The 144,179-nt window shown below is 45.7% G+C and overlaps 3 protein-coding genes across 6 annotated transcripts in view; 1 reads left to right on the forward strand and 2 right to left on the reverse strand.

The window, feature by feature from the left end:
* Positions 1-16,595: 16,595 nt before the first annotated feature.
* On the reverse strand, positions 16,596-21,128 carry LOC116411754 (uncharacterized threonine-rich GPI-anchored glycoprotein PJ4664.02-like). Its single transcript, XM_031904608.1, has 3 exons — positions 21,022-21,128; positions 16,868-18,024; positions 16,596-16,664 (listed from the first exon to the last, which is right to left on the reverse strand). The coding sequence occupies exons 1-3, from the start codon at positions 21,080-21,082 to the stop codon at positions 16,596-16,598; spliced, it is 1,287 nt and encodes a 428-aa protein (XP_031760468.1). The 5' UTR covers positions 21,083-21,128.
* Positions 21,129-22,447: 1,319 nt separating this feature from the next.
* fucolectin (x-epilectin) lies at positions 22,448-69,546 on the reverse strand. Of its 2 annotated transcripts, XM_031903216.1 has the most exons (17): positions 69,509-69,546; positions 69,171-69,325; positions 67,011-67,287; positions 66,405-66,559; positions 65,692-65,968; positions 65,261-65,415; positions 63,952-64,228; positions 48,135-48,289; positions 46,994-47,267; positions 46,528-46,682; positions 45,883-46,159; positions 44,239-44,380; positions 27,757-27,847; positions 26,820-27,096; positions 26,040-26,194; positions 24,305-24,578; positions 22,448-22,729 (listed from the first exon to the last, which is right to left on the reverse strand). In XM_031903216.1, the coding sequence occupies exons 1-17, from the start codon at positions 69,544-69,546 to the stop codon at positions 22,558-22,560; spliced, it is 3,306 nt and encodes a 1,101-aa protein (XP_031759076.1). In that variant the 3' UTR covers positions 22,448-22,557.
* A 43,633-nt stretch (positions 69,547-113,179) lies between these two features.
* Positions 113,180-144,179, forward strand: part of fucolectinloc100491211 (fucolectin uncharacterized LOC100491211) — a 40,519-nt gene continuing 9,519 nt past the window's right edge. For 2 of the 3 annotated variants that reach the window (XM_031904035.1, XM_031904036.1), the window contains exons 1-23: positions 113,180-113,217; positions 114,152-114,222; positions 118,614-118,878; positions 120,752-120,906; positions 121,054-121,330; positions 122,713-122,867; positions 123,152-123,434; positions 124,211-124,365; positions 127,162-127,450; positions 127,910-128,064; positions 128,290-128,578; positions 129,613-129,767; positions 131,865-132,153; positions 132,609-132,763; positions 132,989-133,277; positions 134,301-134,455; positions 135,783-136,071; positions 136,737-136,891; positions 137,635-137,917; positions 138,772-138,926; positions 139,444-139,732; positions 141,501-141,655; positions 141,879-142,155. In XM_031904035.1, coding sequence (XP_031759895.1) covers positions 113,195-113,217; positions 114,152-114,222; positions 118,614-118,878; positions 120,752-120,906; positions 121,054-121,330; positions 122,713-122,867; positions 123,152-123,434; positions 124,211-124,365; positions 127,162-127,450; positions 127,910-128,064; positions 128,290-128,578; positions 129,613-129,767; positions 131,865-132,153; positions 132,609-132,763; positions 132,989-133,277; positions 134,301-134,455; positions 135,783-136,071; positions 136,737-136,891; positions 137,635-137,917; positions 138,772-138,926; positions 139,444-139,732; positions 141,501-141,655; positions 141,879-142,155 — 4,763 coding nt within the window. In that variant the 5' untranslated portion in view covers positions 113,180-113,194. The remainder of the gene's footprint in view (positions 113,218-114,151; positions 114,223-118,613; positions 118,879-120,751; positions 120,907-121,053; positions 121,331-122,712; positions 122,868-123,151; positions 123,435-124,210; positions 124,366-127,161; positions 127,451-127,909; positions 128,065-128,289; positions 128,579-129,612; positions 129,768-131,864; positions 132,154-132,608; positions 132,764-132,988; positions 133,278-134,300; positions 134,456-135,782; positions 136,072-136,736; positions 136,892-137,634; positions 137,918-138,771; positions 138,927-139,443; positions 139,733-141,500; positions 141,656-141,878; positions 142,156-144,179) is intronic. The other variant, XM_031904037.1, reaches the window with a different exon arrangement.

A 144,179-nucleotide genomic window follows, 5' to 3' on the forward strand; every position in this document is an offset into this window, starting at 1 on the left:
GATGAACGGAAGAATGCCTGTAAGTTTTATAGCTTATTTGTAACATTGTATGGTAAAATTAGGGCTTTTTTGTTTACCACACTGGATCTCTCGTTATGACTCTCAAGAGTGAAGATGTTTTAACCGCAGCCATATCTTCATTTATAATTTGCAGGTCAGCTATCTCCGCCATCTAATTCGCAGAAATGTCAGCTAAGAGTCCTAATCCGAACTAGGTCGAAAAGGAGGGTCGTGCATGGCGGAAATTTTAAGATTTTGCAGGGGTGCTTCAGGTGCAAACTTTTGCTGGTCATAGGCTAGAAAAGATATAACACACTAACAAAAGCATTACAAGTTTCAAGCTCTCCAGCATTTTGGGAAACTGAACACTCCCAGTATCACAATCACCAGATGAGTAGATTGGAATATTACGCCTATTTACAGTGGCCCATCAAAGCAGATAGCAGTGATCACCCCCTGTTCTTATATTTTATTGCAACTAAACATGGTGTTGAGTTGTCTGTCCTACACATGATGGTGTCGGTCTGGTCTACACAATGCACATGACCCTGCCCAAACAGTGACTGAGGATTGTCTCTGCTAAAACATTCAAATGCACGTGATCGCTCACAAAATGTATGCACCACACAAAAAAACACACAGGGTGAACCAATCGTGTGGACTAAAAGCTATCAAAATATAAGTCCATGTTGAGTAATGAGTACAAGCAGCAGAAAGCATGTCCTGCCCTTTAGCGCTTTATATCTAATCCGTGATCGAAGTCTAAGAACTGTGTCCAGTAAGTGCAGAGAAAAGCATGGGCAACAACACCCTTAAAGCTTGTCTGACACCTATCTCTGCAAAGGGAACAGACACAGGATCAGGGAACATACTTGATGAGAAGAAAAGCTAGGTTCCAAGAAGACAGCCAATGTCACCTTTCCAATAATTAAAGTGAGGACTGTAACATTATTGGTGCTGAAAAGCGATGCTTTCGCACCAAAGTGGTATCATTCATAAATCAACCTGGATGAATCAAACGCGAAGTTTTGGTTAACCTCCGAATCAGTAAATGGAAGAATGTAGCCCCATAGCTAGTTAGTCAAGCAATGTTTGTGTTTCACTGGAAATCTTTGCCTACTACCTGTTTTACCCCTTACTGGTGCTGCCCATCTCCATTGTAGAGAAAATGCTTTATTCTCAATACCCGTGGCGGCCTTCATGGTGCGGCTAAAAGTACCAATAGTTGCCAATGTATAGATTATACGTTCCTGGTTACTCTTTCAAAGAGATATTCAACTAAATTATTGCAATACAAGTGGTGGGAACTAGTTGTTTCTGGGACCAGGAAAGACCACTGGCCAGAGGCATGGCTAACGGGTCGATAATTTCTCATCCTTCTTGAACCTCCATACTGTATCCAGCCACCATCCAACTAGTGACATAGGGGGTGCTTCATTCCTATTCCTTCTAGATTAGCTTAACCTCATCAACAACAGAATAGTCCGTTATTAATTCAGAGGCATCTGTCGTTAGGTTTGGTTAGATACGCGTTGAAGTCTTTGATCCTGTGTAATGTCACATTCTCTAGGCTCATTTTCCCAATTCCCATAACTAGTTTGAATGCTAAGATTAATTCCTCCACATATCTCATGCTTGGCAGCTTCAGTCCCGAACCGAAGCAGACCCACTGGTACACAGCTTTTTTGCCAATATTACCACATTCCTCTCTGGTTTTGTATTGTTTTGTGTTATGGGGTCCCGTGCAATGTGTCAGTTACTTTTCAGATTATTAGTGTAATTGGATTCACTTCAGTTTCATCCCTGCATTTACATAACATGAAGAGTAAATCCTTTTAGCAAAAGCATTCCTTAATTTCCCCACAAATAATAAACCAAGTTTACATGACATCCTGTATTCTATTTTGTGCATGAACAACTGAGAACTATGCACAATAATCAAGTAGTTTGGAGCGCTTGGAAATCACAGGTTTAAGCATCCTTCTCTTTTTCATGGGGTGCGCGGCTGCGTATATGGTTTGCATCCAAGAATTTAGTGGCTCTGAGAATGCAGTGACTACAGAACGAGAGCACGCTGAAGGCTCTTATTAGTGCGGTGCGCATCCTGCAGTCTGTAGGGAACCATCGTGTACTGACATTCACCATTTCTGCTCGCTCCTTTTGAAACCCCGTGGGATACTGGGCTGTTTAATGCATTCCCAAGTAAAATCCTCTGGTTTTCTCGACGCAGAACTATGTTCTCAAATTAATTGGTATTTGGGTATAATGAGTAGCAGTGAGTAAGTCCAGGTAGTGTATTAGCGACCTGGACCTTGAAGGCAGCCGCGCAAGTCGCGCCAGCACGTTTGAAAGGTCAGGCGAGCTGGCGGACGTTAAATAGGCGCCGCGCGTTAAAAGCGCCGCTACCGCGAAAATGCTCGCGCGCTCCGAGTGTTCGTAGTACTGCTCACATTGGCGTGTTTTTTGGTAGCCGTCACATGCCGCTTGTGGACATATTAAATCGAGTCGCCACATTGCACTGTGGTGACAGTTTTCTTTGCTGTTTCTTTATGATCTCCGCTACGTTTGTACTCTGGCTGATTTGCCACTGTACCACGCTGCCCTGCGGACTATGTTGGACACTCCCTCTCTTGACCTGTGGTAATTGGCCGATAACCCTGGCCACGTGGCCGCTCTCTGACTCACGTGGTCCGCCCTGGCTCGCCTGGCCCCCGTGTTTGGCCGCGTGTGTATTCGGGTCGGTATGTGGGTATGTAAATATGGGTTGATTTTCTAGGATTACTCAGCACTAAAATTGTCTTCATAGTTGTTTCATACCAAACCATATGTCTATACTCAGCCTCCCATATATATAAAATATAATCCGTGCCCCTGGTCTGCTCACATGGTGGCCTAATATGATTACCTTGTCCAAAGTAAATCCCATTTAACAAAACTATGCATGGCAGAAACCCTAAGAGGAAGCTTAACCCTTGACACCTCCTTGGGTGGAACCTTACCTGCTATAGGGAAGCTTGGGTAAATAGCAGAGTGTGTACATTGCGCTTTTAGAATTATGTTTGTCCTTTTGCCCCTATTTTGAAAATTCTAGTTCAACAAACTGAATCAAGAGAAGCCCAATAATGGCAATCTTCTCTTAATTTTGCCTCTTAAATGAAATAGCCCCCAGAAAGAATATTTAACCAACCGAAATTTATATTTTATTATATTCTATTAAGCTGCACTCTAAGAATCTATTCCAACTGAATATATACTATCAGTAAATATGCCCTTTTACATATTTCAACATTAGTGAATGGGCTGGTGCCCTCGAGACGCACCTGACAAGAATGCGCTCACTGTAACGAGGAAGTAGTGTGGGAGCCAAGAGACAGAGCTTGGGTTTGTAAATCACTGTGATATGACTAAATGTTTATTCTTGGTCTGTTTTGTGGCACAGTGTTCCAAGCAGAGCGCGCTAGTAATAAATGGCAGTTTTCATTTAGAATCAGAATGGCACAATACCGCTAATAAATACATTTTATAACATGGGTTATTTAGATGAAGCAGGTCACATATCAGCTGTATTGGAGAACCGGTACACCCTCATTCTTTGGGGGAAAAGTCTTTAAGTTTTAAAATGAATAGCAAAATAACCAAAGGCGAAAATGCTACTCTTGGTATAATTGTAAGAGTCATATAGAATTATGGTGGTGGCACCACTTACGAGAGCACATGTCTATAAAGCTTCCTCGGGTTCATAGGATTGGAACTTGAGTACAGATGCAATGAAAATATATGGGAGAAAAATTGCCAAGCTCCGCAAGAAAGCAGCATTTTTTCCGACAAAAATCTCAGCTCCGTCCATTCACTACAAAAGAATGCAATAGAAATATTATATATAAGAGAGACAGATCAACAGACAAGAACCTAGAATGCATGGTGAATTTAACAAGGAGTGTAGATGGGTGGAACACCATTTTTATTGGTTAAGGAATCAAATAGCATAACCGCCTGAATGCTTGTAAGATCGTTCCTATGTGCGACAGGCACTGTTTATTAACTTTAAACTTGTAGTTACCAATATGTGTATTCATTTTTCACTTTGACAACCCAACCCTCCCCGCGTGCATTTATTAGTCATCGCTCGAACTAATGTGCCTCCGCCGCCCCACCCTTTCCCTACTCTGCCATCATCCCACGATGCCCGCGCGACTCCCCCCTCTACCCAAATCTGCTCACATAGTGCCCCCCCTGGCCCCCCTCCCCTCTCTGCTCCACATTAGTTGCCAACCCACGCTAGCTCCCCATCCTCATAATCCTCTCTGCTCACATAATTGTGACCGCCTTTCCCACCTGTACCTTCACCCTCCGCTTCTTTCTCTGCTCACAAGGGAACAAAATTGAACTCTGGATACCCGAATCATTAAGCAAAAGAACCATGATTTACGTTGAACATTCCGCATTTCCATCTTCCTCTCTCCCAGACCGCCTTATTTCCATAGCCCTTCACGTCCGTGCCTCCACTGCAAGAACCTCCCCCGGATGGCCATGACAGATTGTTGTTACTTCTAATCCCGAATCACACTTTACAACTAGCAACCTTTATACACCGCTTTACCATACGATTTGAACTATCCATGCAGCCTCCAGTGCCCCACCCCCCACCCCACCATGTGCCTCCCCCACATCCTATCCCCATGGCCACTTACCCCTCCGTTAAATGCAGACTACCTGAAACACTCTCTTCTAGATTATTTAATTTACTGCCTGCCGGACATACCTTTATACAGACACACCAATATTCATAGGTTTTATATCATCATTACAAACGACAGAGATTATAAATTATTGGAAAATACCTATATTATATGTGTCGTTACAGCCTCTCGCTTTTTAATCATACCACAACAACTTTGGAATGATGACCAAACATTCGAAAACTGCAAAATATGAAAATTCACATAATACAATTATAAAATGAAATGCTTCGAATTTACCACGTTTAAAAAGCTATCCAAATCTTTGTATTGTGCTTACCGCATTTACAGAATCATCCAACATTCAAACTAAAGAAGTAATGTTTTTGACGCTCCAAGCATGAAAATTAACCCTCAGTTATTGCTGACTGTCAAACTGTCCTCCATGTTGTTATGTGAATACATACGCCTTATCATAAACAGTGGTCTTTGTGGTCCATCAAGGCCTCATTGCACGCCCCCCCCCCCAGTATTAGGATTGGCCAGAACCGGGGGTGAATGTGAGTTTCGATTTTGGCCAAGAACCGGGGGTGAGTGAAGTAGATAAAGGAACAGGCCAGAACACTTGGGGTTGGTTGAAGCTCGACGTGTAAGCTACTAGGCCGACTCGGGGGTGGGAGTAAGTGTAGGACTGGCCTTATGACACCAGGGGGGTGAAGGTGAGTGTAAGGAAACTGGCCAGACCGGAGGGTGAGTGAGTGTTAGGCCATTGGCCAGTACCGGGGCGCTGATGGAGTGTTCAACTTGGACAGGCCTAGACCCGGGGTGAGTGTAGCTGTTATATTGGACAGAACGGGGGTCAGTGAGTGTAGACAGGCCAAGTAACAAAGGGGGTGAGTGAGTGTAGGGACAGGCCAGACCGGGCGTGAGTGAGCTGTAGGACAGGCCAGACCGGGGGTGGAGTAGTGTAGGACAGGCCAGTTACCGGGGTGGTGAGTCGTATGGACAGACGGGGGTGATGTGAGTGTAGGAGGCAGGCCAGACCGGGGTGAAGTGAGTTGTAGGACAGGCCAGACCGGGGAGTGAGTGAATGTTAGGAACAGACCTGGGGTGTAGTGAGTTGGACATAGCCAGACCGGGGGTGGAGTGAGTGTAGGAAAATAAACCAGACCGGGGGTGAGTGAGTGTAAAAGACATGGCCAAGACTGGCGCGGATGTTATTGTGTGAGTTGTAGCGGACTGGCCAGCCCTGGGGGTTGAAGTGAGTGTAGGACTGGCCACAGACCTGGTTGGGTGAGTGAGTGTAGGACAGGCCAGACTGGGGGTGAATGTGATGTGTAGGACTGGCCCAGACTGGGGGTGAGTGAGTGTAGGACTGGCCCAGCTGGGGTCGAGTGAGTGTAGGACTGGCCAGACTGGGGGTGAGTGAGTGTACGGATTCGGCCAGTTACCGGAAGGTGAGTTGAGTGTAGGAGCAAGATGCCAGACTGGGTGGTGACGTGACGTGCGCTAGGACAGTGCCAGACTGGGCGGTGAGTTGAGTGTAGGCATCTGGCCCAGACTGGGGGAGTGAAGATGAGTATAGGACTGGCCAGAGACTGGGGTTGAGTGAAGTGTAAAAGGCACAGCTGGCCAGACTTAGGGGGTGAGTGAGTGTAAGGACTAGAGCAAGAACCGGGGGTGAGTGGAGTGGTTAGGACAGGCCAGATCTTGGGGGTTGAGTGATGTGTTTACGGACAGGCCAGACTTCGGGTGAGTGAGTTAGGAACTGGCAGACTGGGGTGCCAGTGAGTGTAAGGACTGGCACAGACTGGGGGTGAGTGAGTGGTCACGGAACTGGCCAGAACTGGGGGTTGAGTGGAGTGTAAGACTTGGCCAGACATCGGGGGTGGAGTGAAGTGGTGACGGAAAGGCCAGACCTGGGGGTGAGCTCGAGGCTGTAAGGACCGGCCAGACTGGGGGTGGAGCTGAGTTGTAGGAACTGGGCCAAGACTGCGGCGCTGAGGATGTAGGTTAGGAGGGGCCAAAGACTGGGAGCGAGAGTGAGTGTAGGAGGGCCAGACTGGGGTGAGTGAGTGTAGGAGGGGCCAGACCGGGGGTGAGTGTATATACCGTATATATTGTACTAGAGGAATAAATTCTGTATCTAAGATAGTTCTGTGTTGTTGGAAGTGAGAAACCAAAAGGCAAATCCCTCAGACTGAGCTTTAGACTTAAAGGGAAAATAAAGCTGAGAGAGAAAATTAAGGTCAGACGAGAGCAAAATGAGGTCATTCGAGATGAAAGTAAATCCTTTTCTTCCTTTTCCTTTAATAATAAGAAGCAGTTTTCCAGTTACAGAGACATAACCAACAGCCGAGCTTGTTTGGGAAGCAAATAAATCTGCAAATGTGCCTCTGTGCCGCAATCGGGGGGGGGGGGGGGGGGGGGGGCAGGGGGCGGGGGTTCAGTTCATACCTGGATGATCACAACAATTAATTTATAACAGTTCTTTGAAGGTATAACATTGCATTGATGGTATAACAGTTCATTGAAGGCATAACAGTTCATTGATGGTATAACAGTTCATTGAAGGTATAACAGTTCATTGAAGGTATAACAGTTCATCGATGGTATAACAGTTCATTGATGGTATAACAGTTCATTGATGGTATAACAGTTCATTGAAGGTATAACAGTTCATTGATGGTATAACAGTTCATTGATGGTATAACAGTTCATTGAAGGTATAACAGTTCATTGAAGGTATAACAGTTCATTGAAGGTATAACAGTTCATTGAAGGTATAACAGTTCATTGAAGGTATAACAGTTCATTGAAGGTATAACAGTTCATTGATGGTATAACAGTTCATTGAAGGTATAACAGTTCATTGAAGGTATAACAGTTCATTGATGGTATAACAGTTCATTGAAGGTATAACAGTTCATTGAAGGTATAACAGTTCATTGAAGGTATAACAGTTCATTGAAGGTATAACAGTTCATTGATGGTATAACAGTTCATTGATGGTAAGAACAACAGTTCAAACAATTGGTAGTAAACACAAAATCAATATATAGGCAAATATCAAAGACAATCGGGTGACGGAAATAATGGGCTTTGATCAATAAGTGTCGATATTTAGTAACATTTTTCACCAGTTTTTGCCCCAGAAAAATACCCACCGGTTCCACTTGGTGAAAAAAGTCACCAGAAAACTTGTCCATTGACTTTATTATGTTTTAATATGATTTTCACCAATTTGTGAATTTTTCAGCGAAGATCATCAGCCGACAGATCGGTTTTGTTGCCAGCTGAGAGGAAATTCATAAAGCTCCACCCCATTACCCAGAGGCACCAGCATCTGATTGTGCACATCCCACACCATTGGGCCTCTGCCTGCCACACCCATCTATTAGCACCTCCCCTCTATAATCCCATCAGGGGATGCCCCACCCCATAGCCTGTACAGAGAGATACCATAAAACTATGGCACATAGGGATTCCCCTGTACTAAGCACAATTCAGCAGGAACAGCCCCCTAAGTTTGCTCATTGCCTGTACAGAGAGATACCATAAAACTATGGCACATAGGGATTCCCCTGTACTAAGCACAATTCAGCAGGAACAGCCCCCTAAGTTTGCTCATAGCCTGTACAGAGAGATACCATAAAACTATGGCACATAGGGATTCCCCTGTACTAAGCACAATTCAGCAGGAACAGCCCCCTAAGTTTGCTCATAGCCTGTACAGAGAGATACCATAAAACTATGGCACATAGGGATTCCCCTGTACTAAGCACAATTCAGCAGGAACAGCCCCCTAAGTTTGCTCATAGCCTGTACAGAGAGATACCATAAAACTATGGCACATAGGGATTCCCCTGTACTAAGCACAATTCAGCAGGAACAGCCCCCTAAGTTTGCCATATGTCACTGACTGGTTCTGCAGCCCAAAGGAATCCCAGATGCCACAGACAAGGGAACAGGCTCATTGTGGTCTCACATTTTCCCCTTTGCTGTGGGGGAAATAGAGAAGTGAATCTGGGACCGCAGCAGCCGCAGCGCAGCCCCCACACCGTGTAATACAGGGGAGAATGTGCTGCAATTAGCAGAGAGACAAACAGAATGGCAAATACATTTCAGAGCCTTTGGAGGGGAGCGGATTTTAGATAAACAGTTTAATGGGGAGGATGGAAGCGCCGGCTGCTGATAACCTGTAATCTGTGGGGCAACAGCGCCACCTACAGGCCAAAGGCAAAAATGCCTGAGATTGGTGGAAAGGTCGATTTCTGCTGTTTCAGTTGAACAGAATTTAGTCAGAATGTTCCTGTCTCCCTGTCTCAGCTAACAATTAGCTACACAGGGTTAAATTCTCCTTATATATTTATATATAGTGACCCCCCCCCCTTAACTGCCCCTTCCCCAGTGTAACCAATCCCAACTGGGCCAGCCTTTCCCCATAACTGAGCCCATTCCCTTTATCAGCTTAGTCGCTCTTCTCTGTACTTTCTCTATTTCATTACTGCCCCCCCTTATATATTTATATATAGTGACCCCCCCTTAACTGCCCCTTCCCCAGTGTAACCAATCCCAACTGGGCCAGCCTTTCCCCATAACTGAGCCCATTCCCTTTATCAGCTTAGTCGCTCTTCTCTGTACTTTCTCTATTTCATTACTGCCCCCCCCTTATATATTTATATATAGTGACCCCCCCTTAACTGCCCCTTCCCCAGTGTAACCAATCCCAACTGGGCCAGCCTTTCCCCATAACTGAGCCCATTCCCTTTATCAGCTTAGTCGCTCTTCTCTGTACTTTCTCTATTTCATTACTGCCCCCCCCTTATATATTTATATATAGTGACCCCCCCCTTAACTGCCCCTTCCCCAGTGTAACCAATCCCAACTGGGCCAGCCTTTCCCTATAAAGGCCTGAATAGAAAGATAAGGAATAAAAAGTAACAATAACAATAAATCTGGAGCCTCACAGAGCAATAGGGTTTTGCTGCCGGGGTCAGTGACCCCCATTTGAAAGCTGCAAAGAGTACAGAACAGCCCTATTGGGTTTATTTAATGGTTAAATGATTCCCTTTTCTCTGTAATAATAAAACAGTACCTGTACTTGATCCCAACTAAGATATAATTACCCCTTATTGGGGCAGAACAGCCCTATTGGGTTTATTTAATGGTTAAATGATTCCCTTTTCTCTGTAATAATAAAACAGTACCTGTACTTGATCCCAACTAAGATATAATTACCCCTTATTGGGGCAGAACAGCCCTATTGGGTTTATTTAATGGTTAAATGATTCCCTTTTCTCTGTAATAATAAAACAGTACCTGTACTTGATCCCAACTAAGATATAATTACCCCTTATTGGGGGCAGAACAGCCCTATTGGGTTTATTTAATGGTTAAATGATTCCCTTTTCTCTGTAATAATAAAACAGTACCTGTACTTGATCCCAACTAAGATATAATTACCCCTTATTGGGGCAGAACAGCCCTATTGGGTTTATTTCATGGTTAAATGATTCCCTTTTCTCTGTAATAATAAAACAGTACCTGTACTTGATCCCAACTAAGATATAATTACCCCTTATTGGGGCAGAACAGCCCTATTGGGTTTATTTAATGGTTAAATGATTCCCTTTTCTCTGTAATAATAAAACAATACCTGTACTTGATCCCAACTAAGATATAATTACCCCTTATTGGGGCAGAACAGCCCTATTGGGTTTATTTAATGGTTAAATGATTCCCTTTTCTCTGTCCCTATATACGTGGGTTGGTTAAGTTAACTTAAAGTTTAACCACCCCTTTAATAGTGGCAGTTTATAATGGGGGTTGATTTCTCTGATCCTGATTTGGAAAACGCCCAGTGTATTCTTCCAGCATCGGTATAACCGCCCGTATTCTGCCCCCTCGCTATTGGCTGAATGAGACAGACGAGCAGGAAACCGATTTTGTGTTGCCTCCAAATGTCAGGGTAACGGCTTTAATGGCGAACTTCTGACTGAATATGGAACAGGTCTAGGAGAGAAAAATAGGAAAGAATCAATAATAATCAATAATAAGTCACACAGCACAGGTTGAGGGTTTAAAAAAATCCTGTAGAAAACTGAAACAGTAAGAGCCTTGTAATATGCTTTGTGACCACCGGGTGTCAGTATTGTAGCATCAGAGAAACAAATGTCTTTATTTCATTCTTTGAAGAGCAGAAATGCACTAAACTAGCGATTACTGACCAGGAGATGTTGGTAAGAATGCTCAGCAATGCCAGGGAAAGCCAAACTACAGCCATTTGGACACAGAAGCTGCACGGAACTAATACTACTAACCCAATAATCACAATGAGAAGAAGAAGAAGAAAGAATTTGAGGCGTCAGAGAATAAAACAGGTTTTGCAGTTTTAGTACATAAAGGAGGGGTCTGGTTACACAAGCTCAGAAACCTCAGCTGGGACCTTCTAGAAATATTACTTATTATGTAAAGTAATCTGAGAGAATAAAGGGGAAGGGATCAGAGTGAGACATTTGTTGGGGCTGGGTGTGCGGTTACAGCCCCATTCAGCAAACAAGGTCACGCCTGATTGGCTCAGAATGTGGAGGCTTAAACTATGTGCGTCTCTTGTATAGAAAGTGCCGCCGGTCCCTGTCCAGCTGAGAGGCTCATATTGCCCATTGTGCTGGACTTACTGCTTGTTATGTTTGGGCGGCCAATGATCTGGGGGGGTGGGGGGGGTTAGTACCTGAGTCACCTTATTGTGACCAAATATTCCGAAGCTCTTTGGGGCGAGGGAACAAATTTATAAACAAACAGAAACAAACCAAGGTGTGAAGTCAAAGGGCGCTGCCCATAAAGGAACCTGGGGGGCAAGTTTGGGGGGCAAGTATGGGTGGCAAGGGGCATGTAGGTTCCTGGCAGTACGTGGGGTGGGGGCACAGAGTGCAGGAGTAGTAAGAATCCCTCCCTCGTCCCTATGGGGCAGTGATGAATAGGGTTTCAGAATGGAGGCGGAGTTTGGGGCTGTTATGAACGAAAGGGGGGGGTCTTGATGAAAGTGGGAGCCTTAGGGAGCAAGAAGGGGGGTTGCCATGGCAACAGAGAATGAGGGGAGAGTGTAAATTTGCCCATGGGCAGTAACCCATAGCAACCAATCAGTGATTTCATTTTTTTAACCAGATGCAAGTAGAACAATGAATGCAACTATTTCATTGGTTGCCATGGGTTACTGCCCTCGGGCAAATTTGCCCGGTGTTGATAAATGACCCCCAATATATTTATCCAGTGTTTAAACCACATTCTCCCATTTCCCACAGATCATCTCTCAGGCCTTCACTTTAACCCCTAGTGGGCTGGGGCTGGGAGAACAGGATGCCTTTGTTTAATGGCCCCACCCCTTTAAAAAATATTCTGCTGCCCCCCCCCCCCATGGCAGTGAAGATGTAACGGCCCATTTATCCTTGCAAGCATTATTTGGTGCTGTGTATAATTGGCTCCTCCTACCTTCACTCCTCCCATTCTCTTCTGTACCCTCCCCCCTACCCCATTTTGGAAAGTTCAATAAAAAATCTATAATAAAAAACAGGTACATTTTAGCCAAGAGTCCAGCCTGAACATGGGGGGCCAGTAACCCATCTGCGTATATAACCCCCCCCCCCCCCCCCTGCAGCCTATCAAGCTCAGAATGTTGTTGTTAAATGAGTGTTTCTCTGTTTTCAAGGGGAAGTAAACAATGTGGCGACAGACAATGTCAGAATGCCCTTTAGCCAATGGAGGTTCTTTCTTTAATACCAACCTGACACCTTTTCCATTGGTTTCTGGCACATCGGTTCCAAATCCCATAGGGCAGATCCATTGGTTTCTGGCACATCGGTTCCAAATCCCATAGGACAGATCCATTGGTTTCTGGCACATCGGTTCCAAATCCCATAGGACAGATCCATTGGTTTCTGGCACATCGGTTCCAAATCCCATAGGGCAGATCCATTGGTTTCTGGCACATCGGTTCCAAATCCCATAGGACAGATCCATTGGTTTCCGGCACATCGGTTCCAAATCCCATAGGGCAAATCCATTGGTTTCTGGCACATCGGTTCCAAATCCCATAGGACTGATCTATTGCTTTCTGGCACATCGGTTCCAAATCCCATAGGGCAGATCCATTGGTTTCCGGCACATCGGTTCCAAATCCCATAGGGCAGATCCATTGGTTTCCGGCATATCGGTTCCAAATCCCATAGGGCAAATCCATTGGTTTCTGGCACATCGGTTCCAAATCCCATAGGACTGATCTATTGCTTTCTGGCACATCGGTTCCAAATCCCATAGGGCAGATCCATTGGTTTCCGGCACATCGGTTCCAAATCCCATAGGACAGATCCATTGGTTTCTGGCACATCGGTTCCAAATACAATAGGACAGATCCATTGGTTTCTGGCACATCGGTTCCAAATCCCATAGGACAGATCCATTGGTTTCCGGCACATCGGTTCCAAATCCCATAGGACAGATCCATTGGTTTCTGGCACATCGGTTCCAAATCCCATAGGACAGATCTATTGCTTTCTGGCACATCGGTTCCAAATCCCATAGGACAGATCTATTGCTTTCTGGCACATCGGTTCCAAATCCCATAGGACAGATCCATTGGTTTCTGGCACATCGGTTCCAAATACAATAGGACAGATCCATTGGTTTCTGGCACATCGGTTCCAAATCCCATAGGACAGATCCATTGGTTTCCGGCACATCGGTTCCAAATCCCATAGGACAGATCCATTGGTTTCTGGCACATCGGTTCCAAATACAATAGGACAGATCCATTGGTTTCTGGCACATCGGTTCCAAATCCCATAGGGCAGATCCATTGGTTTCTGGCACATCGGTTCCAAATCCCATAGGGCAGATCCATTGGTTTCTGGCACATCGGTTCCAAATCCCATAGGACAGATCCATTGGTTTCCGGCACATCGGTTCCAAATCCCATAGGACAGATCCATTGGTTTCTGGCACATCGGTTCCAAATACAATAGGACAGATCCATTGGTTTCTGGCACATCGGTTCCAAATCCCATAGGGCAGATCCATTGGTTTCTGGCACATCGGTTCCAAATCCCATAGGGCAGATCCATTGGTTTCTGGCACATCGGTTCCAAATCCCATAGGGCAGATCTATTGGTTTCTGGCACATCGGTTCCAAATCCCATAGGGCAAATCCATTGGTTTCTGGCACATCGGTTCCAAATCCCATAGGGCAGATCTATTGGTTTCTGGCACATCGGTTCCAAATACAATAGGGCAGATCTATTGGTTTCTGGCACATCGGTTCCAAATCCCATAGGGCAGATCCATTGGTTTCTGGCACATCGGTTCCAAATACCATAGGGCAGATCCATTGGTTTCTGGCACATCGGTTCCAAATCCCATAGGACAGATCTATTGGTTTCTGGCACATCGGTTCCAAATACCATAGGGCAGATCCATTGGTTTCTGGCACATCGGTTCCAAATCCCATAGGACAGATCTATTGCTTTCTGGCACATCGGTTCCAAATCCCATAGGACAGATCCATTGGTTTCCGGCACATCGGTTCCAAATCCCATAGGACAGATCCATTGGTTTCCGGCACATCGGTTCCAAATCCCATAGGACAGATCTATTGGTTTCTGGCACATCGGTTCCAAATCCCATAGGACAGATCCATTGGTTTCTGGCACATCGGTTCCAAATCCCATAGGACAGATCCATTGGTTTCCGGCACATCGGTTCCAAATCCCATAGGGCAAATCCATTGGTTTCTGGCACATCGGTTCCAAATCCCATAGGACAGATCCATTGGTTTCCGGCACATCGGTTCCAAATCCCATAGGGCAGATCTGGCACATCGGTTCCAAATACCAATATTTCCTGTTCATATGCTGAACAGGAAATATTGGCAGATTTAAGACTATGACGGCGGCACACAATTAGGCGGGTACAGTCGGCGCAGGATTTAAAGGCACATTCAGCTCTAAACTCTGGGGGTCACCCTATAACATTTGCACAAACTTTATAACTGTGATTAGGTCTGTGATTTGCTTTTGGTGGGCGAAACGCGTCAGGCTGTTTATGTTTGAGGTGCTCTGTTGTTTAATAAAAAATAAACCTGTTTTAATTGCACCACTTTTTTGTTAATTGGCCCAGTTTTTCTTGTGCCCGCCTTCATTCATTTATGAGGTCATTTAGCTCCCAATAAAACCCGCCCCCTTCATGATTCAGAAATGTACCTTTTCTATAATGGCGTCCATTGTCTTTGCAGGGTCTTTATCAACTGGAACGGAGCTCTTCATCCTGAGAGTGAGCACAGCCGAGTCTGGGGGGGAAAAGAAACGAGAATAATATATTCTGGCCCCACCCCCTAAATAGGGTTCTGATTGGACGTGAGATTATGTTAAAGTGGTCGGCCATCTTTAAGTTAGTGTTTTAACTAAAGTTAAGTTTAACTTTTAGTATGATGTGGAGAGTGATATCCTGAGACAATTTGCAATTGGTCTTCATTTTTTATTATTTGTGTTTTTTATGGTAATTTAGCAGGTTGCTAGGTCAAAATTACCCTAGCAACCAGGCAGTGCTTTGAATGAGAGATTGGAAAGTGAATATGAGAGGATCTGAATAGAAAGAAAAGTAATAATAAAAGTAAATGATAAAAGTAACTCACAGAGCAATAGGGTTTGGCCGGGGTCAGTGACCCCCATTTGAAAGCTGCAAAGAGTTGGAAGAAGGCAAACAATTTAAAAACTATAAGATAAAAAATGAAGACCAGTTGAAAAGTTGCTAAGAATTGACGATTTTACAATATACTACATACAACATACACAAGGCACAAGTCTGCTCAGTTTGCTCCTCTCTCCCCCTCCCATCTCTCTTCTCTCCCCCTCCCTTCTCTCCTCTCTCCCCCCCTCTCTCCCCCTCCCATCTCTCTTTTTTCCCCTCCCATCTCTCTTCTCTTCCCCTTCCTTCTCCTGCTCCACCTCCCATATCTCTTCTCTCCCTCTCCCATCTCTCCTCTCTCCCCTCCCATCTCTCTTCTCTCCCCCTCCCTTCTCTCCTCTCTCCCCCCCTCTCTCCCCCTCCCATCTCTCCTTTTTCCCCTCCCATCTCTCTTCTCTTCCCCTTCCTTCTCCTGCTCCCCCTCCCATATCTCTTCTCTCCCTCTCCCATCTCTCCTCTCTCCCCCTCCCAAATCTCTTCTCTCCCCCTCCCATCTCCCTTCTCTCCCCCTCCCATTTCTCCTCTCTCCACCTCCCTTCTCTCCTCTCTCTCCCTCCCATCTGTGCTGTGTAATCTGAGCTACCTGCAGCCAGAGCTGCAGCAGGAAGCTACAGAGACCAAGCTAAAATGGCAGCTGCTATCTTAAACAGAGGGAGCTTCTAGGGCTGTTACTCAGGCAGGTAAAGCTTTCTGCAGAACAAATATAGGGTTCTAGGTGGCACTAATGTGGCCAATCTATTGGCAGTAAATAGGACAGTCTTAGGACTTCACGGGGCTCCTTTAAGCTTGTTATGTAGGTTGACAATTATTTTCATGAACATAAAGTAATTAGTGGCCTAGATGACTACAGAGGGGTAGAAGTGAGAAAATGATGGTCTTGACTCACCCACTGTTCTGCGACTTGCCCCTGAAGGGGTACTTTTCACATCCAAGCCTTTTCTCGTTATGGTGGTATCTGGGGGTCTGGTCGCTTTTTTGGCTGTTGTATTCATCGTTGGGTTCCCCATACTAATAGGTGTAAGGATTGCGGCTGATGTGCTTGTAAAGTTGTTTGTCAGATTAGCCATATAGGTACTGGTTATGGGACTGGTAGTGGGTGAGGCTGTACTATAGGTTGTACTATAGGTTGTAAGGCTGCTATTGCTCGGTGAAGTTGCATTGTAGTTGATACTAGTAGGATTAGTTGCTGTACTGGTTATTATTCTGCTCACTGGCAAAGTGGTAGTAGAGGTTGTATTTGTTATGGGACTGTTTGTTGTGGAAGTTGCATTAGAGTTGTTGGAGTTGATGGATTGATAGGTTGCATTGGTTACTACACTAGTAATTGGCAAAGTTAGTATATAGGTTACTGGGCTAACGGTGCTTTTAGGTGTCGTATTGTTACTGCTATTTGGGCTGCTAGTGATATTGGTTAAAAGACAGCCAGTAACATTACTTGTAGTATCGGTTACAAGGTTTGTACCTGAGACTTCTGTTGCTTTAGTAGTAGCAATGGTAGTAGCAGCAGTAGTAGCAGCAGTAGTAGCAATGGTAGTTGTAGAAATGGTAGCAGCAATTGTAGTAGTAGCAGTAGTAGCAGTAGTAGCAGTAGTAGCAATGGTAGTAGGGGTTGTCACAGTAGTAGATCCTCCCTCTCCTGATCCACCCAAATTATTGTTGGCACCAGTTCCCTTGTTGAGACCAGGAGGAGTTACTACATTAGGTTCTATGTCATTTTGATCTTCTGCACTTTGGGCCCTAATAACCGGATCGGTTCCTCTTGTACTGGCACCAGTAGGGCCACGGCCAGTAATTACTATTTGCTTGGTGCCATTATCATACCCAGTTGCTGTGGCAGTTGCCACAGTGGTACCAGTGTCGGGTTTGGCAGCAGCCATCCCGCGGATTGCAATGTTTTTGGCCACAAGGCGACCAATCGCAGCCATTGTTGCTCCCTGAACACCAGTCCCAGTCTGAGCGGCCGGTGCCACAGGAATGCCAGTCCCAGTCTGAGCGGCCGGTGCCACAGGAATGCCAGTCTCAGTCTGAGCGGCCGGTGCCACAGGAATGCCAGTCTCAGTCTGAGCCGACGGTGCCACAGGAATGCCAGTCCCAGTCTGAGCGGCCGGTGCCACAGGAATGCCAGTCTCAGTCTGAGCCGACGGTGCCACAGGAATGCCAGTCCCAGTCTGAGCCGACGGTGCCACAGGAATGCCAGTCTCAGTCTGAGCCGACGGTGCCACAGGAATGCCAGTCCCAGTCTGAGCCGCCGGTGCCAAAGGGATGCCAGTCCCAGTCTGAGCCGCCGGTGCCAAAGGGATGCCAGTCCCAGTCTGAGCCACCGGTGCCACAGGAATGCCAGTCCCAGTCTGAGCTGCCAGTGCCACAGGAATGCCAGTCTCAGTCTGAGCCGCCGGTGCCACATTAATGCCAGTCTCAGTCTGAGCTGCTGGTGCCACAGTAGTCCTAGTCCTAATCCTAGATTTTTTTACATGAGGTTTCTGCTTGATGCCAGTCACATTGGACCCCACATTGGCATACGTGCCAGTTTTCATATGGGACAGGGCCAGGCTTGTGCTGAATGTGTGGGTAACTGGGGTTGTGGGTTCGGTACAACCGGGCACAGGGGCTGAAGGGCAGAGCAAGAGAATGAATATAACAGCATTTATTATCAGTATCAAACAATGTCTGCATATATGTATCTCTATAGCACTATTTATATATGTTGGAACCTGGGTCGGTCCCTCGGTTGGGACCTGGGTCAGTGCCTAAGTCAGTCCCTTAGTTGGAACCTGGGTTGGGACCTGGATCGGTCCCTTGATTGAAATCTGGGTCAGTCCCTTGGTTGGAACCTGGGTCAGTGCCTAAGTCAGTCCCTTGGTTGGAACCTGGGTTGGTCCCTAGGTCAGTCCCTTGGTTGGAACCTGGGTTGGTCTCTGGGTCAGTCCCTTGATTGAAATCTGGGTCAGTCCCTTGGTTGGAACCTGGGTCGGTCCCTTGGCTGGAACCTGGGTCAGTGCCTAAGTCAGTCCCTTGGTTGGAACCTGGGTTGGTCCCTAGGTCAGTGCCTTGGTTGGAACCTGGGTTGGTCTCTGGGTCAGTCCCTTGGTTGAAATCTGGGTCGGACCCTTGGTTGGAACCTGGGTTGGTCCCTGGGTTAGTCCCTTGGTTGGAACCTGGGTTGGTCCCTGGGTTGGTCCCTTGGTTGAAATCTGGGTCAGCCCCTTGGTTGGAACCTGGGTTGGTCCCTGGGTCGGTCGCTTGGTTGGAATCTGGGTCGGCCCCTTGGTTGGAACCTTGGTTGGTCCCTGGGACGGTCCCTTGGTTGGAATCTGGGTCGGCCCCTTGGTTGGAACCTGGGTTGGTCCCTGGGACAGTCCCTTGGTTTGAATCTGGGCCGGTCCCTTGGTTGGAACCTGGGTTGGTCCCTAGGACAGTCCCTTGGTTGAAATCTGGGTCAGCCCCTTGGTTGGAACCTGGGTTGGTCCCTGGGTCGGTCGCTTGGTTGGAATCTGGGTCGGCCCCTTGGTTGGAACCTTGGTTGGTCCCTGGGACGGTCCCTTGGTTGGAATCTGGGTCGGCCCCTTGGTTGGAACCTGGGTTGGTCCCTGGGACAGTCCCTTGGTTGGAATCTGGTCCGGTCCCTTGGTTGGAACCTGGGTTGGTCCCTGGGACAGTCCCTTGGTTGGAATCTGGGTCAGCCCCTTGGTTGGAACCTGGGTTGGTCCCTTGGTTGGCCCCTGGGTCAACTTTACTTCAAGCTACTTTGAGTAACTCTGTATTTACTCACTTGATAAAAAGCCACCCAACCCCCTAAAGTATCAGGTTCACTGCTATAAAACCATGCACAGTATATTCATAATGTCCTTAAAGAGCTTAAATATTCTCCAACAAATAAGATTCATGGGGCCGATTCACAAAAGGTTGAGTGATGCAGCCGCCAGTTTGCAGGGAAATTGGCATTTTCAGAACAGTAATGGTTACGTGCGTAATAGCGAGCGCTGATACAGCAGGCGGCAAAATATATCGCTTGAAAGAAGCAATAATATGCTATAAATAGCCCTCGTTTTATCGCCCTTTAGTGAATCGGCCCCATTGAGTGAGGGGGGGAATGTAGACAATATTGTCCATATTCCATATCTGCTTAAGGGGGTGGTTCACCTCTAAGATAACATTAAATATAATGGGGCTGCCATCGGTAATCTTGGGGTTCCATACAACTAATGTAGCAGAGCTCTACCCCTGGGGGGCTCCAATCATTTTCCCACCAGTCAACTGGCCCATGGATGGAGGGACCGATGGAAAAAATGCCTTTACTTGCCCGGACACATCCCTGATCCCCCCTAGACCCTACCCAATTATGCCCAAACCCCCCCAATTATGCCCAAACCCCACTCATGATCCACCCAGACCCTTCCCAATTATGCCCAAACCCCACTCATGATCCACCCAGACCCTTCCCAATTATGCCCAAACCCCACTCATGATCCACCCAGACCCTTCCCAATTATGCCCAAACCCAACTCATGATCAACCCAGACACTTCCCAATTATGCCCAAACCCCACTCATGATCCACCCAGACCCTTCCCAATTATGCCCAAACCCCACTCATGATCCACCCAGACACTTCCCAATTATGCCCAAACCCCACTCATGATCCACCCAGACCCTTCCCAATTATGCCCAAACCCAACTCATGATCAACCCAGACACTTCCCAATTATGCCCAAACCCCACTCATGATCCACCCAGACCCTTCCCAATTATGCCCAAACCCCACTCATGATCCACCCAGACCCTTTCCAATTATGCCCAAACCCCACTCATGATCCACCCAGACCCTTCCCAATTATGCCCAAACCCCACTCATGATCTAGCCAGACACTTCCCAATTATGCCCAAACCCCACTCATGATCCACCCAGACCCTTCCCAATTATGCCCAAACCCCACTCATGATCGACCCAGACCCTTCCCAATTATGCCCAAACCCCATTCATGATCCACCCATGAGTGAATTGGGACCCTTCCCAATTATGCCCAAACCCCACTCATGATCCACCCAGACCCTTCCCAATTATGCCCAAACCCCACTCATGATCCACCCAGACCCTTCCCAATTATGCCCAAACCCCACTCATGATCCCCCTAGACCCTTCCCAATTAAGCCCAAACCCCACTCATGATCCCCCCAGACCCTTCCCAATTAAGCCCAAACCCCACTCATGATCCCCCCAGACCCTTCCCAATTATGCCCAAACCCAACTCGAGATCCACCAAGACCCTTCCCACTCCCCTTTTGTGGCCCACAAATCTTGTAGCCCCCTCTGCCTTTGGGCCCCTGACCTTCTACACCCCCCTGATTGCAGCCCTGTCCACATCCCACATCCAATCACATCTGCCCCTTACATTGCCCCCCTTTATATCAGTTAACGCCCTATATATATATATATTGATAATGGGGGGAGTGCATTGGGTCTCTGTCTATGATGGCTCAAAATGTAATGTTGTTTCCTTTGGCTTCACAAATGTTTGAATTCACTGAAATAATCTTAAAAGTACGAAATCAAAATAAAAACTTCAAAATAAAAACTCCTTTACCCCTAAATGATCCCAATCGCTTACCGTAGATCCATAGAAAGATAAAGAAGAGGCCACAGTGTAGGGTCCCATTCCCACGAGCCATGGATTGGGCTCAGCCACCGGGATTATCCCCAAATAGCCATAACGTCTCCTGGCGCTGGGACCCCAGTGTTTTACCTGTAATAAGTCTGTTCTGCTCCAGACTGAGTGGGTGGGGCTTAATGGGTGGGTGGGGCTCGATGCCGCTTTTGTTGAAAAATCATTCATTGCAGTTTTTACAACAAAAGGTGCATTTAGTAAGGTAAATAAATACAGTAATGTCGCCCCGAGCTGAATCTGTTCCATTGTGTGGTCTGAGCCCCGGCACGGAAATATCAGAGATTTGTGCTAAATCCTATTTTTAGTTTAATCCGATTATTCTCTGTTCTAGAAATACAGGATCCTCCCAATACAGAGAGTAATAGGAGCTGTAACATTATTGGTTCCCTGGGTACCCCTGGAACTATAGCGGGGTGACTGTTACCCCAATGTTTCTATATATCTGTAACCTTGTTATGGGCTAAGGGGGCCCAGCCTGAAGGCCAGTTAGGGGGGGATTTGGGGTGAGTGCTTATTTGTGCCCTGGGTACCCCTGGAACTATAGCAGGGTGACTGTTACCCCAATGTTTCTATATATCTGTAACCTTGTTATGGGCTAAGGGGGCCCAGCCTGAAGGCCAGTTAGGGGGGATTTGGGGTGAGTGCTTATTTGTGCCCTGGGTACCCCTGGAACTATAGCAGGGTGACTGTTACCCCAATGTTTCTATATATCTGTAACCTTGTTATGGGCTAAGGGGGCCCAGCCTGAAGGCCAGTTAGGGGGGGATTTGGGGTGAGTGCTTATTTGTGCCCTGGGTACCCCTGGAACTATAGCAGGGTGACTGTTACCCCAATGTTTCTATATATCTGTAACCTTGTTATGGGCTAAGGGGGCCCAGCCTGAAGGCCAGTTAGGGGGGATTTGGGGTGAGTGCTTATTTGTGCCCTGGGTACCCCTGGAACTATAGCGGGGTGACTGTTACCCCAATGTTTCTATATATCTGTAACCTTGTTATGAGCTAAGGGGGCCCAGCCTGAAGGCCAGTTAGGGGGATATGATAGAATGACCCTCCTTATGAGCAACATACTCTGCTACTGTGATCTGCTGGTCCCCAACTCTATATCGAGGGATTGCCTTTGATCTGCCCTTTGGGTACCCCCCCTGTACCACCGAATCCCATTGCCTTTGGGCTTCATCAGGACTTTTGCTGGAACGCAACTGGCTCTTGGGAGATCGATTCCAACCACAGAAGGAAGTTGCGTTGATGGAAGTTCTTCTCATAGGAAAGTTATAGGAGTGTTTCTTCTTCAGCCCAGTCGGACTGTCCATATGTACTCGTTCCTATTATCCTTAGTAAGGAGGAGCCAATAAATGAACCATAACTCTGCATTAAACACAACTCTAATTGTTTATTTGTTTTAACAGCATTTGGGGCTAATACACCGGCTTCTCTTGCTTCCCCACCGTATGTTGGGGGGCCACTACTAAATACCATGTGACTACCAACAAAGCTTCACTCCGTCAGATTCAGCCTCCTTCCCATAAACCTCCACTTCGCAGAGCTGGAGATATTCTGCTCTCCCCGGGATAACCACACTCACATAGCGGCCCGGTATTCCCTTACAGGATAGGGTGAGGGTCAGTTGGGAGACGTCTGTGACGGTGGCGCATCTGGGGGGGGGGAACAAATCAGGTAAGTCAGACGGAAGGGGAAATCAGCTTTTGGTGTTTGTGTGAATGTACAGAGGTCACTAATGGTTAAACCACTGGAATCTGCCAGGCTTGCCGGACCTGCCGGACCCCCCCTAAATCCATGCGGGGAGGGTGAAGGTTTTGCCCTTATTCTCACTACCCTCATTACTACATGAGATACTGTATTACACAGACTATCCTAGTCTCACTAAAACTAGGCTCCTTCCTGGGGCTTATGGCGCCACCTTTTCTGAAAAAAATACCAATCTGTCTGTATTTTTATCTTTCTGCCCTATTAAGCATTATTTTTATCTTCCCCCACCTGTATATTTGTGCCTTACAGCTTGTTTCCTCCTATGTGTGCTCCATTCTCCCTCTAGTGGCCAAACTTGGCAATCGCATCTCCTGTGTAAACCTTGCAGCTATACTGCCACCTAGAGGTTGGCTATAATAACATTTTTACCAGTTTACCCTGTACCCTGCAGCAAGTTAAAGGAGAAGGAAAGGTACATTCCTAACCCCTGGAGTAGCTCCTCCCATGTGGAAAGCAGGAACAGGAAAGGGATGATGAGAGGAACTGACCTCACATATAAGGAAAGGGAATGGGAGGGTCTACAGGTCTACATTTAGAAATAAACACCTTGCAATATGACTATGGGCACTAGGTGGCAGTGTAACGATGTACTTGTATATAAACCATTATATTTAAACATAATACATAACTATTAACTGCTGGGGCAGCACTGTGGTTGCTTATTAGGCAAAGTCCCACTGTCCCCCCCCCCATGGTTCCTGGGCCCCCCAGTAGGGTCGCTATAGTTGCACCCCCGATTTTCAGTAAAATAATTGGTGGGTGGAGAAACCACACATAGAGTTACCACCTCTGCCATCTTCTTTCTCTGGGCAGGGGGTGGGCGGTTACGTCACAGGGGGCGAGGAGGGGTTGACAGTGATGTCACAAGGGCAGGGAGGGGGTGGGTTGGTGATGTCATGGGGCGGGGCGATGACATGGCGATCAGTGATCTATTGGGTTCCGAGATATCTGATGGTGGTGCTTAAAAAGTCATGTGATTTTTTGGATTCGGATTCGGCTAGGCCAGGACCGTAATTTCGGGCAAATCCCAATCCTGCCGAAAAAGGCCAAATGTCGGCCAAAATACCGAAACAGAACCCTGGATTCAGTGCATCCCTAGCGAAAATTCAAGGTTGCGTAAAAATAGGCACAACTGCGGCAAAATAAAGAGCGCGGTTGCGTCAAAATATAAAAGGCGTAGACGCATCAAAAAAAAAGTCTGTGCCAAAAATGTGGAATTACGCTACGAATCCACAACGGGAGAAAAATTCCGCTCATCACTCGCCATTGCTCTTTTACTGATGGTCCCTGGCGCCCTGGGCGGTCAATTTAGGGTCATTTATATCGATGAGCGATTTTTTTCTCCAGATATGGAATCGCAGCGAAATTCTGCATTCCGCATTTGCAAAACTGCAGCAAAAATTCACTGTGGCCAATACCTACAGGGGATACAGAGAAATAAAGGGGTTTGGGGGACTCACACTGGGTTGTTATTATCCGGGGAATCTCCAACGCGGATCTCGGCTCCTCGCAAGCGTTCGCCGCAGCAGTCTCCTCTGTTCACTATCACCACTTTCTCCACTTGGTACCTCTTCTTCAGGTCCAGCTGCCACCAAGCCGGGTTGTCACTATTGGTGTGGGAACATGAGCCCGCCATCATATTTGTGTCTTTATTCCCATCAATAGCGGCGGCGGCGTTGTACTTGGGACTGAAGGTTGAGCTCTGAGAGGCCTCTCCCAGTCGGGCCAGATTCACTGCCAACAAAATATCATTATATTAATTTCATTTCTCTGGTTGCTAGGGTCTTGCCTATCTTAGCAACCATGCAGTGGTTGGAATGAGAGACTGGAATATGAATAGGGGAGGGGCTGAATAGAAAGATAAGGAATAAAAAGTAACAATAACAATAAAACTGGAGCCTCACAGAGCAATAGGGTTTGGCTGCCGGGGTCAGTGACCCCCATTTGAAAGCTGCAAAGAGGCAGAAGAATAATAGAAAAAATTATAAAAAAATAAATAGACAATTTGCAAAGTTGCTACGAATAGGACATTTTATAACGTATTAAAAGTTATCTTAAAGGTGAACTGCCCCTTTTGTTTTTGTTAAGGAAATTATAGTCAACTGCAACATCAGCAAAGGTTAATTGTACATCAACTCAATAGGGAAACAGACCTAAAATATCATTAGAATTAGATGGAATATTACAAGGATTGCTTTTCCACAAATACCCCCAACTCTCCTCCAGCCTCTGCCCAACTGAACTCAAATCCTTACTGTCAGTTGCATCTCTTTACTTCTATAGAAAATGAATTTGTTGCTGCTAACTCAGTGCCCACTAGGTGGCAGCGCCGCTCTGTAGATCCCATTTTCCCAGTAACTGAGTGAGTGTGATTCTATTCTACAGGAGTGTGTTGTGTTCATTTTAAGAGTTACAGATCCTTGAAATAAGTTTATATATTTTTATGATTTGATTGTCCTTTAGTCATCCCTGAGCTGCACTGTAACATGAAAATCACTATAAAAATGTACATGAGGTCAGTAATACTGCATCAGTATTGCTCCCTTCCCATTGTTCTGCTGATCGGCTGCTGGGGGTGAGGGGGGGGGGGATATCATTCCAACTTGCAGCGCAGCAGTAAAGTGTGCCTGAGTCTGAGCTTTCAGCCAGCGCTACACATTAGAACTGCTTTCAGCTAACCTATTGTTTCTCCTACTCCCATGTAACTGGAGGAGTCCCAAGCCGGACTTGGATTTCTTACTATTGAGTGCTATTCTGATACCTACTGGGAGCTGCTATCTTGCTCCCTTCCCATTGTTCTGCTGATCGGCTGCTGGGGGGGAGGGGGGGGGGGATATCACTCCAACTTGCAGCGCAGCAGTAAAGTGTGCCTGAGTCTGAGCTTTCAGCCAGCGCTACACATTAGAACTGCTTTCAGCTAACCTATTGTTTCTCCTACTCCCATGTAACTGGAGGAGTCCCAAGCCGGACTTGGATTTCTTACTATTGAGTGCTATTCTGATACCTACTGGGAGCTGCTATCTTGCTCCCTTCCCATTGTTCTGCTGATCGGCTGCTGGGGGTGAGGGGGGGGGTATCACTCCAACTTGCAGCGCAGCAGTAAAGTGTGACTAAAGTTTATAGAGCACGGGTCACATGGCTGTGGCACACTGGTATATTAAGAATATGGCTTTAACCAATCAGCACAGGCCTTACCGTCAGCAGGTTTAGCTTCTTGCCCATAAACCTCCACTTCACAGAGCTGCAAATATTCTGCTCGGTCGGAAATGACGACACTCACATAGCGACCCTCCATCCCGTTACAGCACACGGGGAAGGTGAGTTTTGAGACGTCGGTGATGGTGGCACATCTGGGTGGAAAGAGAAATATTGGGCTGTTTTACGACAGTCTGAATAAATGGGGGGAAATAGAAGTTCATATTTGAAAGTTATGTCATTGAGGAGGTCTGTGTGTCAATAATATATAATATTTGTCATAATATCTAAATAAACCATTTTCATATAAATATACTTGTTTAGCAGTATGTGCCATTGGGTAATCCTAAATAGGAAACTGCCATTTTATGTACTAAGGGCCGCCCCCTGGGATCATAGGAGTCACAGTGCACACAAACAAGCCAAGGCACACATACATGCTAGGCCCCATCAGCCAATGAATGGGCAGAGTTCTGCCTTTTGCTCCCACACTACTTCCTGTTACAGTTAGAGCTGCATCACTTCCTGTCAGCTGATCTCTGAGGGAGCACACAGCCCATCACTAAATGGCGGCTCAAGGCAAAGGATGTAAAAGGGCAATATTTACTGATATATATATTCCAGTTTGGGGAGATTCTTTAATAGGCCACTTAACATAATATAAACTGTCTGTTGGTTACGTATTCATTCTGGGGGTGTAGTTTCCCTTTAACACTATTTAATCAATGGCTATAACTGTGTTTCCCCCCTATCGAGGGTAGGTAGGCGTTTGGGACTCACACTGGGTTGTTATTATCTGGGGAATTTCCGACGCGGATCTCGGCTCGTAGCAGCCGCTCGGCGCAACAGTCGCCTCTGTTCGCGATGACGATGGTGTCGATGTTGTAGTTCTTCTTCAGGTCCAGTTGCCACCAGGAAGGCTTGTCGTTATTAGTGTGGGAACATGAGTTTTGGAACATGTTGGTGTCTTTGTTGCCGTCAACCGCCTTTTGAGCCGTGTACTGAGCCCCAAACGTGGAGCTTTGCTTGACGTCCCCGGACTGTGCCAGGTTATTGGCTGAAAAATAAATATAATATAAAAATATTATATATTTAATATAAATATAAAATGATGTATGATTCCCCTGAACAACAAACAGTAGGAATACAGAGAGAATGGGCTTCATAAGCGATGATGGAGAAGATAATGGTTCCCCATAGAGTTAACCTTCAGTATGTTATACAACGGCCATTACTAAGCAACTTTCAATTGGTCTTCATTACTTATTATTCCAGCTTTCATATGGGGGTCACTGACCCCGGCAGCCAAACCCTATTGCTCTGTGAGGCTCCAGTTTTATTGTTATTGTTACTTTTTATTCCTTATCTTTCTATTCAGTCCCTCTCCTATTCATATATCAGTCTCTCATTCAAACCACTCCCTGGTTGCTAAGGTAACTTGGACCCTAGCAACCAGACAGCTGCTGAAACTCCAAACTGGAAAGCTCCTGAACTGAAAATGAAATAAATAAAAAAAACTACAAATAAAAAATGAAGACCAATTGCAAATTGTCTACATCATACTAAAAGTGAACTCAAAGGTGAATATCCACTTTAATTAATATCGGTACTGTAGCACCTCCTTGTTGCCCTGGCCCTGGGCAGTTATCTTACTCTCAGCAAAGATCTATGTCGGTTAAAACTAAAGATGATTGGTTAATAAAGAGGATTCTCCTACCTCCGGGCGGGGGGCTGCAGGAATGGACCCATCCCATGGAGATGCCAACCAGCAGGACCACAATGCACTTCATCCTAATAAAGAAGAGACAGTGAGTGAGTGAATGTATTCAAGTTGGTCCAGGGTCGGACTGGCCCGCGGAGATCCCAGTGGAAACCCTGTGGGCCCCTAGGCCCCCATACTACCATATATATATATATATATAATAAATCATTTAGTACCAGTAGGGTTCAGTTTTGACCCAAACAGTTCAGTTTTCCTTTAGGCCCATTTGGGTCTCAACTGTGAAACCTGAATAATAATCTGGACAATAAACAAAAACCATTTAAGATACTGAGTTTTGTGTTTCTATCAACGTGGCTTAGTTACCATCAAGTTCAATGAATTTCTTTTTATTACAGAAATAAACAGCAAATGTCAGAGCTTTCTGGATAACGGGTACAACTGACCCGAATACAATTACAGGATCGGACTCATCGGGCAGAATAAAGACAGAACTAGAGCTGCCAATCATCTGGCTTTGAGACGGACATCCCAGATTTCCATTAAAAAAATTGAATGGAATTCCAGCCAATTGTAAGTGATGCAGTAACCGCACCCTGGCATCATAGCCCCACCCATCATTCCCACCCCTAGCTTTACTGCCCCACCCTCAATACCATCAGCCCCGCCCCTTTGTGCTGGTTAGTCCATCTGAGTGAGACATACAGTAAGTGGGCAGTGGGCCCCACAATAATCTACAATAAGTAGCCGTGTCCCTCATGTGACACCCTGTCAGAGCTGAGGACCCCGATCACATGACCAGTGCCCCCCCCCCCCCGTGAGACTAGCGGCTACACGTAAATCCCACATTACAGGCAGCAGCGTAATCTGCCCCCCAGAATGTGAGTGAATGAGATGAGAGTGAGTGTAGGACTGGCCAGACCGGGGGTGAGTGTGAGTGAGATGAGAGTGAGCGTAGGACTGACCAGACTGGGGGTGAGTGTGAGTGAGATGAGAGTGAGTGTAGGACAGGCCAGACCGAGGGTGAGTGTGAGTGAGATGAGAGTGAGTGTACGACAGGCCAGACCGGGGGTGAGTGTGAGTGAGATGAGAGTGAGTGTAGGACTGACCAGACCGGGGGTGAGTGTGAGTGAGATGAGAGTGAGTGTAGGACTGACCAGACCGGGGGTGAGTGTGAGTGAGATGAGAGTGAGTGTAGGACAGGCCAGACCGAGGGTGAGTGTGAATGAGATGAGAGTGAGTGTAGGACAGGCCAGACCGGGGGTGAGTGTGAATGAGATGAGAGTGAGTGTAGGACAGGCCAGACCGGGGGTGAGTGTGAGTGAGATGAGAGTGAGTGTAGGACTGACCAGACCGGGGGTGAGTGTGAGTGAGATGAGAGTGAGTGTAGGACTGGCCAGACTGGGGGTGAGTGTGAGTGAGATGAGAGTGAGTGTAGGACAGGCCAGACCGGGGGTGAGTGTGAGTGAGATGAGAGTGAGTGTAGGACTGACCAGACTGGGGGTGAGTGTGAGTGAGATGAGAGTGAGTGTAGGACTGGCCAGACTGGGGGTGAGTGTGAGTGAGATGAGAGTGAGTGTAGGACAGGCCAGACCGGGGGTGAGTGTGAGTGAGATGAGAGTGAGTGTAGGACAGGCCAGACCGAGGGTGAGTGTGAATGAGATGAGAGTGAGTGTAGGACAGGCCAGACCGGGGGTGAGTGTGAGTGAGATTAGAGTGAGTTGGGCACTGCTATAGGTGGGGCTCTCTGAGTGTAGGGCCACAAGCAAAGTGCCGGGTACCAGGGGAACTATATTCACATCAGACGGGGGTATTAACAGCTGCCGGTAAATCTGTAATATCCTGAATTTCAGCCCCTGCCCTGCCCCCTCCCCCCTCAATCTGCCCAGAACCCGCCCCCCAAACTTACCTTTCCTATTCCTTCTTCTCCTTCCCTGATCCTCCTAACGGCCCTAACGGCCCCAACCCCTTCTGTCCCTGCCCCGCCCCCTTCTGCATCACAGCCCGCCCCTTTTGTTTCTGTCCCCCTGACTGGCCAGTAAATTTATAGTAAAAAGGTGGCAACTCTATGTCCGACAGGGGGCAAAGTGCAGAGCCTGGCAGTCCTACACTCACTCTCATCTCACTCACACTCACTCCCGGTCTGGCCTGTCCTACACTCACTCTCATCTCACTCACACTCACTCCCGGTCTGGCCTGTCCTACACTCACTCTCATCTCACTCACACTCACTCCCGGTCTGGCCTGTCCTACACTCACTCTCATCTCACTCACACTCACTCCCGGTCTGGCCTGTCCTACACTCACTCTCATCTCACTCACACTCACTCCCGGTCTGGCCTGTCCTACACTCACTCTCATCTCACTCACACTCACTCCCGGTCTGGCCTGTCCTACACTCACTCACCCCCGGTCTGGCCTGTCCTACACTCACTCACCCCCGGTCTGGCCTGTCCTACACTCACTCACCCCCGGTCTGGCCTGTCCTACACTCACTCACCCCCGGTCTGGCCTGTCCTACACTCACTCACCCCCGGTCTGGCCTGTCCTACACTCACTCTCATCTCACTCACACTCAGCCCCGGTCTGGCCTGTCCTACACTCACTCTCATCTCACACACACTCAGCCCCGGTCTGGCCTGTCCTACACTCACTCTCATCTCACTCACACTCACCCCCGGTCTGGCCTGTCCTACACTCACTCTCATCTCACTCACACTCACCCCCCGGTCTGGCCTGTCCTACACTCACTCACCACCGGTCTGGCCTGTCCTACACTCACTCACCCCCAGTCTGGCCAGTCCTACACTCACTCACCCCCGGTCTGGCCAGTCCTACACTCACTCACCCCGGTCTGGCCAGTCCTACACTCACTCACCCCCGGTCTGGCCTGTCCTACACTCACTCACCCCCGGTCTGGCCTGTCCTACACTCACTCACCCCCGGTCTGGCCAGTCCTACACTCACTCACCCCCGGTCTGGCCTGTCCTACACTCACTCACCCCCGGTCTGGCCAGTCCTACACTCACTCACCCCCGGTCTGGCCTGTCCTACACTCACTCACCCCCGGTATGGCCAGTCCTACACTCACTCACCCCCGGTCTGGCCTGTCCTACACTCACTCACCCCCGGTCTGGCCTGTCCTACACTCACTCACCCCCGGTCTGGCCTGTCCTACACTCACTCACCCCCGTTATACATTATTGTCCCAGCTACAGTCATGTGATCCCAATGGCCAATAAAAAGAGCAACCACTTGGGAGTTTAATATTAAATACAAACAGGTTGCAGGTAAAACTCAGTCCCTGTGAGGAATGCCCGGGGCCCCTCAATAGATCCCAGTAGGGCCCCATGTTGGGAATGGGCCGTAGCCCAGTGCTTAGGGAACCAAACTGAACTATTATAAGAAACTAAAATAAAACTATAGGGAAAGACTATGAAGGTTGGTGTCACTGGGGAAGGCGCTTGTAGGTACATTATGGACTAATATATATATATATACAGTATAGAGTAGCTAGCGGGAACTTTTAGAATAAAGGGCAGTGGTATAACTGGATGTTACTGGGCCCTACACTCTTGGGGGCCCCCCTGCAACCACAGGGCCTGCTTCCCCTATAGTTACCCCCCTGCAAAGAGCTGTGTGTGTTTATATGTATATATGATATGTGTGTGTGTATATGTGTATATTACATGTATATGTGTATAATTATATATTTACAGAGACAATTGGGATCATTTGACCAAGACAGTTGCCTTGTTCCCCCCCATATAACTATACTGTGTATATAACTGTCCCCCCTCCCCTCCTGTACTTCCCATGTCCTCTCTTCTATTCTGTTCTTCCCAACTCTTCCTCATCCTCCCTCTTATATAACTTTATACTTTAATATGCAATTCCTCTCATTCCAGCTCCAAAGCCCCCCCCCCATTAACTTTATTTATTAGATACATTTCTAGTTTTCTAACCCGTATTTCAACTCTTGTTGTGCCCGGGGGGGGGGGGGTCACCTCTCCACTAATGATTCCCACCCTCGCCGGCCCTGTTTGTCACACCCCAGGGGGTAAGTGGGGGGGCACAAGGTCAGCTGCCTCAGGGAAAATAATGCCCTGTAGGGCTAATGCGGGTGCGTATTCCTGTGGGTGCTGTGTGTTTGGTACTGGTACTGGTTCTGTGGGACAGCACGGAGCAATGGATACACACAGGCAAAACTCTGAGATTAACGCAGAACCTGGAAAAGACTGTACATAGTTGGTGCCCAGTGCCCCAGAGAGAGGGAAGGGCCCAACCAATCCCACCCAATCCAGCGCCCACCCAATCCCACCCAATCCAGCTCCCACCCAATCCCACCCAATCCAGCGCCCACCCAATCCCACCCAATCCAGCGCCCACCCAATCCCACCCAATCCAGCGCCCACTCAATCCCACCCAATCCAGCGCCCACCCAATCCCACCCAATCCAGCGTCCACCCAATCCCACCCAATCCAGCGGCCCACCCAATCCAGCGCCCACCCAATCCCACCCAATCCAGCACCCACCCAATCCCACCCAATCCAGCGCCCACCCAATCCCACCCAATCCAGCGCCCACCCAATCCCACCCAATCCAGCGCCCACCCAATCCCACCCAATCCAGCGCCCACCCAATCCAGCACCCACCCAATCCCACCCAATCCAGCGCCCACCCAATCCCACCCAATCCAGCGCCCACCCAATCCAGCGCCCACCCAATCCAGCGTCCACCCAATCCCACCCAATCCCACCCAACCCAGCGCCCACCCAATCCAGCGCCCACCCAATCCCACCCAATCCGGCACCCACCCAATCCGGCGCCCACCCAATCCAGCGCCCACCCAATCCCACCCAATCCAGCGCCCACCCAATCCCACCCAATCCAGCGCCCACCCAATCCAGTGCCCACACAAACCAGTGCCCACCCAATCCAGTGCCCACACAAACCAGTGCCCACCCAATCCAGTGCCCACCCAAACCAGTGCCCACCCAATCCACTCTCCTCTCAAACCAGTGCCCACCCAATCCCATGCAATCCAGTTCCCAAGCAAACCATTGCCCACCAATCCAGTGCCCACTCAAACCATTGCCCACCCAATCCAGTGCCCACTCAAACCATTGCCCACCCAATCCAGTGCCCACTCAAACCATTGCCCACCCAAACCAGCGCCCACCCTGGGATTTTTTCCTGGATTTTCGGCATGTCAGTCCGACTCTGGCCACTTCATCTACTTTGCTAATTAGCCCTCAATTGTAAGCTCTACGGGGCAGGGACCTCCATCTCCTTTGTCTCTTTGATTAACTTGTAACTGTATCTTGTATTTATTTGTATTTATTGTTATACTTAGTATTTATCTATTATTATCTGAATAACCCCCTGTTTGTATTAATGTATTCTACTGTACAGCGCTGCGTATATAAGTAGCACTTTATAAATACAGATATACATATACATTAAATTGACTAACCCCCCCAAGGGACCCCTGCCATGGTCCCCAGAGGTAAACCTGTGGGCCCCGGAGCACCCAGCAGGGATCGGTTCTGGGCCAGCTGGGCCCCCAAGGGCTGGGCCCCCCCCCGGGATATTTCCCAGTGTCCCGGCCCAGTCGCCCCTGTATACAGAGCAGATATTAAGTAGAGTTATGGGCCAACTGGGATAGTCAGGTCCTTTAAAAGGTCAGTGTTCCATAATATTGATTATTGGGATATAACCCCCCCCCCCCGGGTGTAGGAATCCCAGGAATCTCTGGATAAAACACTCTGGTAGAACCCAAGTAAACGGAACCTGATCGACCTGTTGATCAGTATCACAAGAACCTGTACGGGGGATTCTTGGACTTCACTTGCCCACCCCCATTAAAACCACCAAATGATGAAAGGAACCTGTATTCCCTATATATTCCTATATATTAAACGTCATTACCAACATGGCAGCAATAAAATACCCCTTAAGAAATCAATATTATAATCTCTTCTACTTTATCATCTGGGAATTTGGTGTCTGGCACCTTATTGATTCTTAAAGGGGCAGTTCACCTTTATATTAACTTTTAGTATGTTATAGAATGGGCAATTCTAAGCAACTTTTCGATTGGTCTTCATTATTTTTTTTTCTATAGTTTTTGAATGACTTGTCTTGTTCTTCTTCTAACTCTTTGCAGCTTTCAAATGGGGGTCACTGACCCCGGCAGCCAAACCCTATTGCTCTGTGAGGCTCCAGTTTTATTGTTATTGTTACTTTTTAGTCCTTATTTTTCTAATCAAGTCCTCTCCTATTCATATATCAGTCTCTCATTCAAACTACACCCTGGTTGTTAAGGTAATTTGGATCCTAGCAACCAGATAGCTGCTAAAACTCCAAGCTGGAGAGCTGCTGACTAAAACTCAAATAATTAAAAAATTACAAATAATAAAAAATGAAGACCAATTGCAAATTATCTCAGAATATCACTCTCTACATCATACTAAGGGGCAGATTTATCAGTATGGGAATTTAGAGCTAAACTCACATTTTTATACATCTGTCCCTAAAAGTTAAGTCAAAGGTAAAGGAGCCTTAGAGAAGAATCCACAGAATGTATAAGACTGAGGAATGGAATAGAGATCTTACCTTACAGGTCTGTCCAAGCTGTGTGGCCGTGCCTCCCCCCGGCTGGGTTTAAATACCGTCATTAACCTGTGCTGATAGCGGTCAGGCAGTTTGTTTGTATTGGTTGGAGAGCAAATTGGGGCACTGCCCTTTTTTCATAGGGAATTTGTATTTCTCTTCAGTGGTTTCTGCTTGTGGCCTTGAATAAACAGGGTGTTTGGCTCCTTTGTGCCCCATTGCAAGGTCCTTATTCCGCTCAGAAATTGCACTGAAAATGGCCTCATTGCACAGTGGCAAAATGCTAGTGGTTTTTGCTTGGGAATTGCATGATAAATGTGGGGCTGTGGGGGGGGGGGGGGCTTGGGGCGACAGGGGGACTTAGCCTGAAGGCCAGTTAGGGTGAGATTTGGGGAGAAGCCCAGCCTGAAGGCCAGTTAGGGTGAGATTTGGGGAGAAGCCCAGCCTGAAGGCCAGTTAGGGTGAGATTTGGGGAGAAGCCCAGCCTGAAGGTCATTTAAGGTGAGATTTGGGGAGAAGCCCAGCTTGAAGGCCAGTTAGGGTGAGATTTGGGGAGAAGCCCAGCCTGAAGGCCAGTTAGGGTGAGATTTGCCGAGAAGCCCAGCCAGGGTGAGATTTGGGGAGAAGCCCAGCCTGAGGGCCAGTTAGGGTGAGATTTGGGGAGAAGCCCAGCCTGAAGGTCATTTAAGGTGAGATTTGGGGAGAAGCCCAGCTTGAAGGCCAGTTAGGGTGAGATTTGGGGAGAAGCCCAGCCTGAAGGCCAGTTAGGGTGAGATTTGCCGAGAAGCCCAGCCAGGGTGAGATTTGGGGAGAAGCCCAGCCTGAAGGCCAGTTAGGGTGAGATTTGGGGAGAAGCCCAGCCTGAAGGTCATTTAAGGTGAGATTTGGGGAGAATGACAATTTCTCTTCTAGATACACCTAAAAAGCTCAGCCTGAAGGCCAGTTAGGGTGAGATTTGGGGAGAAGCCCAGGCTAAAGGCCAGTTAGGGTGAGATTTGGGGAGAAGCCCAGGCTAAAGGCCAGTTAGGGTGAGATTTGGGGAGAAGCCCAGCCTGAAGGCCAGTTAGGGTGAGATTTGGGGAGAAGCCCAGCCTGAAGACCAGTTAGGGTGAGCTTTGGGGAGAAGCCCAGCCTGAAGGCCAGTTAGGGTGAGATTTTGGGAGAAGCCCAGCCTGAAGGCCAGTTAGGGTGAGATTTGGGGAGAAGCCCAGTCTGAAGGTCATTTAAGGTGAGATTTGGGGAGAATGACAATTTCTCTTCTAGATACACCTAAAAAGCTCAGCCTGAAGGCCAGTTAGGGTGAGATTTGGGGAGAAGCCCAGCCTGAAGGCCAGTTAGGGTGAGATTTGGGGAGAAGCCCAGCCTGAAGGTCATTTGAGGTGAGATTTGGGGAGAAGCCCAGCTTGAAGGCCAGTTAGGGTGAGATTTGGGGAGAAGCCCAGCCTGAAGGCCAGTTAGGGTGAGATTTGCGGAGAAGCCCAGCCAGGGTGAGATTTGGGGAGAAGCCCAGCCTGAAGGCCAGTTAGGGTGAGATTTGGGGAGAAGCCCAGCCTGAAGGTCATTTAAGGTGAGATTTGGGGAGAATGAAAATTTCTCTTCTAGATACACCTAAAAAGCTCAGCCTGAAGGCCAGTTAGGATGAGATATGGGGAGAATGGCAATTTGCTCTTCTAGATACAAAAGCTCAGCCTGAAGGCCAGTTAGGGTGGTTACTGGTTATTGGTTCAGTTTATGCCCCCACTCCTGGCAACAGGCCCTGACCCCAGCTGAACTTGCCCCACCTGCTGAAGGGATTACCAGGAGACAGCAATATTTGCTCTCATAGCTAGAGCTATGGTTGCTAGAGTCCAAATTACCTTAGCAATCAGGGAGTTGTTATAATGAGAGACAGGAATATGAATAGGAGAGGGGCTGAATAGAAAGATAAGTAATAAAAAGTAACAATAACAATAAAACTGGAGCCTCACAGAGCAATAGGGTTTGGCTGCCGGGGTCAGTGACCCCCATTTGAAAGCTGGAAAAAAGGCAGAAGAGGAAGGGAAATAATTCCAAAACTACTTCAAAAAAATACTATGGGGTAATTATTTAATTTATTTAAAAAAGAAAGAACAGCTGGGAAAGGGCTTGGGGCAGTTGGAGAAATTGCAAATAAAAGGAAAAAACCATGCAGAGCTGTAAGGGGAGAATGGGGGAAAACCCTAAGGCTAATGACCTCCTAACATTTGAAGGAGGTACAAAAAGAGATGCCACCAATAGAGTGAAATTGTTTGGCCACACCCATTTTTGTGACCACACCCCCTAACTATCACTCCCATTTTACAACATTTGGAGTCTTGTTTTATGTGTTATTACAGTTTTGCTAATGAAGGAGGACTGAGGTTAAAGAAATATAAAAATAGGGTAGAAAAGTGATGGAAAATAGAGTAACATTTGGGGGGGAAAAAAGGGTGCAGAAGGGGAGAAAGAGTGGGAGAAGGTGGGGTTAGGGCCGGAGAGAGGGGAGAAAGGCAGCAATAAAGAGCGAATGCAGAAGATCATAAGAAATAAAAGTGAAAAATAGATAAAGTCTGGGGGCAGTAACATAGTGAGGGGGGCAGCATCATGTGTACTTGCTCAGTGAATAGGGGATTGAATAGTAGCTGTGTTAGTACAGGGATGGGACCTGTTTCCCAGAATGCTCGGGTCCCGGGGTTTCCGGATAAGAGATCTCCATACCTTAAGTCTACTAAAAAACTTATTTCAAATAAACCCAACAGGATTGTTTTGCAAAAAAAGATTAATTATATATTAGTTAGGATCATGTACAAGCTTTCTGGATAACAGGTTTCTGGATATTGGGTCCCATACATATAAAGCAACCTGCCTTTGGTACAGTATCTGAGCAGAGAATTCCATAGTAAGTGGATAAATAATTATATTTACCTGTCTCAGGAATCGCTTATTTTTTTCTTTTCCCACCAACCTGGATTCTCCTGATATATCACATCTGCCCCTCGGGGCAATTGCTGGGCTGTCAAACCAGATGGCAATTCTTATCCGATTCATCAGTGTCATAAATGTCATTGGTTGTCCCAGGCTGGGCCGCAAAGGGTGGGGGAACCTGTCGCTCAGCATGTTTCAAGTTTTATGGCCCCCAGACTTCCAACTGGTCGTGTAACTCAGTGGGGGTCATTTATAAAGACTGGTCAAATTTGCACCTGGGCAGTTACCCATGGCAACCGATCAGATGATTGCTTTCAGTGTTGGACCTGCAGGTGGCTGGAAAAATCCAACCACTGATTGGTTGCTATAGGTTACTGCCCAGGTGCAAATGACCCCCAGGAACATTATTCACACATCCCGGGGTTAGCATGATCCACCAGGAAACTTCCCACTTCCCTCCTCGTTTAGGCAATAGGCTGCCCACGCTAACTAACCTATTTCAGACACTTACCTTCTCTAGCCTACGTCTACTCCACTTATACTTATACACTTATACCCTTTTACCTGTAGTGCCCCCAATGGCTGGTTCGCAACGATGAGGGGACGCCAGGCAGGTACCTCTCCTACCTACCCCTAGTCTGCACCCCCTTGTCATTGCCCCCACTGCTTCATGCCTAGCTTACTTCTACTCCACACCGTTTGCTCTTCTTCTCCTTCTCCAACTTGGTCCATGACTGTTCCCTCCTGAAATCTGGGTGTGGTTGGCCTTTTATACCCTTTTGCCTGTAGTGCCCCAATGGCTGGGACGCAACGATGAGGGGACGCCAGACAGGTACCTCTCCGGCCTACCCCTAGTCTGCACCCCCTTGTCATTGCCCCCACTGTTTCATGCATGCACAAGGGCGAGCGCCCGCTTGAGCACATTTGGGGGAGGAGGGAGGTTACAGGGGCAAGGTGGCTGACTGGGTTGCCTATGGTGCACGGTGGCCTTGGCCTGCCCCTGGCTGGGTTCCAGTAATACAGCTAACCTATCTTACTACTTCTATACTGCCACCTAGTGGCTAAAGCAGTGATCCCCAACCAGTGGCTCTGGGGCAACATGTTCCTCCCCAACCCCTTGGATGTTGCTCTCAGTGCCCCCAAACCAGGGAGTTATTTTTGAATTCCTGACTTGGGGACTTGGTTGAATAAAAACAAGATTTCCTACCAAATAAAGCCCCTGTAAGCTGATAGGGTGCATAGAGGCCCCTAATAGCCAATCACAGCCCTTATTTGGCTCCTCCATGAACTTTTATGGTGCTTGTGTTGCTCCCCAAGTCTTTTTACGTGTGACTGTGGCTCATGAGTAAGAAAGGTTGGGGACCCCTGGGCTAAAGGAACAAAAAACTACTACTACTACCTATTGGCCATTTACATAAAATCATATAGCAATTAACATCCAATAATAATTTTTCACCACAATTTCGCCACGCCAGCCCCCAAAGTTGAAATAAATGCAGAATGTGGCTGTTTTTGGACACCGCCTTAGTTACTGTGAGTAAATGCCCCTGTAGAAAGGCTCAGTTCTGCTATTGGAACATTTCCCAGTGATACTGAGCTATTGAGGCCGCTATAAAGATAAACTTGGACAGAAACTTCTCAAACATAAACCCCGGCCAAGTGGGTGAGTTTAGAAAATACTCTTGTGGGTTTCCCTCGGTAACAAGCGAAAGGAATAAAACGCACGTAAGTGTATAGTATATATATATTTCTGCTGCACCGCGGGGCACCCAGTGCCTTGGCAGGGTTTATAAGGGTACAGCCCATGGGAAAACAAATACATGGCAGGGAGGGTCAGTGCAAAGGGATATAATAATAATAAGTACAGTAAATCCCTGCTCAGGGAGCATTAAGGGAATCCCATATGGCTCAATGAGAAAAACTACTACTTCAATAACACCTATACAGCATCCACATAGTAACAGAAATGAGAAGAGTATTTCTGCCCAGCCCATCCCTATTATATTCAGTTCCATTCTACTGCATCGACTGTAACTAATCCTTATGCTGGGAGTCAGGTTAAAATATAATGCTGTGTTCGTTTATGGAGGGGGAAGCCAAAATGCATGAAAATATACAGGGGTGGAATGGGGGGAGTATGGGGGGGGCTTTCTTCATGTAAATATTCACATATATTCAATATTCATGTATATTCACTGTGTGGGTAGTGCCATTCTACCATTGGGTGTGTGGGTAGTACCATTCTACCATTGGGTGTGTGGGTAGTACCATTCTACCAGTGGGTGTGTGGGTAGTACCATTCTACCATTGGGTGTGTGGGTAGTACCATTCTACCAGTGGGTGTGTGGGTAGTACCATTCTACCATTGGGTGTGTGGGTAGTACCATTCTACCATTAGGTGTGTGGGTAGTACCATTCTACCATTGGGTGTGTGGGTAGTACCATTCTACCATTGGGTGTGTGGGTAGTACCATTCTACCATTGGGTGTGTGGGTAGTACCATTCTACCATTGGGTGTGTGGGTAGTACCATTCTACCATTGGGTGTGTGGGTAGTACCATTCTGCAATTGGGTGTGTGGGTAGTACCATTCTACCATTGGGTGTGTGGGTAGTACCATTCTACCATTGGGTATGTGGGTAGTACCATTCTATCAGTGGGTGTGTGGGTAGTACCATTCTACCAGTGGGTGTGTGGGTAGTACCATTCTACCATTGGGTGTGTGGGTAGTACCATTCTACCATTGTGTGTGTGGGTAGTACCATTCTACCAGTGGGGGTGTGGGTAGTACCACTCTACCAGTGCGTATGTGGGTAGTACCATTCTACCAGTGGGGGTGTGGGTAGTACCATTCTACCAGTGGGGGTGTGGGTAGTACCATTCTACCAGTGGGGGTGTGGGTAGTACCACTCTACCAGTGGGTGTGTGGGTAGTACCATTCTACCAGTGGGGGTGTGGGTAGTACCATTCTATCAGTGGGTGTGTGGGTAGTACCATTCTACCAGTGGGTGTGTGGGTAGTACCATTCTACCAGTGGGTGTGTGGGTAGTACCATTCTACCATTGGGTGTGTGGGTAGTACCATTCTACCATTGGATGTGTGGGTAGTACCATTCTACCATTGGGTGTGTGGGTAGTACCATTCTACCATTGGGTGTGTGGGTTGTACCATTCTACCATTGGGTGTGTGGGTAGTACCATTCTACCATTGGGTGTGTGGGTAGTACCATTCTATCAGTGGGTGTGTGGGTAGTACCATTCTATCAGTGGGTGTGTGGGTAATACCATTCTACCAGTGGGTGTGTGGGTAGTACCATTCTACCATTGGGTGTGTGGGTAGTACCATTCTACCATTGGGTGTGTGGGTTGTACCATTCTACCATTGGGTGTGTGGGTAGTACCATTCTACCAGTGGGTGTGTGGGTAGTACCATTCTACCATTGGGTGTGTGGGTAGTACCATTCTACCATTGGGTGTGTGGGTAGTACCATTCTACCAGTGGGGGTGTGGGTAGTACCACTCTACCAGTGCGTATGTGGGTAGTACCATTCTACCAGTGGGGGTGTGGGTAGTACCATTCTACCAGTGGGTGTGTGGGTAGTACCACTCTACCAGTGGGTGTGTGGGTAGTACCATTCTACCAGTGGGGGTGTGGGTAGTACCATTCTACCAGTGGGGGTGTGGGTAGTACCACTCTACCAGTGGGTGTGTGGGTAGTACCATTCTACCAGTGGGGGTGTGGGTAGTACCACTCTACCATTGGGTGTGTGGGTAGTACCATTCTACCATTGGGTGTGTGGGTAGTACCATTCTACCAGTGGGGGTGTGGGTAGTACCACTCTACCAGTGGGTGTGTGGGTAGTACCATTCTACCAGTGGGGGTGTGGGTAGTACCACTCTACCATTGGGTGTGTGGGTAGTACCATTCTACCAGTGGGTGTGTGGGTTGTACCATTCTATCAGTGGGTGTGTGGGTAGTACCATTCTACCATTGGGTGTGTGGGTAGTACCATTCTACCAGTGGGTGTGTGGGTAGTACCATTCTACCAGTGGGTGTGTGGGTAGTACCATTCTACCAGTGGGTGTGTGGGTAGTACCATTCTACCATTGGGTGTGTGGGTAATACCATTCTACCATTGGGTGTGTGGGTAGTACCATTCTATTAGTGGGTGTGTGGGTAGTACCATTCTGCCAGTGGGTGTGTGGGTAGTACCATTCTACCAGTGGGTGTGTGGGTTGTACCATTCTATCAGTGGGTGTGTGGGTAGTACCATTCTGCCAGTGGGTGTGTGGGTATTACCATTCTGCCAGTGGGTGTGTGGGTAGTACCATTCTACCATTGGGTGTGTGGGTAGTACCATTCTGCCAGTGGGTGTGTGGGTAGTACCATTCTGCCAGTGGGGGTGTGGGTAGTACCATTCTGCCAGTGGGTGTGTGGGTAGTACCATTCTGCCAGTGGGTGTGTGGGTAGTACCATTCTACCAGTGGGTGTGTGGGTAGTACCATTCTACCAGTGGGTGTGTGGGTAGTACCATTCTACCAGTGGGTGTGTGGGTAGTACCATTCTACCAGTGGGGGTGTGGGTAGCACCATTCTACCAGTGGGTGTGTGGGTAGTTCCATTCTACCAGTGGGTGTGTGGGTAGTACCATTCTACCAGTGGGTGTGTGGGTAGTACCATTCTACCAGTGGGGGTGTGGGAAGCACCATTCTACCAGTGGGTGTGTGGGTAGCACCATTCTACCAGTGGGCGTGTGGGTAGTACCATTCTACCAGTGGGCGTGTGGGTAGTACCATTCTGCCAATGGGTGTGTGGGTAGTACCATTCTACCAGTGGGTGTGTGGGTAGTACCATTCTGCCAATGGGTGTGTGGGTAGTACCATTCTACCAGTGGGTGTGTGGGTAGTACCATTCTACCAGTGGGTGTGTGGGTAGCACCATTCTACCAGTGGGTGTGTGGGTAGTACCATTCTGCCAGTGGGTGTGTGGGTAGTACCATTCTACCAGTGGGCGTGTGGGTAGCACCATTCTACCAGTGGGCGTGTGGGTAGTACCATTCTGCCAATGGGTGTGTGGGTAGTACCATTCTACCAGTGGGTGTGTGGGTAGTACCATTCTGCCAATGGGTGTGTGGGTAGTACCATTCTACCAGTGGGTGTGTGGGTAGTACCATTCTACCAGTGGGTGTGTGGGTAGTACCATTCTACCAGTGGGTGTGTGGGTAGTACCATTCTGCCAGTGGGTGTGATGGGGTACATCCAGGCTTCCTCAGTTTGGAGCAATGTTAGAAAAAGGTTTCATATACTTTGGGACAAGCGATTGTACAATTTACTGATCACCCAATGGAGTATTCGTCCCAGATTTTCCTGTGCCCTGTGTATAGAAATCCCCAAATAACCTTCTTCCTATCAGTGTGTTATCAGCAAGAGGAATTGTTTCTTCAAAACCCTCAGTGTCTCTTTTCAACTCATCCAAACCAGGCAGGGAAAATGGCTGCTGTTGAGTCACCTCTGTTTAGCCATTGTCTTAGGGCAGTGACAGATGGGAAACATACTCAGCGCTAAGTTGCCCAAAGTTTCCTCATGAGTTTCAGGGGTACCCAGGGCACAAATAAGCACTCACCCCAAATCCCCCCTAACTGGCCTTCAGGCTGGGCCCCCTTAGCCCATAACAAGGTTACAGATATATAGAAACATTGGGGTAACAGTCACCCTGCTATAGTTCCAGGGGTACCCAGGGCACAAATAAGCACTCACCCCAAATCCCCCCTAACTGGCCTTCAGGCTGGGCCCCCTTAGCCCATAACAAGGTTACAGATATATAGAAACATTGGGGTAACAGTCACCCTGCTATAGTTCCAGGGGTACCCAGGGCACAAATAAGCACTCACCCCAAATCCCCCCCTAACTGGCCTTCAGGCTGGGCCCCCTTAGCCCATAACAAGGTTACAGATATATAGAAACATTGGGGTAACAGTCACCCTGCTATAGTTCCAGGGGTACCCAGGGCACAAATAAGCACTCACCCCAAATCCCCCCCTTACTGGCCTTCAGGCTGGGCCCCCTTAGCCCATAACAAGGTTACAGATATATAGAAACATTGGGGTAACAGTCACCCTGCTATAGTTCCAGGGGTACCCAGGGCACAAATAAGCACTCACCCCAAATCCCCCCTAACTGGCCTTCAGGCTGGGCCCCCTTAGCCCATAACAAGGTTACAGATATATAGAAACATTGGGGTAACAGTCACCCTGCTATAGTTCCAGGGGTACCCAGGGCACAAATAAGCACTCACCCCAAATCCCCCCCTAACTGGCCTTCAGGCTGGGCCCCCTTAGCCCATAACAAGGTTACAGATATATAGAAACATTGGGGTAACAGTCACCCTGCTATAGTTCCAGGGGTACCCAGGGCACAAATAAGCACTCACCCCAAATCCCCCCTAACTGGCCTTCAGGCTGGGCCCCCTTAGCCCATAACAAGGTTACATATATATAGAAACATTGGGGTAACAGTCACCCTGCTATAGTTCCAGGGGTACCCAGGGCACAAATAAGCACTCACCCCAAATCCCCCCCTAACTGGCCTTCAGGCTGGGCCCCCTTAGCCCATAACAAGGTTACAGATATATAGAAACATTGGGGTAACAGTCACCCCGCTATAGTTCCAGGGGTACCCAGGGCACAAATAAGCACTCACCCCAACATTGAACCTCATTTTCCAGTTTGCTGCCCAGTTCTTCAGTTAAATCGGAACAAGAGACGTTCTTATCAGTTTTTTTATTGTCACTTTTTACTGATTATCCATAACATTTAGAGAAACCCAAGAAAAAATCAGAATATTACACCAAAGATACAAAGAACAACACCAGAAGTCTCCTGACAGATGACAGTTTATGAGAGAACAAATGTAGGCAGTTTCTGTATTCAGAGTAACTGTATTCAGATTTCCTGCCCATAAACCTCCACTTCACACAGGGTGAGATATTCTTGCCTCCCGGGTATAACCACGCTGATATATTGCCCCACCATCCCATTACAGTTCAGGGTGATGGTCGGTTTAGAGACGTCGGTGACGGTGTCACATCTGTTGGGGAAAAATATCAGATTGTTAAATGTCAGCGGAAATGTATTTTATTTCAACTAAACTTCATGAAACCGCGTTGATGGCAAAACAATAATGTGTTTCTTTAATGGCTTCTGTTAGCCATAAGGCACGGTGCTCCTAATTTTTAAGAGACCTTCAAGGGTTAAGCTACATGCGCATGAAACGCGTCAGACTTGTATGTTTTTCATGGATGAATAAAATCGAGTTTCTATGGTTTCTATGCCACATGGGGCAAATTTGAGCCCACAATTTCCAGGAAAATGGCAAAATTGTCTGTTTTGGAAGTTCAGGCAATAAAACCTTTGTCCTTATGGACTGGTGTAGTTCTTGGTACTGAATCCACTATTTTATGAAACTACCGAACCCCGAATCCAAACAATTCTGCCAAATACCAAACCGAATCTGAATCCTAATTTACCAAATTTACCAAATAAAGACAACCGTGCAAATTTTCAGTTTCCATGTTTATGTGACAAAATGTCAAGTGATTTTGAAGGTTTCAGATTAGGTTTGGCCAGAGGCATGGCATGAATCTTGGAATCAGTGCAACCCTAGTTCTTGGAGCAATAACCATGGACCCTAAATTTCTACCTCATTGGTCTTTGGTGTGAGTCTCATTTGAACTCTAATCCACCCAGATCTACAGTATTTGCTTGATCAAACCTGAGGGTCATTGCTGTTACTGATGGCTCTTGGTACAGACACCAAGGTGGACACTTTTTCTGTCTAGTAGAATTAAGTCTAAACTTTTTTTGATAACGTTTCACCCTCATCTGAGCAGTTTCTTCAAGTCAACTGAGTGGGAGGGAATTCTCCGGCATTTAAACCCTCGGGTGTGGTACAGTCACGGACATCCAATCACAATGGTTCCATTGAACGTATTCAGTTTGGTGTTGGCTGAAACTCACAGGTGTGTGAAGGTGAGATCCAGCCCAATGGTTCCATGATTGTCATTGAGGCAGGGGTTAATGTACATGACTGGAAGTGGGAATTGTTGGGAAACCACCGGGGTAATGATGTCAAAACGCCATTGTAGGTTGGTTTCCCCAGTTTGGCATAAATGGCCTCTTTCACTCCTCTTGGTTCAAAGTATGCGCATTGCTATCTTCAAAGGAGTGTCCCTTTCTCTTGAGATGTAGAGAGACTGCTGGGCCTTGCCCTGAGGGGTTACCCCCCTATGTTGGGCCATTTTCTTACAGAGTAATTGTTTGGTCTCCCCACTGAATAGATATGAGCACCCCTCACTGAGGGCTCCTCTCTACTGCATAGACCACATTAGTTTTCATGTGCTTTGGTGTTGGCCCTACCGTTCATTTGAACTGAAGAAGCCACTTGGATCAGTGGTGAAAGGTCCAGTTGCTTTAGACTGAATTGTACCAGATACTGTACCTCATGGGCTGGGTGAATGACTTCATAGACGGATACTTTTTCTATTTACTGAAGATACAGACATAAGGATAAAGGGGGTTTTTGGGACTTACACAGGGCTGTTGATGAAGGGAAAGATTCCAACGCGAATCTCGGCTCCTCGCAGACGCTCGCTGCAACAGTCTCCTCTGTTCACTATCACCACGGACTCAATGTTGTACTTCTTAGTCAGGTCCAGTTGCCACCAAGCCGGGTTGTCAGGATTAGTGTGGGAACAGGGGTGCTGGAAGATATTGGTCCCCTTATCACCATCAATAGCCGCTGCAGCGTTGTACTCTGGTCTGTAGGTGGAACTCTGCCTGGCGCGTCCCGATTTTGCCAAGTTCACTACTAATAAATAAATAGATAAATAAAAGTAACATGTTTGATTAAAAGCAATAGGCAAGAAATACGGACTGAGGGAATGATGATATTGCTGGAACAATAAAACTGGAAGTACTATAGGTATCTAGAAAATGATGGCTCAGCTAAGAGCAGCCTAACCCTAGGGTTAAAAGAATTCACGTACATAGAAAGGGCTGAAAGTTTGAGATTTATGGTCTAAAACTGCTAATATATCGGAAACCACTAAGAATATAAAAGGAATGTAAATTGTAGAAGTGATTAGAGAAGTGCTTAAGCACTTCAGTTTTTGGGTTTAGACCTAGTGTGGAAATGCCTTAAGTTGGCCCTAACCATAACTCCCCAGCCGCCCGTACCTGCATCAGGTTTCGCTTCTTGCCCATAAACCTCCACTTCACAGAGGGTGAGATATTCGTTGCGCCCAGGAATAACCACACTCACATAGCGACCCTTCATTCCCTTACAGGGCAGAGTGATGGTGGCTTGGGAGGCATCGGTTATGGCACCACATCTGGGGGGAAGACAATAACAGAATTTGTAAATGGCAACAGGACGTGGGTGGGGGGAAGAACAATAAGGAACACATTTTTTTCTTATTCTGTCTTCTAGCATTGCCCACCATTATAATGTCCACTTTGCACTGACCCTTCCTTCATACAGTACTTAATGGTCATCCCAATTGGTTGCCCAACCCCCAGGCCGAGAACTAAGGGAAATTGCTTAGTAACACAACAGTGAATTCACTTGGAGATAAATATAAAATAGAAGATTCTGATTAAGGAAAGGAGAGAAAGGAAGATAAAGGAGGAGTTGGGGACTCACACTGGGTTGTTATTATCTGCGGAATTCCCAACGCGGACCTCGGCTCCTCTCAGGCGCTCACCGCAGCAGTCTCCCCTGTTCACTATCACCACTTTCTCCACTTGGTACCTCTTCTTCAGGTCCAGCTGCCACCAAGCCGGGTTGTCACTATTGGTGTGGGAACATGAACCCAGCATCATATTTGAGTTCTTATTCCCATCGACAGCGGTGGCGGCATTGTACTCGGGTCTGTACGTTGAGCTCTGTTTGACATCTCCCAATCTGGCCAGATTCACTGTCAACAAAAAGTCATTATAGATTGTTCCTGATTGGTGTTGCAGAGAAGCTGCTCTGGCTAAAATATCATGGGCTTGTAGTATGGCGATTTCCCGTGTACAGATCAATGTGATTCCTTGTCATAAACATTGGGGGAATATTGTAGAATTTCTTTCTACATGCAGGCTTTGTGTCGGAGTCATTTTCTTTTTCCAGAAGTCAAACCTAAATGAGTCCAGTCTTAGTACCTGCCATAGGCCCAGAGTGGTAGAAGATATGGGGAGAGCACAATAGGATTCTCTCTAATGACCTCTCTCGCTGCTTTCCTCTACATACAGGCTTAGTGCTGGAGTCAGAATTTTGAAAGACAGCTCTAACTGTCCATCATAGGAACTGACTCCTGCATGTAGAGAGATGGATTGCTTAGGCCTCTGTACATGTCATTTAATGATATGGTAACATAAAGGGGAGTTATTGGGAAAGCAAAAATTGAATATGAGCTTCATGTCCTGGAAATAGGAACCTAGGTTACCCCTCAGCTGTCTCTCTACATGCAGGTTTTGGTCAGAGTCATTTCATTACAGACACTCTAATCTACATCTTCATCTACAGACATCTCTAATGCATCATTGGTTTGGGCTCATGGTATCTAGAATATGTGTTAGTGCTGCTTATGTAAAAAGAAAATGACTCCGACACAAAGCCTGCATGTAGAGAGAAATTGCTGAGGGGGAAATAACTTGAATACTACAGAAAAGTTACTCTTTTCCGCTGGATGGAGCTTACATTCAATTTTTTGTTTTGTGATAGGTGCTCTTCTAGTGACCAAATAAAGTAACGGCACCAACTAACCACAACATGGCCCCCAGCCCCCAGCAGCCCTTACCTTCAACAGCTTTAGCTTCTTGCCCATAAACCTCCACTTCACAGAGACTGAGATTTTCTTCCCGCCCAGGAATAACCACACTCACATAGCGACCCTCCAGTCCCTCACAGCATAGAGTAATGGTGCCTTGGGAGCCAACTTTTATGGTGTCACATCTGGGGAGAAAACAAGAACAAAATTGTCATGATTTCTATTGCTGTTCATTGTGGGTATTACCAATAAGACACAGCGTTGGCACCACAACAGTGAATTCAATTGGAAAATGGAAGAAGAACACTTCTGATTAAGGACAGGAAAAAAAGAAGATAAAGAAGGAGTATGGGACTCACACTGGGTTGTTATTATTGGCTGAATCTCCAACGCGGATCACGGCTCCTCTCAGACGCTCCCAGCAGCAGTCTCCTCTGTTCACTATCACCACTGTCTCCACTTTGTACCTCTTCTTCAGGTCCAGCTGCCACCAAGCCGGGTTGTCACTATTGGTGTGGGAACATGAACCCAGCATCATATTTGAGTTCTTATTCCCATCGACAGCGGTGGCGGCGTTGTACTCGGGTCTGTACGTTGAGCTCTGTCTGACATCTCCCAATCTGGCCAGATTCACTGTCAACAAAAGGTCATTAGAGATTGTTCCAAATTGTTCCTTATTGGTGTTGCAGAGAAGCTGCTCTGGCTAAAATATCATGGCGATTGCCCGTGTACAGATCAATGTGATTTAGGAGCAGATCTACTAAAACTCCATTATTTGTCATTTTTTCATTTTATTTTCAAATTCAACTGAATTTGTTTTCCCGAATGTTTAATATTTACTAAACAAATTGCAAGGAAAAGACTCTCCGAGAAAAGTCTTAAAAAACTCGACTTTTTCAAATTGAGAAAACTGAGAAACTCCCAACTTTATCGAATTGTCAGTGACCCCACATAGAGATATATAAGAGAAATGGAAACAATGCAAAATAAAGAGGATTCTCCTACCTCCTAGCGGGGGGCTGCAGGAATGGACCCATCCCATGGAGATGCCAACCAGCAGGACCACAATGCACTTCATCCTAATGAAGAAGAGACAGCACAATGATAAATGGAGAGTCAGCATTTGGCTTTCTTGACCAAACCTTGAGTTGAGTAGACGCAAGTGAAGCCATGTTGTAAGAACGTTTCATTAACGCACTGAACTGTGCACTCTCTTTAGCTATGGCTTTATTAAGGGTTCCTCATGGTGAGGGCAGTGAGGAGGTTGGGGAATGCCCTGCCGGGGGATGTTGGGTAGGGGGTTCCTCACGGTGAGGGCAGTGAGGGGGTTGGGGAATGCCCTGCCGGGGGATGTTGGGTAGGGGGTTCCTCACGGTGAGGGCAGTGAGGGGGTTGGGGAATGCCCTGCCGGGGGATGTTGGGTAGGGGGTTCCTCACGGTGAGGGCAGTGAGGGGGTTGGGGAATGCCCTGCCGGGGGATGTTGGGTAGGGGGTTCCTCATGGTGAGGGCAGTGAGGGGGTTGGGGAATGCCCTGCCGGGGGATGTTGGGTAGGGGGTTCCTCACGGTGAGAGCAGTGAGGGGTTTGGGGAATGCCCTGCCGGGGGGTGTTGGGTAGGGGGTTCCTCACGGTGAGGGCAGTAAGGAGGTTGGGGAATGCCCTGCCGGGGGATGTTGGGTAGGGGGTTCCTCACAGTGAGGGCAGTGAGGAGGTTGGGGAATGCCCTGCCGGGGGATGTTGGGTAGGGGGTTCCTCACGGTGAGGGCAGTGAGGGGGTTGGGGAATGCCCTGCCGGGGGATGTTGGGTAGGGGGTTCCTCACGGTGAGGGCAGTGAGGGGGTTGGGGAGTGCCCTGCCGGGGGATGTTGGGTAGGGGGTTCCTCACGGTGAGGGCAGTGAGGGGGTTGGGGAATGCCCTGCCGGGGGATGTTGGGTAGGGGGTTCCTCACGGTGAGGACAGTGAGGGGGTTGTGGAATGCCCTGCCGGGGGATGTTGGGTAGGGGGTTCCTCACGGTGAGGGCAGTGAGGGGGTTGGGGAATGCCCTGCCGGGGGATGTTGGGTAGGGGGTTCCTCACGGTGAGGGCAGTGAGGGGGTTGTGGAATGCCCTGCCGGGGGATGTTGGGTAGGGGGTTCCTCACGGTGAGGGCAGTGAGGGGGTTGGGGAATGCCCTGCCGGGGGATGTTGGGTAGGGGGTTCCTCACGGTGAGGGCAGTGAGGGGGTTGGGGAATGCCCTGCCGGGGGATGTTGGGTAGGGGGTTCCTCACGGTGAGGGCAGTGAGGGGGTTGGGGAATGCCCTGCCGGGGGATGTTGGGTAGGGGGTTCCTCAGGGTGAGGGCAGTGAGGGGGTTGGGGAATGCCCTGCCGGGGGATGTTGGGTAGGGGGTTCCTCACGGTGAGGGCAGTGAGGGGGTTGGGGAATGCCCTGCCGGGGGATGTTGGGTAGGGGGTTCCTCACGGTGAGGGCAGTGAGGGGGTTGGGGAATGCCCTGCCGGGGGATGTTGGGGGGCAGATTCTATTAATGCCTATAAGAGGGGCTTGGTTGACTTCATGGAAAAGCATAGTATCCAAGGCTATTGGGATCCCGGGTGCCAGGGTTAGTTTTGTGTATGTGGGTGAATGGGTACACGTGTGTGCGTATATATGTATGTAATTACAGAAAGAGGTCAAAATCAAAATCTGCCCATAAAAAAAACTCACCCACATTCTATGTATCCTTATGGGATTTTATGAAGTGAATTTATTAATGGGTGAAACTCAAGCACAAATTCACTTTTTTTAAGTGCAAAAAAAAAATCTTGAATCAAGAAAAAAATCAAACTCGACTGTTGATAAACGACCCCCTTTTTTTCTACAACATTTAAAAGGGCAGATTTACCAAAACGTGAGTTTAGAGCTTAATACATAAAAACTCACCCACTTTTTATTTATTCCTTAAGGATTTTTAGACACCTATTTATCAACGGGTGAAAGTTAGAACTCACCATTTAATCAATACGTTGCTAAAAAAATCCCATAAATGAAGAGAATGTGGGGGAGTTTTTATGTATTAAGCTCTAAACTCACGTTTTGGTAAATCTGCCCCTCGGCGCTACAAATACAAATGGAGAAAAGAAAAACAAATCTGATGTTAGTAAATGAACCCCTAAGTATCAGTACAAATGATATATTCCTATATACAATATAATCATAAGGTGAATCTCTACCTGTCAGTGGGTCGGGTTAATGTCCGGCTTCTTTCTTCTCTCCCTGCAGTACCTGCCTCCCCTCCCACCTGGCTCCTCCTTATGTACCATTCCTGGGGGGAGTGGCCAAGTGGATAAACCAGGTGACCGGACCTGTTTGATCAGAATCCCAATATCAGGAGGCAGAACAGGACTGTGATTATGATCTTCCCTGACAGCTGTAATACTGCCCCCGCCCCCACCCCCCCGGGGGGCATCATAGCCTGGGGTTTCAAGAAAATAGGAACCTGTTTCTCAGCATTCTCTTCTGCGCTGTTATTATAAGTTTGACATATTTATGAAATCCATTTGGCAAAATAATTACAAATATGAGATACTGGTTCTGCCTTAAGGGGATGCAAACTGATTCCTTTACTTTCATTTGTCATTATTGCCCTTTATTGTATGTGAATCAAAGGATTTATCATACACGTATATAGATGCACTATATCCATGCACACATCGTCGAACTGGGCCGCCGGGGTACCGGGAAACAACCCGGTGGGCCCCGGCAGCCCAGATCCGATCCCCCCCCCCCCCCAGGGCGCTCCCGCGATCCGCCGTCTCCTTCCCCCCCATGCGCCGCAGGTAAGTTTCTTTTAGGAGCGCTCGGGGGAGGGGGTCAGAGGGTGTTGGGGGCCATTTGGGGGTGCAGGGTTCCCTGAGGCAGAAGCCCCGGTGGGCCCTGCACCCCCCAGTCCGACCCTGCATGTACATCCCTATGGGGCCCATTTACTAACCATCAATTTTTAAAAAAAAAAAACACAAATCAAATATTTAGCACAAAAAGATTTATTATGCATCTAAATGGCTAAAATTCCAAATTCAACAATTTGGTATTTATTATCTATAGACAGGGTATTTATTATCGATACACTGGGGTGTTTTTTGTGTAAAGACAGGGTATATGATCTATAGACTGGTATGTATTATGTACAGACAGGGTATTTATTATCTATAAATGGTAGTTATGATGTATAGACTGGTATTTATTATGTACAGACAGGGTATTTATTCCCTTTAGACTAGGGTATTTATCTATAGACTGCTATTTATCTATAGACTGGTATTTATGATCTATAGACTGGTATTTATTTTGTACAGACAGGGTATTTATTACCTATAAATGGGGGTAGTTATGATCTATAGACTGGTATGTATTTTGTACAGACAGGGTATTTATTATCTATAAATGGTAGTTATGATGTATAGACTGTTATTTATTATGTACAGACAAGGTATTTATTCCCTTTAGACTAGGGTATTTATCTATAGACTGCTATTTATCTATAGACTGGTATTTATGATCTATAGACTGGTATTTATTTTGTACAGACAGGGTATTTATTACCTATAAATGGGGGTAGTTATGATTTATAGACTGGTATTTATTTTGTACAGACAGGGTATTTATTATCTATAAATGGGGGTAGTTATGATCTATAGACTGGTATTTATTTCGTACAGACAGGGTATTTATTATCTATAAATGGGGGTAGTTATGATGTATAGACTGGTATTTATTTCGTACAGACAGGGTATTTATTATCTATAAATGGGGGTAGTTATGATCTATAGACTGGTATTTATTATGTACAGACAGGGTATTTATTGTCTATAAATGGAGGTAGTTATGATCTATGAACAGGGTATGTGTGATCTATAGATGGGGGCACTTATTATCTATAGACTGGGGTATTTATTATCTATACACTAGGGTATTTATTATCTATAAATATGGTATTTGTGATCTTAAGATGAAGGTGCTTATTATCTATAGACAGGGGTATATATTATGTACCCACAGGGGGCACAGTTAAGAAAGCTTGAGCATTCCTATCCCAAACCACAGGAGAGAGTTCCGAATAGCCTGATTCCTGCACCTAAAAACTTCCGAGCTTTTAATTTTTTGGTCGGGAAAAGAAAAATCCAATTCCCATAATAATAGGGGTAAATGATTCATATTTAACAGCAGTGCAAGCCCAATGGAAGGAACTGTCCCGGGGTGCAAAGAAAGGAAAGTGATCCCTGAGACACTGGGAATGTTTGGGGGGGGGTTCTCTGGAACACGGGGGCAATTTATTAAGGTTCAATTAAATAAATGTACTTTTCACTTTTTAGCTCCAGTGGAAAAAATGTTTTTTGATTTTCCTGTATTTATCATTTATTTCAGCACTTTCTCCCCCGCCCACAGATGTGGAAACATTGTTTGCAGATCAGGAATTTGCTCTTCATCTGGTTTAACCGGATTCGGCGCAGACAAACAAGTTGTGGGAAAAGAAAACAACTTGTAAAAATTGGAACCATTTCAAACAAAATTCATCTTCTGTAATTAATAACAACTGAGATCTGAACGGGAAAAAAACTTGAACATTTGATAAATCTGCCCAAACTCTATGGGGGGAATTTATAGTGGAGATTTGGAATAATAAATATTATTATATAAAGTAACAATCGTGACTCAGTACGTGAAGCTTCTCTGCATTATTCTCCCCATTTATAGTTCATACGGGGACCTGTTATACAGAATGCTCAGGGGTTTTCTGGATAAGGGGGATTTTCTTAATTTGAATCTTCATACCATAACTATGAAAAAATAATTTAAACATTTAGGGGGTCATTTACTAAACTTTGGGTTTTTTTTGGTTTTTCGATTTGGATTTTTTATGCCAAAACGTAAAAAAAGTTGCAACTTTTTCAAGATTTACTATGCGTCAAAATGGCTAAAATTGCGAATATGACAATTTGCCGGGTTAAACTTGCCGACTTTACGTCGAAGCCAATGGCAGAGGCCCCTCCCCTTAACTTGAAGTTCTTTCTTTTGTCTCGAAACCTTGGAGATTTCTCTGGGTTTTATCTGAAAACAATATCCATAAAGCAAGTAAAATGGGCCCCTAGGCTATAGGCTGGGGTGCCTAACGGTTAATCCGCCCCCGGCCACGTGTGTCTCAGCTTTTCCAAGGCTTTGCTCTAAGGGACACATTTACAAAAACTTTAAGAAATTTGATAAGAAAAGTCGTTGTGACTTTTCTCTGCGAAAACTCGAGTTATTGCACAAAATAACCTGCGTTGAAAATCCGAAACCTGTAAATTTTCACGACAAAAGAAGGATAACGGAAAGGGGAGGGGCCTCTGCCATTGGCTTCTACCTGAGTTTAATCTGGCGAATCGTCATCTTTGGATTTTTAGCCGTTTACAAATTCGTTTTTTTCTGGCCTCGAAAATCGTATCAACTCCACACGGTATAAATTCGGATTAAACCCGATCATTGCTGTATTTATAAAATGTCATGATGACGCTTGAACCATTGTACGAAAATTTCGAGTTTACATTCGAAAACCCCGAATTCTTCGAGCTGAAAGTATTGCTAATACTCGAATTCGACAAATTACCAGATTAAATTTGCCAGGTTCACGTAGAAGCCAATGGCAGAGGCCCCTCCCCTTCCCTGGAAGATCCTTCTTTTGTCCCAAAACGTTAGAGATTTTGTATTTTTGACACTGGTTTTTGTGCGACAATTCAAAAAAAGTTGCATCTTTGGAGCAACAATTTGAAGAAAAATTGTAGTTTCTGCAACTTTTTTCCCCTTGGGATGTCCCAGTACAGAACAATGACGTACTTGGTGTTAGCTCCGCCCACTGCAATAAGAATAGACCTAAGGGTTTCTTTATAGGGTTTCAGAATCCAACTTTTTATTCAATGACCAACAAACTGTACGTGAATGTGCCTGTATATGGGCAGTGTTTGTCTGATAAATATACAGAATATAATGCTTTTTATTCAATTATATTTTCATGTAGCACCGAGATGTGTCCGGGGGAAGAACGAGGAATGTGAATCACATCAAAGGCTCATCTGACTGGTTCGTCCGACTGGTCCGGTTGCCCACACAGCCCCCTCCTGTGTCTTCTGTATACTGTACCAGTATAGAACCCATTATTCAGAATGCTCAGGACGAAGGGTATTCCAGATACGTTTTCTTTCCGTTAATTGGATCTTCATACCTTAAGTCTACTAAAAATTCAATAAAACATAAAATAAACCCAATAGGGCTGTTCTGCCCCAATAAGGGGTAATTATATCTTAGTTGGGATCAAGTACAGGTACTGTTTTATTATTACAGAGAAAAGGGAATCATTTAACCATTAAATAAACCCAATAGGGCTGTTCTGCCCCAATAAGGGGTAATTATATCTTAGTTGGGATCAAGTACAGGTACTGTTTTATTATTACAGAGAAAAGGGAATCATTTAACCATTTAATAAACCCAATAGGGCTGTTCTGCCCCAGTAAGGGGTAATTATATCTTAGTTGGGATCAAGTACAGGTACTGTTTTATTATTACAGAGAAAAGGGAATCATTTAACCATTTAATAAACCCAATAGGGCTGTTCTGCCCCAATAAGGGGTAATTATATCTTAGTTGGGATCAAGTACAGGTACTGTTTTATTATTACAGAGAAAAGGGAATCATTTAACCATTTAATAAACCCAATAGGGCTGTTCTGCCCCAGTAAGGGGTAATTATATCTTAGTTGGGATCAAGTACAGGTACTGTTTTATTATTACAGAGAAAAGGGAATCATTTAACCATTTAATAAACCCAATAGGGCTGTTCTGCCCCAGTAAGGGGTAATTATATCTTAGTTGGGATCAAGTACAGGTACTGTTTTATTATTACAGAGAAAAGGGAATCATTTAACCATTTAATAAACCCAATAGGGCTGTTCTGCCCCAATAAGGGGTAATTATATCTTAGTTGGGATCAAGTACAGGTACTGTTTTATTATTACAGAGAAAAGGGAATTATTTAACCATTTAATAAACCCAATAGGGCTGTTCTGCCCCAATAAGGGGTAATTATATCTTAGTTGGGATCAAGTACAGGTACTGTTTTATTATTACAGAGAAAAGGGAATCATTTAACCATTAAATAAACCCAATAGGGCTGTTCTGCCCCAATAAGGGGTAATTATATCTTAGTTGGGATTAAGTACAGGTACTGTTTTATTATTACAGAGAAAAAGGAAATTAGTTTTAAAAATAAACACTATTTCATTAAAATGGAGTCTATGGGAGATGGGCTTTCCGTAATTCAGAGCTTTCTGGATAATGGGTTTCCGGATAACGGATTCCATACCTGTATATGTTAGAGTAAACTGACAGAAACATATAATAATGTTCATATTCCTAATACTTCCGCTTTCTCCCCATAAACCTCCACTTCACAGAGGGTGAGATATTCCGAGCGCCCGGGTATAACCACACCCACATAGCGACCCTCCATCCCACCGCAGGAGAGAGAGATGATCGCTTGGGAGACGTCGGTGATGGTGTCGCATCTGAGGGGAAAAACACAATTATCCACAATTTATTATTTTTACTTAATACATTATTTTTCATTCAAAGGTTCATGGTTTTTTATTGAGCCAGATACGAAGAAGGTCCCACAGAGGGCAAGTCTTTGGCCTCAACTTGCCAGGAACTTAGGGGCAGATTAACTTAAACTCCAGAATTTCTCACTTTTGTTTTATTTTTAAATTTGACAAAATTAATTTTCCCCGAGTGTTGCTGAAAAATCCCATCTTAATCGGATATGTTGATGCGACAATTCAAAAAAGTCGAGTTTTCAGACAAAACCCAACCAAATCTCTAAAGTTTCAAGACAAAAGAAAGAACTTTAAGGAAAGGGGAGGGGCCTCTGCCATTGGCTTCTACATGAACGCAGCAAGTTTAATCTGGCCAATTGTTGAATTTGGATTTTTAGCCGTTTAGACTCGGAAAACTTAGGGGCAGATTTACTAAAACTCCATAATTTCTCTTTTTTTTATTTTCAAATTTGACTAAACTCGTTTTCCTGAATGTCTAATCTTTACAAAAAAAAAGTAAATTGCTCCAAGAAAAGTCGTAAAAACTTGACTTTTTCAAATAGTCACTGTGAAAGTCCTGGCTTTATCGAATTTATGAATTGTTTTTGGATAAAACCCAGCGAAATCTTGAGAGTTTCAACAAAAGAAAGAACTGCAAGGAAAGGGGAGGGGCCTCTGTCATTGGCTTCTACATGAACTTGGCAAGTTTAACTGTCAAATTCAGATTTCTTAGCCGTTTAGACGCATAGTAAATCTCGGAAACTTAGGGGCAGATTTACTAAAACTCTAATTTCTCTTTTTTTTATTTTCAAATTTGACTAAATTCGTTTTCCTGAATGGCTAATTTTTACTAAAAAAAAGTCGCAAGGAAAAATTGCTCCAAGAAAAGTCGTAAAAACTCGACTTTTTTAAATAGTCGCTGTCGCTTTATCGAATTTATGAATTATTTTTGGATAAAACCCAGCGAAATATCGAAACTTTTGAGACAAAAGAAAGAACTTCAAGGAAAGGGGAGGGACCTCTGCTATTGGCTTCTACATGAACTCGGCAAGTTTAATCTGGCCAATTGTTGAATTTGGATTTTTAGCCATTTAGACGCATAGTAAATCTCAGAAAACTTAGGGGCAGATTTATTAAAACTCCATAATTTCTCTTTTTTTTTATTTTCAAATTTGACTAAACTCGTTTTCCTGAATGTCTAATCTTTACTAAAAAAACTAAATTGCTCCAAGAAAAGTCATAAAAACTCGACTTTCAAATAGTCGCTGTGAAAGTCCTGGCTTTATCGAATTTATGAATTGTTTTTGGATAAAACCCAGCGAAATCTTGAAAGTTTCAACAAAAGAAAGAACTGCAAGGAAAAGGGAGGGGCCTCTGCCATTGGCACTTTAACTTTAATTGTCGAATTCAGATTTCTTAGCCGTTTAGACGCATAGTAAATCTCGGAAACTTAGGGGCAGATTTATTAAAACTCCATAATATCTCTTTTTTTGTTATTTTCAAATTTGACTAAACTCGTTTTCCTGAATGTCTAATCTTTACTAAAAAAAAGTTGCAAGGAAAAATTGATCCAAGAAAAGTCGTAAGAACTCGACTTTTTCAAATAGTCGCTGTCGCTTTATTGAATTTATGAATTATTTTTGGATAAAACCCAGCGAAATATCGAAACCTTTGAGACAAAAGAAAGAACTTTGAGGAAAGGGGAGGGGCCTCTGCCATTGGCTTCTACATGAACTCGCCAAATTTAATCTGGTGAATTGTCGATTCGGATTTGTAGCCGTTTAGATGCATAGTAAATCTGGGAAAACTTAGGGGCAGATTTACTAAAACTCCATAATTTCTCTTTTTTTTTATTTTAAAATTTGACTAAACTCGTTTTCCTGGATGTCTAATCTTTACAAAAGTCGCAAGGAAAATTTGCTCCAAGAAAAGTCGTAAAAACACGACTTTTTCAAATAGTCGCTGTGAAAATCCTGGCTTTATCGAATCTATGAATTGTTTTTGGATAAAACCCAGCAATATCTCAAAAGTTTCAAGGCAAAAGAAAGAACTGCAAGGAAAAGGGAGGGACCTCTGCCATTGGCTTCTACATGAACTCGCCAAGTTTGATCTGGTGAATCGTCGAATTCGGATTTTTAGCCGTTTAGACACAAAACTCGGAAAAGTCTCTCTCTTTTTGTGCTAAAAATTCTATTCAAATTAAAAAAAAATATATAGTTAGCAAATGGGCTAACATCATGAATTGGGCGGGAATGTATGATGTCACAAAACTGTAGTCATGTGTATGCTCTATGACATCACTTAATGGGTGTGTCCACATGTGGTGATAGGGGCAACCACTACCACATAATTACAACTGAAAGCTGTGGATGTTACATGAGTTACATGGAATGGGGCGGGGTTATGGGGCATAATACACATATGAGCAACCTATGACCTCTGTGCATCTGGGACTCACATTGGGTTGTCGTTATCTTCTGAATCTCCAACACGAATCTCGGCTTCTAACAGTCTCTCGCTGCAACAGTCTCTTCTATTCACTATGACCACGGTGTGGACTTTGTATCTCTTCTTCAAGTCAACTTGCCACCAAGGTCCATAGTCCTCGTCGGTGTGGGTACAGGGGTGGATTGAGATGTCGGTCTCTATAATTCCATCCACAGCCGTTTCAGCGCCGTACTGGGGCTCATAGTCCGAGCTCTGTCTGACGTCTCCTGACTGGGCAAGGTTAACTGTGGAAACAAGAGAGAAGCCGTAAAAAACTCGTCTTTTTCAAATTCTCACAGCGAAATTGAAAAATTGTTTATTCAAAAAAGTCATAATTTTCAGACAAAACCCAGAGAAATATCCAAAGTTTTTGAGAAAAAAGAAAGAACTTCAAAAAGAGAGAAGGGGCCTCTGCCATTGGCTTCTACATGAACTCGGCAAGTTTAATCTGGCGAATTGTCAGATTCAGATTTTTAACTGTTTAGACACATAGGGGCTGATTTACTAATCCACGAATCCGAATGAGAAAAATTCGGATTGGAAAACAAACATTTTGCGACTTTTTCGTATTGTTTTCGATTTTTTCGTCGCCGTTCCGACTTTTCCGTAAATTGTTGCGACTTTTTCTGAACCGTTACGACTTGTGCGAATTGTCACAGATTTTCATAGCCATTATGACTTTCGCGAATTGTCGCAACTTTCGTATTGAGAGCTCGAAAAAGTCGCGACAATTTGTGAAAAAGTCGCAAAGTACCGATCATTACGAAAAAAAGACAGTACGGTATATTTGTCACAATACAATTTGTCAGATTACAAACACTGAAATAAATTTATTTACCTAAATTTTAGATTTTCCAGGGAAAAATAAAAACAACCCATAAAATCAGGGAAAATGTGAAATCAGGGTTTGACTATAAAAACCACAAAAAAATGACACAAAATGTGGGAGAAATGAACATATTAATAAACAGGTATAAAAAAAAAAGACCAAATTATGCCATAAAATATGGGAAAACCTGACTTAAATCTGGCAGATCCCCCAATTGAAATTCATTAGAACATGAAGAAATGTAAAATTTGGAAAAACGTAAAATCCTGGAACATAAAATTGAGGTTTGACTCTCTCTATGTAAATACATACGGGGTTAGAATGTAAGTAAGGACATTGATTTGATTGGCAGAAATGTGCGGCATCCATTATGTACCATGCCAGGTATATTGGATATATATATACTGTACATCACACTAACAGGGCAGTTTGGGTCACTTCGGTACCAGTTTGTACATTAAAGGGTCTCTTTTAGCAATAGTTGGGGGCACTACTAATAGTTCTGCTCAGTATTTTACAGCGGATGATAGTTGGCCCTTTGCAAATTGTTAGCCACAGCACTCCTAGTGGCAGTGAGGGGTAGAGGCTGAAGAGGTTACATTGCATTAAAACATGTTATGTAATGACTTTATTGTACAAATACACCGGGAGTTGTGTGCGACTCCCAGCCGGCCTTACCTGTAACATTGTTAGACTCCTCCCCATAAACCTCCACTTCACACAGGCTGAGATATTCTGCCCTCCCAGGAATCACCACACTCACATAGCGACCCTCCAGCCAATTACAGAACAGAGTGATGGCGGCTCGGGAGACATCGGTGACGGTGCCACACCTGGGGGGAAGGACAACGGAATTATGGGAAAATGTTTCCTCTGTTTGCACCTGGAATTACTTGACCCCATCAAGAAAGAGAATGATTATAAAAGAGAGTGATTACTATCACAATCTTTCACATTAAAGGGGTATGTATGTAGGTTGGTAGGTATGTATGTATGTATGTAGGTAGGTATGTATGTATGTACATGTAGGTAGGTAGGTATGTATGTAGGTAGGTAGATATGTATGTAGGTAGGTATGTATGTACATGTAGGTAGGTAGGTATGTATGTATGTACATGTAGGTAGGTAGGTAGGTATATATGTACATGTAGGTAGGTAGGTATGTACATGTAGGTAGGTAGGTATGTATGTAGGTATAATTTCATTTATAGAGTGCTACTTGTATAGACAGTATGATATATTCACTAAATCACTATCGCAAGAAAAGAAAAATCCCATTATATAGGGAGACCCAACCTGAACACTATGGGGCCCCAGTTCTGGGTTCCAACCCAAAAGTTAGGAACTCCTGGTTTATCCCAACACAAAGATGAAATTATTCTCCAGTACCCGGGGGAGATCTTATATTCACATTGTGTAACATTATTATACAGTGTCTAACTCTATACAGTATGAGCACTACTGATTTTGTACACAGGTTGGACTCACGTTTGGCTGAACTAAGATTAGATAGGGGCCCAGATAATAAATAATAATGAGTAGCACTGACGTTCATTGAAGTTAATGACGATACAGCCTTGGGTTCATACCTGGCCTACTGTTTCTATGAGATGTACCGGGTATTTATGATGAAGTAGTAGTAGTAGCAAAGGGCAATTCACGTGCAATGAACTTGCTTTATTAGAACATGGCGGCAGAGCTACTTCAGAGTATAAAGAGAGACTGGAAATGGTTACTGTTACTGTATATGCCTATGGTAAAAGGCACCATTATCAGCCATAACTCAAATACCATCATTTGGCAAAAGCTACTAAAGTCCAAGGATGTCGTCTGTGTTCCTATTGTACCTCCAGGAATTATTTCTTATAAGGAAATAAAGAAGGTCTTGTTTTTAAAGAGGAATCCTTGATGGATATCCAAGCAGTAATTGGTGATGTGAAGCCCCCGGCATTGTATTCATTGCTGGGTCACTGTTGAAGGAACTCAATGCAAAGGCCACCCATGCCCCATACCAACCTCCCCCTGTGCTGAGAAGATAAAAGAAATGTGGAACTCACACTGGGTTGTTATTATCTGGGGAGTTTCCAACCCGAATCTCAGCTCCCAACAGTCTCTCGCTGCAACAGTCCCTCCTGTTCACTATGACCACAGAATCAACCTTGTAGACCTTCTTCAGGTCCAGCCGCCACCAAGCTGGATTGTCCTCAAAGGTGTGGGTACAGGGGTGTATTGAGATATCTGTCTCTATAATTCCATCAATAGCTGTTTCAGCGCTGTAATGAGGCTCATAAGTGGAGCTTTGTCTGACGTCTCCAAGTCGTGCCACATTCACTGCTTAAAAATAAAACAGGGATCTTAGATTGAAGCTCATGTTTTTGAAAAGGGACTGACTGGGTCCCCAAACTGATCTAAAGCTGACACTTTTTGTGTAGGAATGCACCATACCCATAATCCTTAGATTCACACACAGTGTCGGACTGGCCCACAGGGATACCAGAAAAACTCCCGGTCGGCCCAGGTGTCCTGCTTCTAACCATTTGGCCTAATTCATGGTCATTTTCTATTTCTCTATGGGAACAAATCAACTAAATATGAAGAAGAATAGATTATAGTAAGTAAAAATAAAAAACTAGGAAAATATAGAGGTTGAGTAAGTGGATGAAAAGTGGATGAAAAATAGTTTGCAGAGTGGGCCCACAGTCTAAGGTTGTCTGGTGGGCCACTGGCGCCCAAGTCCAACACTGTTCACCCAAATATCTTCTTCAAAAGAGACTTAAGAGACATGAGAGATAACAGATAAATATCTTGAGTGCTCCCTTGTATTATCAGATTCTCTGACTCTCTGGACATTTATTTCTGTCCCAGGGTCATGAATTGTCATGAATAGAATGGATGGAGTAGTTATTTCTAGGGGCTGATTTACTAATCCACGAATTCGAATCCCGAATGGGAAAAAATCGGATTGGAAATGAACATTTTGCGACTTTTTCGTATTTTTTGCGATTTTTTCGTCACCGTCGCGACTTTTTCATAGCCGTTACGACTTGCGCGAATTGTCGCGACTTTTGCATAGCCATTATGACTTTCGTGAATTGTCGCGACTTTTGCATAGCCATTACGACTTTCGTGAATTGTCGCGACTTTTGCATAGCCATTACGACTTTCGCGAAAAAGTCTCAAAATACCGATCATTACGAAAAAAAAACGCATTCGGACGCTTTTCGGACGTTCGTGGATTAGTAAATGTGCCGCCTAGTCTGAACAGAGACTTAAGTATCTGAAGCACTGAGTAGGTTGGGCTGCTAATTTAATCAGTAGAATGTACCAAAATGCCAGACAATATATTTCCATAATATACTGCTTGTTTGGCACCTCTGCTACTGCACGAAAAAAGGTATTTTGGTTCAAATGTGCTACAATTCATGTTGAACCCTGGAGGTATCTGGTCAATGTGCAGCTCCCAGTGGTACTTACCTATGGAATTGTTAGATTCCTCCCCATAAACCTCCACTTCACAAAGGGTGAGATATTCTGCCCTCCCAGGAATAACCACACTCACATAGCGACCCTCCGTCCCATTACAGTGTAGAGTGATGGTGGCTTGGGAGATGTTGGTGATGTTGCCGCAACTGGGGAAAACATATAAGCACCAGATTATGGAATTGCACCAGGCATGGACACATGGACCCAATGAAGACCAGGGCTTTACACCTGACGTATAAGGTGATGGGAATTCTATGGCTCCCTTTACATTTTATCTCAACGTGCTAGTAATATTGCTGGTGTCAACAATATCTCCCCCAACACCATATTTTTCTTTGAACTTCTCAAAGGCAGACGTTGGTACAGTAAACTATACATTTTTTCGGACACCAGTGGATACATCCCACCTATAGAAAACAATAGAAAGAAATAGGCAACATTAAAGACTCACACTGGGTTGTTATTATCTGCTGAATCCCCAACCCGAATCTCAGCTTCCAACAGTCTCTCACTGCAACAGTCCCTCCTGTTCACTATGACTACAGAATCAACCTTGTAGACCTTCTTCAGGTCCAGCCGCCACCAAGCTGGATTGTCCTCAAACGTGTGGGTACAGGGATGTATTGAGATATCTGTCTCTATAATTCCATCAATAGCTGTTTCAGCGCTGTAATGAGGCTCATAAGTGGAGCTTTGTCTGACGTCTCCAAGTCGTGCCACATTCACTGCTTAAAAATAAAACAGGGATCTTAGATTGAAGCTCATGTTTTTGAAAAGGGACTGACTGGGTCCCCAAACTGATCTAAAGCTGACACTTTTTGTGTAGGAATGCACCATACCCATAATCCTTAGATTCACACAAAGTGTCGGACTGGCCCACAGGGATACCAGAAAAACTCCTGGTGGGCCCAGGTGTCAGTGGGCCCAGGTGTCCTGCTTCTAACCATTTGGACTAATTCATGGTCATTTTCTATTTCTCTATGGGAACACATCAACTAAATATGTAGAAGAATAGATTATAGTAAGTAAAGATAAAAAAAATAGGAAAATTTAGAGGTTGAGTAAGTGGATGAAAAATAGTTTGCAGAGTGGGCCCACAGTCTAAGGTTTTCTGGTGGGCCCCTGGCGCCCAAGTCCAACACTGTTCACCCAAATATCTTCTTTGAGAGACTTGAGAGATAACAGATAAATAACAGATAAATATCTCGAATGCTCCCTTGTATTATCTGATTCTCTGACTCTCTGGACATTTATTTCTGTCCCAGGGTCATGAATTGTCATCCATGAATAGTGAATGGATAGTCTGAATAGAGACTTTAGTATCAGAAGCACTGAGTGGGTTTGGCTGCTAATTTAATCAGTGGAATGTACCAAAACGCAAGACAATATATTTCCATAATCTACTGCTTGTTTGGCAGAATAAAAACCTACAATTCATGTTGCACCCTGGAGGTATCTGGTCAATGTGCAGCTCCCAGTGGTACTCAGGGTGGGACTGGGCCACCAGGAAAAATCCCGGTGGGCTCTGGCTCTAGTGGGCCCTGGCGGTCCAGACCCGACCCTTGCCGATGCTCCCCCTCCCTACCGCTCCTCCCCTGATGCGTCAAATTTACAAGCTCGGAGGAGGACGTCGGGTGGCAGGCCCTGCAGAGGGGGGGTGGCGGTTAGGGGATGCCCCTGGCTGGGGGCACCTGCAGGGCCCCTGGGACAGAAGCCCCGGTGGGCCATTCACCCCCCAGTCCGACCCTGGATGTACTTACCTATGGAATTGTTAGATTCCTCCCCATAGACCTCCACTTCGCAGAGTGTGAGATATTCTGCCCTCCCAGGAATCACCACACTCACATAGCGACCCTCCGTCCCATTACAGTGTAGAGTGATGGTGGCTTGGGAGATGTTGGTGATGTTGCCGCAGCTGGGGAAAACATATAAGCACCAGATTACGGAATTGCACCAGGCATGGACACATGGACCCAATGAAGACCAGGGCTTTACACCTGACGTATAAGGTGATGAAAATTCTATGGCTCCCTTTACATTTTATCTCAACATGCTAGTAATATTGCTGGTGTCAACAATATCTCCCCCAACACCATATTTTTCTTTGAACTTCTCAAAGGCAGATGCTGGTACAGTAAACTATACATTTATTCGGACACCAGTGGATTCATCCCACCTATAGAAAACTCACACTGGGTTGTCATTATCTGCGGAATTTCCAACGCGAATCTCAGCTTCCAACAGGCGCTCACTGCAACAGTCCCTCCTGTTAACAATGACCACAGAATCAACCTTGTAGACCTTCTTCAGGTCCAGTCGCCACCAAGCTGGATTGTCATCAAAGGTGTGGGTACAGGGATGTATTGAGATATCTGTCTCTATAATTCCATCAATAGCTGTTTCAGCGCTGTAATGAGGCTCATAAGTGGAACTTTGTCTGACGTCTCCAAGCCGTGCCACATTCACTGCTAAGATAAAATAGTAATCATAGACTGAGAACCTTCTGGACAAACAGGAAGAAGTAAATAACCTTCTATGCGTACACTTCTCTTGAATATCAGGAATAGACAATATGACCTCTATCTGCTGAATATTGGCGTTGTTACAAAGCAACTAGACTTGAAAATATTTCAACACTCTTCTTCAGTTCTTCTTCAGTACAGTTTTCAAGAAAACTCAGAAAGTCCAATAGACTTAATTCTACTAGATACTGTATATAATGACCTGGATGAATGAGAATCTTCAAAGACAGCATCTTTATTTCTTTATTTGAGGCTACCCAAAGCCAGAGTGGGGATATGCTTGGTGCATTCTCCTGCAGCTGTAGCCTTTATCCTTATTATGGCTATTTGTGCATTTTTGGACCTGCTGACATTTAGTCTATGTGTTACCATAGCGCCTTACCTGTTACATTGTTAGCCTCTTCCCCAAAAACCTCTACTTCACAAAGTGTGAGATATTCTGCTCTCCCGGGTATCACCACACTGACGTAACGTCCCAATAACCAGTCACAGGACAGAGAAATGGTGGCTTGGGTGACATTAGTGATGGCCCCACATCTAGGAAAAGAGATAACATAAGGATAATTAATAGAAGTTATAGGTTATTGGGAATATAACGGTACAACAAGCAAAATTCCAAGCATTTGTAAGTTCATTAAAGGGCATATCTAGAAACCATATTATTAAAGTATCCCAAACTCAAAAAAAGTATTCCGCCTTTCTGCCTTACACATTTCGTACCCTTCTGGTACTACAAACTTTTGCCCTAACTACCCCCTGGGCTAGGCCCCTCCCATCAGCATGTTGATCTATGTAGGCCAGTACAATAGTTTTGGAGAATCCCTCCTCTATAACAGTTTACAGATTATAAAATATATGATATGAGCATCAGTTTCATGATTCAACTAAAAAACAAACTTTTGTCCGTTAACTTCTCCAAGGTTCAAGCATAACGTTTCTTCTAAGAAACAACTACGTAAGAAACATAAAGTTGGTGATCAGGACTCACACTGGGTTGTCATTATCTGCGGAATTTCCAACCCGAATCTCAGCTCCCAACAGTCTCTCACTGCAGCAGTCCCTCCTGTTCACTAGGAGCACTGTCTCGATCTTGTAGACCTTCTTCAGGTCCAGCCGCCACCAAGCTGGATTGTCCTCAAAGGTGTGGGTACAGGGGTGTATTGAGATATCAGTCTCTATAATTCCATCAATAGCTGTTTCAGCACTGTAATGAGGTTCGTATGTGGAGCTTTGTCTGACGTCTCCAAGCCGTGCCACATTCACTGCTAAAAGATAGAATAAAGTGATTGCCTGCATTCTTCCCACCACTCTTGCAGACATATAAGAGAACAGAATACATTACTAGGAGAGGGACTAGAAGAGGAATGGCTTTATTTTTTTCTAACTGGAAGAAACATTTATCCCTACATTCTTCTCAATGACTCAATGACGACCCAATAGTACGACCCAATCACTGTAACTCTAATCTTTTTGGTACTTCTTCAGTTGCTATCATGCTTCTTTACCATCTACAGCAGTGCTGTCCAACTTCTACGGTGCCGAGGGCCGGAATTTCTCTAGCATACATGGTGGAGGGCCGCTAATGGAAGCCAGTTTTGACCACTCCCCTTTTTGAAACCACACCCACTTCAAACCACACCTATTTTATCACAATGGTGGTAGCACAGCAAAATCCCAAATGCTTGGTCCTTACTGTGGGGATATCAACCATCATTCATATGTGAAAGAATTGTGTCATATTAAGATATACCCTTAAATTCCATATGCCTTCTTCTCCCCTGTGGATAGCAGAGCAACCCCCAGTACATAATTACACACCTTAGGGGACCATTTAATGGCTATTTCCAACTGCTAACAAACTCCCACAACAAACCCCTGCCAGGTTCACCTCCCACAAGCAGCATAGGGCAAGCAGAGTATGGCACACACAGGCAGCACTCCTGCCTGTCCTATGCTGTCTGTGTGTGCCATACTCTGCCTGTCCTACCCTGCCTGTGTGTGCCATACTCTGCCTTCCCTATGCTGCCTCTGTGTGCCATACTCTGCCTGCCCTACCCTGCCTGTGTGTGCCATACTCTGCCTGCCCTACCCTGACTGTGTGTGCCATACTCTGCCTGCCCTACCCTTCCTGTGTGTGCCATACCCTCCCTGACCTATGCTGCCTGTGTGTGCCATACTCTGCCTGTCCTACCCTGCCTGTGTGTGCCATACTCTGCCTGTCCTACCCTGCCTGTGTGTGCCATACTCTGCCTTTCCTATGCTGTCTGTGTGTGCCATACTCTGCCTGTCCTACCCTGCCTGTGTGTGCCATACTCTGCCTTCCCTATGCTGCCTCTGTGTGCCATACTCTGCCTGCCCTACCCTGCCTGTGTGTGCCATACTCTGCCTGCCCTACCCTGACTGTGTGTGCCATACTCTGCCTGCCCTACCCTTCCTGTGTGTGCCATACCCTCCCTGACCTATGCTGCCTGTGTGTGCCATACTCTACCTGCCCTATGCTGGCTGTATGTGCCATACTCTGCCTACAGTACCTATGTCTGAGGTGTGAAGAAGTGAACAATGGGAGTGATTACAGCCTGAGCCTGAGGTGTGAACACTGCAGGGGTTGAACAATGCAGGTATTAAAAGGTGTGAAAAACACAGGGGATTACATTTTTAAACAATACAGAGGGATTACAGCCTGAATCTGAGGTGAGAACCATGCAGGGGGCCAGTTAATCTCAGTACTGATACCATTTAATGCTTACTGAAAGGTAAGCCATCAAAGCAGCCAGACAGGTGGGGGGCCACACAGAGGGGGGTCCCCCCTCTTGCGGGCCGCAAGTTGGACAGCACTGATCTACAGTATCTCTCTTGTCAGTTTTTGAACCCATATCTTCTAACTATGACTTCATTCAGTACCATCCTTCTTCATGGTCTCTCTCTAACTAATTTTAAACCCATTCTGGAGTTCAAGACCCTCATATCTATTGACAAATATATCTATATTTCCCGTTTTTCAAGTTTTTTTTAGTATATAAACATTGACCTCTGCCATTCTATTTAAAACTTTAGGACTTATTCCATCATTGGCCAGCCACAACATTAACATGTATAACATATAATGGGTGTTAATTGTAATTTAAGACCCCATCCCATCAGGCTTTACCTTTTACATTGTTGGATTCCCTCCCATAGACCTCCACTTCACAGAGTGTGAGATATTCTTCCCGTCCAGGTATAACCACACTCACATAGCGACCCTCCAGCCCATTACAGAGTATAGTGATGGTGGCTTTTGAGACATCAAAGATGGTACCACAACTGGGAAAAGAGGCAATAACATAATTATTATAGTCAATGGGTAGACGAAAATGCTGATTTTACATAGAATGTAAGGGGAAGTACAGTGCAAATATGCAATTTTGCCCTCCGCCATAATAAAACCTTGTCCCAGTTGAGCTTAGTTGACATATGTGACATTTGTACAACAAATACAAGGCTTACACTGGGTTGGTAATGGATTTAATGAGCTTTAGTTTCATGATCTAAACCAAAATAGACTTGTGTCCAATAGCTTCACTCAGGTTCAAGCATGATCCCTAATATAAAGATTATGATTTGGACTCACACTGGGTTGTTATTATCTGCTGAATCTCCAACGCGGATCTGAGCTCCTATGAGACGTTCACTGCAACAGTCTCTCCTATTCACAATGACCACAGAATCAACCTTGTAGACCTTCTTCAGGTCCAGCCGCCACCAAGCTGGATTGTCCTCAAAGGTGTGGGTACAGGGGTGTATTGAGATATCAGTCTCTATAATTCCATCAATAGCTGTTTCAGCGCTGTAATGAGGTTCGTATGTGGAGCTTTGTCTGACGTCTCCAAGCCGTGCCACATTCACTGCTAAGATATAAAGATCCAACATATATGACTTATAAGACATGGATTTGACGCAAAATTCTACATGGATTTTTTAGGGAAACGGGCGCAAAAATCAGCTGTGAAAAAATCCACAATGTAAAGAAGAAGTCGCACAAAAAAGTTGTAGTTAAAAAAAGTCACAGCCACGTCAAAAATATTGTGTGGTAGCCGCGTTTTGTAAATTTTTCCTCAGTTTCCACAGTTTCACAAATTTTTCAGCAAAGCAAAACGGGACCAATTCGCTCATCATTGTATACGAGTAGTGATGAGTGAATCTGTCCCATTTTGCTTTGCCATAAAATTTGCGAAACGGCAAGAAAATTCTCGAAACGTATTTGTTGTACACGTCTATTTTTCAGTGTCTGCACTTTTTTTGACACGACCGCACATTTTCCTGACGCGCCCGCGCCGAATTTAATGTGACCACGCCCAATCTGACACGTGACAAAATTTTTTTGCTCTAGACAAATTTTTCCGTGTTGATTTTTCACTGAAGTTTCACGAAACAATTCGCCAATGGCAAAATGCGGAAATTTGCTGCGAATCCATACCTGGCGAAAAAATTCGCTCATCACTATAAGGTGCCTAATATGGGACCCAGTGGATACCCATACTGTATCATTGACCCTCATCTCTTCTTTAAGTTGCAAACAATGGATCCTTTGGGACCATGGGGATAGAATCATTAACTCAACCCCATCCTACTCCATGTTAAACTGGTCACTATGATCCTCGTTAGAACCCTAATTCAGGTTACTGTACCCCAACACCCTATGCTTAGGGTTGGGGGAGCATCATTTGGCGGCAATATTGGGGGTCAAGGTTCTGACTTCCCTCTGTGTTAATAAAGATGCCCTGATGCCTTTACATAACAGCATTAGATAGGGCTGTTGGGCCAGTTCTTGCCCCCTACTGACCATAAAGACACACATCCCCTCATTTAAACATAATATTACCGTATTATTTGTAAACACTGCATTACGAAAAAAAGATTATTTTGCTCACATAAGTATTTGAAGTTTGTGACAAATACCCTGAGAGTTCTGTTCCAGTATTCCTATGAACTATTCCTTATTACCACTTTGGGGGGCATTAAATAAAAGAAAACTACACCCCCAGAATGAACACGTAACCAACAGACAGTTTATATTATGTTAAGTTTCCTATTAAAGAATCTCCCCAAACTGGAATATATATATCAGTAAATATTGTCCTTTTACATCCTTTCCCTTGAGCCGCCATTTAGTGATGGGCTGTGTGCTCCCTCAGAGATCAGCTGACAGGAAGTGATGCAGCTCTAACTGTAACAGGAAGTAGTGTGGGAGCAACAGGCAGAACTCTGCCCATTCATTGGCTGATGGGGCCTAGCATGTATGTGTGCCTTGGCTTGTTTGTGTGCACTGTGACTCCTATGATCCCAGGGGGCGGGGCTTAGTACTTAAAATGGCAGTTTCCTATTTAGGATTACCCAATGGCACATACTGCTAATAAAGTAAATTTATATGAAAATGGTTTTTAGATGAAGCAGGGTTTTACATATGAGCTGTTTATGAAATATATTTATATAGAGACCGACATTGTTTGGGGGGATAGTTTCCTTTGACATTCAGATTTTTTCTTATTGTCGTACAAATGACAGTGTAACAAAAAAACCTGAAAAACAAAGCAAAGAGAGATCTTCCTGTTGTAAAGGAAAAATCTGTCATTGACTTCTACCCAATCTCACAGGCGGATAGAATAGCCCAGAGGGATAGAAACAACAAAACTATATATAGAGGAGTATTTTGTTTGAAAGTGCAAACACGGCATAAATTAGAGCAAGTGATCTGTGGAGAAGCAACGGGCCGACCTGTAAAGCCAACCAATGAATACAAAAGCCGGTGTTAGACCTTTATTAAACAAACTCCCTTATCCGGGCTGATTATACGTGAGAAGGAGAAAATCAACACCCAGCACAGAACCAAATAACTTAATTGTATTCAAAAAAAGTTCTTGTTGAACTGTAACTCCCCCAGTGATTAATAGTGCACAGGGGTGGATGGGTACCCACAAACCCCTTGTTCCATGCAGGTGATTTGATGAATACACACCATAGTGAGCAGGGAAAGCACATTTCTTAGTTTAATAAAATATAAAAGCATATATTGCCCCAACGCGTTTCACATGAAGGGCTTCCTCAGTGGCTTAATTTTCTGTGTGTCCTTGTGAAGCAGCCGTAATGCAACGTACAGGAGTGGGACACATATCATGTTTTAGGTTAAATTAAGGAGAAGGACGCACAGCAAATTACTCCTCTGAGGAAGCCCGTCAGGCGAAACGCGTTAGGCGGAAAGCCCTCTTTAGCAGCTTGGGACAGATATGAGACGGGGATCAGGGCACTATATACCCCCTCTATTGGAATCCAGACTGCTGCAGTTTTAGATATTCTGAGTGCTAGGCCATTGCTTTTATCCTTGCAAATTGAATATACGCTTTTATATTTTATTAAAGAAGGAAATTTACACTATTGGCGCTTTCCCCGCTCGCTATGTGTATTAGTGAGTCCCAGTATGCTGATGTGGAATAACAATGATGAATAGTGATGAGCAAATTTTTTCGCCAGGCATGGATTCGTATTTTGGCGGCTGACCAAAAAAAGATGTGGGTGAAAAAAAAACGCGTTTCGCAAACTTTTCGCAAATCTTCTTGCCATTTCGCTAATTTTATAGCAAATCTGGGACAGATTCAACTATGACGTTATTATGATGAGCCTGCATTGAACAAGGGGTTTGTGGGTACCCATCCACCCCTCTGCACTCTTAATAAGCGGGGGAGTTACAGTTCCACAAGAACTTTTTTTTGAATATAATAAATAGTTATTTGGTTCTGTGCTGGGTGTTGATTTTCTCCTTCTCACGTATAATCAGCCTGGATAAGGGAGTTTGTTTAATAAAGGTCTAACACCGGCTTTTGTATTCATTGGTTGGCTTTACAGGTCGGCCCGTTGCTTCTCCACAGATCACTTGCTCTAATTTATGCCGTGTTTGCACTTCCAATCACGAAGGGTTCTCTGTTAGGAACAAAATACTGCTCTATATATAGTTTTGTTGTTTCTATCCCTCAGCCGACGGCGCTGGGTTATTCTATCCGTTTTGATCCAAAAGGATTTAATTGGGAATTACTGTACCTTCAGCAGGGATTGGTTTGGAACTTTTACACATGAATGTACTATTTGTATTCTGCATGATCTCGACAGGTTTTAGACGGTGTCATTTTGCTTTCGGATTTGTCCCGGTTTTGTCCCATAAGAAATTACAAAAATAATTTTGAATTATTTTGGCAACACAAGACCCAGATCGAAAAAATTGAGTGTTAGTAAATTCCCCCCTAAAGGAAAACTACACCCCCAAACAATGTGCGCGAAGATGTTGGCGCTTTATGTATGTATGTATAACTTTATTTATAAAGCGCCACAAGGGTACGCAGTGCTGTACAGTCTTACAATATACACAATTACACACAGGGAGGACAAGTGATATAATAAATAAATACAGTAAATATATATATATATATAAGTGCCATGTGGTATGAGACACAGTGGAAAGGAGGTCCCTGCCCCGTAGAGCTAACAATCTAAATAAATGTTAATAATGTAGGACCCTATAAAAAATATATTGTATAAACAGCTCATATGTAAAACCCTGCTTCATCTAAATAAACCATTTTCATATAAATATACTTATTTAGCAGTATGTGCCATTGGGTAATCCTAAATAGGAAACTGCCATTTTAAGCACTAAGGGCCGCCCCCTGGGATCATAGGAGTCACAGTGCACACAAACAAGCCAAGGCACACATACATGCTAGGCCCCATCAGCCAATGAATGGGCAGAGTTCTGCCTTTTGCTCCCACACTACTTCCTGTTACAGTTAGAGCTGCATCACTTCCTGTCAGCTGATCTCTGAGGGAGCACACAGCCCATCACTAAATGGCGGCTCAAGGGAAAGGGTGTAAAAGGGCAATATTTACTGATATATATATTCCAGTTTGGGGAGATTCTTTAATAGGCCACTTAACATAATATAAACTGTCTGTTGGTTACGTATTCATTCTGGGGGTTTAGTTTCCCTTTAAGTGTGCCAATATTCAGCTCTTCACCAACGCTTACCTGCCACCTTGGTAGATTCCTCCCCATTAACCTCCACTTCACAGAGAGTGAGATATTCCTCCCTCCCAGGAATCACCACACTCACATAGCGACCCTCCATCCCATTACAGGACAGGGTGATGGGGGAATGGGAGACATCGGTGATGGTGCCGCATCTGGAAGAGCAAAAAGTAATGGAATCATTGAAGTTATTCTCATATTTACAAGTATTTACATCCATTGGGCAGTTCCTAATGTCAAAGGGGGTAAAATAACAAAATGTATGAAACCTTAACCAGTAGAAATGCCCCCCACTTACTTTATGGTATATACAGTAGATGTACAACCTACTTATACACATACGATTTATTAACATTCAAGGTTGAGATTTTTTCCATGATTTTCAAAAATATTCAACCTTCAGACTTGAATTTTCAACGTTTACCAAGCGACAAAATCGTGTAAATTTGGTGGCATCCCTGAGAAGGCAATGGGAAGTGTCTGTGAAGCCTTCAAACAACTTTTCAGGTTTTTCATCCTTATTGAAATGATTGGAAAAATGTGGTTTCATTTGTGATCAAATTTTTTTTTGTACCATGATTAAAGATTTTGATAATGAATGAATTCCCTTGTAACTTTTACCCTGTGAAGACATCCAAGCCCCTATTTTAGAAGGCAAATCAGCCATTACAATATCTCTGGAGAGGGAATCCTACAGCCCCACTGCCGTCCTGGGGAAGGGCCAATTGCATTGATTCCAGGGAAAATTCCTTTTCTCCAGTTCGAAGGGGGGCGGGTCTTGTTCTTTGTTTTTCCCACCATATGTCTATAATGTATAGTATGTTGGGTGCGTGTAGGCACCTAGTTATACCCACAAATGCTTTGGCACTTAGGCTTTGGCTGCTTCTCCGGTTATCTGGATAGGGACAGGGGACTTAGCCAATGACTTTAATGACTTTGACTTTAACTTATAAGTAGGAATGCACCAAATCCTGGATTTGGTTTGGGATTTGGGCCGAATCTAGCCTTTTTTTTGAAGGATTCAGTTTCGGCCGAATTCGGTTCGGGATTCGGCAGGGGGTTTGACCGAATCCAAAAAAGTGGGTTTGGTGCATCACTACGCATAAGTGGTAAAATCCAATACGGCCAAAGAATAAGACTACCCAACTAACATTGATATAATCCATGTAATAATGTAATAAAGATATAGAGTGATTTTCCCGTTTGGAACGTCAAGACATAAAAAGTAAATTAATGAAAGCAGCCATTTTATCTTAGAAAATGTAGACTAATTACAAACGTGGAACAGACACGTGGAACTGGTGAAGAATACGCACCATCCCCCATATGTAATAAAAGGCACAACGTTTGCCCAGAATCAGTAGCCCATAGCAACCAATAAGATACTTGATTTTCAACCAGTAATGCTACCTGCTGATTGGTTGCTATGGGTTACTGTTCCTGGGCAAACTTAGTGCCGTTTATCACATAACCCCTCAAATTTGTCTACTTTTCTAATGAATTGCCGTTTTCCAGAAAAAAAGAAATGATATATATACAGGTATATTGGACTCACACGGGGTTGTTATTATCTGGGGAATCCCCAACACGGATCTCGGCTCCCAACAGTCTCTCACTGCAACAGTCTCCTCTGTTCACGATAACCACAGACTCAATAATGAATCTCTTCTTCAGGTCCAGCCGCCACCAGGCGGGATTGTCATTCATAGTGTGGGTACAGGGGTGTATAGAGATATCGGTCTCTTTTACGCCATCGACAGCGGTCTCAGCGCCGTACTGAGGTTCATAAGTGGAGCTCTGTCTGACGTCTCCCAATCTTGCCACGTTCATTACTTAAAGTGAAAATACAATCGATATTGAAACCCATCTGAGAAAAAAGTGACCTTAATGCATTAATTAGACCAGTGATCCCCAAACTTTGGCTCGGGGCCAACACGTTGCTCCCCAATCCCTTTGATGTTGCTCTCCATGGCCACAAAACAGGTGCTAATTTTAGAATTCCTTCTGCAGGCTGTTGGTCCACATGGGGCTACCAAACATCCAATCACAGCACTTATTTGGAACCACCAAGGAACTTTTTTCATGCTTGTGTGGCTCCCAAACACTTTTTACATCTGAGTGTGGCTCATTGGAACAAAAGGTTGGAGAGCCCTGGATAAGTCTGTATAATGGCACCAATAAGCAATGTATACAACACTGTATTGAGTCCTATGTGGCCATAGTTTACCATTTTTCCTTCAGTTTATTGCACTTGGTACCACTTGTGTCCCCTAACTATCTTCTACACCTGGCACCTCCTTGTTTAGTAGACTGAAACCCATTTCACCTACTTTTACACACATATATGTCGAGTGTTTGCAATATTCCACAAACACACAGAGAACTGTATCCCGGCCATGTCCAATATTTACCATCCAGTAGGTTGTACTATCGGCATGGTTCCATTCCCCTATGCAACATTTTTTTCAACATATGAGGGTTACGTATGTTTCTGGTGAAATTTCCTTTACCTCTTACTTCATACGATTCCTCCCCATAAACCTCCACTTCACAGAGCTGGAGATATTCTTCCCGCCCAGGAATCACCACACTCACATAGCGACCCTCCATCCCATTACAGGACAGGGTGATGGTGGCTTGGGAGACTTTGGTGATGGTGCCGCATCTGGGAAAGTAGGAAATAACAGAATTATTACATTTACATTTAGTGAAAGGCACAACGGAAGTTGTAGTTGAGCAGAATAAACATAAACCCTGGCCCTGGCATTTGATTGGCTGGATGGGATCTGAGGGCTTAAGGAACTAACCAATAGCATAAGTCGTTATAGACCTATGTTAAAAAGCTCAGAATTATATCTGGCAATTATCAGTCATGGCTCAAACCTAGATTGGGCAAAGGATGTCTCCTGAGTTCTTAATTTTATTTTTATACGTATTGAACCTCTGGAAATGATTTGTTATAAGAGAATAAAAAAGAGTAATCTTTGATTGGTGGAAATCCATGGAGAAGTTCGAGATGTGTAGCACCCAGCATTGTATTCACTGATACTGATGATTAAAGTAGCTTGAAGCAAAGGCCACCCAAGTGCCATACAAATCTCCCCCTGTGGATCTTGTTTCCTAAGGATACAGAGTAAAAAAAGAAATGGGACTCACATTGGGTTGTTATTATCTGCTGAATCTCCAACACGAACTTCAGCTCCCAACAGTCTCTCACTGCAACAGTCTCCTCTGTTCACTATGACAATGGTCCCAATCTTGTACCTCTTCTTCAGGTTCAACTGCCACCAAGCCGGATTATCATAATCAGTGTGGGTGCATGGGTGCACTAATATATCTGTATCTGTGAAGCCATCAATAGCTGCTCCGGCTTCGTACTGTTGGTCGTAGGTGGAGCTTTGCTTGACTTCTCCTGATCTTGCCACGTTCACTGTTAAACAACAAACCGGGATATTCCATTAAATCTTCTTACAGAGTTAAGGGACATTATTGGGTTTCCAACCTCCTATAGGAATTATCCAGTGTACGCTTAGCTGTTGGCAAAATTCAAACCACTTCTGATTGGCACATTTTAATGCCAACTTGAGGGCAATTGTAGTTTTTCCAGCTGTAGGACCCTTTTGCTGGGCTTTCTGGGTATGAGGGTATGATCTTCATTTCTAAGACCATATAGCTATGTTCCACAGTCAGAAGGTAAAGCAGGGATACTTACAGTATATTCTACTGGGTGAATTAGAGAGTGGCTCAACTGAATGACATTTTCTGTTCAATTCTGTTTGGTTATAAAGATATAAATAAATGGCCCAAGTTATCATTTGTTGACCTAATGGTTTATACAGGCTCTATGGGACGTTATTTCACCCTGCAATAGGGTTCATGAGCTCACGGGATATATTGATAAACATATAATTATATACTGAGGCCACGTGGGTTCCTTTCCTGCCAACTACAGGCAGTGGGGCAGATATGGCTATGAGGGGAATATGTTATACTCATTTGTAATGTTACATAGTTACATAGTTACATAGTTACATAGGGTTGAAAAAAGACCATTGTCCATCAAGTTCAACCCATCCGAGTAAACCCAGCACACCTAACCCACACCTACCAATCTATACACTCACATACATAAACTATATATATACAACCACTAATACTAACTGTAGATATTAGTATCACAATAGCCTTGGATATTCTGCTTGTTCAAAAACTCATCCAGGCCCCTCTTATAGGCATTAACAGAGTCTGCCATTACCACATCACTAGGAAGGGCCTTCCCCAACCCCCTCACTGCCCTCCCCGTGAGGAACCCCCTACCCAACATCCCCCGGCAGGGCATTCCCCAACCCCCTCACTGCCCTCACCGTGAAAAACCACCTACGCTGCTTCAAATGGAAGCTCTGTTCCTCTAATCTATAGGGGGGGCCTCTGGTGCGCTGATTGTTTTTATGGGAAAAAAGAACATCCCCCATCTGCCTATAATCCCCTCTAATGTACTTGTACAGAGTAATCATGTCCCCTCGCAAGCGCCTCTTTTCCAGAGAAAACAACCCCAACCCTGACAGTCTCACCTCATAGTTTAACCCTTCCATCCCCTTTACCAGTTTAGTTGCAGTCTCTGCACTCTCTCCAGCTCATTAATATCCTTCTTAAGGACTGGGGCCCAAAACTGCCCCCCATACTCACTGTCACTGCCCCCCCATACTCACTGTTACTGCCCCCCATACTCACTGTTACTGCCCCCCCATACTCACTGTAACTGCCCCCCATACTCACTGTTACTGCCCCCCATACTCACTGTTACTGCCCCCCATACTCACTGTTACTGCCCCCCATACTCACTGTTACTGCCCCCATACTCACTGTTACTGCCCCCCATACTCACTGTTACTGCCCCCCATACTCACTGTTACTGCCCCCATACTCACTGTTACTGCCCCCCATACTCAAGGTGAGGCCTTACCAGGGACCTATAAAGGGGCAAAATTATGTTCTCATCCCTTGAGTCAATGCCCTTTTTTATACAAGACAGCACTTTATTTGCTTTAGTAGCCACAGAATGACACTGCCTGGAATTAGACAACTTGTGATCTACAAAAACCCCCAGATCCTTCTCCATTAAGGATTCCCCCAACACACTCCCATTCAGTAGATAGTTTGCGTTTATATTATTTCTACCAAAGGGCAGAACTTTGCACTTATCAACATTGAACCTCATTTCCCAGTTTGCTGCCCAGTTTCCCAGTCAAATCGCTCTGCAAAGCGGCACATCCTGCATGGAACTTATAGTTTTGCACAATTTAGTGTCATCAGCAAAAATAGAAACAGTACTGTCTATGCCCCCCTCCAGGGCATTAATAAACAAGTTAAAAAGCAAAGGCCCAAGGACTGACCCCTGCGGTACCCACTAACCACACTGGCCCAATTAGAAAATGTTCCATTTACCACCACTCTTTGTACTCTATCCTTCAGCCAGTTCTCTATCCAATTACAAATATTATGTTCTAGGCCAATATTCCTCAATTTGATCGAGCCTTCCTGATTAGTGGCCTTACCTGTAGTATTTTTAGAATGTTCTCCATGCATTTTGGATTCCTCCCCATAAACCTCCACTTCACAGAGGCTGAGATATTCCTCGCGCCCAGGAATCACCACACTCACATAGCGACCCTCAATCCCATTACAGGAGAGAGTGATGTTGGCTTGGGAGATGTTATTGATGGCGCCACATCTGGGGAAATAGACAGTAATAGGGGTATTTAGGTGATATATTCAAGCAGAATGGTGGCTATCAACACATTGTAATTTTTGTCCCCTTGACCTAAACAAGAGATTGATACATATGTATAAATAAATATTGCCATTTCTATAACACCAGGATAATACAGATAAAGCAAAAAGTAACTATCAATAAAAGAAACAAAAATAATTAGTGAAAAAAACAATAATGATGTTGTTGTCCTGTTGACCTGAGAGTCAGTAAGAGTTGACTTTGGGAATTGAACCCTGGATCTAAGCTTGGGATCCTGTTGTGCTGGGTCTCTCTATCTTGTGATTATTGAATGAGTTGGATGCAGTTCCACCCAAGTGCCATAGAAATCTCACCCTGTGGTTCTTGTTTCCTTAGGATACAGAGAAAGAAGTTAGGGACTCACACTGGGTTGTTATTATCCTCTGAATCTCCAACACGGATCTGAGCTCCCAACAGTCTCTCACTGCAACAGTCCCTCCTGTTCACTATGACAATGGTGTCGACCTTGTACCTCTTCTTCAGGTTCAGCTGCCACCAAGCCGGATTATCATAATCAGTGTGGGTGCATGGGTGCACTAACATATCTGTGTCTGTGAAGCCATCAATAGCTGCTCCGGCTTCGTACTGTTGCTCATAGGTGGAGCTTTGCTTGACTTCTCCTGATCTTGCCACGTTCACTGTTAAACAACAAACCAGGATCTTCCATTAAATCTTTTCACATACATTAAGGGATATTATTGGGTTTCCAACCTCATATAGGAATTATCCAGGGTACACTAAAGGTGGCCATACACCAACAGATCCGCTCGCTTGGCGATGTCGCCAAGCGAGCGGATCTTCCCCCGATATCCCCACCTACGGGTGGGCGATATCGGGGAGCATTTAGGTAAAAAAATAAATAATCCGATCGTTTGGCCCTGGGGCCAAACGATCGGATTATGTGGGCGGCAATGGGGCAGTCGGATCGGGGACCGCATCAACGAGCCGATGCGGTCCCCGATCCGACCGGATTTTCTAACCTGGCCGATCGAGATCTGGCCAATTTCAGGCCAGATATCGGTCGGCCAGGCCGCTCTGCCCTGCCCATACACGGGCCGATTAGCTGCCGAATCGGTCCAAGGGACCGATATCAGCAGCTATAGTCGGCCCGTGTATGGCCACCTTAAGATGCTAGCCAGATTCTAACCATTTCTGATTGGCTGATGGTACATTTTAATATACCGTGAAGGCAATTTCTGTTTTTCCAGCTGTAGGACCCTTTGTAGGGCTTTCAGTCATTTCTATGACTACTTATGTTCCCAAATGGGTTACTTTACTGCCATGTAGTTCCTGCCAACTACAGGCAGTGGGGCAGATATGGCTATACGGGGAATATGTTATAGTCATTTGTAGTGTGACCAAGCCTCCATGATTAGTGGCCTTACCTGTAGCATTTTGAGAATGTTCTCCAAGCATTTTGGATTCCTCCCCATAAACCTCTACTTCACAGAGGGTGAGATATTCCTCACGCTCAGGAATAACCACACTCACATAGCGACCCTCCATCCCATTACAGGAGAGAGAGATGGTGGCTTGGGAGGTGTTAGTGACGGAGCCGCACCTGGGGAAACAGACAATAACAGGGATATTTAGGTGACTCCAAAACTTTCAAACCCGGTACAAACAATACAGTAATAGAACACACAACAGGCGCAGTACAATGAATATAACATAAATATTATATGTTACATTGGAAATGAAGTCCTTTTGGTTTATAGAAACAAAAGGAAGGAGATTCTTGTCCATTAGAGGTCTGGAAACAAAAACAGTTGCACTTATGGGCACTAATATGTTGCCTCTTTGTTGCCTTTGCTTCTTTTTGATAAAGTAAATGAGCAATAAAGAGTTTTTTACTTTAGGTGATGGCCCAGGATAATATAGATATTGGGGAATATGACGTTGCCCTATTATATGACTTGAGGGTCAGTAAGAGTTGGGAATGAAACCCTTCCCCTAAGCTTGAGAGCTGGTTGTGCTGGGTCACTGTATCCTTAGATACAAAGGCCACCCATGTACCAAGCAAATCTCACCCTGTGGGTCTTGTTTCCAAAGGATACAGATAAATAATAACTTAGGGACTCACACTGGGTTGTTATTATCTGCTGAGTCTCCAACGCGAATCTCAGCTCCCAACAGTCTCTCACTGCAGCAGTCTCCTCTGTTCACTATGACAATGGTGTCGACCTTGTACCTCTTCTTCAGGTCCAACTGCCACCAAGCCGGATTATCATAATCAGTGTGGGTGCATGGGTGCACTAACATATCTGTATCTGTGAAGCCATCAATAGCTGCTCCGGCTTCGTACTGTTGGTCGTAGGTGGAGCTTTGCCTGACTTCTCCTGATCTTGCCACGTTCACTGTTAAACAAAAAACCGGGATCTTCCATTAAATCCTTTTCATAGAGTTAAAGCAATTGTTTGGGTTACCAACCTTGTATCGGAATTGTCCAGCGTAGGATAAGATGCCAACAACTGAGAAGGTTTAGAGGACTGACTGGGTTACCGACCTTGAGGATTTCCATTCATCCAGGTCATGAAATACAGAATCCAGTAGAAATAAAGCATTGGGCTCCCTTGACTAGTGGCCTTACCTGTAGCATTTTTAGAATTGTTTCCATGCATTTTAGATTCCTCCCCATAAACCTCCACTTCACAGAGTGAGAGATATTCCTCGCGCCCCGGGATAACCACACTCACATAGCGACCCTCCATCCCCCCACAGAACTGAGTGATGGTGGCTTGGGAGATGTTAGTGACGGAGCCGCATCTGAGGAAAGGGACAATAATGGGGGTATTTATAATAAAATTATCAAGACAAGGCATTAAGCAAATAATATATTTCTATGAATAACTCATTGATTAGACAAAAAGTGAACAAAGGGCCACAGGTTGGAGAAGCCATCTTTACCAAATACATGGAAGAGATGAAAAAGATTGAGAAAATGGCAACCAGATCACTTGGGAAATTGCATGATCTAAATTTACTGTGTGTTTTCCTCAAGAAGAGGGAATTAATGGCTCTGGGTACCGTTTGTACTTAATATGTAGCTCTTTTTCTGTAGAGATGATTGGTCTAAGCAAGTGATCCCCAACCAGTGGCTCAGGGCAACATGCTGCTCCCCAACCCCTTGGGTGTTGCTCTCAGTGCCCCCAAACCAGGGAGTTATTTTTGAATTCCTGACTTGGGGGCAAGTTTTGGTTGAATAAAAACAAGATTTCCTACCAGATTAAGCCCCTGTAAGCTGATAGGGTGCATAGAGTGCCCTAATAGCCAATCACAGCCCTTATTTGGCTCCTCCATGAACTTTTATGGTGCTTGTGTTGCTCTCCAAGTCTTTTTACATTTGACTGTGGCTCATGAGTAAGAAAGGTTGGGGACCCCTGGTCTAAGCATAACACCAACAGATAAATGACACACTCACACTGGGTTGCTATTATCGGCTGAATCTCCAACACGGATCTCGGCTCCCAACAGTCTCTCACTGCAACAGTCTCCTCTGTTCACTATGACCACAGACTCCACCTTGAATGTCTTCTTCAGGTCCAACCTCCACCAAGCCGGATGATCGTTATCGGTGTGGGTACATGGATGTACTGAGCTATTTGTCTCGGCAATGCCATCCACCGCTGTCTCAGCAGCAAACTGAGGTTCCAATGTGGAGCTCTGCATGACGTCTCCAGTTCTAGCCAGATTCTTTTCTATGAAAGAAAGTTGCCCCACCAGAGGCCCAAAGTAGTGAACGTGGAGCTCAGTTTTACGGCCATAAAATGCCTGCTGTATCTCCTATATTCCTGGTAGTCCAGTCTATTGGCCAGTTGAGGTATTATTGAGGTTAATGTTGTCATATGAAGGGGGGGTGCAAAAGTTGGACTATACAACACATCACACAACACAATCTAATACTGGTTAATATATAACTTGTCTACCAATCGGCCTTACCTGTCCCAGTGTTAGATTTCTTCCCATAAACCTCCACTTCACAGAGGGTGAGATATTCTTCTCTCCCAGGAATCACCACACTCACATAGCGACCCTCTGTCCCATTACAGCAAAGTCTGAGGGACGTTTCTGAGACATCATCAATGGTGCCACAACTGGGGGAAACATTCAGGCCATGAGTAAAGAATGCAGATAGTAGGATAATGTACATATATTTTTTAATATAATTTTTGCTTATAGCCTGTACAGAGAGATACCATAAAACTATGGCACATAGGGATTCCCCTGTACTAAGCACAATTCAGCAGGAACCGCCCACTAGTGCTCACCTGACCGTGTGTGCTGCTGGGTGCTGATCGCAGTTTGTGTGGTGCTCGTTGAGCTCAATCATGAGCAATTGCAGCCCTGGAGGGTGTGGTGCGCCCAGGGATGCTGATCCAGGAAAGCCCCAGGCCTCATCTGAGTCACCTAGGCCTCGGGGTGCTTCTGCAGAAGGAGGAGTTTCTGAGGGGCCCCAAGCGGAGTCCCCAGTGCAAGTTGCGGGGTTTGACCCTGATATGCTGCCGCATGAACCGGGATTCCAGGAAAATCTGGCCAAGGGAATTCAGAAGTTTAAGGAGAAAAGGGCTGAGCTTGCGGCTCTGAAATCTCTAATAAAGACCAAGAGGTACGAGTGCGCTAAGGCCTACAGCCTGGCCCGGCCCCGCAAGAAGGTAGAGATTGCTGCCCTGTGCGACAAGCAGCGCACTCTGGAGCGGGAGCTGGACTTCCTTGGCAAGGGAATCGGTGCGGTAAAGGAATCGTTTGATAATGCCGAGCGGTTCCGGGAGATGGAGCAGAGGCGCCAGGAGGAAAAATACAGGGCATCGCTGAGAAGCAGAGCCATTACTGAGGTGTCCAGCGATGAGGAGCCTGAAAGCTCTGGGGCCCTCCAGCCAAACCGGCCAGTTCCAAAGAGCCCTGGGACCCCCACTGGCACTCCTACTGGTACCCCCACTGGTACCCCCTCAGGTACACCGGGCCTCCTAAGGGAGATCAGGCAGGTGGAGTCTCCTTGCTCCCTGAGGCCGCAAAAAATGGTCTTTTCTATGGAAGAAATTGAAGATATTAACCCCAAGGAAAAGGTAAAAGCGAAGGAAAAGAAACAGCAGCTGGAAGTAAGTAGCTTTGTCTACACAGAATCTGATTTCCCTGTCCTGCCCTCACCCCAAAATCAGCCTATGTCTATGGGTGTCTCCCAGGCTGCCCCTCAGTCAGCTGAGGATGTTGGGGTGCAGTCAGCCCCTGCTGCGATGGCCAGTTGGGCACACAAAGCAAATGCCAATATGGCTACAGCAGGGAAAAGTGAGAATCTGCCATCTGGGAGGAATGCAGGGCAGCCGGCGCAGAACATGGCTGAAAGGGAGTCAGTTTGACACACTGCTGCAAACATCGGTGCAGAACAACAAGCGGGCCCTGAGGGTGACATCTCACAGCAGCCAGAGGCCACTACATCCACTACTGTGTCTCTCCCAGACCAGGAAAAAGCCAGTTGTGATGGGAACAACTCGGAGCGGAACCATGAAGGCAAAGCTGCAGTCGCTGAGCAGCAGGAGGAACAGCGAAAGGGAAACAAGAAGAAGAAGACCAAGCCTGCTCCTAAATCTGGCAGGAAGAAGGCGGCTGCAAAAGACTCTGCAGCGGACTCTTGTAGTTCAGCAATTCCAACTGCTGCCATTTCCAATGGTGCAAGTGTGTGTGGGCGTGACTGCAGTGAGGGGATCGGTGAGCGACTGCCTGAGGCTGGTGAGTGCACTGGGAATGTGAATTCTGTGGGTGTAAATGTGTGTGGGGGGAAAGTGTTGGGGGGCTCGGGTCCAACTGTGCAAGGGTCAAATGCTGTTGTGCAAGAGGTGAATGTGGGTGCAGATACAAGTGTTGTGGGTGCAGGTGTGGGTGCAGGTACAAGAGCTGTGGGTGCAGGTACAAGAACTGTGGGTGCAGGTACGAGCGCTGTGGGTGCAGGTACAAGAGCTGTGGGTGTGGGTACAAGTGCTGTGGGTGCAGGTACGAGTGCTGTGGGTGCAGGTACAAGTGCTGTGGGTGCAGGTACGAGTGCTGTGGGTGCAGGTACAAGTGCTGTGGGTGCAGGGGTGAATGACCCAACTGGTGCAGTTAATGCCACAGCGGCGGGTGTGAGTGCAGTGAATGAGGTGGCGGGAGTGAGTGGCCAAAGCTTTGCTAATATTGTCCGTGGCAAGGCTAAAGGGCCTGGCAGTGTGAATGTGGCAAAGGTGGCAGTGAGTGGGGCGCGTGTGGGTGACAAACCTGCAGTGGGGAATTACCCCCGACGTGGGAGGATCTACCCCGCAGACTCGGGGAGGCGCAGGAATGTGGTGCGGTTGCAGTGGGAGGGGGAGGGTCCCTTGCCTGAAGGAAATATTGTCGTTGATAAGATCTGTGATATGGGCTTCACTGCAAATGATATTTATTGTTTTGTGCATAACAAAGTGTTCAAAGATTATACCATCAGCTTCATGAGGCCCCAGGAGTTAGATGAATTCTGGGAAAAGTTTAGGGATGCCACAGGGATGTGGGAGGGGTTTCGGGCAGTGCCCGTGTCTAGGCCGGGGGTCTGCAAGGTCACCATTCTCATAGAGAATGAGTCCATCCCCCCCGCAGACCTTAAGATCTGGCTCAGAAGGTATGGGGATGTGATAGGGGAGCTGGAGAGGGACTTTGGGTACAGGGGGATATGGACGGGGGGCTGGCAGGCTAAGGTGCGCCTACGCACTGTAGGCAATGTCACCCAGCACATCCCCAGCTCCGCATACATTGGCCGGGATTTAGTCTGCTGCTTTTATCCCGGGCAGCCCAGGGAATGTTGGAAGTGCGGCTCCACCAGGCATTTCAGTATTAGTTGCGATGTACTGAAATGCGCCATGTGCCTTGGGGTAGGTCATGTGGCAAAGCACTGTCCCAAAAGTATCCGGTGCAACTTGTGCGGAGAGCTCGGCCATGCGTACGGTTCCTGTCCTATGTCGTGGCAAAGCATTGATGAGGAATACCGCGAGGAAATGGGGGTGCTGGAGTCCGAGGCCACACAGGGTCAGGTGGTTGGGGAAACTCAGCCTGTTCCTGATCCTGACCCCCCGTTCATCCCCCATAATTCATCTCAGCCTTCCCATGGCCCCCAGCCTCCCCAGGGCCCCCAGCCTTCCCGGGCCCCGCAGTCTTCCCAGGCCCCGCAGTCTTCCCGGGCCCCGCAGTCTTCCCGGGCCCCGCAGTCTTCCCGGGCCCCGCAGTCTTCCCGGGCCCCGCAGTCTTCCCAGGCCCCGCAGTCCTCCACATCCGTTAGGGCAACACGGGGAAGGGGGAGAGGACAACCTAGTGGACGGTCACTAATGTCCCAAAGGGTAGTTCAGGAGACCCCCCCTTCTGAGCGGCCTAGTGTGGCTAACAACACATTGGGGGATTGGGTTAAAGTAGGCGAACCCCAGAAAGCCACCTTGGCCAAACAAAAGGCTACCAACTCGAGTGGGGGGAATCACAGGAAGAAAGAGGAAAGGGCAGAGGGTGCCCATGCAAAGGAGGGGGCTGATCCCTTTCCTTTATCCGTAAATAGATTTGCTCCTTTATCTTGGGGGGAGAGGGCAGAGTTGGAGGAGGAGGAGGAGGAGGAGCTAAACAGGGAGCTGGCACGGTCTGATAACGCCAACTCTTCCTCTTCGGAATTTGAGGACATAAGTCCGGCTGAAGCTGAAAAGCTTCCATCTGGTCTCTCTGCAAAGAGGGAATGCTCTGATGATGATAGGAAGGTAAAAAGGAGGGTGGAAACCTCCTCATCTTAATCACCCTGTAAATGGCTGTTCCCCCTCCGATACGCGTCGTGACCATTAATGTCGCGAGCGTTAAGTCTGTAGGCGCAAGAGACACGGCCTTTTTTTTTCTCTCCCGAGTTGAGGCAGACATTTTATTTTTGCAAGAGACCAGATTATGCAATCTTCAGGTGCTCCATAGGGCCAAGAAGGAATGGGTGCACGGTCCTTCCTACTGGTCTCTTGCGGCCGAGATGTACAGCGGAGTGGCGGTCCTTTTTAAGACCAGTAAGGTAACAGTCAAACGGGTGATTGAGGTAGAGATGGGCAGATGTATGGTCTTAGACGTCCTGCTGAATGGGCAGAATCTTCGCCTTATTAATGTGTACGGTCCTCAGACCCTAAAGGCGAGGAGGGACCTGTTTAGCAGGATTAAGCCCTTTCTTTTTACAGCCCAGCCGATAATTTTTGGCGGTGACTTTAACACCGTGACTAGGCCTATGGATAGGGGAGGTGCCGCAGGTCGGCTGGGCTATGATAGCATTTACCTGAATAGCATAGTTAGTCAGGCCGGCCTAGAGGATGTGCACATTCGCCACTTCCCTGACCGCACGGGTTTCACTTTTTATAGAGGAACATGTAGAAGTAGGATAGACAGGTTTTTTGTTAAACAGGACTTCATAGTGTCTCCTCCTGAGGTGACGGCCGTGGAGTTCTCCGATCACTGTATGGTGAGTGTGTCCTTGAATGTTTCAGAGTCCCCTCAGAGGGGAAGGGGTCTTTGGCGCCTGAATTCGGCCCTCCTGGGGGAGGAGTGTGTAAATCAGTCCTTCAGGGAGTTCTTTCAGGCTCAGGAATCCTTATTAGATCTGTGCAACACTAAGGCGGAGTGGTGGGAGATGGTCAAAAAGAGGGCAGCAGGACTCTTTCGAGGCCTAGCAAACAAGATACAAATTGATAAAGATCGTGCCTACCAATCTCTCAGGAGAAAGTTAGACAGACTGGTGTCTGATGGGGCCCAAGGTGGGGAAGTTGCCAGGGTCCGTGCCCTCATGAAGGAGTATCAGTATGACAGGTACTCTTCCCTGGTTTTGGAGAGGGACTACGGGAAGCACCACTCGCCCGACCCTTACCAAAACTGCCGGGAAGTGTTTTCCCGCAAGTCCATACACGGCTTGCAAAACGAGGCTGGGGTGCTAGAGACTTCGGTCCCTGGTATTCTCAGAGTTGTTAAGAACTACTATGCTGAACTCCTGAAGGGGCAGGGGCTCTCCCGGGCCAGTATGTCTTCCTTTCTGGAAGAGACCCCTATTCTGCAAGATGAGAATATTTCTTTTGATGAATTGGAGTGTGAGATTGGAGTTGAGGAGGTCAGGAAGGCAATTGATGGCTTAGGCCTCAAAAAGTCTCCAGGGCCTGACGGTTTAACAGCCGAATTTTATAAACAGTTTGTTGATGTCCTGGCCCCTCGTCTTACAGAGGTATTCAATAGCACCCTGGAAGAGGGCCTACTCCCTCCCTCTATGAGACACTCAGCTCTTATTCTCCTCTCCAAGGGTTTGGACCAGTCTAAGGTTGAGAACTGGCGCCCCATCGCTCTTCTCAATACAGACCGAAAGATTCTGGCAAAGGTCATGTTCAACCGCCTTTTTCCTTTTGCAGAAAGGCTTCTTTCCCCCTCTCAGCACTGCACAGTGAAGGGCCGCAGCACCTTTTCCGCTGTCCTTGGCATCCGGGAGGTCTTAGAGCGGTGCAGGATCTGCGAGTGGGGTAAGTATCTGCTGACTTTGGATCAGTCAAAGGCTTTCGATAGGGTAAACCACGAGTATCTCTGGTTGCTCCTTGACAGGTACGGTCTTCCGGGTAAATTTGTTAATTGGCTAAAGATTTTGTATAAAGGGGCCGAGAGTTTCCCACTTGTGAATGGTTGGTCCGGGGAGAGCTTTGGGGTTTCTTCTGGGGTCCGACAGGGCTGTCCTTTGAGCCCTTTGCTTTATGTATTTGCCATTGATCCCCTCATAAGGCGGATAGAGTGCGATGCATTAGCAGGGGTTCCTCTGTCTCCCGGGAGGGCCCTGAAGGTCTCCGCTTATGCAGACGATGTCACAGTAGTCGTGTCTAGTGGGGAGGAGGCAGAGACTGTGGCACGGGTGCTAAGGGACTACTCAAGGGCCTCTGGGTCCTTGATTAATCAGAATAAGTGTGAAACTTTCTGGATGGGGAAGGGAGATCCTGCCTTCGATCTTCCGGATGTCTTCCCAGTGGCCCAGCCCAAAATTAAAATTCTTGGTATCGAATTTGGCCAGGGCGATTATGCCAAGCAAATTTGGGAGGGCAAGTTGGAAACCGCATCTGTTCTGGTGAACCGGTGGAAAGGGTTGAAATTTACCCTCAGAGAAAGGGTGGATCTTATCAAAACCTACCTGATTCCAATCTTTTTGTATCTCAGCCATGTGTGCCTTTTGCCAGAAGCTTTCTACGTTAAGATCAAAGGTCTCTTCTTCCAACTGTTATGGGGGAATAAGACAAACCTCATCAAAAGGAATATTACCTACCTACAAAGGAAGGAGGGGGGTCTCGGTATGGTGAACCCCGTTGTGTTCTTCGTGAACACCTTTATTAAATACAACTATAACAACCTCCTGTTGGAGAAGCCTCCTTTGTGGGTGGAGATCTTCAGAGTTTGGGCCCTTCCTTTTCTTGAGTGTTGGAAGAGAGGCGGCTTGGTAAAGAGCGTGCGTGCTCCTCATGCCCCTCTCCCGCCTTATGTTGCCGTGAGTCTGAAGGTGATGAGGCGGTGGTGTGTGTCTGTTGGGGAGATCAGGGCTTCTCCAAGAAGGGACATCGATAGGAGAGTCTTGGGTTCCTACTTTCATGCATCACTGGCCTTGAAAGACTGTCCAGACGAGGTGTTGAGATCAGGGCTCTCTTTAGTCAATTCCCCAAGGGTTCCCCCGAAGCTCAGGGATGTCGTCTGGCGCTCCTTCCACGGGAAGCTCTATGTTAATGGGAATCTGAAGTACAGACACACTGATGACCGTGACTGCCCACGAGAGGAATGCTCTGGGGAAGTGGAAACGATGGACCACTTCTTGCTTCAGTGCCCCTTTAACATAGATGTTTACAAACAAGTCTCTGCTGCCTTGGGCATTCCTTGCCTCTCTGGTTGTAATTACCAGGAGTGGGCCTATGGGGCATTCAAGCGACACAGGGGGTATGATTTGGGCACTCTTTTCTTAGTCAGCTCTGTTGTCCGCTTTTACACCTGGAACACACGGTGCAAGGTTTCTCTCAGGCGTGAAGTCCTCCCCGGTCCAGTGGTGGTGGATATGGTACTGGGTGAGCTCGGGAAGATACGCTCTTTGGAGAGACAAAGGATGGATGAAGCAAGGTGGAAGGGTCTGTGGAGGGGCATTCAGTTTGACCCACCGTGAGTCTCTTGCTAATTCTGATGTCTCTTTGGTGATGGGCTAATACTTTTCACCCCCCTTAGATTTTTGCCTTCTATGTATTTTTCTGATGGGGCTTCATACAGTTTTAGGTGAGTAGCCCAATCTTTTGTCTTCCTGGAGTCAGAGCTATGTTTTGTGTGTATAGTTGTTTATAGTAGAGTGGCACCCAGCCAGGCTGAGCCGCTCATTGGGGTAAAAATCGTAAGCTGAAAATGGAGCAGGTTTGTGAATATCTCAGGTGCAACCTTGTACATCAAAATTTGTGCAGTTGCCCACAGAGGAAGCAGAATTATGTGAATAAGTTGGTTTTGTTTATCCTTTGTATGTAAATATTTTTTTTGCTTTGCTTATTTGTTTGTTATTTATTTAGATTTATTGTATTAGGATGCAAGAATTCAATAAACAAAAATTTCCCCTGTACTAAGCACAATTCAGCAGGAACAGCCCCCTAAGTTTGCTCATAGCCTGTACAGAGAGATACCATAAAACTATGGCACATAGGGATTCCCCTGTACTAAGCACAATTCAGCAGGAACAGCCCCCTAAGTTTGCTCAAAGCCTGTACAGAGAGATACCATAAAACTATGGCACATAGGGATTCCCCTGTACTAAGCACAATTCAGTAGGAACAGCCCCCTAAGTTTGCTCATTGCCTGTACAGAGAGATACCATAAAACTATGGCACATAGGGATTCCCCTGTACTAAGCACAATTCAGCAGGAAAAGCCCCCTAAGTTTGCTCACAAACACGTGAGCTTAGGGATTCTCGTCTCCCAACACAGCAACAACATTTTAGACTTAATGCCTTTATGAAGAAACTTCTTAACTGAAAGAGACACAGTACTCACACAGTGTAATTTTCTTCCTCTGATGAATTTCCAACACGAACCTCAGCCCCTAAGAGGCGCTCACTGCAACAGTCCCCCCTGTTCACTATAACCACCGACTGAACCCCAAAACTCTCCTTCAAGTCCAGCCGCCACCAAGCTGGGTGGTCATTACCGGTGTGGGTACAGGGGTAGAGCGACATATCCGTCTCTTTAATGCCATCAACGGCTGTTTCGGCGCCGTACTGAGGTTCCCACGTAGAACTCTGTCGGACCTCTCCGGATCTTGCCAAGTTCACAGCTGAGAGTGAATACATTTATTTTATTGGGCTGTTTTACATTAATGAATTGCATTGGTGTATAAATGGCACTGGGGATTTTTCTAAAATATATGTTGAACCCTTCCTGTGCCCAATGGGAGTGTAGCCTATGTCATTGCGCTGGGGGTACCCCCATGGGAACTATATGGGGTGCCAGTATGAGGAGGTTGTTCATATGGTAACAGCTACTATGGCTTTTCCAGCTGTGGAACCTTCTGCTCAACTTATAGTGGGACTGGGAATTTCCTTATCCTTACTTGCCCTTGCATTATCTATAGAGATTCTTCTTGCCAACCAGAGACGGTAAAGTTCTGCCAGCAGATTGCCCATCTACGGGGTTAATGTAAATAACTGTTTGGCCAATTACGTGACACAGCTTTTTGGCCAAAATGTAACAACAAGTGCAATTTCTTTTATATCTATTAACCCATATTGGCCAATCGGATGTTGGCTTTTACACTGATCTGTGATTGGACAAGGGAATATCTAGGGCTGAAAACCTCTGGTTAGAGGGGGCTCCATGTATCTAAAAAGTGAAAAATTTGTCAAGTTCTGGGTGCATAGGTTCTAGAGGTCTACAAAAACTTTCATTTGTTGTTTTTTCCTTATGGTAAGAAGCAGAAGACTTTAATGTCTCAAAATCTGAAATGAAACCAGCCTCCTGGCCAAATCAGAATCCACGTTAAATTAATTGATAAACGATATGTTGCAGCTTTAAGAGGGTAAAGATCCTACACTTGATCCAACATTGGCTTATGGGTAAAAGTAAGATCTGGCAACATAAGGTTCTAGGTTCTAGGCTTTGCATTCCATTCCCGATCCCACCCAGCCTGAACTGATGTTACGTTAATGGCCATTAGAGCCCACCGTGCTGCGGGACAGTGAGTAGGACATTGTGACACTGGTATAAAGCCGCTAGTTAATCTTCATTATAACATGGCTTGGAAGTGTCTATATATCATCACTAGGGATCTCATTGCCTTTTAGGAGTTAAAGGGAAACAATGTAGGTCTCTATAAAATATATTGCATAAACAGCTCATATGTAAAACCCTGCTTCATCTAAATAAACCATTTTCATATAAATATACTTATTTAGCAGTATGTGCCATTGGGTAATCCTAAATAGGAAACTGCCATTTTATGTACTAAGGGCCGCCCCCTGGGATCATAGGAGTCACAGTGCACACAAACAAGCCAAGGCACACATACATGCTAGGCCCCATCAGCCAATGAATGGGCAGAGTTCTGCCTTTTGCTCCCACACTACTTCCTGTTACAGTTAGAGCTGCATCACTTCCTGTCAGCTGATCTCTGAGGGAGGAGACAGACCATGACAAAATGGCGGCTCAAGAGAAAGGATGTAAAAGGGCAATATTTACTGATATATATTACATTATAAGTATTAATTCTTGGGGTATAGTTTTCCTTTAATTTGAACCAAACCTTTAGCCTTAACTGCTTGAGTTTTATTGCAGCTGAATAGATTCTTTACCTCCTGGCTGAGGGTCACATGACTGAGCCCATCCAACAGCCGCATAAGCCAACAGAACCATGATGCACTTCATTCTAAAGAAGGTAAAAGAGCAAATTCTTAAGCTATCTCCCAGCATTTGTTATACAGGTATGGGATCTGTTATCCAGAAACATGTAGAAAATCCCAAATTATGGGACATTATAAGGAACTAATTCTAATTTTTAAAAATAATTGCCTTTTTCTCTGTAATAATAAAACAGTACCTGTACTTGATCCCAACTAAGATATAATTACCCCTTATTGGGGCAGAACAGCCCTATTGGGTTTATTTAATGGTTAAATGATTCCCTTTTCTCTGTAATAATAAAACAGTACCTGTACTTGATCCCAACTAAGATATAATTACCCCTTATTGGGGCAGAACAGCCCTATTGGGTTTATTTAATGGTTAAATGATTCCCTTTTCTCTGTAATAATAAAACAGTACCTGTACTTGATCCCAACTAAGATATAATTACCCCTTATTGGGGCAGAACAGCCCTATTGGGTTTATTTAATGGTTAAATGATTCCCTTTTCTCTGTAATAATAAAACAGTACCTGTACTTGATCCCAACTAAGATATAATTACCCCTTATTGGGGCAGAACAGCCCTATTGGGTTTATTTAATGGTTAAATGATTCCCTTTTCTCTGTAATAATAAAACAGTACCTGTACTTGATCCCAACTAAGATATAATTACCCCTTATTGGGGCAGAACAGCCCTATTGGGTTTATTTAATGGTTAAATGATTCCCCTTTCTCTGTAATAATAAAACAGTATCTGTACTTGATCCCAACTAAGATATAATTACCCCTTATTGGGGGCAGAAAAGCCCTATTGGGTTTATTTAATGGTTAAATGATTCCCTTTTCTCTGTAATAATAAAACAGTACCTGTACTTGATCCCAACTAAGATATAATTACCCCTTATTGGGGCAGAACAGCCCTATTGGGTTTATTTCATGGTTAAATGATTCCCTTTTCTCTGTAATAATAAAACAGTACCTGTACTTGATCCCAACTAAGATATAATTACCCCTTATTGGGGGCAGAACAGCCCTATTGGGTTTATTTAATGGTTAAATGATTCCCTTTTCTCTGTAATAATAAAACAGTACCTGTACTTGATCCCAACTAAGATATAATTACCCCTTATTGGGGCAGAACAGCCCTATTGGGTTTATTCAACGTTTAACTGATTTTTTTAATAGACTTAAGGTATGGCAATTAAAATTACAGATTTACAGACCCCTTATCTAGAAAACCCCAGGTCCCAAGTATTCTGGATAACAGGTCCTATACCTGCACTAGATAACAACTTGCCAATATACATTACTTACTTATTTTCACTGGTTTAACATTATTTCCATTAATTTCTATTATTGCTATGAAAAGCAACATTTTCTTTTGTTAGTAAAAATGTATTTTTGGGTTTATATCCCCTTTAATACCCCAGATAATGAAACATAGAGAGACAGTATGTGGCTAAGGATAAGTAAGAAGCTGAGACCTCACCTTGCGGTTCCTCGGCGCCTCTGTACCTCCCGCTGCTGCCGCACGGCTTTATATGCCGCCATGTTATCTCCCTGAGTATCTGCCCTGGGGCAAAGCACTGGCACTGCCCATACAAACACATTTACCTGACTTTATTCATCATTTGCCATGAAGTTCTGTTCCTCTCCAGTGCTTTTCTATTTCCTGGAATGTCCGTGTCTGTTCTATTTCCAAGTGCAACTTTTATTCCCCTGTAACACAATATTTAGAATATTACCGGCTTTCAGATGCTGTACCCTTGGGCTGGGAATGCACAACTCCCTGCAACTCCCGGTAGCGGATCCTCACTGTGGGTTATTACTCCAGGAATCTCTTATCCCTGAGCCTGACTGCTGGAGTCCCTATACTGGGAACCTAGGGTTACTGGAACTTGACCAGCCCAGCCAGTAACTCACCAGCTAGGGCCACTTAGGGATTTTCCCTTATAAGTACAGACCCACCTATACCCCACCCATTTCCCCACCCACTCCATCCATTTCCCGCCCTATAACATAATTGCCCTGACCCATGTTATACCCCCACCTACTCCCCCAATCTAAAGGTCAGTATTACAAGAAAAAAAAGGTAGCAATGCTACTGGTACCCCAGGTGACTCTGCAGGGTACTAACCCTCCTGAGCTCCATGTTGGATCCCCAGGCTGCTCCACTAATTACTATGATCCTTCCTCTCACTCATAGATGGAGCAATTACAGAATCTTTCCTTATACTACTCAGGCCTACCTGCACCTCAGGCTCTCCAGCACCAATCACCCCCTCAAAGACGGTCCAAAGAGACTAAACACATGGTGACTCCCCCCTTAATGACTGGGGACACCTGACACCCTTGAAGCTCCATCACTATGATTCTTGCCAACTTTCAGATTGGCGTAAAACTGCTAATAGCACCAAACTAAAGATGATATAATCAGGGTCGGACTGGGCCCCGGTGGGCCCCAGCCCTAATGGGCCACAGCGTCCCAGATCCGACCCTTGCGGTGCTCCCCCTGCCTGACCATTCCTCTCCTGGCGCGTTAAATTTATGTGTGCTCAGGGTAGGACGCCAGGTGGGGGCCCCTGGGGGAGGGGGTTAGGGGACGCTGCCAGTGAGGGTACCTGCAGGGCCCCTGGGGTGGGAGCCCCGGTGGGCCCTGCACCCCCCAGTCCAACCCTGGATATAATTGTACATACATTGCCGAGCTGTTTATATTTTGGTGTTTTAGTTCTACTTTATGTTCCCCTAATATTTATTAAAGAGCAACAAGAGGAGATCTGGGCATTAAAACAGACAGTGGAGGTCACATGACAGCCCCTTTTATTTGCAGTTATGGGGTTCGGGAATATTTGAATAAAGGGGCCCTATAGAATTTAACAAATTCTGGCCATTGAACCCAGTGTTTGATATTATATTTAATAGTAAGTTGACTAAAGAGAGTTGTTCCCTTTTATGTCCCCTTTAATGGTCACCTGAGAATACAAATTGCATCGTTGCTTTGTTGTATTAATGAGATAACGAGGCTAAATGGGCACACGTTCTGCTCTCAGGGAACATTACAGGCACAATCTGTGCCGCCGCTCAGTCACTTTCCTGGAAAACAGGGACAACAAACGTTACTAAACCCCTACACTGACCTTCCTTTTCCCATTGATTCCCATAGTGTCCCCCATACACATCAGCCCTATAGAAGTAACACTGTGCATCAGTGCCCCCTATAGGTACCCCTAGTTTTCCCAAGTGCAATGTGCAAAGTGGAATTTTGGGCACCAGTTGCCATATTTTTTACCCACAATGCAGTCAGTGGGTCTGAGGAAGCAGACCTGGGGGACAGGGGGGGGCTACTTACCCTATAGCCTCTCTCATCACCGTTGCTTAATATTTTCAGCGGGCGAACATAACTTCGGCTGGGCCCCCCAATGATTTTTTTTGCAGGGGGGCCCGGCACATTCTCAGTACAACGCTTAATGCAGTGTTTTTTCCCATAGTTCCAGGGTGGGGGAAATGTCCATATCTTCACCTGAATAAATACACAATATAATAACCTGACAAGACAGGACTATAATATGAAAATATCAGTGCCTTCATAGCTACTCAAAAGTGAGTTCCGGATCCCATGGAAGTACAGGTATGGAATCTATTATCCGGAAACCCGATATCCAGAAAGCTCTGAATTACGGAAAGCCTGTCTCCCATAGACTCCAATTTAATCAAATAAAAATTGATTTCCTTTTGCTCTGTAAGAATAAAACAGTGATTTGTATTTGATCCCAACTAAGATATAATTACCCCTTATTGGGGGCAGAACAGCCCTATTGGGTTTATTTAATGGTTAAATGATTCCCTTTTCTCTGTAATAATAAAACAGTACCTGTACTTGATCCCAACTAAGATATAATTACCCCTTATTGGGGGCAGAACAGCCCTATTGGGTTTATTTCATGGTTAAATGATTCCCTTTTCTCTGTAATAATAAAACAGTACCTGTACTTGATCCCAACTAAGATATAATTACCCCTTATTGGGGCAGAACAGCCCTATTGGGTTTATTTAATGGTTAAATGATTCCCTTTTCTCTGTAATAATAAAACAGTACCTGTACTTGATCCCAACTAAGATATAATTACCCCTTATTGGGGCAGAACAGCCCTATTGGGTTTATTTCATGGTTAAATGATTCCCTTTTCTCTGTAATAATAAAACAGTACCTGTACTTGATCCCAACTAAGATATAATTACCCCTTATTGGGGCAGAACAGCCCTATTGGGTTTATTCAATGGTTAAATGATTCCCTTTTCTCTGTAATAATAAAACAGTACCTGTACTTGATCCCAACTAAGATATAATTACCCCTTATTGGGGCAGAACAGCCCTATTGGGTTTATTCAATGGTTAAATGATTCCCTTTTCTCTGTAATAATAAAACAGTACCTGTACTTGATCCCAACTAAGATATAATTACCCCTTATTGGGGCAGAACAGCCCTATTGGGTTTATTTCATGGTTAAATGATTCCCTTTTCTCTGTAATAATAAAACAGTACCTGTACTTGATCCCAACTAAGATATAATTACCCCTTATTGGGGGCAGAACAGCCCTATTGGGTTTATTTAATGGTTAAATGATTCCCTTTTCTCTGTAATAATAAAACAGTACCTGTACTTGATCCCAACTAAGATATAATTACCCCTTATTGGGGCAGAACAGCCCTATTGGGTTTATTCAATGGTTAAATGATTCCCTTTTCTCTGTAATAATAAAACAGTACCTGTACTTGATCCCAACTAAGATATAATTACCCCTTATTGGGGCAGAACAGCCCTATTGGGTTTATTTCATGGTTAAATGATTCCCTTTTCTCTGTAATAATAAAACAGTACCTGTACTTGATCCCAACTAAGATATAATTACCCCTTATTGGGGGCAGAACAGCCCTATTGGGTTTATTTAATGTTTTATTGATTTTTTAGTAGACTTAAGGTATGGAGATCCAAATTACGGAAAGATCCCTTTACCGGAATACCCTTGGTCCTGAGCATTCTTGATAACGGGTCCTATACCTGTACAACATACAAACATACTATATATCCCATTTATTGACATTATTATCCTGCTCAAAGCAAATAAATATCTCTGCATCTGCCAAGTTGCTTCATTTATCTCATTAATACAAAATATAATCTTGTTTTCTTTGAGCGAATAGACCACCCCCAGATTGAAGTGCAGATTTTATTATGAATTATAGAAATTTTTCTAGTTTTCAGCTGGCCTAATTGTGAGGAAATTGGTAAGAAGTCACATCAAAAAAGTCATGGTCGCCTCAAAAAAAATAGCGATGGTCAAGGAATCCTGTCATTGGAAAACATGTTTGTTACAAACCCATCAGTTAATGGAGCTTCTCCAGCAGAATCCTGCATTGTAATCTGTTTTTCCCATGGGGCTAGCCATATTCTTCATTTCCCAGGGTGCCACAGATATGTGACCTGTGCTCTGATAAACTTCACTCACACTTTACTGCTGCGTTGCAAGTTGCAGTGATATCCCTCCCCTCCCCCCCAGCAGCCGATCAGCAGAACAATGGGAAGGGAGCAAGATAGCAGCTCCCAGTAGGTATCAGAATAGCACTCAATAGTAAGAAATCCAAGTCCGGCTTGGGACTCCTCCAGTTACATGGGAGTAGGAGAAACAATAGGTTAGCTGAAAGCAGTTCTAATGTGTAGCGCCGGCTCCTTCTGAAAGCTCAGACTCAGGCACACTTTACCAGGGGCGATTCTAGACATATCGCCGCCTGAGGCGGCTCCTGGATGCCGCCTCCCCCCCGCTCCCCAGCGCTTACCTTCTGAGCGCAGGAGCGGGTCCGGGGGCGGTGAGATCGCTAGTGCAATTGCGCTCTCTGCACTAGAAGAGCCGAATTTCCGGTTTAAAAAACGGAAATTCGGCTCTTAAAGTTACCAGGAGTGGCTTTTTGCCGCCCCTGGTAACTGGGGCGCTTCTGCCGCCTGAGGCGAGTTTCTCAACTCGCCTCATGGCAGAAGCGCCCCTGCACTTTACTGCTGCGCTGCAAGTTGGAGTGATATCCCCCCCCAGCAGCCGATCAGCAGAACAATGGGAAGGGAGCAAGATAGCAGCTCCCAGTAGGTATCAGAATAGCACTCAATAGTAAGAGATCCAAGTCCGGCTTGGGACTCCTCCAGTTACACGGGAGTAGGAGAAACAATAGGTTAGCTGAAAGCAGTTCTAATGTGTAGCGCTGGCTGAAAGCTCAGACTCAGGCACACTTTACTGCTGCGCTGCAAGTTGGAGTGATATCCCCCCCCCCTCCCCCCCAGCAGCCGATCAGCAGAACAATGGGAAGGGAGCAAGATAGCAGCTCCCACTAGGTATCAGAATAGCACTCAATAGTAAGAAATCCAAGTCCGGCTTGGAGTGATATCCCCCCTCCAGTTACAGGTACTTTTGGTTTTAGTGAATCATGTGAAAGAAATGACATCACTAAGCTCCGATTATAACTGATCACATCCCTAAGGATATAAGATATAAGCAGGGTATTTATATAAACTATAGTAGGGTTTCTGTAGCAAACACCCCAGCTGTACCGGTGCAGGAATGGCTGCCCCCGGGGCTACACAGCGGGGTATTTATATAAACTATAGTAGGGTTTCTGTAGCAAACACCCCAGCTGTACCAGTGCAGGAATGGCTGCCCCCGGGGCTACACAGCGGGGTATTTATATAAACTATAGTAGGGTTTCTGTAGCAAACACCCCAGCTGTACCAGTGCAGGAATGGCTGCCCCCGGGGCTACACAGCGGGGTATTTATATAAACTATAGTAGGGTTTCTGTAGCAAACACCCCAGCTGTACCAGTGCAGGAATGGCTGCCCCCGGGGCTACACAGCGGGGTATTTATATAAACTATAGTAGGGTTTCTGTAGCAAACACACCAGCTGTACCAGTGCAGGAACGGCTGCCCCCGGGGCTACACAGCGGGGTATTTATATAAACTATAGTAGGGTTTCTGTAGCAAACACCCCAGCTGTACCAGTGCAGGAATGGCTGCCCCCGGGGCTACACAGCGGGGTATTTATATAAACTATAGTAGGGTTTCTGTAGCAAACACCCCAGCTGTACCAGTGCAGGAATGGCTGCCCCCGGGGCTACACAACGGGGTATTTATATAAACTATAGTAGGGTTTCTGTAGCAAACACCCCAGCTGTACCAGTGCAGGAACGGCTGCCCCCGGGGCTACACAGCGGGGTATTTATATAAACTATAGTAGGGTTTCTGTAGCAAACACCCCAGCTGTACCAGTGCAGGAATGGCTGCCCCCGGGGCTACACAGCGGGGTATTTATATAAACTATAGTAGGGTTTCTGTAGCAAACACCCCAGCTGCACCAGTGCAGGAACGGCTGCCCCCGGGGCTACACAGCGGGGTATTTATATAAACTATAGTAGGGTTTCTGTAGCAAACACCCCAGCTGTACCGGTGCAGGAATGGCTGCCCCCGGGGCTACACAGGGGGGTATTTATATAAACTATAGTAGGGTTTCTGTAGCAAACACTCCAGCTGTACCGGTGCAGGAATGGCTGCCCCCGGGGCTACACAGCGGGGTATTTATATAAACTATAGTAGGGTTTCTGTAGCAAACACTCCAGCTGTACCGGTGCAGGAATGGCTGCCCCCGGGGCTACACAGCAGGGTATTTATATAAACTATAGTAGGGTTTCTGTAGCAAACACCCCAGCTGTACCAGTGCAGGAATGGCTGCCCCCGGGGCTACACAGGGGGGTATTTATATAAACTACAGTAGGGTTTCTGTAGCAAACACCCCAGCTGTACCAGTGCAGGAACGGCTGCCCCCGGGGCTACACAGCGGGGTATTTATATAAACTATAGTAGGGTTTCTGTAGCAAACACCCCAGCTGTACCAGTGCAGGAACGGCTGCCCCCGGGGCTACACAGCGGGGTATTTATATAAACTATAGTAGGGTTTCTGTAGCAAACACCCCAGCTGTACCAGTGCAGGAATGGCTGCCCCCGGGGCTACACAGCGGGGTATTTATATAAACTATAGTAGGGTTTCTGTAGCAAACACCCCAGCTGTACCAGTGCAGGAATGGCTGCCCCCGGGGCTACACAGCGGGGTATTTATATAAACTATAGTAGGGTTTCTGTAGCAAACACCCCAGCTGTACCAGTGCAGGAACGGCTGCCCCCGGGGCTACACAGCGGGGTATTTATATAAACTATAGTAGGGTTTCTGTAGCAAACACCCCAGCTGTACCAGTGCAGGAATGGCTGCCCCCGGGGCTACACAGCGGGGTATTTATATAAACTATAGTAGGGTTTCTGTAGCAAACACCCCAGCTGTACCAGTGCAGGAATGGCTGCCCCCGGGGCTACACAGCGGGGTATTTATATAAACTATAGTAGGGTTTCTGTAGCAAACACCCCAGCTGTACCAGTGCAGGAATGGCTGCCCCCGGGGCTACACAGCGGGGTATTTATATAAACTATAGTAGGGTTTCTGTAGCAAACACCCCAGCTGTACCAGTGCAGGGCAGCACTACATTATATTTTAATTACTTTATAACAGTTTAATTTTTTGGTGTTACTGTTCCTTTAAGACATTTTTGCTGTTCTCAGCAGAATAATAAGATAATGAGAATTCTCATCAGTGAAAGTAAAAACACTTCCAATGTTTCCCCCATTGGGGGGCTGAGCGCTGAAACCACGATGGCAGAAAGAGAAGTGAAACCCAACGGAACCACAAATACATTGAGTTGCAACATGGTTACTAAAGAAATAAAGAACATATAAATGGCCCCTCAGCAGTTCCCAGACACGCAGAACATATATGGGGGAAGCGTCTAAAAACTGGAAACAAAAACATCAACAACAAGAAACATTTAGTGCCGGGATAGAGAGGGATTTACCTACAATGAACGTAGAACCAACACATTCAGGTTCCCATCAGTCCCTTGTGAAAATCCACATTTTTATTATAAATTACTTTTCCCATTAAACAGAAAGGAAAAATTAGAGTTTGGTTTAAAAGGGGTTGTTCATTTTGAGTTCACTTTTAGTATGATGTGAGACAATTTGCAATTGGTCTTCATTTTTTATAATTTATAGTTTTTTTATTATTTCATTTTCAATTCAGCAGCTCTCCAGTTTATAGTTTCAGCAGCGATTTGGTTGCTAGGGTCCAAGTTACCTTAGCAACCAGGAAGCCGCCACTTTAATCTTCCAAACCAATAGCAAGTTTCAGAACAGAAATGAGCAATTTCCCCCTGTTACCCCTAATACATTATTTACAAGCCGGAGGGAAGATGGCGCCTAAATCTGCTCTCGGAAACGCTGCACATGATGCACAGATGGTCAGTTTCCCTTTCTGAGCAGTTTTAACCACAAATCAAACACGACAACTAATTACTCATAAGTCTCACCCCAAGCGTCAACCAGACAATTTTCAGGTACTGACCAATATTTAGTAGAATTAAGCAGGTAGCGGGTCAAAGCAAGTAAAAAAGTGGGTTGCAGGTCTGGATTGTGGGTCTGGGTTGTGGGTCTGGGTTGTGGGTCTGGGTTGCAAATCTGGGTTGTGGGTCTGGGTTGCAAATCTGGGTTGTGGGTCTGGGTTGCAAATCTGGGTTGTGGGTCTGGGTTGCAAATCTGGGTTTTGGGTCTGGGTTGCAAATCTGGGTTGTGGGTCTGGGTTGTGGGTCTGGGTTTTGGGTCTGGGTTGTGGGTCTGGGTTGTGGGTCTGGGTTGTGGGTCTGGGTTGTGGGTCTGGGTTGCAAATCTGGGTTGTGGGTCTGGGTTGTGGGTCTGGGTTGTGGGTCTGGGTTGCAGGTCTGGGTTGCAAATCTGGGTTGTGGGTCTGGGTTGCAAATCTGGGTTGCAAATCTGGGTTTTGGGTCTGGGTTGCAAATCTGGGTTGTGGGTCTGGGTTGTGGGTCTGGGTTGTGGGTCTGGGTTGTGGGTCTGGGTTGTGGGTCTGGGTTGCAAATCTGGGTTGTGGGTCTGGGTTGCAAATCTGGGTTGCAGGTCTGGGTTGTGGGTCTGGGTTGTGGGTCTGGGTTGTGGGTCTGGGTTGTGGGTCTGGGTTGTGGGTCTGGGTTGTGGGTCTGGGTTGCAAATCTGGGTTGTGGGTCTGGGTTGTGGGTCTGGGTTGTGGGTCTGGGTTGTGGGTCTGGGTTGTGGGTCTGGGTTGTGGGTCTGGGTTGCAAATCTGGGTTGTAGGTCTGGGTTGTGGGTCTGGGTTGTGGGTCTGGGTTGTGGGTCTGGGTTGTGGGTCTGGGTTGTGGGTCTGGGTTGCAAATCTGGGTTTTGGGTCTGGGTTGCAAATCTGGGTTGCAGGTCTGGGTTGTGGGTCTGGGTTGTGGGTCTGGGTTGTGGGTCTGGGTTGTGGGTCTGGGTTGCAAATCTGGGTTGTGGATCTGGGTTGCAAATCTGGGTTGCGGGTCTGGGTTGTGGGTCTGGGTTGTGGGTCTGGGTTGCAAATCTGGGTTGCGGGTCTGGGTTGTGGGTCTGGGTTGCAAATCTGGGTTGTGGGTCTGGGTTGTGGGTCTGGGTTGCAGGTCTGGGTTGCAGGTCTGGGTTGTGGGTCTGGGTTGTGGGTCTGGGTTGCAAATCTGGGTTGTGGGTCTGGGTTGCAAATCTGGGTTGTGGGTCTGGGTTGCAGGTCTGGGTTGCAGGTCTGGGTTGTGGGTCTGGGTTGTGGGTCTGGGTTGCAAATCTGGGTTGTGGGTCTGGGTTGCAGGTCTGGGTTGTGGGTCTGGGTTGTGGGTCTGGGTTGTGGGTCTGGGTTGCAAATCTGGGTTTTGGGTCTGGGTTGTGGGTCTGGGTTGCAAATCTGGGTTGTGGGTCTGGGTTGCAAATCTGGGTTGTGGGTCTGGGTTGCAAATCGGGGTTGTGGGTCTGGGTTGCAAATCTGGGTTGTGGGTCTGGGTTGCAAATCTGGGTTGTGGGTCTGGGTTGCAAATCTGGGTTTTGGGTCTGGGTTGCAAATCTGGGTTGTGGGTCTGGGTTGCAAATCTGGGTTGTGGGTCTGGGTTGTGGGTCTGGGTTGCAAATCTGGGTTGTGGGTCTGGGTTGCAAATCTGGGTTGTGGGTCTGGGTTGCAAATCTGGGTTGTGGGTCTGGGTTGCAAATCTGGGTTTTGGGTCTGGGTTGCAAATCTGGGTTGTGGGTCTGGGTTGTGGGTCTGGGTTGTGGGTCTGGGTTGTGGGTCTGGGTTGTGGGTCTGGGTTGTGGGTCTGGGTTGTGGGTCTGGGTTGCAAATCTGGGTTGTGGGTCTGGGTTGTGGGTCTGGGTTGTGGGTCTGGGTTGCAGGTCTGGGTTGCAAATCTGGGTTGTGGGTCTGGGTTGCAAATCTGGGTTGCAAATCTGGGTTTTGGGTCTGGGTTGCAAATATGGGTTGTGGGTCTGGGTTGTGGGTCTGGGTTGTGGGTCTGGGTTGTGGGTCTGGGTTGCAAATCTGGGTTGTGGGTCTGGGTTGCAAATCTGGGTTGTGGGTCTGGGTTGCAAATCTGGGTTGTGGGTCTGGGTTGCAAATCTGGGTTGTGGGTCTGGGTTGCAAATCTGGGTTGCAAATCTGGGTTTTGGGTCTGGGTTGCAAATCTGGGTTGTGGGTCTGGGTTGTGGGTCTGGGTTGTGGGTCTGGGTTGTGGGTCTGGGTTGTGGGTCTGGGTTGCAAATCTGGGTTGTGGGTCTGGGTTGCAAATCTGGGTTGTGGGTCTGGGTTGCAAATCTGGGTTGTGGGTCTGGGTTGCAAATCTGGGTTTTGGGTCTGGGTTGCAAATCTGGGTTGTGGGTCTGGGTTGCAAATCTGGGTTGTGGGTCTGGGTTGCAAATCTGGGTTGTGGGTCTGGGTTGCAAATCTGGGTTGTGGGTCTGGGTTGCAGGTCTGGGTTGTGGGTCTGGGTTGTGGGTCTGGGTTGTGGGTCTGGGTTGTGAGTCTGGGTTGTGGGTCTGGGTTGTGGGTCTGGGTTGCAAATCTGGGTTGTGGGTCTGGGTTGCAAATCTGGGTTGAAGGTCTGGGTTGCAAATCTGGGTTTTGGGTCTGGGTTGCAATCTGGGTTGTGGGTCTGGGTTGCAAATCTGGGTTGTGGGTCTGGGTTGCAAATCTGGGTTGTGGGTCTGGGTTGCAAATCTGGGTTTTGGGTCTGGGTTGCAGGTCTGGGTTGTGGGTCTGGGTTGTGGGTCTGGGTTGTGGGTCTGGGTTGTGAGTCTGGGTTGTGGGTCTGGGTTGTGGGTCTGGGTTGCAAATCTGGGTTGCAGGTCTGGGTTGTGGGTCTGGGTTGTGGGTCTGGGTTGTGGGTCTGGGTTGTGGGTCTGGGTTGTGGGTCTGGGTTGCAAATCTGGGTTGTGGGTCTGGGTTGCAAATCTGGGTTGCGGGTCTGGGTTGTGGGTCTGGGTTGCAGGTCTGGGTTGTGGGTCTGGGTTGTGGGTCTGGGTTGCAAATCTGGGTTGCGGGTCTGGGTTGTGGGTCTGGGTTGCAAATCTGGGTTGTGGGTCTGGGTTGTGGGTCTGGGTTGCAGGTCTGGGTTGCAGGTCTGGGTTGTGGGTCTGGGTTGCAAATCTGGGTTGTGGGTCTGGGTTGTGGGTCTGGGTTGCAAATCTGGGTTGTGGGTCTGGGTTGCAGGTCTGGGTTGCAGGTCTGGGTTGCAGGTCTGGGTTGTGGGTCTGGGTTGTGGGTCTGGGTTGCAAATCTGGGTTGTGGGTCTGGGTTGCAGGTCTGGGTTGTGGGTCTGGGTTGTGGGTCTGGGTTGTGGGTCTGGGTTGCAAATCTGGGTTTTGGGTCTGGGTTGTGGGTCTGGGTTGCAAATCTGGGTTGTGGGTCTGGGTTGCAAATCTGGGTTGTGGGTCTGGGTTGCAAATCTGGGTTGTGGGTCTGGGTTGCAAATCTGGGTTTTGGGTCTGGGTTGCAAATCTGGGTTGTGGGTCTGGGTTGCAAATCTGGGTTGTGGGTCTGGGTTGCAAATCTGGGTTTTGGGTCTGGGTTGCAGGTCTGGGTTGTGGGTCTGGGTTGTGGGTCTGGGTTGTGGGTCTGGGTTGTGAGTCTGGGTTGTGGGTCTGGGTTGTGGGTCTGGGTTGCAAATCTGGGTTTTGGGTCTGGGTTGCAAATCTGGGTTGTGGGTCTGGGTTGCAAATCTGGGTTGTGGGTCTGGGTTGCAAATCTGGGTTTTGGGTCTGGGTTGCAAATCTGGGTTGTGGGTCTGGGTTGCAAATCTGGGTTGTGGGTCTGGGTTGCAAATCTGGGTTGTGGGTCTGGGTTGCAAATCTGGGTTTTGGGTCTGGGTTGCAGGTCTGGGTTGTGGGTCTGGGTTGTGGGTCTGGGTTGTGGGTCTGGGTTGTGAGTCTGGGTTGTGGGTCTGGGTTGTGGGTCTGGGTTGCAAATCTGGGTTGCAGGTCTGGGTTGTGGGTCTGGGTTGTGGGTCTGGGTTGTGGGTCTGGGTTGTGGGTCTGGGTTGTGGGTCTGGGTTGTGGGTCTGGGTTGGGGGTCTGGGTTGCAAATCTGGGTTGCAGGTCTGGGTTGTGGGTCTGGGTTGTGGGTCTGGGTTGTGGGTCTGGGTTGTGGGTCTGGGTTGTGGGTCTGGGTTGGGTTGCAAATCTGGGTTGTGGATCTGGGTTGCAAATCTGGGTTGCGGGTCTGGGTTGTGGGTCTGGGTTGTGGGTCTGGGTTGCAAATCTGGGTTGCGGGTCTGGGTTGTGGGTCTGGGTTGCAAATCTGGGTTGTGGGTCTGGGTTGTGGGTCCTGGGTTGCAGGTCTGGGTTGCAGGTCTGGGTTGTGGGTCTGGGTTGTGGGTCTGGGTTGCAAATCTGGGTTGTGGGTCTGGGTTGCAAATCTGGGTTGTGGGTCTGGGTTGCAGGTCTGGGTTGCAGGTCTGGGTTGTGGGTCTGGGTTGTGGGTCTGGGTTGCAAATCTGGGTTGTGGGTCTGGGTTGCAGGTCTGGGTTGTGGGTCTGGGTTGTGGGTCTGGGTTGCAAATCTGGGTTTTGGGTCTGGGTTGTGGGTCTGGGTTGCAAATCTGGGTTGTGGTCTGGGTTGCAAATCTGGGTTGTGGGTCTGGGTTGCAAATCTGGGTTGTGGGTCTGGGTTGCAAATCTGGGTTGTGGGTCTGGGTTGCAAATCTGGGTTGTGGGTCTGGGTTGCAAATCTGGGTTTTGGGTCTGGGTTGCAAATCTGGGTTGTGGGTCTGGGTTGCAAATCTGGGTTGTGGGTCTGGGTTGCAAATCTGGGTTTTGGGTCTGGGTTTCAAATCTGGGTTGTGGGTCTGGGTTGCAAATCTGGGTTTTGGGTCTGGGTTGCAGGTCTGGGTTGTGGGTCTGGGTTGTGGGTCTGGGTTGTGGGTCTGGGTTGTGAGTCTGGGTTGTGGGTCTGGGTTGTGGGTCTGGGTTGCAAATCTGGGTTGTGGGTCTGGGTTGCAAATCTGGGTTGTGGGTCTGGGTTGCAAATCTGGGTTGTGGGTCTGGGTTGCAAATCTGGGTTGTGGGTCTGGGTTGTGGGTCTGGGTTGTGGGTCTGGGTTGCAGGTCTGGGTTGCAGGTCTGGGTTGTGGGTCTGGGTTGCAATCTGGGTTGTGGGTCTGGGTTGCAAATCTGGGTTGTGGGTCTGGGTTGTGGGTCTGGGTTGCAAATCTGGGTTGTGGGTCTGGGTCGCAGGTCTGGGTTGCAGGTCTGGGTTGTGGGTCTGGGTTGTGGGTCTGGGTTGCAAATCTGGGTTGTGGTCTGGGTTGCAGGTCTGGGTTGTGGGTCTGGGTTGTGGGTCTGGGTTGTGGGTCTGGGTTGCAAATCTGGGTTTTGGGTCTGGGTTGTGGGTCTGGGTTGCAAATCTGGGTTGTGGGTCTGGGTTGCAAATCTGGGTTGCGGGTCTGGGTTGTGGGTCTGGGTTGCAGGTCTGGGTTGTGGGTCTGGGTTGTGGGTCTGGGTTGCAAATCTGGGTTTTGGGTCTGGGTTGTGGGTCTGGGTTGCAAATCTGGGTTGCGGGTCTGGGTTGTGGGTCTGGGTTGTGAGTCTGGGTTGCAAATCTGGGTTGTGGGTCTGGGTTGCAGGTCTGGGTTGTGGGTCTGGGTTGCAAATCTGGGTTGTGGGTCTGGGTTGTGGGTCTGGGTTGCAAATCTGGGTTGTGGGTCTGGGTCGCAGGTCTGGGTTGCAGGTCTGGGTTGTGGGTCTGGGTTGTGGGTCTGGGTTGCAAATCTGGGTTGTGGGTCTGGGTTGCAGGTCTGGGTTGTGGGTCTGGGTTGTGGGTCTGGGTTGTGGGTCTGGGTTGCAAATCTGGGTTTTGGGTCTGGGTTGTGGGTCTGGGTTGCAAATCTGGGTTGTGGGTCTGGGTTGCAAATCTGGGTTGTGGGTCTGGGTTGTGGGTCTGGGTTGCAGGTCTGGGTTGTGGGTCTGGGTTGTGGGTCTGGGTTGCAAATCTGGGTTTTGGGTCTGGGTTGTGGGTCTGGGTTGCAAATCTGGGTTGCGGGTCTGGGTTGTGGGTCTGGGTTGTGAGTCTGGGTTGCAAATCTGGGTTGTGGGTCTGGGTTGCAGGTCTGGGTTGTGGGTCTGGGTTGTGGGTCTGGGTTGTGGGTCTGGGTTGTGGGTCTGGGTTGCAAATCTGGGTTTTGGGTCTGGGTTGCAAATCTGGGTTGTGGGTCTGGGTTGCGGGTCTGGGTTGTGCGTCTGGGTTGTGGGTCTGGGTTGCGAATCTGGGTCGCAGGTCTGGGTTGCGAATCTGGGTCGCAGGTCTGGGTTGTGGGTGTGGGTTGTGGGTCGCAGGTCTGGGTTGTGGGTCGCAGGTCTGGGTTTTGGGTCTGGGTTTTGGGTCTGGGTTGCAGGTCTGGGTTTTGGGTCTGGGTTGCGGGTCTGGGTTGACGGTCTGGGTCGCAGGTCTGGGTTGTGGGTCTGGATCGCAGGTCTTGGTTTTGGGTCTGGGTCGCAGGTCTTGGTTTTGGGTCTGGGTTGCGGGTCCTGGTTGTGGATCTGGGTCGTCTTGGTTTTGGGTTGCAGTTCTGGGTTGCGGGTCTGGGTTGCAGGTCTGTGTTGCGGGTCTGGATTGCCGGTCTGGGTTGTGGGTCGCAGGTCTTGGTTTTGGGTCTGGGTTGTGGGTCACAGGTCTGGGTTTTGGGTCTGGGTTTTGGGTCTGGGTTTTGGGTCTGGGTTTTGGGTCTGGGTTTTGGGTCTGGGTTTTGGGTCTGGGTTGCGGGTCTGGGTTTTGGGTCTGGGTTGCGGGTCTGGGTTGACGGTCTTGGTAGCAGGTCTGGGTTGTGGGTCTGGGTCGCAGGTCTGGGTTGTGGGTCTGGGTCGCAGGTCTGGGTTGTGGGTCTGGGTCGCAGGTCTGGGTTGTGGGTCTGGGTCGCAGGTCTGGGTTGTGGGTCTGGGTTGCAGGTCTGGGTTGTGGGTCGCAGGTCTGGGTTGTGGGTCGCAGGTCTGGGTTGTGGGTCGCAGGTCTGGGTCGCAGGTCTGGGTCTCAGGTCTGGGTCGCAGGTCTGGGTTGTGGGTCTGGGTCGCAGGTCTGGGTCGCAGGTCTGGGTTGTGGGTCTGGGTTGTGGGTCTGGGTCGCAGGTCTGGGTCGCAGGTCTGGGTTGTGGGTCTGGGTCGCAGGTCTGGGTCGCAGGTCTGGGTTGTGGGTCTGGGTCGCAGGTCTGGGTCGCAGGTCTGGGTTGTGGGTCTGGGTTGTGGGTCTGGGTCGCAGGTCTGGGTTGTGGGTCTGGGTCGCAGGTCTGGGTTGTGGGTCTGGGTCGCAGGTCTGGGTTGTGGGTCTGGGTCGCAGGTCTGGGTTGTGGGTCTGGGTCGCAGGTCTGGGTTGTGGGTCTGGGTCGCAGGTCTGGGTTGTGGGTCTGGGTCGCAGGTCTGGGTTGTGGGTCTGGGTCGCAGGTCTGGGTCACAGTTCTTGGTTGTGGGTTTCAAGACTTGGTTCTGCGCAAGACTTTAATACAGTGTGATCTTCTCCTCCGTGTGATTGGCTGTCTACAGCCCACTGACCTTCTGGGTAATGACCATTTGTCTATGTGCACAGTGGGGGTCATTTATAAGGTTTGCATAGACAAAACTTTTTGCAAATGGTTGTTTTGTGCATGCTTTGCCCCATTTGGCACTGCTGTGCCCCCCTTTCCTCTTTTGCGAATTGCACACAAAAATTCATAATGAGATTGCGGTTTGCGTGTTTATTGTGCGCAAATATAGTGCCAGTATATAGTTTCGCAATTTACAAAAGTTTAGCAAACATTTTTTCCGCCACCACAGTTGTGAGCGCATAAATATCCACAGTTTGGCAATATACCATGTTTAAAAACGTTTGCACTGTGAATAATAAATTCGCAATTATGTTTGCACATTAAATGCACCCGCCTTGTCCAGCTTTATAAATATAACCAAGGGGGGCAATTATGTTCCCTGTGCGACTAATTCTGCACTGCCCCCTGTGTCTTTCTATGACAGTTATGGTCCAGAAAGGGTCACAACCACAAGTGTCTGTAAGAGACAGCCTTCCTGTAATTTGGAACTTTTTGGATAACAGGTTTTGGATAACAGATCCTATACAGGTATTGGACCCGTTATCCAGAAACCCATTATCCAGAAAGTTCTGAATGACCGAAAGACCATCTCCCATAGACCCCATTATAGGCAAATAATTCTAATTTTTAAAAATGATTCCCTTTTCTCTGTAATAATAAAACAGTACCTGTACTTGATCCCAACTAAGATATAATTACCCCTTATTGGGGCAGAACAGCCCTATTGGGTTTATTTCATGGTTAAATGATTCCCTTTTCTCTGTAATAATAAAACAGTACCTGTACTTGATCCCAACTAAGATATAATTACCCCTTATTGGGGCAGAACAGCCCTATTGGGTTTATTTCATGGTTAAATGATTCCCTTTTCTCTGTAATAATAAAACAGTACCTGTACTTGATCCCAACTAAGATATAATTACCCCTTATTGGGGGCAGAACAGCCCTATTGGGTTTATTTCATGGTTAAATGATTCCCTTTTCTCTGTAATAATAAAACAGTACCTGTACTTGATCCCAACTAAGATATAATTACCCCTTATTGGGGCAGAACAGCCCTATTGGGTTTATTTCATGGTTAAATGATTCCCTTTTCTCTGTAATAATAAAACAGTACCTGTACTTGATCCCAACTAAGATATAATTACCCCTTATTGGGGCAGAACAGCCCTATTGGGTTTATTTCATGGTTAAATGATTCCCTTTTTCTCTGTAATAATAAAACAGTACCTGTACTTGATCCCAACTAAGATATAATTACCCCTTATTGGGGCAGAACAGCCCTATTGGGTTTATTTAATGGTTAAATGATTCCCTTTTCTCTGTAATAATAAAACAGTACCTGTACTTGATCCCAACTAAGATATAATTACCCCTTATTGGGGCAGAACAGCCCTATTGGGTTTATTTCATGGTTAAATGATTCCCTTTTCTCTGTAATAATAAAACAGTACCTGTACTTGATCCCAACTAAGATATAATTACCCCTTATTGGGGGCAGAACAGCCCTATCGGGTTTATTTAATGGTTAAATGATTCCCTTTTCTCTGTAATAATAAAACAGTACCTGTACTTGATCCCAACTAAGATATAATTACCCCTTATTGGGGCAGAACAGCCCTATTGGGTTTATTTCATGGTTAAATGATTCCCTTTTCTCTGTAATAATAAAACAGTACCTGTACTTGATCCCAACTAAGATATAATTACCCCTTATTGGGGCAGAACAGCCCTATTGGGTTTATTTCATGGTTAAATGATTCCCTTTTCTCTGTAATAATAAAACAGTACCTGTACTTGATCCCAACTAAGATATAATTACCCCTTATTGGGGCAGAACAGCCCTATTGGGTTTATTTAATGGTTAAATGATTCCCTTTTCTCTGTAATAATAAAACAGTACCTGTACTTGATCCCAACTAAGATATAATTACCCCTTATTGGGGCAGAACAGCCCTATTGGGTTTAATTACTGTTTAAGTATATTTTTAGTAGACTTAAGGTAGGAGATCAAATTACAGAAAGACCCCTTATCTGGAAAACCTCAGGTCCCAAGCATTCTGGATAATGGGTTCCATACCTGTATACAGAATGCAAGAAGGGTGTTTGTGGGGTAATATATGGATAATATGTGGCGCTAGCAGTTGGGATCATAAATGAGCCCTATGGGTTCAACAAAGTTGACCTTTTTAATGTAATTATTGTTTCCAAATATTACCCATCATGGCTGCCCAATGGGGGGTTTCAGAAGAAGCTCCGTGTCCCCTTTATGAGACACACTCGGTTTCGCTGACGGTTACGAAATGTGAATAAACCACAAAAGAGGAACATTCCATGGAAATGCATAGAAAAGAGATGAATCATAAGTTCATCAGGGCTGTTACCCCGGGGGGCAGGGAGTAACAAGTATTTATACCCCACGCGGGGGTCCGACAGGCAGATGTGTATCGGATCCGGAATCAGGTGAGATCACTGCGCTTCTCATTTCTAATGGAAAAGATTTATCATTATTCTTTTTAGATATATATATAAACTACCGTCATAAAACATAAAAGGTTAGTTACAGTATTATAGGCATGTATTTATTATTGTTATTTAATAATAGAAACCTTTGCATTGTCTCTAACTCCCTTTATAAATACCAACCCCTATTTCTGTAGGGAAATGAGAGCAGGGCAGGCAGTAACCCTTCCAACACTTTCCCCTGTCTCTGCCCCTATATATTAGGTACCTACCTAGTGCTACCAACCCCTATTTCTGTAGGGAAATGAGAGCAGGGCAGGCAGTAACCCTTCCAACACTTTCCCCTGTCTCTGCCCCTATATATTAGGTACCTACCTAGTGCTACCAACCCCTATTTCTGTAGGGAAATGAGAGCAGAGCAGGCAGTAACCCTTCCAACACTTTCCCCTGTCTCTGCCCCTATATATTAGGTACCTACCTAGTGCTACCAACCCCTATTTCTGTAGGGAAATGAGAGCAGGGCAGGCAGTAACCCTTCCAACACTTTCCCCTGTCTCTGCCCCTATATATTAGGTACCTACCTAGTGCTACCAACCCCTATTTCTGTAGGGAAATGAGAGCAGGGCAGGCAGTAACCCTTCCAACACTTTCCCCTGTCTCTGCCCCTATATATTAGGTACCTACCTAGTGCTACCAACCCCTATTTCTGTAGTGCAGATGAAGACAAAGCAAGCAGTATACATAGTAATCATACATTAAGCTCCTCTTCTGCAATATAAACAGCTTTGCCAGTCCTTAATTATTCTATTTGTGTATTTGCTGTTTTCTTCATTTCTTCTTTAGTTCTATACAGTCTTTTTTTGTGAACCAGGGGCCAAAACACTATTCAACAACTTAATATCTATTTATGACTGAGCTGTTTCCTTTTCAATAGGATGATGTTCATCAGGATCCTGTTGACGTCTTTGATGATTGGATGGGCTCAGACCTTAAGTTGGCCAAAAAGTAATGAAATTCATTTGGTTGTTTCACATAAGTTGAAGAATTAGCTAAGATCATTATAAATACATTGCGCCCACAATATTACAGTCCGTGCAAGGTTTCACCCACGTGTTCTGCTTTGGTGCCAGTGTTTTGTTGTTCGGTTCAGGTACGAGGGTGTCAAACCCCCAATCACCAAGCCCATGGCTGACAGTGATTTGGAAGGCTAATGGTGTGTTCAGTTTTTATGTTTCAGTTACTGTTGACCTTATTCATCCCAGGTCAAAAAAAATGAGGATCTGTTCATTAATGATGAGCGAATCTGTTGAGTGGATATGTGAGTGGATAGGTCAGTGTGGGTCTGTATGTGAGTGGATAGGTCAGTGTGGGTCTGTATGTGAGTGGATAGGTCAGTGTGGGTCTGTATGTGAGTGGATAGGTCAGTGTAGGTCTGTATGTGAGTGGATAGATAGGTCAGTATGGGTCTGTATGTGAGTGGATAGATAGGTCAGTATGGGTCTGTATGTGAGTGGATAGGTCAGTGTAGGTCTGTATGTGAGTGGATAGGTCAGTGTGGGTCTGTATGGGAGTGGATAGGTCAGTGTGGGTCTGTATGTGAGTGGATAGGTCAGTGTGGGTCTGTATGTGAGTGGATAGGTCAGTGTAGGTCTGTATGTGAGTGGATAGATAGGTCAGTATGGGTCTGTATGTGAGTGGATAGGTCAGTGTAGGTCTGTATGTGAGTGGATAGATAGGTCAGTATGGGTCTGTATGTGAGTGGATAGATAGGTCAGTGTGGGCCTGTATGTGAGTGTATAGATAGGTCAGTGTGGGTCTGTATGTGAGTGGATAGGTCAGTATGGGTCTGTATGTGAGTGGATAGGTCAGTATGGGTCTGTATGTGAGTGGATAGGTCAGTGTGGGTCTGTATGTGAGTGGATAGGTCAGTATGGGTCTGTATGTGAGTGGATAGGTCAGTGTGGGTCTGTATGTGAGTGGATAGGTCAGTGTAGGTCTGTATGTGAGTGGATAGGTCAGTGTAGGTCTGTATGTGAGTGGATAGGTCAGTATGGGTCTGTATGTGAGTGGATAGGTCAGTGTGGGTCTGTATGTGAGTGGATAGGTCAGTGTGGGTCTGTATGTGAGTGGATAGGTCAGTGTGGGTCTGTATGTGAGTGGATAGGTCAGTGTGGGTCTGTATGTGAGTGGATAGGTCAGTGTAGGTCTGTATGTGAGTGGATAGGTCAGTATGGGTCTGTATGTGAGTGGATAGGTCAGTGTGGGTCTGTATGTGAGTGGATAGGTCAGTGTGGGTCTGTATGTGAGTGGATAGGTCAGTGTAGGTCTGTATGTGAGTGGATAGATAGGTCAGTGTGGGTCTGTATGTGAGTGGATAGGTCAGTGTAGGTCTGTATGTGAGTGGATAGGTCAGTGTGGGTCTGTATGTGAGTGGATAGGTCAGTATGGGTCTGTATGTGAGTGTATAGATAGGTCAGTGTGGGTCTGTATGTGAGTGGATAGATAGGTCAGTGTGGGTCTGTATGTGAGTGGATAGATAGGTCAGTATGGGTCTGTATGTGAGTGGATAGATAGGTCAGTATGGGTCTGTATGTGAGTGGATAGATAGGTCAGTGTGGGTCTGTATGTGAGTGGATAGGTCAGTGTGGGTCTGTATGTGAGTGGATAGGTCAGTATGGGTCTGTATGTGAGTGGATAGGTCAGTGTGGGTCTGTATGTGAGTGGATAGGTCAGTATGGGTCTGTATGTGAGTGTATAGATAGGTCAGTGTGGGTCTGTATGTGAGTGGATAGGTCAGTGTGGGTCTGTATGTGAGTGGATAGGTCAGTATGGGTCTGTATGTGAGTGGATAGATAGGTCAGTATGGGTCTGTATGTGAGTGGATAGATAGGTCAGTATGGGTCTGTATGTGAGTGGATAGATAGGTCAGTATGGGTCTGTATGTGAGTGGATAGATAGGTCAGTGTGGGTCTGTATGTGAGTGGATAGATAGGTCAGTATGGGTCTGTATGTGAGTGGATAGATAGGTCAGTATGGGTCTGTATGTGAGTGGATAGGTCAGTGTGGGTCTGTATGTGAGTGGATAGATAGGTCAGTGTGGGTCTGTATGTGAGTGGATAGGTCAGTGTGGGTCTGTATGTGAGTGGATAGATAGGTCAGTGTGGGTCTGTATGTGAGTGGATAGGTCAGTATGGGTCTGTATGTGAGTGGATAGGTCAGTGTGGGTCTGTATGTGAGTGGATAGGGCAGTGTGGGTCTGTATGTGAGTGGATAGGTCAGTATGGGTCTGTATGTGAGTGGATAGATAGGTCAGTGTGGGTCTGTATGTGAGTGGATAGATAGGTCAGTGTGGGTCTGTATGTGAGTGGATAGATAGGTCAGTATGGGTCTGTATGTGAGTGGATAGGTCAGTGTGGGTCTGTATGTGAGTGGATAGGTCAGTGTGGGTCTGTATGTGAGTGGATAGGTCAGTGTGGGTCTGTATGTGAGTGGATAGGTCAGTATGGGTCTGTATGTGAGTGGATAGGTCAGTGTAGGTCTGTATGTGAGTGGATAGGTCAGTATGGGTCTGTATGTGAGTGGATAGGTCAGTATGGGTCTGTATATGAGTGGATAGATAGGTCAGTGTGGGTCTGTATGTGAGTGGATAGATAGGTCAGTGTGGGTCTGTATGTGAGTGGATAGATAGGGCAGTGTGGGTCTGTATGTGAGTGGATAGATAGGTCAGTATGGGTCTGTATGTGAGTGGATAGGTCAGTGTGGGTCTGTATGTGAGTGGATAGGTCAGTGTGGGTCTGTATGTGAGTGGATAGATAGGGCAGTGTGGGTCTGTATGTGAGTGGATAGATAGGTCAGTATGGGTCTGTATGTGAGTGGATAGGTCAGTGTGGGTCTGTATGTGAGTGGATAGGTCAGTGTGGGTCTGTATGTGAGTGGATAGGTCAGTGTGGGTCTGTATGTGAGTGGATAGGTCAGTGTGGGTCTGTATGTGAGTGGATAGGTCAGTGTGGGTCTGTATGTGAGTGGATAGGTCAGTGTGGGTCTGTATGTGAGTGGATAGGTCAGTATGGGTCTGTATGTGAGTGGATAGATAGGTCAGTGTGGGTCTGTATGTGAGTGGATAGGTCAGTGTGGGTCTGTATGTGAGTGGATAGGTCAGTGTGGGTCTGTATGTGAGTGGATAGGTCAGTGTGGGTCTGTATGTGAGTGGATAGGTCAGTGTGGGTCTGTATGTGAGTGGATAGGTCAGTGTGGGTCTGTATGTGAGTGGATAGGTCAGTTTGGGTCTGTATGTGAGTGGATAGGTCAGTGTGGGTCTGTATGTGAGTGGATAGGTCAGTTTGGGTCTGTATGTGAGTGGATAGGTCAGTGTGGGTCTGTATGTGAGTGGATAGGTCAGTTTGGGTCTGTATGTGAGTGGATAGGTCAGTGTGGGTCTGTATGTGAGTGGATAGATAGGTCAGTGTGGGTCTGTATGTGAGTTGATAGATAGGTCAGTGTGGGTCTGTATGTGAGTGGATAGGTCAGTGTGGGTCTGTATGTGAGTGGATAGGTCAGTGTGGGTCTGTATGTGAGTGGATAGGTCAGTGTGGGTCTGTATGTGAGTGGATAGGTCAGTGTGGGTCTGTATGTGAGTGGATAGATGGGTCAGTGTGGGTCTGTATGTGAGTGGATAGACAGGTCACTATGGGTCTGTATGTGAGTGGATAGGTCAGTGTGGGTCTGTATGTGAGTGGATAGATGGGTCAGTGTGGGTCTGTATGTGAGTGGATAGATAGGTCAGTGTGGGTCTGTATGTGAGTGGATAGATAGGGCAGTGTGGGTCTGTATGTGAGTGGATAGGTCAGTATGGGTCTGTATGTGAGTAGATAGGTCAGTATGGGTCTGTATGTGAGTGGATAGGTCAGTATGGGTCTGTATGTGAGTGGATAGATAGGTCAGTGTGGGTCTGTATGTGAGTGGATAGGTCAGTGTGGGTCTGTATGTGAATGGATAGGTCAGTGTGGGTCTGTATGTGAGTGGATAGATAGGTCAGTATGGGTCTGTATGTGAGTGGATAGGTCAGTGTGGGTCTGTATGTGAGTGGATAGATAGGGCAGTGTGGGTCTGTATGTGAGTGGATAGATAGGTCAGTATGGGTCTGTATGTGAGTGGATAGGTCAGTGTGGGTCTGTATGTGAGTGGATAGACAGGTCACTATGGGTTTGTGGGTGCTGGGTTCACTTGGAAGGGTTTAGCCTGATGGTCTTTCTCAACCCTATGTAACTATGTAATTCTACCTGCTTAAGGGTTGGACATGACATTCCCATGAGCAGCACCGTTGGTCTAACAGAACTGTAGAACTTTGTTTGGCCAGAGACAGGTGTCAGTCTAAAATCACTTTTCCATTCTTTTAGAGAGGATGGTGCCATACATACTGGATAGGATGGAAAGCTCTGACGATGGTACTGAAATTCCCATTGATGACTATAAAGAGAGGAACATTTACGCCCGCCCCTGTGCCGGCAGGAGCAATGGCAACTCTACTTGGTGTCACCTGGACCTTAAGAAGAAGCTCAAGGTTGAGTCGGTGATCATGGAGAACAGGGGGGACTGCTGCTGGGAGTGTCTGATTGGAACCCAGGTTCATGTCGGAGATTCGGCAGATATTAACAACCCATTGTGAGTCCCACTTTCCTCCTCCTTCTTTGTTTTTGTATCGTCTGTGAGTAGGACATGACCTTCCACATGGATATTATTATCACAGGAAAGATTTAATTTTACGAGAAAGAATTCCAAATCTTCCAATAGACTTCCATGGAAGATATGTTGACAGTGTCTCATTAAATTAATTATAATAGTCCAGTTCTAAGATTCAGCTAAAAAGAATGTCCTGTTTAGATACTCAGAACCTTAGTAGGTTCACCAGAGATGTTCTATGTTCTCTTTCTACTGACTCATTGGGAGACTATCGGTCTGCTCTGGGCCTGGAAACCTTGGACCTTTAGTTGTAACCCAGATTCCAGGAAGGAAGATTCCAGCAGGCAGTGAAGGGAGGAAGCTGGAGTAATGGGGGGGTTAAACCCATTGTTATAGTAGTGTTTTTGGAACCTTTGAGTCTAGTGTCACAGAGGTAAGGCAAATTTGAATTTTCGATAAATATTAAGATGGCCATACACGGTAAGGCCTGATAGAGCATGATATCACCAACCCAAGGTGGGCATATTGGGGGAGAAATTTGCTCTTTTGGCAACTTCACCAAATGAGCAAATCTCTCCCCCAATATGCCCACCTTGGGTTGGTGATATCAAGCTCTATAAGGCACTAAGGCCAAATGATCGCATTGCAATGAGGGGGATTGGAAAAGTTGGAGTGAGACCACATCAATAAGCCGATGCTGTCCTTAATCCAATGAAAAATCCTGTCCGACCATCATCTGGCCACTTTTTGGCCAGATATAGATTGGAAAGGCCTATTGGAGGGCCCCATACATAGGCAGATAAGCTGCCGACTCACTCTCAAGAACTCAAATCAGCAGCTGAAATCTGCCCTTGTATACCTTTAGTTAAGACCCTTGATAAGTTCAGCAGATATCTGTCCAACCTACACAAAGGCAGCCAAGCTAAAAGGAAATCCATTCCTCTTTCTTAAGGTGGCCATACATGGGCGGATTCTAGATGCCGATATTGGTCCCTTAGATGGATTCGGCAGCTTATTGGCCCATGTAGGGGCACTAACGACGGGAAATCGGCCTGAAATTGGCCACATATCGATCGGGCAGGTTTAAAAATTAGTCGGATCGGAGACCACATCGGCTCATTCATGTGGTCCCCGAATGGACACCTATATCCGTCGTTCTAATACAATCATTTGGCCCCAGGGCCAAACAACTGAATAAGCCCGATATCACCCACCCAAGTGGATCTTAGCATGTACGGCCACCTTAAGTCTTGAGAACTCAAATCAGCAGCTGAAATCTGCCTGTGTATGGCCACCTTAAAGGCCCCCATACACGGGCCGATAGAAGCTGCAGATATGGGTCCCTTGGACCGACTCGGCAGCTTATCTGCCCGTGTATGGGCAGAAACAAGCGGGCTGGCCGACCGATATCTGGCCTGAAATTGGCCAGATATCGATCGGCCAGGTTAAAAGATTCAGTCAGATCGGGGGCCGCATCGGCTCATTGATGCGGTCCCCGAACCGACTGCCCTATTGCCGCCTACATAATACGGTCGTTTGGCCCCAGGGCCAAACGATCGGATTATTTTTTTTTTAACTTCAAGCTCCCCGATATCTCCCACCCGTAGGTGGGGATATCGGGGGAAGATCCGCTTGCTTGGCGATCTCGCCAAGCGAGCGGATCTTACCGTGTATGGGGACCTTTAGTTAAGACCCTTGGATAAGTCCAGCAGATATCTGTCCAACCTACACAATGGGAGCCAATTTTTTCCATTTCACAAATTTCTAAGCAGTTTCACTACTACTAAAGCAACTTTAGAGTGTAAGTTCTGCCGGATCCTGCTGCCCTTTAATTCACCAAATGTTCTTCCTCTAGATGCGGCAACATCACTGACATCTCACAAACCTCTGTCACTCTGCCCTGTGAGGGGATGAAGGGTCGGTATGTGAGTGTGAGTGTTCCTCAGCGGTCTGAATATCAGCAACTCTGCGAAATAAACGTATCTGGGGAAGAAATAAGAGATCAAGATGGTAAGTGCCGGAAACCCAGTACTGGGAAATATGCACAATAACAGATTGCTTTTTGTCAGGATGTTCAACATTTATTAGTCCATCAAGTTCAACCCTTCTGAGTGAAACCAGCAGCCACATAAACCCACATTACTACTTAAACCATAGAGATGAATCTGGCCAGAAAAGGAAAAGTCAGACAGAGCTCCGCCTACACTCCTTTGTCACTTGCTAAAGAAGCTGTTGATGGCAATAAAGAGACAAATCACCATACAAAGCCATGTTCCCACACCGATATGGACAACCCAGCGTGGTGGCAACTGGACCTGAAGAAGGGTCACAAGGTTGAGAATGTGGTCGTAGTGAACAGGAGGGACTGCTGCCCGGAGCGCCTGTTGGGAGCTGAGATTCGCATTGGGAATTCTCCAGATAATAACAACCCAGTGTAAGTCCCAGGCACCCCTCATCCTTCTCTTTACAATAAGGAACAGAAAAGGTTCCACGAGGTTCTTTCTCTTCTTATCTGCCTGTCAAACCGCTAACTCTACTCTCTTTGGTTGAGGTTTCGAATCTTTTCTGAATCTCTAAATCTGAAAATCTCTAAATCTGAAAATGACTAGCCTCCATTTTAGAGTTGAGAACCTTGGTTTATATCTTCTTCCCTTCTTCCCATGCAACTGGGACATTAAAGGGAAACTACACCCCCAGAATGAATACGTAACCAACAGACAGTTTATATTATGTTAAGTGGCCTATTAAAGAATCTCCCCAAACTGGAATATATATATCAGTAAATATTGCCCTTTTACATCCTTTCCCTTGAGCCGCCATTTAGTGATGGGCTGTGTGCTCCCTCAGAGATCAGCTGACAGGAAGTGATGCAGCTCTAACTGTAACAGGAAGTAGTGTGGGAGCAAAAGGCAGAACTCTGCCCATTCATTGGCTGATGGGGCCTAGCATGTATGTGTGCCTTGGCTTGTTTGTGTGCACTGTGACTCCTATGATCCCAGGGGGTGGCCCTTAGTACTTAAAAAAATCCTATTTAGGATTACCCAATGGCACATACTACTAAAAAAGTATATTTTTATGAAAATGGTTTATATTGCCACTTTCCTTGAACCTAGCTGCAGTCAGAACAATTTCATAACAATTAGTTATAACAAGTACTTAGGAGTCATTCGCATGTGTTAATACTGCCCTGGACCCTGAATAAACAATATAGTAATACAAGTAGTAGACAGTCTCACACATGAAACATTTTATTTGGTGCATAAACCAATCATAGATTTCTCCAAAAAGTGAAAAAAAACAAAAATAATACCAAAAGGTGTCCCATGGTACCTGAGCTCCTCCCTCCTAATGGGTTTGGCAAGATTGGATGCTTCTTCAGATACCTTCTCTAAAGATCCAATGATGTGAAATGCTTTAGGAGGGAGGAGTTTAGGGACCTTTTGGTATGATTAATTGTTTTGAATTTTGGATAACAATATGTTTTGTGCAACAAATAACCATTTCATGTCTGAGACTGCCTACTACTTGTATTACTAGCCAGAATATTCTGTAGGGAGTGCAACAACGTTCAGGGTCGAACTGGGGGGGTGCAGGGTCCCTGCCTCAGGGGCCCCTGCACCCCCCAATGGCCCCTGCTGCCTTCCCCCAGGGCCTACCGGGCGGCCAGTCTGACGCTGACAACATTGGATTTGCACCAAATTTGCACCAAATTTAATCTGGGCACCTAATAATGGAACTCCAAGAAGCACCCCCAATATAATTCTATGTTCTGTTCTTGATATTTTCTTTTTCTATTATTTTTAACCTTCCATCCAGATGCGGCACCATCACTAATGTCTCCCAAACCACCATCAATCTGTTCTGTGAGGGGATGGAGGGTCGCTATGTGAGTGTGGTTATTCCTGGGAGAGCCGAGTATCTCACACTCTGTGAAGTGGAGGTTTATGGACAAGAACTGGATCAAGAGGAAGGTATGGCTTTTTTTAGACCTTGTATTCTATTTGTGCAGATATTTGTCTCTCAAATTGCTGAAATAAATGCTCATAAATTGGTCAGGGCTAGTGTGACCTTCCACTGGTTTCTGAGGGACAACCCATATTGCTGACTGAGAAAATAATGCATTTTTATTAGCTACTTTGTACCCATAAGGTTTCCAGATTATATGAAATATTAGGGACACTTAGGGCTTGTCCCTTGGTCTGTGGGAAAAAGGAACCATTTGTAATATAAAGTAATATGAAACCTTAACTTGTAGCCATGAATCTGGCAAGATCAGGAGAAGCCCAGCAGAGCTCTATCTCCATGCATGGACCCATGCAGACAGCTGACAGAGCCATTGATGGCATCGATGAGACTGATAACAGTAGAAGCCCATGTAGCCACACCAATAACAACTATCAGCCTTGGTGGCGGCTGGACCTGAAGAGAAGGTACAAGGTCGAGACTGTGGTCATAGTGAACAGTATGGATCGATTCAGTGAGCGCCTGTTGGGAGCCGAGATTCGTGTTGGAGATTCAGCAAATAATAACAACCCAGTGTGAGTCCCAGGCATCTCCATGATGTTTCTCTGTTCTGTGTCCTTCACTAGGAGACATGAGGAGGCATTTTTGGCAGCTAGCACACTTACAGTCCCTCTAATTGCCCTATTGCTTAAAGATACTTGTATCAAAGGGCACTCTTAGCATTTACATCACTTGTGCGCCAAATGCCGGAAGTGTTGCAAACTAGGAAGAACCACAATTAGTGACTATGAAGATTTTCATTCAACCAGGTCATGTTATATTTAGTATAAATAAATCTAAAGCAACTGGACTTGTTAAGTAATCATTGAAGACGTTTCACTACTCATCTGAGCAGCTTCTTCAGTTCAACTGACTAGTTCATGCAACTCTAACAAGTAACATCTGTTTCGATGAGTTGCATGATACTTTGGTAATCCTTTCAAAGTAACCCCACAACATTCACACCTCTGTGAGTTTCAGATGTCACCTGAAGAGTTACAAAGTGCCATTGTGATTGGATTAGTTGAAGAGTACATATGCTGAGGACTTCCCATATCAGTCAGTTGAACTGAAGAAGCTGCTCGGATGAGTAGTGAAACATCTTCAATGATTACTTAGCAAGTCCAGTGGTTTTAGATTTATTTATACTAGATTTATTATCCCACAATCAGTTTGGAAGACTCTTAAGTATCTGACTTGGTAACCAATGTGCGTTGAAGAACAGAGAAACATTCATGCAATTCCTTATCCCTTAGTTTCTATTTATTGTTATTGGGCTCATTGTTTTCCCTAAATCTGTTCCCTTCCCCAGATGCGCCTCAGTCACAGACACCAACCAAGCCATCACCATTTACTCCTGCAAAGGGATGGAGGGTCGCTATGTGAGTGTGGTTATTCCTGGGAGGTCAGAATATCTGTCACTCTGTGAAGTGGAAGTTTATGTTAAGGAATCTACAAATCAACAAGGTAATATCTGCTGAGTTACTTTGGTTGAATTTGTTGAGTGAATGCAACCATGGACCTCCCTTAAATTGGCATGACTGTACATTTACAGGGGATGCTAAGATGGGAATCCAACAAACCAGGGTTCCTAGATGGCCCTACACACAGGGGATGCTAAGATGGGAATCCAACCAACCAAGGTTCCTAGATGCCCCTACACACAGGGGATGCTAAGATGGGAATCCAACCAACCAAGGTTCCTAGATGCCCCTACACACTGGGGATGCTAAGATGGGAACCCAACCAACCAGGGTTCCTAGATGGCCCTACACACAGGGGATGCTAAGATGGGAATCCAACCAACCAAGGTTCCTAGATGCCCCTACACACAGGGGATGCTAAGATGGGAATCCAACCAACCAGGGTTCCTAGATGCCCCTACACACAGGGGATGCTAAGATGGGAATCCAACCAACCAGGGTTCCTAGATGCCCCTACACACAGGGGATGCTAAGATGGGAATCCAACCAATCAGGGTTCCTAGATGGCCCTACACACAGGGGATGCTAAGAAGGGAATCCAACCAACCAAGGTTCCTAGATGGCCCTACACACAGGGGATGCTAAGATGGGAATCCAACCAACCAGGGTTCCTAGATGGCCCTACACACAGGGGATGCTAAGATGGGAATCCAACCAACCAGGGTTCCTAGATGCCCCTACACACAGGGGATGCTAAGATGGGAATCCAACCAATCAGGGTTCCTAGATGGCCCTACACACAGGGGATGCTAAGAAGGGAATCCAACCAACCAAGGTTCCTAGATGGCCCTACACACAGGGGATGCTAAGATGGGAATCCAACCAATCAGGGTTCCTAGATGCCCCTACACACAGGGGATGCTAAGATGGGAATCCAGCCAACCCGGGTTCCTAGATGCCCCTACACACAGGGGATGCTAAGATGGGAATCCAGCCAACCCGGGTTCCTAGATGCCCCTACACACAGGGGATGCTAAGATGGGAATCCAACCAACCAAGGTTCCTAGATGCCCCTACACACAGGGGATGCTAAGATGGGAATCCAACCAACCAGGGTTCCTAGATGGCCCTACACACAGGGGATGCTAAGAAGGGAATCCAACCAACCAGGGTTCCTAGATGCCCCTACACACAGGGGATGCCAAGATGGGAATCCAACCAACCAGGGTTCCTAGATGCCCCTACACACAGGGGATGCTAAGATGGGAATTCAACCAACAAGGGTTCCTAGATGCCCCTACACACAGGGGATGCTAAGATGGGAATTCAACCAACCACTGTTCCTAGATGGCCCTACACACAGGGGATGCTAAGATGGGAATACAACCAACCAGGGTTCCTAGATGCACCTACACACAGGGGATGCTAAGATGGGAATCCAACCAACCAGGGTTCCTAGATGCCCCTACACACAGGGGATGCTAAGAAGGGAATCCAACCAACCAGGGTCTCCATAAAATGTCTTCCTTCTACATTGCTCATATGTTATATTGTGAAAGGGATTATGGGATAAAGGAACCTTAACCTACACATTTGAACAAAGAATTAGGGATGCACCAAACCCTTCTTTTATTTGGGCAAATATCAAACCCTTTACAAAAGATGCTGCTGAATCTCTAACTGAATCCAAACTAATTTGTATATTTAAATAAGATAAATCTCATGGAAAAAATCCAAAAATGTGAAGACTAGTCATCATCCATTAACCAGTGGTCTAAAGTCACTAGATTTTAAGAGAGTTTGGACCGAAATACTAGAAAAAAAGGCTTAGACTCACCTAAATATGTGATTTGGTACAACCTTAAAAAGAATGACCTTTCGGGGGGGTGACAGCGGGATCCTCACTCACAAAATATTACATAGAGCATAAAGGCCCTAATTCTAAACTTCTAAAAAATTACAGGAAAACCTGTAATTTATTTACTTGAACATTAATTTTTACTCAAGCAGGATTTAACAAACCGTGCGGTTTTTATGCATTCTAAGTTTGACTATTTTAATACCCTGATTAATCCTGTATTTTTTAACAGAACTAATGGGCTCATACATTTACTTTTTGGCAAAAAATAATTTAGAAATAAATATTAAGTTTATTTTAAAATGTAAAAGGGGTATCCCCCCCCACCCAACCCCACATACACACCTGGTGGGCAAAATGTATTTAGTCCAGGTGTATAGGGGTTAACTAGGTGTCTGGACACATAACTAAAATATTCCCATGTAACCCCATGGCCACAGGTTCTGCTATTTCCCTTGTTATTATTTATATGATGGTGGTGATGATGATGGCGGTGGTGATGATGATGGTGGTTATGATGATGGTGGTGGTGGTGATGATGATGATGATGGTGGTGGTGGTGATGATGATGATGATGGTGGTGGTGGTGGTGGTGATGATGATGGTGGTGGTGGTGATGATGGTGGTGGTGATGATGAAGGTGGTGGTGATGATGGTGGTGGTGATGATGATGGTGGTGGTGGTGATGATGATAATGGTGGTGGTGATGATGCTGATGGTGGTGGTGTTGTTGATGATGATGATGATGGTGGTGGTGGTGGTGGTGGTGATGATGATGATGATGGTGGTGGTGGTGATGATGATGATAATGGTGGTGGTGGTGATGATGATGATGGTGGTGTTGATGGTGATGATGGTGGTGGTGTTGGTAGTGATGATGATGATCAAGCATCTGCTTTGCTTTCAGTTAACTAATTTGATTAGTACACCAATGTGTGGTTTCCAGATGGGACAGTCTGTGATATAATTTTAAAATTTAAGTTTCAGAGATGAATCTGGCAAGAAAGGGGGAGGCCAAGCAAAGCTCCTTATACATCAATGGACCTCAGTTCACTCCTGAAAGGGCTATTGATGGCAGCAAAGAGACAAATGTCTCTAAATACCCATGTGCCCACACCAATAATGACACTGCACCTTGGTGGCAGCTACAGCTGGAGAAGAGATACAAGATCGAGACAGTGGTCATAGTGAACAGGATGGATGAGCACCGTGAGCGCTTATTAGGAGCCGAGATTCTTGTTGGAGATTCAGCCGATAATGACAACCCTATGTGAGTTCCAGACACCCCTTTATCTTTGTATTCTTTGTGTGTGTTCAAATACTGTATGACCCCATCTGTATCTACAGGGAATTAACCAGTCCCAGGGTGCATAGACTTACTAATTCAATCAGATGTTTGCTTTGAAACACTTAACCAGTAATTGTTACCTGCTGAGTGGTTGCTACGGGTTACTAGACCTGAGACAAACTTTGCCACTTTTACTACATGGTCCATATGTGTCTGGGAGGGGAATATATCCTATGAACATTGGCAAGAGTTGTTGTTCTATCACAGCACACTTTCTTCTAGATAATCATTGTTTCTGTTAGGGATAAGGATAATGCTGCTTTGCTCGTGGGATCATGGATTTTAGATTTTGATAACTATAACATAAAAGGTCAAATGTAAATCGTTCCTTTGATCCTGATACCATTTAGTAATCCAGTCAATGTGTGTTGGGTTCTTCAGATGTGGAACCATCACTGATGTCTCCCAAGCCACCATCACCCTCTCTTGCAATGGGATGGAGGGTCGCTATGTGAGTGTGGTTATTCCCGGAAGGGCAGAATATCTCACCCTCTGTGAAGTGGAGGTTTATGGGGAGGAATCTCCAAACCAGGAAGGTAAGATCTGCTGGTAATATTGGCTTTGCTTCAGTAGCGGCAGTGAGAATCAATGGGAATCCATCAATATTGACTTCTCAAGCTCCAAGTTGGGTTTATTTTTCTTCTATAGTTTTTCTATTATTTTACAACATATATTTGTGTAAAAAGAATATATATTTCACATCAACAATGACATCGGAACTGTAAGAAGGCTTCATCTTTAACATTACATTACAACTTTAGTTTTAGGAGTAAACCTGGCAAGATCCGGGGAAGCCAAACAAAGCTCTGACTATAACCATGCACTTGTGTTAACGGCTGGAAGAGCTATCGATGGTGTTAAACTGACAGATCTCCACCAAGGTCCATGTACCCACACCAATAACGAATATCAACCTTGGTGGCAGCTGGACCTGAAGAAACGGTACAAGGTCAAGTCCGTGATTGTAGTGAATAGGGGAGATTGTTGCAGCGAGCGCCTGAAAGGTGCAGAGATTCGTGTTGGAGATTCACCAACAAACAACAACCCTGTGTGAGTTCCACTTTCTCTCTTTCTTTGTGATATCAATATATACGTTATCCCCATGAGGCATTTCCACCCATCACTTTGGATTTTTGAGTAGGGGCTACTTTGGTCCTCTCACTCCCAAGCAAATGAAGCAGTATCTGGGCTGTGGTGGTGCCTCTGTACCCCCTGCATTCATCACTGTAGGATAGAACTCAACTAATTTCCTTGTATAGCCACCCATAATTTCTGATGGAGGCTGTGCAAGAGTAAACTAGGGACGGCCAAGCCAACTAGGCCCCTGCAAGGAAGCATAAACCAGGGGTAGGCAGGAGAGGTACCTGCCTGGCACCCCCCCAAGCTTGCACCCTAGGCCAGGGGCTCCTTTGCCTCCCCCTAGTTCTGGCCCTGGAGTAACTATTTTATCCAATGACAATATCCATGGGACTTCAATATAATGAGCAGGATCTGGTGATCATGATGTATTTTCAATTGGTAATGTTTAAAGTACAGAAATTGTTCAGTATTTCTTTAATAAGGTGCCCTCGCCTAATCTGACAGTTCTGTTTTGCCCCTGTCTCAGAACTCCCCCTGCTTCAAGCTCAGTTATCGAAGGTAGTCACTCACCCATACAGCTCTTGTCCCCACTGTGTCAAAAGCCAAATCCAGTTTTGGAGCTAATTTCCAATAGGCAACGGCACTGCTTACATCTCCCCTCATCACAGTGGCTTCCAAAGTGTTGGTTTGCCCCATGGGCAGCTTGAAATAGTGGTGAGGGGGGGGGTCAGCCTGAAGGAATTAGGAAGAATGGCCATTTGATGTTCTAAATACACCTGGAAGCTCAGCCTGAAGGTCATTTGGATGACGTTTGGGTTAAATATGTATTTGCTGCCCTAGACATTCTTGAAACGGTGATTGATACACCAACATTTTTCTGTATTTGTACTGCAGGGGTGGGGCCCTAGGCAAAGGCTGGACATCTAAGGGGGCTTAAATTGAAAAAAATAAAAAACCACTAAGCCCTGGTGGCATATTAATGAACAAATTGTCCTTTCTGCCAGATGTGGCACCATCAACGATGTCTCTCAAGCAACAAATATTTTGTTTTGCAACGGAATGGAGGGTCGTTATCTCAGTGTGGTTATTCCAGGACGCAAGGAACATCTCACTCTCTGTGAAGTTGAAGTCTATGGGGAGGAATCTCCCAATCAGGAAGGTAAGGAACAAGCTGGGAAATGTACTAAAGATTTTAAGAGAGTTTGGACCGAAATACTAGAAAAAAAGGCTTAGACTCACCTAAATATGTGATTTGGTACAACCCTAATATGAATGACCTTTCGGGGGGGTGACAGCGGGATCCTCACTCACAAAATATTACATAGAGCATAAAGGCCCTAATTCTAAACTTCTAAAAAATTACAGGAAAACCTGTAATTTATTTACTTGAACATTAATTTTTACTCAAGCAGGATTTAACAAACCGTGCGGTTTTTATGCATTCTAAGTTTGACTATTTTAATACCCTGATTAATCCTGTATTTTTTAACAGAACTAACGGGCTCATACATTTACTTTTTGGCAAAAAATAATTTAGAAATAAATATTAAGTTTATTTTAAAATGTAAAAGGGGTATCCCCCCCACCCAACCCCACATACACACCTGGTGGGCAAAATGTATTTAGTCCAGGTGTATAGGGGTTAAGTAGGTGTCTGGACACATAACTAAAATATTCCCATGTAACCCCATGGCCACAGGTTCTGCTATTTCCCTTGTTATTATTTAAATCAGTGCTGACCAACTGGCGGCCCGCGACCCCCCTCTGTGTGGCCCCCCACCTGTCTGGCTGCTTTGATGGCTTACTCTTGTGTAAGCTTTAAATGGTATCAGTACTGAGATTAACTGCCCCCCTGCATGGTTCTCACCTCAGATTCAGGCTGTAATCCCTCTGTATTGTTTAAAAATGTAATCCCCTGTACTGTTCACACCTTTTAATCTCTGCATTGTTCAACCCCTGCAGTGTTCACACCTCAGGCTCAGGCTGTAATCACTCCCATTGTTCCCCTGTTCACACCTCAGGAGCAGTAGAAACCCACAAATAATCCCTGCACACTACAAAAAGAACATATACTGAGGTGGTACTGCAATTAAAAAGTTTTTTAATATATAGTTATTGTGCAGACTGTTGGAGCAGTGCCAGCATTGTGTCACAGTAGGCTGCCTGTGTGTGCCATACACACAGGCATCATAGGGCAAGCAGAGTATGGCACACACAGGCAGGGTAGGGAAGGCAGAGTATGGCACACACAGGCAGAGTATGGCACACACAGGCCAAGTATGGCACAAACCAGTCAAGAATGGCAAACACAGTGAAAGTATGGCACATGCAGGCAGGGTAGGGAAGGCAGAGTATGGCACACACAGGCAGGGTAGGGCAGGCAGAGTATGGCACACACAGGCCAAGTATGGCACAAACCAGCCAAGTATGGCACACAGGCAGGGTAGGGAAGGCAGAGTATGGCACACACAGGCAGGGTAGGGAAGGCAGAGTATGGCACACACAGGCAGGGTAGGGAAGGCAGAGTATGGCACACACAGGCAGGTTAGGGCAGGCAGAGTATGGCAGGTTTTTGCTGTACTACAACCATTAATATGGGTATGGTCATGTGATAACATGGGTGTGGTTTCAAGTGGGTGCAGTTTCAAAAAGGGGAGTGGTCAAAACTGGTTTCCATTATCGGCCCTCCACCACGTAGGTCGGAAAAATTCCGGCCCTCGGTACAACAGAAGTTGGACAGCACTGATTTAAATGATGGTGGTGATGATGATGATGATGATGATGATGATGGCGGTGGTGATGATGATGGTGGTTATGATGATGGTGGTGATGATGATGATGATGGTGGTGGTGGTGATGATGATGATGTTGGTGGTGGTGGTGATGATGATGATGTGGTGGTGGTGGTGATGATGATGGTGGTGGTGGTGGTGATGATGGTGGTGGTGAAGGTGGTGGTGATGATGGTGGTGGTGATGATGATGGTGGTGGTGGTGATGATGATGATTATAATGGTGGTGGTGGTGATGATGATGATGGTGGTGTTGGTGTTGATGATGATGGTGGTGGTGGTGGTGATGATGATGATGGTGGTGATGATGATGATAATGGTGGTGGTGGTGATGATGATGATGGTGGTGTTGGTAGTGATGATGATGATCAAGCATCTGCTTTGCTTTCAGTTAACTAATTTGATTAGTACACCAATGTGTGGTTTCCAGATGGGACAGTCTGTGATATAATTTTAAAATTTAAGTTTCAGAGATGAATCTGGCAAGAAAGGGGGAGGCCAAGCAAAGCTCCTTATACATCAATGGACCTCAGTTCACTCCTGAAAGGGCTATTGATGGCAGCAAAGAGACAAATGTCTCTAAATACCCATGTGCCCACACCAATAATGACACTGCACCTTGGTGGCAGCTACAGCTGGAGAAGAGATACAAGATCGAGACAGTGGTCATAGTGAACAGGATGGATGAGCACCGTGAGCGCTTATTTGGAGCTGAGATTCTTATTGGAGATTCAGCCGATAATGACAACCCTATGTGAGTTCCAGACACCCCTTTATCTTTGTATTCTTTGTGTGTGTTCAAATACTGACCCCATCTGTATCTACAGAGAATTAACCAGTTCCAGGGTGCATAGACTTACTAATTCAATCAGATGTTTGCTTTGAAACACTTAACCAGTAATTGTTACCTGCTGAGTGGTTGCTACGGGTTACTAGACCTGAGACAAACTTTGCCACTTTTACTACATGGTCCATATGTGTCTGGGAGGGGAATATATCCTATGAACATTGGCAAGAGTTGTTGTTCTATCACAGCACACTTTCTTCTAGATAATCATTGTTTCTGTTAGGGATAAGGATAATGCTGCTTTGCTCGTGGGATCATGGATTTTAGATTTTGATAACTATAACATAAAAGGTCAAATGTAAATCGTTCCTTTGATCCTGATACCATTTAGTAATCCAGTCAATGTGTGTTGGGTTCTTCAGATGTGGAACCATCACTGATGTCTCCCAAGCCACCATCACCCTCTCTTGCAATGGGATGGAGGGTCGCTATGTGAGTGTGGTTATTCCCGGAAGGGCAGAATATCTCACCCTCTGTGAAGTGGAGGTTTATGGGGAGGAATCTCCAAACCAGGAAGGTAAGATCTGCTGGTAATATTGGCTTTGCTTCAGTAGAGGCAGTGAGAATCAATGGGAATCCATCAATATTGACTTCTCAAGCTCCAAGTTGGGTTTATTTTTCTTCTATAGTTTTTCTATTATTTTACAACATATATTTGTGTAAAAAGAATATATATTTCACATCAACAATGACATCGGAACTGTAAGAAGGCTTCATCTTTAACATTACATTACAACTTTAGTTTTAGGAGTAAACCTGGCAAGATCCGGGGAAGCCAAACAAAGCTCTGACTATAACCATGCACTTGTGTTAACGGCTGGAAGAGCTATCGATGGTGTTAAACTGACAGATCTCCACCAAGGTCCATGTACCCACACCAATAACGAATATCAACCTTGGTGGCAGCTGGACCTGAAGAAACGGTACAAGGTCAAGTCCGTGATTGTAGTGAATAGGGGAGATTGTTGCAGCGAGCGCCTGAAAGGTGCAGAGATTCGTGTTGGAGATTCACCAACAAACAACAACCCTGTGTGAGTTCCACTTTCTCTCTTTCTTTGTGATATCAATATATACGGTATCATCATGAGGCATTTCCACCCATCACTTTGGATTTTTGAGTAGGGGCTACTTTGGTCCTCTCACTCCCAAGCAAATGAAGCAGTATCTGGGCCGTGATGGTGCCTCTGTACCCCCTGCATTCATCACTGTAGGATAGAACTCAACTAATTTCCTTGTATAGCCACCCATAATTTCTGATGGAGGCTGTGGAAGAGTAAACTAGGGACGGCCAAGCCAACTAGGCCCCTGCAAGGAAGCATAAACCAGGGGTAGGCAGGAGAGGTACTTGCCTGGCACCCCTCCAAGCTTGCACCCTAGGCCAGGGGCTCCTTTGCCTCCCCCTAGTTCTGGCCCTGGAGTAACTATTTTATCCAATGACAATATCCATGGGACTTCAATATAATGAGCTGGATCTGGTGATCATGATGTATTTTCAATTGGTAATGTTTAAAGTACAGTAATTGTCCAGTATTTCTTTAATAAGGTGCCCTCGCCTAATCTGACAGTTCTGTTTTGCCCCTGTCTCAGAACTCCCCCTGCTTCAAGCTCAGTTATCGAAGGTAGTCATTCACCAATACAGCTCTTGTCCCCACTGTGTCAAAAGCCAAATCCAGTTTTGGAGCTAAGTTCCAATAGGCAACGGCACTGCTTACATCTCCCCTAAGCCTATCACAGTGGCTTCCAAAGTGTAGGTTTGCCCCATGGGCAGCTTGAAATAGTGGCGGGGGGGTTAGCCTGAAGGAATTAGGAAGAATGGCCATTTGATGTTCTAAATACACCTGGAAGCTCAGCCTGAAGGTCATTTGGATGACGTTTGGGTTAAATATGTATTTGCTGCCCTAGACATTCTTGAAACGGTGATTGATACACTGTTTTGTACTGCAGGGGTGGGGCTCTGGGCAAAGGCTGGACATCTAAGGGGGCTTAAATTGAAAAAAATAAAAAACCACTAAGCCCTGCTGGCATATTAATGAACTAATTGTCCTTTCTGCCAGATGTGGCACCATCAATGATGTCTCTCAAGCAACAAATATTTTGTTTTGCAATGGAATGGAGGGTCGTTATCTCAGTGTGGTTATTCCAGGACGCAAGGGACCTCTCACTCTCTGTGAAGTTGAAGTCTATGGGGAGGAATCTCCCAATCAGGAAGGTAAGGAACAAGCTGGGAAATCTACTAAAGGAGAAGAACCAGTTTGCACCGTTATATTATGTCTCTTAATAATGCATAATACACAGATATCAGTATCAAGAATCCAAAATGTAGGTGTCAGTGGCACTATATCTCTATGAAATATCTCCCTGACCCAGTTTGCCCAATGTTCCCACGGAATATCCTTGAGTTATCTCTGGTTTCACCTTATGGAAGTATAACTGGCCCCTCGACAATCTAATTTGCTCTTTTCCAACCTTATCCAACTGTTATATAATTATTTCCCAGTCTCGAAATTTACTTCTAAAAGTTATTACGCAAATTAAAACCTTTTCTTGTTTATGTGATTACAGCAGTGGAAAACAATACAAACAAACTGCTTTAGGTGTTGGGTTTCATTGGCTTTCATTCCAATTGGAAAATTGTGGTTTCCTTTTGTGGAAGAATTTCTGTTGGTAATAAATCAACATCCAAAAGATTGAACAGGACATTTCTTTTCTGATAAGCATTTGCATGACAGATGGGTATAGCAATGGATGGATAAGACAATGGAGAACATCAAGGGACCAACAAGACGTCCATAGAGATAAAGCTATCTGTAACCCAAGAACATTCTATAGGAAGGTGGACAAGCTGGGTGTAGATTTTAATTAGGATTATGAAAGATATAGAGGGGCTACCACTGACATCTATGGGAGATTTTTGTTGAAAGTAGAGGAAGATGAAGACAGTAGGGAAAGATGGAAAAAGTAAGGCAAGGTGGAGACAGTAGGGCAAGATGGAGACAGTAGGGCAAGATGAAGACAGTAGGGGAAGATGGAGACAGTAGGGCAAGGTGAAACTAGTAAGGCAAGGTGGAAGTAGTAAGGCAAGGTGGAAAAAGTAAGGCAAGGTGGAAAAATTAAGGCTAGGTGGAACGAGTATGGCAAGATGAAGACAGTAGGGGAAGATGGAGACAGCAGGGCAAGGTGGAACTAGTAAGGCAAGGTGGAACGAGTAAGACAAGGTGGAACGAGTAAGACAAGGTGGAACTAGTAAGGCAAGGTGGAACTAGTAGGGCAAGATGGAGACAGTAGGGCAAGATGGAGACAGTAGGGCAAGGTGGAACTAGTAAGGCAAGGTGGAACTAGTAAGACAAGATAGAACTAGTAAGGAAAGGTGAAACTAGTAAGGAAAGGTGGAACTAGTAAGACAAGATGGAACTAGTAAGACAAGATGGAAATAGTAAGACAAGATGGAAATAGTAAGGCAAGTTCCAGTGCTGAAGTTGGAGTTTCGCTCCTGTCTTCTAAAAGTTTGGTTGATAATAAAAAAATTAAATTTTAAGTTGTAGAAATGAATCTGGCGAGATCAGGAGAAGCCCGGCAAAGCTCCACCTACGGCCATGGAACTCAGTTTTATGCAGAAAGAGCTATCGATGGCATCAAAGTGACAGATATCCACAAAAGCCCCTGTACCCACACCAGTCAGGACAATCCAGCTTGGTGGCGGCTGGACCTGAAGAAAAGGTACAAAGTTGAGTCTGTGGTCATAGTGAACAGGATGGATGAACACAGTGAGCGTCTGAGAGGAGCCGAAATTCGTGTTGGAAACGTCCCACAGAACAACAACCCAGTGTGAGTCCCAAACACCTCCATTGTATTTATTTTATTTGTTTGTGAGTAGGAACGTCCGACCCAAATAGACACAGCATCACTGAGAAGCTTCTCCAGTACAGTTGAAAAAAAATAGTCTTTACATTCCAAATGGCACTTCAATCTGGCGCTTTAGCTGGTACCTTACTGTCTCGGTGCCTAATGAGCTCCTCAGCCTAATGAGCTCCTCATTAACACTCTAAACCCGACCCAAAGCAGAATCCATTTCCACATCTGTGAAGGACGGTTGGAAGATCCATCAGGACTATGGGAAGATGCTTCCCGATCAGTACATGTATATCATACAGAACTAATGTAGGCAAGCAAGTAATACTCCATTTTATAATATTAATATTGGGCAGGGATACACGGAATGCAGGATTCAGTATGGGGCTGGGCAGGCTTTGGCAGGGCAGGACTATCCTGGAGAAATTAGCCTAGATATATAGGGCAAATCTTTAAAAACCAAGTCCAAGGAGAGCTCTTCATAGAATATACAGTACAATATAAGAATGGGAGAGAAAGGAACTAATACAACACAAACAACAACGCTACCATCCAAAATCTCATGTACTAACTAAATTATTCATTAATTGTAGCGTTTTTTTATTAAAGCAATGAGCAAAGCTAACTTTTCTATTCCCCAGATGTGGGATCATCAACGACATCTCAGAAGACACCATCACTCTACACTGTAATGGGATGGAGGGTCGCTATGTGAGTGTGGTTATTCCCAGGAGGGCAGAATTTCTCACCCTCTGTGAAGTTGAGGTCTATGGGGAGGAATCTCCCAGGCAGGAAGGTAAGTTGGGTTGGGTGAGCCATATTTGTCTCTATTACTACTAATCATCATGGACACTCAATACCTGAAGGTATGCACCTATAGGTGCCTTTTAGCTAAATTTAAATGTTGTATATCTGTGTATGTAGCCATACGGAGGGCAGAAATAGAGCCCCCCTACACCCAATGTCTCCCTTATCCTTCAGCTTGTAAGCTCTTTCAGCAGGATATAGTAATGGAAAGAGCTTCCTGGGACAAAAATCAAGGAATTGACTAGTATATGTTCTGTAGGGTTATTATTCTCTTCCTTGGGAATGGTCTCAAGCAGCACCCAAGGAATAATGGTGGTTTCTTCACTTTCAGCCTAAAACTGGATGAACTGCCTTTGACATATTTTCAAGGGGAAGTTAATCCCATCATTGTTTTCTATTTTACCCATTTTCAAGTGAAACTTTATTGTTTTCCAAGAATGAGCGCTAATGCTCCTAAAATGGCCGTTGGAGCACTTCCTGTTCGGGAAAAAATAAAGAAGATTCTTGGATATGAATGGGCATTTAAATTCAATCCAATTGATATGATTTTCAAAGCCAGAAAAATTCTAGTTTTATTAAATCGGCCCCATAGTGTAACACACATTACAACTGGTTTATTGGGCAGTAAAAGGGTTTAAACTCAGTGAGCCATCATCATTTGTCAATCTCTTCATTTGGACTTGGTTTCTGTGCTGTGAAAGGACATTTTTTAATGAAATATTCAAATTTAAGTTGTAGATATAAACCTGGCAAGATCAGGAAAAGCCCAGCAAAGTTCTGTCAACGGATATCAGCACGGAGCTGAGAAAGCTATTGATGGCATTAAAGGGACCAATATGGGGAAAAACCCATGTACCCACACCCAGGAGGACTATCAGCCTTGGTGGCGGCTGGACCTGCAGAAGAGATACAAGGTGGAGACAGTGGTCATAGTCAACAGGATGGACGGTTCCAGTAGCCGTCTAATGGGAGCTGAGATCCGTATTGGAGATTCAGTAGATAATAACAACCCAGTGTGAGTCCCAAATACCTCCATAATTGTCATTCAAATACAAAAGGATAGAGTAACCCAACAAGTCATCACTACATGATGAGCAAAAGTGGTACCACCTTCCCAATAGAGACAATGGCTTCTCTCTGTGTCTGGAAGGGGAATTTCTCCTTTGAATATTGTTACCTTCAGTTGTTCAGTTGTACAGTTGTACTGATATTGTGCTTTGTCTGTTACCCAGATTCTGTAATCCATGGCTCTCTTAGCCACTGTTATCTTTGCTCTGCTTCACGAGTCAACAGTTGCCCTTACTAACCTGAAAAAGTTATCCAAAGTTTTAGGATATCCTTGACCAATTTTAGGGTATCCTTGACAAGGGTTAGGTTCCCCATGACCAGTTTTAGGGTATCCATGATAAGTTTTAGGGTATCCTTGACCAATTATAGAGTATCCTTGAAAATTTGTAGGGTATCCATGACATCAGTATTCTTAACAAGTTTTAGGCTATACATGACAAGTTTTAGGGTATCCATGACAAGTTTTAAGTTATCCTTCACAGATTTCAGAGTATCCATAACAATCGTTCACACATTTTAGGTTATGCTTGACCAGTTTTAGGGTATCCATGACAAGTGTTTGGGTATCCATGACAAGTTTTAGGGTATCCATGACAGGTTTTAAGGTAGGGTAGATGTTTTGAACCAGGCCCCTCAACACCTTTGTGAGAAAAAATTATACAAAAACCACATTCTTCTTCTTATTATTGTTATTATTATGAATAATCTTTTCAGGATATACAGGTATATGGGGTAATTTCTTCCTCTTGTGTTAAAATTATTTTGGCAGCTTCATAATTTACCAATTATCTTATACCACAGATGCGGCACCGTTACCGATGTCTCAGAAGCCACCATCACTCTTTTCTGTGAGGGGCTGGAGGGCCGCTATGTGAGTGTAGTGATTCCCGGACGGGTACAATATCTCACCCTCTGTGAAGTGGAGGTTTATGGGGAGGAATCGCTTAGCCAGGAAGGTAAGGATCGCTGGGGACTGAATTTATTCATTTTATTTCAATAAGTGTGGATAATTAGTCACAAAGACAAGAATCAGTATGAAAATGGCAGAAGAGTCAGTTTACGGCAGTGTTGGGGTTCAGTAAGCAACCACTGCTTTTGTGCATAATGAACCCCCAAACCAACATTTCCTTCTTTGACCATCACGGTTGAAGAAGGAAAAGTCTGTAAATTAAGGGAACTTATTTAATGATAAGGGAATTTTTTTAAAAATCCCAAAAGAACCCATGCATTTCACCCCAACATTCCTCATTTGTCAGCAGGTAATCAAAGTAAAATCAGCAAATGAAAGTTCATCAAACCCAATATGATGCGTGACATGTTATCACCCTTTTTAATAGTAGCTACAGACAGTGGAAGGGTGCCCAGTCCAAAATGCTTTGTACCTTATATTGAACGCCTGTTGGGCAGTATCAGAACCTACACATTTGTTCGTATTTATGCACCAGAATGGACAGGTTTCCATTGCAATTTCAGTTGTAGAGCTGAATCTGGCGAGATCAGGAGAAGTGCGGCAAAGCTCCACCTACGGCCATGGAACTCAGTTTATTGCAGACAGAGCTATCGATGGCATCAAAGTGACAGATATCGACAAAGGCCCCTGTACCCACACCAGTCAGGACAATCCAGCTTGGTGGCGGCTGGACCTGAAGAAGAGGTACAATGTCAAGTCTGTGGTCATAGTGAACAGGAGGGATGAACACAGTGAGCGCCTGTTGGGAGCCGAGATTCGTGTTGGAAAAGACCCACATAACAGCAACCCAGTGTGAGTCCCGAACATCTCCATTGTATTTATTTTATTTATTTGTGAGTAGGAATGTCACTGAGAAACCTTTCCTTTGTTTTTACTAACTGTACAGTCAAAGAGTCTTTACATTCCAAATGATACTTCACTCTGGTTCTTTAGCTGGTACCTTCCTGTCTCAGTGCCTAATGAGCTCCTCATTAACAGTCTAAACCCGACCCAAAGCAGAACCCATTGCCACATCTGGGAGGGACAGTTGGAAGATCCTTTAGGACTATGGGAAGATGCTTACTGATCAGTAAATGTGACTGTGAAGATTTTCATTCATTCAGGTCATGGTATATCTGGTATAAATAAATCTAAAGCAACTGGACTTGTTAAGTAATCATTGAAAAGAGGCCATTCATGTTAAAGTGGTGAAACCATCTCTAAACAGAGGCGGGGACTTCGACACCATCTGTCTGCTGCATACAATGCTGTACCCCGGCAGTTTCAGAACTCTTCACACATCCATTCATGCAACTCTAACAAGTAACACCTGTTTTGAAGAATTGCATGATACTTTGGTAATCCTTTCAAAGTAACCCCCCAGCATTCACCCCTCTGTGAGTTTCAGATATCACCTTTCTGAAGAGTTACAGTGCTATTGTGATTGGATTAGTGGAAGAGTACATATGCTGAGGACTTCCCATACTAGTCAGTGGAACTGAAGAAGCTACTCGGATGAGTAATGGAAGAGTACATATGCTGAGGACTTCCCATACCAGTCAGTTGAACTGAAGAAGCTACTCGGATGAGTAATGGAAGAGTACATATGCTGAGGACTTCCCATACCAGTCAGTTGAACTGAAGAAGGTACTCGGATGAGCAGTAGAAGAGTACATATGCTGAGGACTTCCCATACCAGTCAGTTGAACTGAAGAAGCTGCTCGGATGAGTAGTGGAAGAGTACATATGCTGAGGACTTACCATACCAGTCAGTTGAACTGAAGAAGCTGCTCGGATGAGTAGTGGAAAAGAACATATGCTGAGGACTTCCCATACCAGTCAGTTGAACTGAAGAAGCTGCTCGGATGAGAAGTGGAAGAGTACATATGCTGAGGACTTCCCATACCAGTCAGATGACCTGAAGAAGCTGCTCAGATGAGTAGTGGAAGAGAACATATGCTGAGGACTTCCCATACCAGTCAGTTGAACTAAAGAAGCTGCTCGGATGAGTAGTGGAAGAGTACATATGCTGAGGACTTCCCATACCAGTCAGATGACCTGAAGAAGCTGCTCGGATGAGTAGTGGAAGAGTACATATGCTGAGGACTTCCCATACCAGTCAGATGGCCTGAAGAAGCTACTCGGATGAGTAGTGAAACGTCTTCAGTGATTACTCAACAAGTCCAGTTGCTTTAGATTTATTTATACTAGATGATCAGTAAATGTATATCATACAGAAGTAATTTAGGCAAGCAAGTAATAATCCCATATTATAATGTAAATATTGGGCAGGTTTGGTACTAGGGATACACGGGAACCAGGATTCCATATGGGGCAGGCTAAATTACCAGGGATAATCCTGGAGAAATTAGCCTAGATATATAGGGCAAATCTTTAAAAACCAAGTCCAAGTCGAGCTCTTCATAGAATATACAGTACAATATAAGAATGGGAGAGAAAGGAACTAGTACAACACAAACACCAACTCTGCCATCCAAAAACTCATGTCCTAAATAAATTGTTCATTAATTGTAGTGTTTTCATTAAAGCAATGAGCAAAGCTAACTTTTCTATTCCCCAGATGTGGGATCATCAACGACATCTCAGAAGACACCATCACTCTACACTGTAATGGGATGGAGGGTCGCTATGTGAGTGTGGTGATTCCTGGGAGGGCAGAATTTCTCACCCTCTGTGAAGTCGAGGTCTATGGGGAGGACTCTCCGAGGCAGGAAGGTAAGATCTGTTGGGTGAGCCATATTTGTATTAATCAGTCTCTAAATTAGTACTAATTATTGTGGACACTCAATACCCGAAAGATGTGCACCAATAGGATTTAAATGATGCGTCCATTGTATATCTGTGTGTGTAGCCATACAGAGGGCAGAAATAGAACTGGAATTGGTTTCTGTGCTGTGAAAGGACATTTTTTAATGAAATATTCAAATTTAAATTGCAGATAAAAACCTGGCAAGATCAGGAAAAGCCCAGCAAAGTTCCTTCTACGGACATACGTACACAGCTGAGACAGTTATTGATGGCATTAAAGGGACGAATATCATGAGAAACCCATGTTCCCACACCCAGGAGGACTATCAGCCTTGGTGGCGGCTGGACCTGCAGAAGAGATACAAGGTGGAGACAGTGGTCATAGTCAACAGGAGGGACTGTTGCAGTAGCCGTCTACTAGCAGCTGAGATTCGTATTGGAGATTCAGTAGATAATAACAACCCCGTGTGAGTCCCAAATACCTCCATAATTGTCATTCTGAGCAGAATATTCAAATACAAAAGGATACAGTAACCCAACAAGTCATCACTCACTTTACATGATGAACATACGTGGTACCCCCTTCCCAATAGAGTCAATGGCTTCTCTCTGTGGGCCTGATTCACTAAAGTGCAACTTAACGTGCGCAAAAAATTTTACCGCGTCTTAATTTTGGCGATTTATCGCACGATTCACTATAAGCATACTCGCGCTTTTTTACGCGCGGTATTTCAATGCGGTATTTTCCGCATGCAGGCTATTTATCGCATGCGCTAATTAATACGCGACAATCGGCAGCATAAAAATGGCGACATTTTGCCCTGGGAGAGCACAGAGTGCTAGAGAGGTGCTGTATAAAAGTTTATTTGCAAAAAAACCTCAAAAATTATAAAAATCTAAGTAAGAAAAAAAAAAAAGTGCTAGAGATAATAAAATGGGGGGGGGGGGGGCATTTAAGAATATTTAGCCAAATACTTAGGGGTCCGTTTGCTAAAGTGGCTTAAATTAAGTGGGAGATTTTAGACACAGAATAAATGGCAAATATGTTATGGGCACTTTATTAAACGGGGACAAATATAATATTGCAATTATTCTGGCAACAAAACATTGGATTGGCAGTTATCCCACTCGCCAGAAAATACGCTACGTACTAATTAGCGCAAGTTTTACTATTCAGCAAAATGGGCTAAAGGCAAAATTGTTGGCAGAATATTTGCAAACATTTAACCCATATAGCATATTGATGTGTTACTGGTAAATGTAAGAGTGTAGGGGAAACTACATGGAAGTATAGAATACCATATCAAGGAAGGAAAAATAATGAGACATTACTCAGTTCAAAAGTAGAAAACTAAAAACTTTTACTTAAAATAAAAAAGGGGGGGGGGGGAAACTTAGGGCTTGCTGCCCTTGAGTTCCTGAAAGTCCCTCCTCAGTTCAGCAACTTCCCCCCGGAGCTGGGCCAGCTCAGCCCTCACATTGTCCAGGTCCTCCCGCATGGACCGATGTTGTGGGCCTTCCTCGGCAGGAGAACCTGGTGGCTGGCATCCGGGGGGCTGGGGGGGAACCCAAGGGCCGGGGAAAGTGGGCTCAAACTGGGGGAGGAGTAAAGGGGGGGTGTCCGGGGCCTCCATGGCCTCCTCGGCCTCGTCAGAGTCTGGGGCCTGGCTAGATCCTGGGGCCTCTGGTCGGGCCTCTGGGGCCAATTGTTGGGCCTCAGGGGCCGGTGGATGGGCCTCGGGGGCCGCAGGTCGGGCCGCTGGGGCCGTTAGAGCCTGCTGGGCCAGTAGAGGCTGGAGGGCCTGGGGTTGGGCCTGGGGAGGAGGCGCCAGCTGAAGTTCTGTGAAATAGTATTGCAAGATGTTATTTTGTGTAATATATTATATATATACATTCATACACCATCATAAATAACGGGGCCCCTCACAAGAACATTTTTTGGGCCCCCCTCCTCCCACGCCCCCAATGGCCCCTCCCCCTGTGAACCCTCACATCAATACAAAGGACACACAGACATTGTTAGCCGGGGGCCCCCTAAAACATTCATGGCCCTTCCCCCAAATGACTCACACTATGGGCCGCTCCCTGCTGCTTCCCCCCTGCTTTAAACTTATTTATGCATATGTATTTGAAAATAGATGTGTATATATATATATATATGTGTGTGTGTATATATATATACAATAGGAAGTGCTGGGAAGCTGCACACCATAAGGAACAATAACACCTGGGTGCCTGTGGCAAAACCAAATCTAGACAGGCATGGGGTGCCGGCACACACAGGATTTTCACAAGGAGTCACGAAGATGTGAAATAATATTCAGAGGTTTATTGTGAGCAACGTTTCAGTTCCTCACTGGCATTATGGTTGAACGTGATGGACGTATGTCTTTTTTCAACCCAACTTACTATGTTACTATGTTACTTTCATCATCCCTGACATTTCTGACATTTGTACCTTTAGTTCAAATTACTTGCTAAATCTTTTACT

The sequence above is a fragment of the Xenopus tropicalis genome, chromosome 6, assembly GCF_000004195.4.
Source record: "Xenopus tropicalis strain Nigerian chromosome 6, UCB_Xtro_10.0, whole genome shotgun sequence".
NCBI lineage: Eukaryota > Metazoa > Chordata > Amphibia > Anura > Pipidae > Xenopus > Xenopus tropicalis.

Coding starts and splice junctions, on each gene's coding strand:
- LOC116411754 (XM_031904608.1), bottom strand. CDS start 21,082: ATGGCTCGTGGGAATGGGACCCTACACTGTGGCCTCTTCTTTATCTTT. Junction 18,025..21,021: donor TATCTTTCTATGGATCTACG/GTAAGCGATTGG, acceptor TCTGCCCTTCAG/CCCCTGTGCCCGGTTGTACC. Junction 16,665..16,867: donor AAGTCTCAGGTACAAACCTT/GTAACCGATACT, acceptor CACAACAAACAG/TCCCATAACAAATACAACCT.
- fucolectin (XM_031903216.1), bottom strand. CDS start 69,546: ATGAAACTAAAGCTCATTAAATCCATTACCAACCCAGT. Junction 66,560..67,010: donor GCAGATAATGACAACCCAGT/GTGAGTCCTGAT, acceptor CTCTTTTCCTAG/ATGTGGGGCCATCACTAATG. Junction 65,416..65,691: donor GCAGATAATGACAACCCAGT/GTGAGTTTTCTA, acceptor TGTTTTCCCCAG/CTGCGGCAACATCACCAACA.